The sequence below is a fragment of the Drosophila mauritiana genome, chromosome 3L, assembly GCF_004382145.1.
Source record: "Drosophila mauritiana strain mau12 chromosome 3L, ASM438214v1, whole genome shotgun sequence".
Taxonomy (NCBI): domain Eukaryota; kingdom Metazoa; phylum Arthropoda; class Insecta; order Diptera; family Drosophilidae; genus Drosophila; species Drosophila mauritiana.
Window position 1 is genome coordinate 22,497,595 of NC_046669.1, and position 144,179 is coordinate 22,641,773.

Genomic DNA, 144,179 nt, shown 5'->3' on the forward strand with positions numbered 1-144,179 from the left:
AAAGTGGTATGCAATGAAATTTTTTAGTTTCAAAAGTATGCAATACTTATTTTTAAGGTATGCAATAGTTTTTATTAGAGTGGTATGCAATGGAATTTTTTAGTTTCAAAAGTATGCAATACTTATTTTTAAGGTATGCAATAGTTTTTATTAGAGTGGTATGCAATGAAATTTTTTAGTTTCAAAAGTATGCAATACTTATTTTTCTGTAAGGTATGCAACAAGAATTTGCTCTGCCGAAAATATGCAATGCTTTTGAAACTGATTTACACACGCACAACTATTACGTGGCCAGTCACGAATTCTTTCTTTGTGTTTCGAAGAAGTCAAATGTAAAACTTACATGATTTCTAACTTAACTACCCTGTTAAATTAGTTGTCAAGTTCGAATTTCAGTTGGGCGCCAATTATGTGTCCTATAGTCCGGTGGTCCTCTTTTACAGATGGCTCCGTGGTATAGGGTTGATGTGCGTCGTCTCCTTGGGCTGGGTGTTATCCAGGCGCAACGTCGACTCTCCTGCGTCCTCAGTAAGTCCGGCTATTATGCCAGAGGTGAAGACGTCTTAGGAAGATTAGGATGGAGGGCGTGACTTTGCCCCCGTGGTCTTTCGATGGCCTTTTGGCTCAACGAGAATGTTCAATTAAAACAATTGGTATTTTACGGCTAAGTGCCGGAGTAGCTGATCTTTATTGTTAAGGTGCAGGCTTAGTACTCAAGAGTTTACAAAATATGGAGCTAAGTTTACCCTAACAGCAATGCATCGCGCCATCGAGACGAGTCGGCAAGCCGACTCAGCATTTCTTGCAGCGTGAGGCAACCAGCCTTCCGTTGCCGGGCGTTCTTTGCGCAGAGCGCTGAACTCCATTCTGGCGCGTCAGCATTCTATATGGAGAGCTACTTAGTTGCTATGGATTATGTTATGCGTTGTTAACTTGCACACAGAGGACGCATCGTAATCTAACGGTACACGAGTTGGACTTTGTACCCAAACAGGCCGTGCGCGAAAGTGAAAAAACCAGGATCCCCGCGGCCTATAAAGGGACGGCGCAAGTGCAGTTCAAGGCAGACAGTCACAACACGCGCGGAACCGTTCATACACGGTCAGCGCGGTCAGGACGCGAAGTTTGAAGGCGAGGAGTAAACAGTTAGTGAACAAGACCGCGCGTGGAAGAAAACAGTGAGACAGAACGTGCAAATAAGGAGTTTGTGAGTGAAAACGCGCAGAGAAGTTGGTGAAAAAAACAGGGGAAGCGTCGGGGAAGGGGACGAGCAGTGCAAGTGGAGAGTGATCCTTGTAGTGGAGGAGCAAGGACCTGGCGTGTCTAAAAGGAGCAAGGACTCTTGGCGTGGAGTTAGTGGTCGGCAAAGATGGTCCCAGGCTGAGCGTTGCCTCAACCAGTGGACGATACACCCTGCACCATAACATCCTAAACCCGTTCGGGTCGGCTCGTCGTCCGTGGTCAAGGTAGCACAGGACAACAAGTCAAGGCGTTGCAGTAGAAACGCCGCAGGAGCAGCGCGATCACCGGAGGAGTTAGCCGTAAAAACAGTACAATAAATCGACTATAATTAGAACCTTTTCTTTTCCTTGGACGGGGGAAATCACACAAATCATTAATTTGGTGGGAGGAACGCACAAACTCTCTGAGCTTGCCGATGCAATTCGTAGCGAGCAGAAATAGGAAAAATAGTTAGTTACATGTTTATGCACAGAATCATAAGCTTTTTTTATTAGCTGGTTTTGCAAATATAAATATATAAATATATAAATATAAAATATATATATATGTAAAGATAGTTATCGATATGCGATGATCGATAATCATCGCAAATGCTATCGTCGTGAGCGCAGGCAGAAGAGGAAGAAGCAGTTAAAAGAAAAAGAACAAGCATAGAGGGAGTCGAAGAAGAACAAAGCGAGTTGAAAGTTGTGCAGTAAAAAGATCGTGAAGTCGAAAGTTGTCGTGTCCGGAGTAAGGCAAAGGTGATCAAGAAGTGTTGGCACGAGTCATCTTTTTGCTAAATTCCAAATATAATAAGCAAACTATTATAATATCAAAATATTACTAAGATAAACAATTGAGCTAAACAATAAATATCCTACATATATATATAAAATAAAAGACGATTTTTGTTTTGGATCCAATTCAAACAATATTGTTTATTTTTCAAGTGAAGTTTGGCAGCGATGCGGGTGCATAGGTGACGAAAACGAGAAAAGAATAGATGCATTGCGAACGCCAAGTCAAAGGTGCAAGAGAGAGCTCGGGAGAGAGGAGAGCTTAAATACTCACGCAGCTGATCTGTCAACTCATTATTAAACCAAGGAGGGTAGTTAGAGACAGACGGAAAGTACACCGGAAAACAAGAGTTTAAAAATGATTTAATTGCGATATAAACAATATTTATGGCATCCGCCATTATTTTGCAGAACTAAAGGTAGGACCTACTAAAGCAACACCACTCACCACGACTGCTGCAGAGCAAAGATCTTTAAGAAGTATGTACCAATTAGAAGGAGGCGTTTCCGACCCTATTAAGAATATATATTTATTATCAGGATCAATATCCGAGTCGATTTGGTCATGTCCGTCTGTCAGTATGAACGTCTCCATCTCAGGAACTTTAAAAGCTATAATGTTGAGACAAAGCAGGCAGCTAGAGACATTTACGCAGCGCAAGTTTATTTCCGAATGTTGCCACGTCCACTCTAACACCCACGAAATACTCTTGTCCTTTTCAGGGTTCGATCTCAATATGATTTTGTGATATTGTCCGGCTCGATCTGTAAAGAATCTGGCTGAAGTCACTATGCTTAGTTTGAGTTAAAAATGTTAAAATAATGATATTAATAAAATAATAATACGTGATGAGTGGTCGACCGCGATATGTGGGACACTTATAATATTTCATGGTGGATACGCTTTTGCCAGTATCCTCACGTATGTCTGGACTAGTCTGTGCAAATGTGCTAGCTAGTAGTAGCTACTAGAATCTGCATACTAGACCTTGACTATAAGTCAAAAAAGATGGTTATGGCCAGATCGACTCGACAAGTGATAACGATCAGGAAAATACTTTATATGTTACATACATACCTGGTACATTGTTTTTATCGAAGCGATTTGAATTGAATCGATGCGATATGTACAATAGTACGGAGGCGAATGATAATGAGCGACTTAATTGCAGAGCGATCACCAGAACACTAAGCCAAAAGTGTACGTGCGAGAGTACAAGAGAATGAGCGAGAGAGGACTGAGCTTAGATGTTAGGAAATAACAATATAAGCAATTGCTGGCGGCTGCGTGACCCCACAAGGTATAACCAATTTCTTTTTGGTTTTAATTGATAAAATCAACCACAGTTTTTTGACAGGGTAAGCAGAACAGGGTAACAAGCAGAAGGAAGCATTTCGGAACCTATAAGATATACATAAATTATGACACTGCACTTTGGCTCTCTGGCGAACCCATTCTCTCGCCGCTTTCCCTTCACACCAGTCTTCCATCCAAAAACTATAAAGTACTGACCACGGACTTCAGATATCCCGTCCCCATGGCTTGTCGATCGCACACCATCGGCGAACGTCAACCCCGTTCGGGGTCGATGATTGCGCGTGCACGAACTGGTACGCCTGCAAATGACACGACAGCCGGACGTTGCGCAAGCGACGAACTGGAGTTGCCTACTCGGCGGCAATATCGGTCTGTCTGTCCGTCCGTATGAACGTCGAGATCTCAGGAACTATAAAAGCTATAAATTTTAGATTAGGCATGCAAATTTCAGGACAAAAGCAGAGTAAATTTAAAAACTGTTGTTGCCACTTCCACTTTAATGTCTTATAAATGTGTATCGACTTAACAAAAAGTTTATGCCCACGCCCACTCGAACGCCCAAAACTGTCACGCCCATACTTTTGAAAAATATTTTAAGATTTCCCATATTTTGCTAGGCGAATAATAAAAATAAAAAAATTACTTTTTTATGTAAAGGTACAACAAAAATGTTTAGAACACTTAAGAATTTTCTTTTGAATTATGTAACAGTTTATTGCAGTAATATCCGAAGGAATGTGTGTGCTTTTAATATGGAATAAAAACGCCAAACTTCCACTTTAAGTTTTGCCAACGATAAAAAGCCGATTAGAATTTTTTATATAACAGAACTGTGATGTAAAGATCATATCGATGGGTTTTTTGTTTCAGCTTAAATTAGATGGTAACTTTGAATAAAATAAAATAAAAGATGCATTTGACGTTCTATAATATACAGTTAAAGTTCTAATTACATATGCTTCGCGCATGCGTTTAGATTTAATGGGAATTCTCAATTTATATATATAATGTTACCCTGAATGCAGAAATTCAGAACTCTTAAATTTTTTATAAGTAAAATATGAGCTCTTTAGAACTATAAATATTGCCTAATTCTAAAACCAATCCATGTATTTTTTCATGTAAGTTGCCTAACTAACAGTAAGTTAAAAGACGGCAATTCACTACTGAGAGAAACGCACTCATCTGGCTTGCCGCAGATGAATTTGTTCAATTGCAAACCATTTTCTTTTCATATTGCAATGTTTGTAATTGCTTTGGCTATGCCTTAGTGAAATATTTCAACGCAAATACATCAATAACTTATGTGCTATACACAAAATACTTTTGTGTTTACAAAATATTTGGTGGAGGAAAATAAAGTTCCAGAGAGAAGAGAGAAAAAATCTTCCATGAGGCTGGAACGGAATGGGGAGGATTCCAAGTTGTTCCCTTATCTAGTTTCAACCGACATTTCAATGGTTTGATAATCAATTCGCGACTCCATGGCAAAATTCTACATTTAATGATGTAACAATTACAAGTTTCTGTGTATAAATAATTAAATTGTATCTTGGTTATCCTGAGTATTGTGCAGGGCGGACGATACATCTAATAATTCAATGCTTACGTGATAAATAAGTGACATGAAAAACATTTGCAAGCAAAAATACAATGCCATCTTAGGCATAGTCCGCTACCTAACTGAATGTGCTTTTGACCAGAACAAGAAGAGAAATAAATAGTTATAAAAATGCACTTCGTATATTAAAAATTATACATTCTTCACAAACTATTGGTCGCTAAAGGTCTGTATGGTGCAAAAGTAATAGAACATTTTTAAATGCATAGAACATATGTATATGTATTAGAGGCCCTTTTTATTTTTTATGTGCAGCGTTAATCGGTCTAATAACATACCGTTAAAAGTGTTCAGTGCTCTTGATTAGCGATACCTATTTAGTATACATAAAAAGAAAGCTAAAGTCAAGTGAACTCTTACTAACTTTATCAATTTTAAAATACAAAATGGGCTTAGGTGTATGGCGCTAGATGATATTTTTAATGTAATGTAACTCGATTGCCTTACTATTAGCTTTTGAAACAACAATTCAACTGTCACAGTTTTTGGAGTACCTACAGGTATTGGAAAATAAAGTAATGACGGCTTGTTTCGCATTATGGGCGGTAGAGTAGGCGTGAACAAACATGACTAGTTAAGTCGACTAAAGATCCTGATCGTTATCATTTATACTTTGTACGGTCGAAAATATTATTATTATTAAATAATAAGTTTCTCACTAAGTCTAATAACCTTTAATATAACCGTTACTCGAATAGTAAAAGGGTAAATCAGATTCGTTGGAAAGTATGTAACAGGGAAAGGGAAGCGTTTCCGACCATATAAGGTAATTAAATTATGTTTCAGGATCATTAAGCCGAGTCGAACTGGCCATGTCCGTCTGTCCGTATGAACGTCAAGATCTCAGAAACTACAAAGACTTGAAGGTTGAGATTACGCCCTACAGCCGACCAATACTGCCACGCCCACATTTCCAATTTGTTGTATATTTTTTCATAATTTTGTTAGTTTTGTACATTTCTATCAATTAACGAAAAAACTTTTTTCCAGTCAGTTTTGAGAGAACTGCCATGTCCACACTTTTAAAGAATTTTTAAATTTTTGATGAGTCTATTTACCAATATCTATCGATATCCCAGAAAAATTTTGAAATTTCGAGATCGCATTTCCACTAGTTTTGTAACGGGTATCTGAAAGTCAAGGAAATCGACTATAGCATTCTGTCTTGATTTTTTAAATAATACTCTCCGCTACAAGCAAAATATAGGACAATCCAATGTATAATATAAATAAAATAAAACAACACCTTGCGTTGATAAATTTATTTTCAAGTAGGTGCTGACGTGCAAAGTATAGTAGATCAGACACGAACTGAACAAAATTTTTGTAAAAATACAACATTGACAAAATTGCTCAGAGAGTTTGTTTGTTCGTCCCACCGAATTTATATTTTGTGAGGTTGCCCAAACAAGGAGAAGACAGGGTTTCAGATTAAATTAGCTTTATTATAAGACCACTCTATAATGGACTTCGACAGTTCCCGTCGTCTGCTGCGCGGCGTTACTCCTTCGTCGTCCTTCCTTTGTTGGATTTAGGATGTTATGGTCGCAGAGCTGCAAGGTGTATCGTCCGTTAGGTTAAGCCAAAAATTGGTTTTCTCTGAAGAGAACAAAATTATAAATAAAGTTTGCCTATTGTTTTTGAAAAGATAATTACGTCTTCCCTTTGAACTCGGCATATTTTTCCCTTCCTATATCATCTATTGTCGAGAATTTTTCAATTATCGAAATTTTATACTTGTTACTCGTAGAGTTAAAAGGTATACTAGATAACGCTTCCATCCAACCGTATAAAGTATATATATTCTTGATCAAGATCAATAGCATAGTCGAGCTGGCCCTGTCCGATTGTCTGCCCGTTCTTATGAACGTAAAGATCTCAGGAACTATAAAAGCTATAAGGTTGAGATTTAGCATACAGATTCTAGTGACTAGACGCAGCGCAAGCCCATGTCGCCACGCCCACTTTAACGCTCACAAACCGCCCAGAACTGGTACGCCCACACTTTTGCAATCTGTTGTTACATTCTTTTTATTAGTCTTGTAAATTTGTATCGACTTGCCAACAAAATTTTTCTCACGCCCACTCTAACGCCCTAATACCGCACAAAACTGCCAAGCTCACGATATTCAAAAAATGTTCGTTTTATTGTTTGCCTTGCCAATTTTTCTCGTTATACCAAAGAGGGTTGTCAAGACCATATCAGTAGTCTGTCCGATTAATGAGAATGGATTCTTAATACGTAGTTCACTCGGACCGCATTGAATCGATCTAAAATAACTATTTACTGTTTGCCTTGCGTCGTCTAAATTGGGATGCAAACCTTTTATATATTTTAAATAATTTATTTCCCCTAGCTAACCTTAGGACGATGCTTGGAGCAGTCTTTAATTGTAAGATTATTCGTGGTGAAGTCGATAGTCCCGACATGGTTAGTCGGCTAAAATTTTCTGTTCCAAGTAGATTCACTAGAAAAAAACTTACCCCCAATCTTAAATCATTGTAGATCTATCTTCCAGAGTCGTGACAGAAGACTGTGTTTATCAAATAATCCAGAGTTCAATGCAGACTTTCAAGCAAGCATGCTACAATCATTGACAGAACAAATCACTGTAGCGTTCACTCAATTGAATAGATCCACAGTTTCAAAAAATGTACTGATTGCGCTGCAGGGATAAAATTAACAATAAAATAGCTAATTAGCGTATTAAATTCAGTGGGTCAGCTAATGACATTGCCATTGAGGATATTATTTACCGCGTAAATTGTCTGAACGGAAACATCGAACTACTTTCCCAATTTGCTAATTTACTGTTTGCAGGCCCGGCCTTAGTTTTTTATTGGTGTGTTCATAGATAGGCAGATACAAATAATTTTAATGAATTAAACATGAGTTTAAAGAAGAGATATCAGGACCAGAGATCTGATCGTGAAATTAAAAGTACTATGAGTACAACAGGGTAGCACAGAAAGTTTGATGACTTTTTGAATGCAATTCTTTCCAATGCAAATTCCCTTCGTAAACCAATGCAGGACTGTAGAAGTTCGTCATAATCTCAAGCCGAAGATCAAGCACGAATTATTGCACATAGACACACAAAACTTAGCAACATTGCGTAAAGAATGACATTGTCACGAAGAATTCTTTCGTAGCACTCGGAAAGCACTCTCGAAAACGTAAACAGAACCAGATTCTGTGGCAAATGATGTTCATTCCATTTGACTTCAACGCAACCTTTCGTTTTACAATCATCATCATCACCAATCTTTCAATGGTATTTGAGTTGTCGTCGAGCGACGGTATTGGAGGGGGAGGAGTGCTATAGGCACACGTGGTATGTGGTCAGAAATGTCCGTCTGTCCTTCTGTCCGTATGAACGTTAAGATCTCAGGAACTATAAATGATAGAAGATTGTGATTCAGCTTACAGATTCTAGCGACAAAGACGCAGCGGAAACTTATTGACCCATCTTGCCACGCCCACTCTAACGCCGACAAACCGCACACAACTGCCACGCCCATACTTTTGAAAAATGTGTGGATATTTTTTCAGACTTTTATTAGTCGTGTAATTTCTAACTATTTGCCAAAAAACTTTTTGCCACGCCCACTCAAATACCCTAAAGCCGCCAAACCGGTCACGCCCACTCTTTTGAACAATTTTAAAATTTTTTCTCATTTTATTTCCCAATATCTATCGATATTCCAAAATGATAAAATTTCGTGTTCGCATTCACACTAGCTGAGTAACGGGTATCTGATATTCGGGAAACTCTAACTCAAACTTTTAATCTCAGAGTCGAACTCTTTTACCACCTTACTATACTTGAAAGATGAAATGTCTCTAGGATAAGAAAAGTTAAATTTTTTCCCTCCACAACGGATAGATCGTATTGCATCGGAACTTTTTTGGCTGCTGATCTTAGCAACATTTGAGGATTTGCTGCGATTGACAGTCTGTAGATCAATTGCCAGTGGTTGCGTGGCGTTCCTCTAATACCTCGAATAGCTTAAGGCTATTAAACGGTGAAATTAACGCGGAAAGGAGATCATCGGCTCGACGGATACGGCAAAACAAAAGACACAAGAATAACAAGATGCGTAACGCCATACAATTTTTTGGCACGCGATTTTTTGGCCGTGGCTCTAGAGGTGGCTCCAGGCTCTCTCGAATTTTTGTTCGAGAGAGAGAGAGAGAGCGGAGAGCGCTACAGCAAACAGCTCTTTTCTACGCATGCAGTGATAGCAGACATTAGAATATTTATCATTAGAGCATTCAGCTTGCGACGTGAGAAAAATTAATAAGGCAGTGATTGTTGAGTGCTTGTGTCTGCACTTCGTGCCTCGGACTTCGGGAAATTAATGGCACCATCTGAATTATTTTTTATTATATACACATTATACACATTAAAGTTTTCGAAAATATTTTTAAAAATAATAAAAAACAAATGTGTATAAAAAAATTTATTTGTGAGCAATGCATTAAGTGCACAAATGAAAGTAGTTCCTTCTCATTATGGTTTTATGAAAATAATGAATGCTATGCACATAGAACAGATCTGTTAATCAAACTAATAAAAATTTTGCTTTTTAAGCATTGCAAGTGGACTGTGATAGACAAAAAAAGCAAGCTAAACTCAGCATTCTATCTCATAAATAAAAAAATGAGCGATATTTAAATAATTGGCGACTGAAAAATGGACGCAAAATAAAGAAAAAAAAACAATAGTCAGAAAAAAAACTTAATTGGAGAACATGGAAATGTTTTAATGTTAAACAATAAAATATTTAAAGTCGACTCGAAGGCCTAATAAATATAGGACCCCATTACAATTGTAATCGCCTCCCCGTGGTATTCCCTGGGTACCGATTATTACATATATTACATATAATTAATTATTAACATAAATTTAAATATGTAAACGGTAGCTAATTCGAGCGGCAATTTAACAAACGAATTTAAAAAACTTTAAAATTATAATAGTCAGTGCGTGAATTTTTAACTATTATTTTAGTTCTTCATATTGCTACGAAATTGGCCACAACTCCAAATATGTAAATTCGTTTCTTCGATCAGAATTGATTTCGGCCCGAAAATCGTCTTCTAGCACAACACGCACACATATACGCGTTCTCGTCTATTGTTTTTACTCACACAAGCAAGCAAATTCTATTTTTAGATTTCTAAAAAGTGGCTGCATAGTGCCAAACCAATGTATGGCCGTTATGCATCTTGTTATTCTAGTGTCTTTGGTTAAAACATTGTCGCGGAAGACCTAAGAAGCTATTAATAGGTTAACCAGGAAGGCCTAAATTAATATATAACCAAAAATTTGCAGACCAAATCGACGCATCCAGCAGCAGCTCGAATCTGATCAAGAATTAGGTGCTTATCAATTCGATTTCAACAGAGCCTTGTAACGAACTGTTTTTCCTATTTCTACTAGCTACGAATTGCAATGGCTAGATCGGAGAGTTTGAGCGTTCGTATGATTGGTGAGATTGCCCGACCAAGGAAAAGCAGAGGTTCTAATTATAGTCGATTTATTGTACAGTCTTCACGGCTGACTCCTGTTGATTGTGTTGCTCCTGCGGCGACTCTTCTGCTACGCCTTGCCTGCGCAATCCTGTGCTTCCCTGACAGCGGACGACTTACCGGCCCGAACGGGATTAGGATTATATGGGGCAGGGTGTATCGTCCACGGGTTGAGGCAACGCTCGGCCACCTTTGCCGACCACTGACCGTTTCAGACACGCCAGGTGCTCCAGGTCACTCTCCACTTGCACTGCTCTTCCTTCCATGTCATGGGGGCCTCTGCCTGACGCTTCCACTGTTTGTTCTTCACCAACTCTCTGCGCGTTCTCACTCACAAACTCCTTCTTTGTACATTACGTCCCACTACCTCCTTCCACGCGCGGTCTGGTTCACTAACTATCTACTCCTACGCCTTCAGACTCCGTTCCGACTGCGCGACTAAGTGGCCGCGTCCTGACCGCGCGTTTCGCGCCGGTCGCGCCTTGACTCGCGTACGTACGGCTCCTCGCGTGTTGTGACTGATTGCCTCGAGCTGCACTTGCCCCGTCGCTTTATGGGCTGCGGGGATTCCGGTATTCCGCCTTTTGCGCACGTCCAGCTCGGGAACAAGGTCCAACTAATGTACTGTTAGTTCACAATGCGTCCTCTTTGTGCATGTCCAAAGTCCGCCCCGTTACCTTTCGACTTCCGTGCCCTTGGCCGGATCCAGTCCAAGGTCCAGCGCGGTACCGTTAGTTCACGGTCTCTCTTGACTCTTAATGCTTCGCAGCCGTCTTCGCTGTCGCTAGGCTGTCGCCTGCATACAGATTTGTGGGGAGTTTTAAGATTCTTTCTGAATTCCAAGAAATATTATCAGCAAAGTAGAAGAAGAGAAAGTGTTCAAGTTTTTGTACCAATGCATTGGTAGTGAAGCTTTCGGTCAATTTTGTTTTTGGTTTTTATTTATATGATTCATTTTCTATTAGAAAATAATTGCTTAAGGACGATATATATATATATTTAAATTTAGACTTTATGCCAAAAAAAACGAATTCTGGACCATAGTGCAATGATAAAAAAAGCTGGAAAGGCAACTTAAAGAAATAGACCTTAAGCCACTTGCGGCCCACCAATGCGTCTACTTGAAACGTGAACAAAACGGAATCCTGATCGTATCGTTTCAAGTAGACGATCTCATATTCGCAGATGCTGACTGGGCCGCCAACATTGACGATCGCAGATCTTTCACAGGTGTTGCATTTAAGTTTGCAAATGCGGCAATATCCTGGGGAGCCAAAGGCAACCGACGGTTGCCTTATAAAGCACAGAAGCAGAATACATGGCTCTGTCTGGCTCCCCACAAGAAGCGGTTCATCTTAGATGCTTTCTATAAGAATTTTTGGTCAAACTGAAGACGACTTTCATCCATAAGTTTAATCCATAGGTTCTTCTTTTTATTCCATTGCTAACGATAATAATGTGTAAAACCACAATCACCTTAATCCTTAAATAAAACTATTACTCAGCACAAAATCCCAACATTGTTATTATTTGTAACAATCTTTTTTTGTTTTTTATTCACGTTGTTTCTCTTCCAAGCCCTTGATGCAAACTCCTCGGTATCGATTACGCCATCGTTTGTTCTTAAGACTACAATTAAATCTAAAGAAATTAGTGTTACTTACCATAGTATTTTATATTTATACACAGGCTTTTGATCGTCCTCGATCTACAATAATAATGCTATGGTATGGTATACAAGGTTTGTCCAATGCTTCAATCTCGCCGGTTCCAAAATTAAGAGTATTAATGGTAATTGCGTTAGCTGACAATTATCTGTAATTTCATAACGGTAATTTTCAAATACTCTATTCATTTTGTAAGGGCCGCGATATTTACGTGCGAATTTTTTTTTAACTCCACAACACGGGACAGGACCTCTATGTTTCTTCGCAAAATATTCCTCATTCTTATGATGTGAGTGCTGGATATTCATATTAGAATTTGAACTGATATGATCTAGTAATTTTTGCTCCTAATTAAACTTATATTGAATATATTCTGATAATTCATCAACTATAAGGCCTTTTTTGAATACCACCAAATAATAGAATGCTAGGTTATTCTTGAGTACTACTATGAATAGAATTACCAATTATACTCTATGTAATAACTTACACCAATCCAAAAACGAAAAAACATTGGGTTAGGATTCTGTTCACTCTCTTTACTTGCCCATTGGCTTGAGGTGCACATGTAGCCACCTGGATTACTCTATGTCACGTTCTTGAAGGTAGGCCAAGAACTCTAGTGATGTAAAGAAAGATCCTCGGTCAGAAATAATTCGTTTTGGTCGGCCAAATACCGTTTGCTACACGAGTTCTAGTGTTTTTATTTTTTCATATCTGGGAACCAATAGTTTCTTTTTGAATCCTTTATACATTTTTTAGCAGCAAGGTGACCACATTTTTAATGTGATAACCAAAGAGTAGTTTACATTAATTCTCTTCTAAGATATTCGAAGGACTCATTTCATACGCTTTTCCATTTAAATGGGACGTACTTTTTTCAAAGCCCATTAAAGTGTCTTGATTTTTGTGCAAAATTTCAAAAGAATATTCTGTAATAGTTGCAAAATGAAACGAATCGTCTGGCTTCGTCATCTGGTAGTAGCGGTTTTTGGGCGGACAGTCGGACATGGCCAAATTGACTCAGCTATTGATCATGATCAAGAATATATATACTTTATATGGTCGGAAACGCTTCATTCTGCTGTTACTACTTTTTAACGAATCTAGAATCTACGAGCAACGGGTATAAAAATGTCACGTCCTCTTAAAAACCTGAAAATTACAATTACAGTTACAACAAATGTAACCAACACCAAGACGCGCTATTGGGGAATGTCTTCATAGTCTTCAACACTAGCTGAGTAACGGGAATCTAGTTTTTCAATATATATAAAATAAATTAATGTTAATTAATATGTTTATTTTTACAATAATAGTGGTTATTACATTAATATTTGGTTTATTTCTGTTTTTAGGACACCCTAAATAAGACGATAAACTATACGTATTCTAAGAAAGGATTTAAAGTTGGAGACCACAGCACAATGAAGTTTTTATTTGAAATATTAAGACTATTTATTAGAAAGCCGTCTTCGGGCGGAACCCTCAGAGCTTGGATACTTTCTGCACTCATGGTACATGGAGCAGTAGCCGGAAACCCGGACGCAAAACGGTTATATGATGACCTTTTAAGCAACTACAACAAATTAGTTAGACCTGTTGTTAATACGACAGATGTTCTAAAAGTTTGCATTAAATTAAAACTTTCACAGCTTATAGATGTGGTAAGTAAAAGTGTTAGCACGAACTTTAAAACTAAAGAGTATTAAATGGTTAGGACACTTTCAATTAGATTTTAAAATATAAATTAAAATATAATATACTTCCAAAAGTTTTGAAAATAAATATAAAGCCTTATTTTAACATTAAGATTTTATTTTAAAAACTGCCAAACTATAAGGAAATTTTTGGGTATAATATCAAAGTTGTTGGGAGCAGGAGCGATGGATTGTTACGTTTTTTTTTTTTTTTTTTTTTTTTTTTATTTATCTGCAATCTTTCTTGGTAGACAATAAACAAATATCACCGGATGAATTAAGCTTCAATGAGCTCAATCCTTATATATACATATTTACATATTTTTATCTTTTTGTAAATCTACGTATATGGCAGGTCCAGTACATGAAATCTTTTTAGTCGCCTTCGGTTGCTGGTGTTATCTAGTAGGCCTGGTGCTAGGACATTATCATGTATGTATCGCTCTGTTAGGTAAATTTGTTTGTTTGTTAGCTGTTTCTTAGCAAAATGCTATGACAATTCAGAACCGTTTGAGGTTTAAAGTTAAGTTTAAATTAAGCTTAAAACAAGAAAGAAGGCTATAGTCGACATCCACGATTATCAGATACCCGTTTTTCAGCGTGGCAGTTTTGTTCGGCAATAAGTATTTTGGCACATCGATAGAAACTTACAGACTAACATACAAATAAAAAAATATCAATCAATTTGAGTTTAGACGTGGTTTTCCTGGTCTGGTGTCGACTATCAGATGTCAATCGATGACGTAATTAGTATTTTTAAGGGATTTTAATTTTTTTTTAACATGTCCAAATGTTAGCCCAAATGTGTCTGGGATACTGTCTTCTGTCTTGTAACTTTTGTAACTTTTGTAACCGTTAAAAATGCAGATTTCATGTCGTTCGAAAAGTTGGACGACACACTGCGGTGAGATAATTTAAATAGTTGCTAGTGTGCGAGGTTCAACTCAGCTTCTTTCAGAATAAACCGAACATACTGCCACAAATGGGTCCACCCTTTCCTTCGGGTTTCATGGTGTGCAGTAGCTTAAGGCTTCGAGCGCGTGACGACACCTGAATAGGTGTAATGGCCCCATATATCACGATTTTTAAATATCACCACGATTTGCGCCTAAGGTAGTAACGATTGTAATTAATGGACCATTATCTGGCAACATCATTAAAATGACAATTGACCAGCTGGAGAAAATTGACTCCCAACTTTATTCCAGATTCTATTACTCCATTCCCACTAGCTGAGTAACCGGTATCTGATAGTCGGGGAACTCGACTATAGCATTCTCTCTTGTTTTGCTTTTAGAATTGATAATGTTTTTTGAAGCTGAGTAAGTGTTGATATTGGTATTTATCCGATTTTTACGATTTATCAGATAATCGATCTGAGCTTGAATTTTTTGAGCGGGCAACCATGCAAGCGCTGAAGTTTTAGTGAGCAATAGCCACTTTTTCGCTTTATTTCTTACTCGTCAGCGCTTTTTCCATCTCACACCCTCTACTCACTCAGTTATTGGTGCCTTAGTTTTCGAAAGATATCGTTGCAATATGTTTCGATGTCACGCTCGCCATATAGTGGTATACGTCGCAGTTTTGGGTTGTAGGGACGATTGGACATCAGTCCCCGTCCACTATTCTATATTGTGTGTCGTCGCTTGAACGACGCATCGGCAAAGCAGCCTGATCGTATTTTGGTTCTCATAAACATAGCAACAAAGTGTTAAAATGTGCACCGACTGTAAGAATGTTTTCCAGAGGAATGATTTTTCTGAAAAAAGTTTTAGTAAATCTTCTGTAATAGTTGCAAAATGAAACAAATCGTCTAGCTTCGTCAACTCGTCAGTAAACTTGTTTAAAAAAAAAAAAAAAAAAATATGATGCTGTCTACATAGTTTGAATAAGTCGTTTAAATTCCTAAGCATGTGCTTTTCAGAACAACCTGTGAATTTAACAGGATATGATGTTCGTGCAGCTTCATGCACTGACGGCTTAGACGCCTGTTCATCAGCTGACCCAAAAGCTCACCTGGCAACACGTGCTTAAATTAAGTTTGCATCTAGCTCGATGGATGGCTGCGTAAAGGAAGAACGTAGCGGTCGCTCTACATAAACTTTTCGACGCAGTTCCGTGCACTACAAAGGATTAAAAGCTGCGCGGTACCATTGTCGGCCAGGAGAGTACCGTCTTTGTATCAGTGCAATATATTTGTTGATCGGTTTTCCTATTACGAGTTTTGCAAACCCTTTCAGCCAGGCGCCGACTAGTGCATCAAGAAGTTCCAGGGAATAAGCAGTGCCTAAAGCCAGTAATACCGTAATGTCGTCGCCCTTTTGTGTGCGAAAATAGCAAACAGCAGCATACCCGAACTGTCTGTCGTCCACAAGGGTATGAAGTTCAATAGTGTCAGCTATATGGAGTAGTGGAGAATAGTGTCGTGGAACTTGAATTGTTGCAGCGTGGGAAAGCAGGACTTTCCATTTCGTCCAGAATACAAGCGGATATCATCGCAGCTTATTTCTGTACGCCAGATTTAAGTATAAATTTAAGGACAATGGTGAAGCACGACAAGAATCCTAAAGTGTCAAATATAGACATCAAAATTTGCAAAACCTCTCGTTTCGTTGGGTGTGCTTCTTCGGAGAGAAGGTTTTTTTTCATTCGTGCAAATCTGAGGACTTTGCGTTTGCGTGCCTTTCGGATGGAATGTTTCAAGATTTCCAGATCCGTATATTTGCTGGAACATTTCAGCGATGTCTCCGCAAACATCCACATTATCAACCCGATGAGCCACTAAAACGTCTGTGAGTGGTTTCAAAAGGTCGGGACCAGTTAACATAAAATCGTTGAGACTTTTCTTGAGATTTCGCTGCTGCATCCCAAACAATCCTTACCTTTTCCGGCTTATTTGGGTTGTGGGTAATTAATATTGGTAAGTAACAAAGCGCTCCTTTGTTTAATCATGTCGTCACTGGACAAGTCGACTTTTTTCTAGCAAGTTGTTAACTTGGAGCTCAATCTTAGTATATAAATCAGGTTATCGGCAGATTTTTTGTTTTTAGACAGTTTGGTCTTTTCAAAGCGGTATTATAGCTTTTTAGTAGGAGAGGCTTGGTACCGCGCCAAAGAAGCCCGACTTCATAGTGACCCTCAACTTTTGTGCAGGTGGAATCTAGTATGCTAATACCCTCATCGATGGAACGAAACGCAAAGACAACGATATGGCTTTATCAATTTATTCCAGTTGCATTGACAGTGATTCATAGAAAAGGCGGTATTGGTTCTGACAGAGCCTTGTAGTCCCCAGCCAAGCATGCACTTTGAAGCGTTCCACTTTCCTTCAAGAGCATTGATCAACATCCCAGTATGAATTCCATTTAAATGTGGGTATTTGGTGATCTTGATTGTTTGAGTATGACCACGATTTTGACGGTGTGAATGTTATTTAGCCCGTAAGAATTTAAATCGTCTGCCTCAGAGACTCGAATATTGAACTGAACTGAATTTCTTCTCTGGTGGCTTGATGGTCGACTAAGCACAACCGATTATCGCTAACAATTATTTTCATTTCTTTGTAGCTAAGATTTTTGGAAGAAGTATCGTTGGAGTCGTTACATGTTTCTTATATCGCAAAAGACAGCGGCAAGTACAAATTCCTAAGGCGCTTATAAAGGTGTGCCACTGGTATTTTTGGTACTTCAAACTCGCTATTCGAGATCGACTTCTGCTATGTTGTTTTGTTGTATTTTGTTGGATTTCCAGCAATCTGAGGCGGCACCATATGGCCTTCCGTTTCATTGTTGGTGGGGATCTACAGTTTAACTTGCAGGCTCTGTTCTCTCTGTTAACCCTGCGTTAAATTGTCTAACCCAATAGTATTTTTGGACGGAGTATGCTCGCCAGAAGGGCAATCAGCGTGTCAAACAGCGGGTCTTTAATTTTTGAGTTGCGGAACGCATATAAAAACATGTCTTTTTACTTGCTTCCGCGGAACTTGATTGTTCACTCGTTTGCCAATAATTTTTAAAGAATGTTGCAGACGACTCTTAAATAACAGGCCTTTAACATCACTTTTTAATTTATAGTCATTTATTTATTTAACAATCGAACCAAATTGCAAGAGCTTTAACAAATCTAGTTCTGTCCCATCGATCCTTCTCAATATGTAGTCGTGGCCGCCCATCGACGTATTCACGAAGCGGTAAAGCTTATGTGTGATCGATATACACATATATATTTATTTTTATAATGAATCTAATATATTTTACTGAACGCTTAACGAGTATCATTGGCATCAGAATTTTTGAGTCATCATAGATTTTAAAATAAAATTTCTGTACATTAATGCTCACCTTTCTTACATTTTTTTATAGAACCTAAAAAATCAAATTATGACCACCAATCTTTGGGTTGAGCAGGTACGTAATTACACATTGTAAAATGTTTCACAAATAATAATGGCATGTTTTCGTAATAGACATAAGTATAAATTCTAAGCTGTCCGCTTAAATAAAATGAAAAAAATTAAAATTTGTTCAAAAGTGTGGGTAGGTGAAAGGAGTGACATGCCCTCAGTGTTTCAAGTATACAAATAAAAATTGGCAAGGCAAACAATAAAACGAAGAAAATTCTAAACATTTCTATATCAATACATTTTACAAAAGTATGCTCATGCTCATCATCAAGTATATCATGATATCGACAGATATTGGTAAATAAAATGAAAAAAATTTAACAATTTTGGTCGCTTTGTGTGCGTAAGAGTGGGCGTGGCAAGAGTTTTTTGGCAGAACGATAGAAATTTACAAGTTTAGTGGGCGTAAGAGTGGGCGTGGCAAGAGTTTTTTGGCAGAACGATACAAATTTAGAAGAGTAATAAAAATATGAAAAAATCACATTTTGGAAAAGTCAGGGCGTCGCAGTTGTTTGGCAAATCGAATAAAATTTACAAAACTAATAAATATATTAAAAAATATCAAAACATTTTGAAAAATGTGGGGTTGACAGTATTGGGCAGTTTGTGTTCAAACTTGTCCTATGTCTTTATCTCTGAAAACTGTATTCTTAATCTCAACTCTCTAGCTTCTATAGTTCCTGAGATCGAGGACTTTATACGGACAGAAGGACGTGGCCAGTTCGACTCGGCTATTGATCTTGACCAATAATACATATACTTTCAAAGGCCGGAAACGCTTCCTTCTACCTGTGACATATTTTTCAACGAATCTAGTTACCCTTTTACATTACGAGTAAGAGGTATAATTAAACAGTGAATGTTCTTGTCACGTTAAAGTTGGGTTTATTAATCAGATGGTACCAATATAATTAATTCTAAAATCTAACCGATCCACGTCACTTCATATTCGTGGTGTCAGTGTACTTTCCGACGTCGGCAGAGCCTCAAGATGCTAAAAATGCAGTTTGCGTTGTGCAGAGAGGAGTTGGCGAAGCTCTGGAGCGGGCCGCTGTTACCGCACTTCCGTTGGCACACTGCTGCTGCTGCTATTCCATACGGTAAAACTTTGCTGCTGCCGCCGTCGCTCTGACGTTGTGTCGATTTCGCGTTCGTTAAATTATAGTTAAACTATAGGTTGAATGATACCTTCTTGTGACCAAAAATCAATTTGTCAAAAGCCCGTAATTCTAAGTTTTTATTACTTAAATTTATTAGTATAAGATTAGACTTTAATGTTACGTAACAGAAATAAAAAAAAAACTGCTCCGGCTAAATCAGCTGTTTAAAACAGCTTTTCGGAGTGTCGTAATTGTAATTGAGTGTTGTAAATGGCGCTTTTAGGTATATTAGCTGAAACAAAAACGTATGTCTAATTGTAATTATTTGATAATGACTTGACATGCAAAAGGTAGTACATCAATGTAATGTACCTCATGTTGTATCTTATTTAATTCTTGTTTAGATAATTGTAATTACAAATTGCACCTTTTGCGATTTTGGGAGAAATTTTAGCTTTTAGGACCTAACCTACATTTTTTAAAATTCAGAGTAATTTCAGCTAAAAGGGAGTTAAACAAGGCTGTTGCTGAATTGTTTTATAAAATTTTTATTATTTTTGTGGTATTATTTGTAAAATAATTTAATATGCAAACACTTTACTAGCGTTTATCAATGTATCTCTCTCCGCTTTGAAGTTATTCATTTCGGCCACAAAAAGGTATCATGCCGCCTATAGTGCATTGTTGTAGCCACTTGAATGTTGATACAATTTGGTTGGCTCAAGAGGTGGAGAGGGAAGGGGTATTTGGTCGGTGTTAACTTATATACTCTATTATTATACTCTACGAGTAAAGGGTATAAAAATAAATTATGTTACTTTAGCACCCAATTGATGATGATGAGTACGTGGTAATTGATATTACAACGCCTTCAGCGTACCAACATTCAAACCAAAGACAGATTACGATCTTTCCCCGTCCGTCTGTTGAACGTTGATATATATAGAATCAAGAAAGTTAATATTATTTTAAAGTTGAGGCATTCTAATCAAAGCATAAGTATTCATTGCTGGAAATCGCTAACCTATTATTTAGTTAGAACTGGTGGCAGAGTCGTATGTGCGGCGACGGTGACCAAAATACTGCAAAATACTGCTCGATGATCCCACAATGGGGAGAAAACGTAGGTTAAGAGGGGCTCATATAACCTATACTTGTGAAAACTTAACAGTATATTATCGCTCAGACGAATTTGAAAATCAATTGTAGCCAATGAGTCCATTTTGATTTTTTAATTCATAACAGTATTGTAGGGGAGCTCGATTTAAAGACTTTATTTTTACATAAAACGCTGATTAAAAACGATAGTTTACAAATCGCTACTTATAGGTCAGGACAAAAACGCCAAAGCATCATTATCTGTAAGCTCTGAGTGAGCGGCCAGACCCGCACTGGCGACCAAACACCGCCCGTCGTTTTGAGTTCTCTTTCGCTAGGGCATCGCAAGCTCTCCGTCGTTGCTGTTTTGTTCATATTCTTGCTCTCAATTTCCTGTATTCGGTTATAGGGAGCTTTTAACCGCTCTTAGCATTTGCTTAGTAAGCAGCGCCGTTCACTATGCTAAGCATATATCGTATTTTGTTGTTGTTTTCACCTTTGCAAACATCCACACCATTCACAATTCTTTGCCCAAGATTATTTATCAATTTGATTTTATTGAACCTACTATATATTAAAATATAGAAAGGATTGTGAGGAGTCTTAAAACTCCCCACAAATCTCGTGTAGGGGAGTGGCCCAGCAACAGCCGCGATGCAAGGCGGTCAGGGCAAAACGGAGAGACCGTGAATTAACGGTACCCCGTTAGGTCTTGGACTCGAGCGGGCCAAGGGCACAGGGGTCGAACGGTAACGGTGCGGATTTCGGACAGACACAAAGAAGACGCACCGTGAACTAACGGTACCACTCTGGACCTTGGACTCGAGTTGACCAAGGGCACAGAGGTCGACCGGTAACGGTGCGTGCACAAAGAGGACACACCGCGAACTAACGGTACAACTGTTAGACCTTGTACCCGAGCGGGCCGTGCGCAATAGGGGAAATAACGGGATCCCCGCGGCCTATAAAGGGACGGTGCAAGTGCAGCTCGTGGCAGTCAGTCTCAACACGCGAGGAGTACGTAATCGAGGATAGTCAAGGAGAGTACCGGCGCGAGTCGCTCGGTCAGCGCGCAGTCGGAACGGGGTCTGAAGGCGGAGAAGAAGAGACAGTTGGTGAGAGAGATCGCGTGCGGAAGGTGGCCGAGCGTCGGAGTGTTAATCGAAGGATCTCGGAAGTGTGAACGCGCGGTCAAACGCAAGAAAGGAGCAGTGCAAGCATCGGGCGGCAAGAAGCCCGAAGGACTCAAAGGGACTAATCGCCACAAGCAAGTGGAGATCCTGGGAGTGGAGGAGAAGGACCTGGCGTGTCGCAAGGATCATTGGAGTCAGTGGCTAGCAAAGGTGGTCCCAGGACGAGCGTTGCCTCGCCCAAGGACGATACACCCTGCACCATAACATCCTAAATCTGTTCCGGCCGACAGAAGGACCTTCAGGAGCTAAGGCAAGAACCCGACGTGTCCATAAGGGTCAGTGGAGTCAGTGGTCGGTAAAGGTGGTCCAAGAACGAGCGTTGCCTCGCCCCAGGACGATACACCCTAACCCCATAACATCCTAAACCCAGACCAACAGGTGGGTGGTCTGCCAGAGGAGACGACGGCGACGTAGCGGGTTCGAGACGGACAGTGGAGTCAGTGGTCGGTACAGGTGGTTCCAGGACGAGCGTTGCCTCGCCCCGGGACGATACACCGTGCCCCATAATATCCTAGTCCCAGTAGGGCCGACGGATGCAAGGCATTGCAAGAGAAGCGCCGCAGGAGTAGCGAGATCTCCAGATATAATATAATAAACAGCAGAATAAACGGCTATATTAAGAACCTATTGCGTTTCCTTGGTCGGGCAATCACACAAATCATAAATTTGGTGGGACGAACGCACAAACTCTCTGAGCTAGCCGCTGCAATCAGTAGCGAGCGAAATAAAGAAAATCAATTCGTTACAGGATTTTATTGTCCTTTGATTATTCATTTATTATATTGTAGAAAATTAATGTATGAACACTAAGCTTTCAAGGTCATTTGGTTGTAATGTCGACATGGATATACGTACTCAGTGCAATAGCAATAAGTAAAAACAAAGCAACAAATCAGAATGTACATGTGTACTAAGCACAAGTGTTACAAGTGCTATAAGATTTTATTTTATAATACCCGTTACTCGTAGAAAAAGTATAGTATACCATATTCCTTGAAAAGTATTCAGCAAGTAGAAGGAATCATTCCTCAAAAATCCTCCTCATTTATCAAAAATATCAAAACATTTTTCAAAAGTGTGGGAGTTGCAGTTTTGGGCGGTTTTAGAGCGTTAGAGTGAGCGGGACAAACATTTTTGGGGCAAGTCTATAGAAATGTAATAGACTAATAAAAATAGCTAAACATTTCGCAAATGTGTGGGCGTGGAAAACTTGGGACGGTTTGTGGGCGTTAGAGTGGGCATGGCAGCATGAATAAGCAAGCTTTATTTATTTATAAAGAGCTAACCATTCACTTAAATGAAGGGGTAGCGAATTAATTAGAGCTATGACAGCGGAGGCCTTCAGCTAATATTTTATACCATATTTGTTGTTTCCTTGTTTACATTATACATTATATATGGTTTATATGGTAAAAATTGGTGATTTTAATGAATTTATGGATTTGAAAGGAGCTCTATTGGGTTGGTATTGTAAATAATGTTGTGGACAACAGTGGTTCCAGTGATAGGTTGTCGTTCCAGAACGGGCAGGTTGTCTGTCGTGTTTGGTCGAGGTGTGCTTATGTGTTATTTGTGTGTGGCCGAGTCTGAGCCGTGTGATTTTTATTTTGTCTTTTCGTGAAATCCACAAATTTTTAAAGTTAAAAAAAGTAGCTGTTAAGATGTTTTGATACCAAGTTGATGTTTTTGTGATGTTGGTTAGGTATTTCTTGTAGCGTTCGTTTTTTATAGATTCAAGTATGTCCTGTGGGTTAAGGTTTTCAATAGTTGTAAGTGGTTGGTTTGTTGCGGTTCTGGCTTGGCTGTCATCCACTTGTTGGTATTCCAACGTGTCCTTGTCAAAAGAAGTGAAAACTTGGTATTTGATTTTGCGAAAAAACCATAGAGTGGGAAAACGTAATCTGCTTTTGCGACAACAGTTGCCTTGCATTTTATTATGTTAATTGTTTTTTTTTTGTTTGTCGAAACTTGACTTGACCGACGCTCGGCAGTTGATTTTGGGTTCCAGCGGCAAATGTCAATATCCAAGGATTGACTTTCTGTTATATTGAAGGCAATAGCAGCAGTGATGTTGCTCGAGTATCTAGAGTTTGAGATCGCGGAGTTTCCATTTAGTGCCCGAATATAATCGTTGAACTTATCCGACAGCTCACGTAGCATTGCAACGGAACCGCTCTGCCTACACTTATCCCCAGAATCTCAGTGACATGCGCCTGAAAAACTAAACGACGATATTAGCAAACCTGTTTTGCAACAACTGCAAAGCTATAGCATGGTTGCCCTCCGAAATTTCTAGTGAGCGAACTGTTTCCATAGCCGTGCCCCTTAAACATGATCGTAAATGCTGCAGCTTTTATATGCCTGTGAGGTCAGGATGGCTATCATCCAAATCAAGTTCTTTCAGCTCGCTCAGAATTTCCCTACACTTTGCGAATCGGCCGATTAATTTAGGTATATAATATAATAATTACACAGAGGTTCTTGGGTAGAATACCAATTGAGTTACTTTAATTGTAACTGAATCATTTTGTTGCGGCAAATTCGCGTGCAAATTAACCAGTTTCCAGTTTTACGCCGGTTTCCGCAAGCCGGTGGCTTCACAATAAATAACTTTTAAGAGCTCTTTATTGAGCAGAGCAAGTGCTGCTGCTTATGAGGGTAGAAAAGAACTGAATACCCAAATGCAAGAATTCAATTTAAGAGCTAGAATGCTGCAAATATCCTGTGTCTGCCGGCTACGTAACGACATCCGGTCGCAGAATGCCGTTGTTGTCGTATTTCATACGTTCGCCGTAGCGGCGTTAACTTAAGTTAACTTGCAAAATGTAAAAGATAACTTGGTGATGCAGGTTACCCTCTTACTTGATTGTCAAAGGACTATGGATATAATAGGAGTTTCTTTTCGGTTTCCGCCAATCTAATATTTGGGTATTTAATAACATAAACAAATATATAATTTTATTTATGTATTTGTTATTTTTATTTGATGTTTATTTTAGAGTTCTTCAAGAAATGATTATACAATTTGTATACCCGTTACTCGTAGAGAAAAAGCAAAGACACTAGAATTATTCTAGTGTCTTTGGTAAAAGGGTATACTAGATTCGTTGAAAGGTATGTAACAGGCAGAAGGAAGCGTTTCCGACTATATCAAGTATCTATAACATTGATCAGGATCGATAGCCGAGTCGATCTGGCCATGTTCGTCCGTCCGTCCGAATGGAGGTCGAGATCTCAGGGATTGTATAAGCTAGAGAGTTGAGATTAAGTATACAGTTTCCAGAGACACAGACGCAGCGCAATTTTTATGCTTTAACGCCCACTTTACCGCCACGCTCACACTTTTGTAAAATGTTTTGGTATTTTTTCATATTTGTATTAGTCTTGTAAATTTCTATTGATTTGCCAAAAAACTTTCTGCCTGAGTGGGCGAGGCCCAATGACGCCCAATCCTGCCCAAAACTGCCACTCCCACAGTTTAGAAAAATGTTTGGTTATTGTTCGTCTCAAAATCAAGAAGGTTTTATCTCATTAGAATGATTCAAGTCACTGAGTTTGTTTTACAAAAACCTATTTTCCTCGCTACATAATCGATTATGTAATTAATTTACGTGCTTTCTAATTTTCTTTTTGACAGTCGTGGTATGATTACAAACTTCGTTGGGAGCCAAAAGAATATGGAGGAGTTCATATGCTGCATGTTCCTTCAGATCATATATGGAGACCGGATATTGTCCTTTATAATAAGTGAGTAACAGAATACCTTTTTTAACCCAAAATATTTTTAATAAGTCTCATTACGTCTCAAAATGATCAGGGTTGTAAGTCAGATAAGATTAATAATTTATAATAGCTTATTTATAGTATTGAACTGAATACATCTAGATCTTAAGATTGTTCTTAGAGGCCATTAATCCAATATTATACATTATATTATAACAATACATATACATCTTTTGTTAAATGCTTAAAATGCATTTAAGGGTCAAATTAAATTTCTTAGATTAAAACTTATTTATCTATGATATTTGTCTTAAAGAAAAAATTTGAGGATTGAGGTCTAAAAATGTTTGAGCGAACATCACGATCTTGTATATGTAGTATAAAATTCTTTTCAAGCCAATATCCAAAATATAAGGCCAAGCTATTGCACACGCAAGTATAAAGCAAATAGTCATTTCACTAAAGTCCGCCAGAAGCAGAGCATAAAGTAAATTACGATCATTATATTTTAAAAAATATAATTCAGCCTCGTCGATCTAATATTTAGAATAAGTTATTCTAGTGATTAAAAAGTATGTTCTGTATTTGATTTCAATTAGGGTTTTAATTTGTAGAGAAGAATCAAAGAAAAAGTTTCTACGCTCAGTGGAGGTAGCAAAAGCAGCCCCCAGAAAACTTCCATAAGGTGTGTATCTCAGCAAACTCCATGGAAAACATTATGACTTTACTGAAATTAGCGGCTCATTGGCCTAACTTTACATTCACGTTACCTCAAGCTAATGCAAGCTCAATATTTAACTAGTATCTTTTCATCCGCCAACTGCACGGAAAGGTATTAAAAGTGCAATGAATCACGGCTTTCTGTTTTGCGTGAACAAAAAAAAACTGCAAGCTGGGTCTTGCACATAATACTAACATCTTACGTATATTTCTTAGCAAAACATGGGTATTGATTATACCCGTTGCTCGAAGTCTAAAAGGGTATACTAGATACGCCTAAAGTATAAGTGTACAAACTTTTATATTCTTGATAAGGATCATTAGCGGAACGACCTGATAATGTCCGTCTCCCCGTATGAACCCTGTGGTTATAGCATTAATATAGATTAAGCGATTTTCGGGCCAAAAGAAAAGAAAACACATCTTAAAAAATATATTTCATAAAAATAGTACAAACATACATAGTTAAAAGTGAATATTTATAAAAATTGGATTTCTTGAGGCGGCACCACGTGATGCACCTAATAATCGATATTTACTAGACAATGTCTACTCTAGTTTTTCACACGTCGCAAGCGGAATACTGTTATGACTAACAGTCATACTTGACTGACTTTATTCTAATATAAAGCCATTTTTTGAAATTTATTTTGTGATATTATGTATACTGCTTTTGTGATATTATGCTATATTCAAGTAATTATAACATTAAGGCTATGTAAAGAAGAACTTTGTACATGGTGCGAATTTATCGAAAATAATACAGATTTAAAGGCTAAGAACTTGTAAAGTAAAGGGCATACTTTGTCAACTTTACTATGCATGAGCATATGTGTGCACACATACAGTTGTCGGCTGTCACTGTATGCGTAGAAGAGATTGCTGGCTGTTGAGCTTTCCGCTCTCTGGCTCTTGAAAACAAATTCAAGAGAGCCTGCACCCAGCTTTAGAGGCAGCACGAAAAAATAGTGCGGAAGCAAATAGTATGTTGCTACGTGGCTTGTTATTCTATGGTCTTTGCCTATACCATGTTTATAGGTAATTTGTATTTGTAATGGTAAAATCGATAACTCTAAACATTTGACCCTGTGTTTAATCAAGCGCCTATGAGTTTAAACAGGTCAGCAACGCTATTCGTACCCAAAAATGTTTAATATACAGCCGAAATCGAAGTCTCAAACAATAACTTGACTTGTATGTATGCCCCAATGTAATATCAAGAAAGAAAGTATTGGACGATTTTTAAATTCCTTCGCACAGCCGTTGGTAGACATGAGTACTGAGGTAAGATATAGTATGAAGGTCGAAATGGAATGTTTGGTAAATATGTAATACCTCAAATATGACAGTCTTAAGCCAAATTAACTGTTCTAAACCTCGAAAAAAGGCTCCAAGTAGTGTCTAAGAAACAGAAAAAACTCTTTGTTGAGCTCATAAGCTCGCGAGAGAGGGGAGCTTAGATAAGAAAAGAAAATGCCACAGCTGAGTTGCGTCTAAATTGTGACTCCGAAGTTAGCAAGTAAACAAATAACAATACTAGGAATTGCTGGCGGCTGCGTGGCCCAACATACTGCCCCCGCTGGAATCGCGGCTTTCAACAGAATTCAGTCCATTCACTGCTCGCTTCGTCGGTCCTGCCCCTGTATGATCCCCAGGTACGCTGATTGGGTTTCGGTCACTGAATCCAACGAAGACTTCTCATACTCGACGAAGGCCATTTTGGTCAACAAAGGGTGAGCGAGGCATGTGAGCTAGATGGCTGACCTGACCCTTTAGTGTGCGTATATTTTTGAAGAGAGGCTCTTCGACGAAATTCTAGCACTGGCTTCTCCGTTAATGTTCTAGGTAGTAATCAGTAATGGAGTGTGTGTAATCCGTATCAACCGCGTCTCTTGCATTAGCGGCAATCCTGGCAGAAGATTGACTTGGCCGATACACAGCTGTTCGTAAAAGATACTGGCGCCAATCCGTGCGTTGAGAACGATAATATTTAAGCTGTTAAGGCCAATAATCAAGGACGGATGACTTTCAATTATATTGGAGACACCAACAGCAGTGATGTTGGTCGAGAACTTAGGCGTTCGAGATCGCATTGAAATGTTTACTGACGAAACATCTGTTTCAAAGCTAGAATCCACTATTCCGGTGACACAAGCTGCAGATTTTGTCCTTTTAAGTTGAAGCGTATATGCAAATCGAGATGTTATGAGGTGCGGTTGAGATCCAGAGTCGAGTAGAGCACGGCAAGGAACGAAGATTCCTGAACGGTTCCTCACTAATACGCTTTGAAATCTCCTCAAAAACTGAGGATTTAAGCGTTAAGAGAACATCATCATGTTTCTCACTCAAATCGCTTTCAATTTCATCCAAATCAAGATCTTCAAGCACGCTCAGGATTTTCCGAAATGTTTTTTGCAGCTCAACAATTAGCTCCAACCTCACATGAAGAACGGAATCGTAAAATGATGTTAACGGAGAACTTGATAAAGAATCTGCTAATCGTTCCCCAATATATTATATATTGCAGCCGCGTGGCCAGATCGACTAGGCTATTGATCTTGATCAAGAAAATATATACATTTTATATTGTCGGAATCCCTTCCTTCTGCCTGTTACCTACTTTTCAACGTACTAGTGAAGGGTATAAAATTGTTTATGTTTGCTATCGACGGTAAAGGCGAGTGAAATGTTTACAACTAGGGTGCCGTCGATCGTGAGAGAGATGTATGTATGTCGTCTCAGGAGCTTATGTCGTATTCATTTGAATAATTGTACAGTAGTCACTGGATTTATGTTGTTGACAAATGGAATAATGGGTATCTCGGAATATACAGGTAGTTGGGTATTTGCGTTTACTTCACTCGCACCTCCTTTAGAAGACATCGTCGTTGTATTTCACAAAATTGTCTGTTTTGTTTGCTATGCGCCTTTAGGTAAATATGATGTAAGTGGCAATGCTTAAAATTATAACGATTAATATGGTAAATAAAATGAACTAACAAATTGATTCCTGTTTTTGGCGATGGGCAATAGATTTTGTTTAGTTTGAACAATCGTATTGGTTCATATAAAGTTAAATTTGCGCTGGACAATATAAATTTATATTTTTAATGTAAGTTTTATATTTTTTATTTCTAGTGTACACTGCCTTAATTTTATTTCACAATCTTGTTAAATTTGTTTTTTACTTATTTGTTCCAATAATATTACGCTCAATATATTTAATATATTCATTTTCCGATACAAATTTATTGGCAATTCGCTAATTGATTAGTAAGGATTTGAAAGATTTCTAAAGATTTTGGCGAATGAACATGGATACATGCGTTAGAATAATAATGTCTGGCTGCTTAACCAAGCTGAAGTTTTGTTGGATAACGAATTTTCTAATTCTTCATGTTTTAATATTTTGGGATTAAGAGTAGGAATATCTCTTTTCATTGTAAACTCATTTGTGAATCTTCGATATATTCAAGAAATAAGCTTAATGAACATATCTAGAAAATGTGATAGCCTCTTCTTCTTCCTATTTTATTAGTCTTTTTGTATCTTTGGATTTTTTGTATAGTATTTTAATTATTTCATTGAATTTCCTTGATTTCATGTTTTATGTGATGTAGTGCGCAAGCGTTTTTAATACATTTTCATGTTTTTTAAAATCTTGGTGAGTTTTATATATTATTGTTTGATTTATCATATGATGGTCTTGGTCCAGAGCTATTTTTATAGTCCCTGTGTCCATAAGTAAATAGCTATTTTTCAAAAATATAGGTGTAATACTAATTTGTTCGGCTGTTCTCAATGGTGTTTTCGTCCATGTCACTAATTTTAGAATCAGAGTCCGAATGGTCAGTTTCCCTGGAATGACACAAAAGGTTTCGAATTTTGATTATTTTTTTTTTTTTAATTTGCTTGTTTTTTGTCAGTGTTTTTCGCCCTTTTGGTCAAAAGTTCCTGTCTCTTTATATGGACACACTAGTTTAGCCTTATGTTTCCCTTTTAACCTTAGTATATTCAAGATCTATTTATGTTCCTTGTTTTTTTTTATTTGATGTCTCTTGTGTTATTTCTGTATTTTCATATTTTTGTTTAGTTCCGTACTATAAAGAAATATTTGTGCTGGAGTTTTACGTGTGGCATAATGGATTATTTCATGATTATAAACATAAGAGGAGGTGCATTAGTAATTATTTATTTTTTGTTAATTGTTTTATGCTCCCTTTCTATATCAGCTATATCATTTTTGCTAGTATAAATTTCAATATTAACATTCTCTTTTTGTAAACAATTTTGTACATACGGATCTTGACCCATTTGAATAGTTTTTGTCCTACTTATCATATTACAAATTTTCAAAGGAGCTTTTCTACTTTTCAATCCAATCAGTGGTTTTTGTTTTCCAAATTGAACTAAAAAATAGTCGTAATTCTTTTTAATTCCATGATGTATAGTGTTTTCATGTATTTCTAATATTTTTCATAAAAGTCTTCATACTTGGGCAAGTTTGGGAGTATTACAGAAGCTATAATTTATTTCGTTCCAGTATTTGTTTTAATTTGTTCCATATAGGCTCGTTAAAAAATGGCAGTCTACGTCATTGTTGATGTACATAATAAAATTGTGTCCATATATGTATATATTATCTAATAAAAAATTTCAGTCATGTTACATTTTATCACCATGCGTTAATAGGTCGTTTGATAATTTGTATGCAATCCCCATTATATTCCTGTGCACTGTGCACCATTGATTTTGTATCATATCTATATCCTCTTGTATCTATTTTGGAATACTTCCTCAATATTATCGTCTTTAGATATTTTTGTAATTTTTAACAACGCGTCCTTTCATTTACCTTTTATTTTCTAACGGTGCAGTTTCATATTGGGAATATATTGGGATATATTTAGTTGCCTGGTTGTACAAACACAAAAGTAAATTCGGAGCGCAGAAGAAAGAGGCATTAGTTATCAAAACGCTTTTTAAGGCTAGTCTAAACCATTGCATAATAGCTCTCGGTAACTGGATAAGTTAGGCCAACGTAAAGCCATACAATAAAACTAGATAATCAATTTTTCGATAGCTGGAATTTTTAATTCAAGTAAGTACAAAATTATATTGATGTATATATTAGCAAATTATAAAATTAAACTTGAAAACGAAGAGACGATAAGTTATGATAAACAGAAATTTAAATCATAAGAAAAATTAAATACTTATTATTGATTTGCTAGAATTATAAAATTTGTTTGAAAAAATTTAACAAAAAAAATTCCGAACAGCGAAAATACTATATGAGATAAAGGCGGGGCACAAATTATCAAACATGGTAGCAAAGGAAGGCAATATTCCGTAAAAATCGATAATATCCAGAAACAATAACAACGCTGCTAATTGCGAAAAATTCACAAACGAAATAAAATTCACGGCTGCAGCGGATTGTACTATATAAGCGCTTATGTATTGGTATATAGCGCTTTGGATCAACTTCCTAACGGTTGCAAAGTTTTGCGAGTGTTTTTTAGTGAGATTTAGGAACAAGCAAATGCTGCATCCAATGGCGCTTCAAAAAGTTTTAAATATATATATATGCATGCATGTATTCTCTTTTCCTTAATAAGCGTTTTATTGTCATTGTTCAAAAATTATGCATGCAATTCTAGCTACCAAATCTATCTACTATTTCGATACAACTGTGTCAAGAATTGAAAGTGAATGAATTTTTTGTTCCCGACCCTATAAAGTATACATATATAATTTACATAGGATATTACATTATTTTGGGAACGCGATATTGACCGCTTGCGATATTGCTTGTATACAATGAGCGGATTTTGATTGTTTACATGGCGTTCGCCACTCTGCATATTCTCTTTTCTTCGTTTCTTCGTTTGTTTTTTTTATTCTTTCTCTTTCCATATGAACGTCTAGATCCCAGGAACTATAAAAGCTAGCAAGTTGGCTTCTTTCCTGATTCAAGTGCCAAAATTCCCACCCCGGACACATAACATTTTTTTTAGTACTATTCATTTATTATTATACCCGTTACTTATAGACCGAATGGGCTTATTAGATTTGTTAAAAAATATGTAGAAGAAAGGAAAAAATATGTAAGGTAAAGGGAAGCCTTTCCGACCATATAAAGTATGTATATTCTTCATCAGGGTCAATAGCCAAGCCGATCTGGCCCTGACTGTCCGTCCGTAGGAGCTTTGAGATCTCAGGAACTATAGAAGCTAGAGAGTTGAGATTAAGCATACAGATTCTAGAGACATAGACGTTTGTTGGCATGCCCACCCTTTCCCACGCCCACACTTTTGAAAAATATGTTGATATTTTTTCATATTTATATTAGTCCTGTAAATTTCTATAGATGTGACAAAAAACACGCCCATTCTAACGCCCGCAAGGCGCGCAAACTACCACTTACACATACAAATGCCAAAAACGGTTACGCCCACACTTTTGAATATTTTCTCATTTTATTCACTAATATCTATCGATATCCCAAAAAAATGATTAAATTTCGCCTTCGTATTTTCACCAGCTGAGTAACGGGTATCTGATAGTCTGGGAACTTGTTAATTTCTATTGATGTTCCAAAAAGACCGTTGAGCTTTCTCGTTCACACCCCCATGACACAAGTCTATCCTTCTATTACTAGCACTTGCAGAATTACGATATGTAAGAACGCGTAGATACATATACATAATAACCTGCACCATGGTATGTTCATCGTTCCCCATTAAGTAAAATCTTGTGTTTAATTGAGAAATTAAATTTAATTGCGAACACAGGTTCTGAATATGTCTACATTTATATTTTACAGTCTACTGAAGAATTTTCTTTAGTTTCTTCCGTAAATTCGGGATTCCTAAATCGTTGATACCGGTGTACTCCTGAATACAAAGCTAAAATCCATCGAATTGCCTCGACGCGCCATTTAATTTTTAAATTATTTTCTAGCAAGTAATTTGTTAATAAATTGTTTTTTTTTTTTTGATTTTATGAATGAATGTTTGCTGTTGGAGCGAACAAAAAAAAAAAATTGAAAGCAAAGGTGGCATCGCTTACGCTGGGTTCAAATATTAGATTCGTACAATATGGTCGCATCTAACGCTTGCTGGTTTTTGAAGCTAAATGAAACAGCTTAAAAGAAATCAGCTATGTGCCTGAGTGTGGAGCACCGCTGAAAGGGTTTGCCCTGTTTTTAAGGCTGAAGCGGATTACGGAGCACACCTGAATAAAGAAAGAGGAACGGTCAATGTCGTTGATTAAGTGTATCCTGCACACACGCAATAGTGATTAATTTTAAATAGCGATCTGTATAAAACCTAATTAAAAGATAACTTAGGGCGTTATAAGAAAATAACGTTAATGGTTGGTCCACCAAATTAAAAGTAAATGCTGTGGAAGAATTACCATTATCCATTATTGCTGTTCAAATAGTTAGTATGAGGGAAGCCAACAAGAAAAATCTGTTTCAATATGACGAGCCATGTTCATACGGAATTGAAAGCCCAAACATTTGTCAGTGCTTATATAAGCGGAAGACCCTAATGCAAACAGGTATCTTCTTTAACATAAACCTCATAGACTGAATACCCAATCGAGTACCTAGTTTTTGAAGTGACTTTGAATATCAATATATACACACTCGCAGAAGTACCATATTCGCAGACAATTCCCACCTAATGGATGTGTTTTAAGCAGTTGTTTGCAATATCTACGCCATATGCAAGCAATGGCCGAAAATGAAACATATTTTTACTAGCAGACGTGTAGTGATTATCTTTGATCCTAAACACCCAGTTACATTTTATACTGATAGTGGGCCAATTTTCTGGCAATTCAATTTCGTATTGAGTACTATTGAGTTAATAAGCCTTTTCATTAGCTTGTTTTGCGAAATAGGAGGCGATTTTTATGATAACGATTTCAAGTGATTTATTTTATTTTCCTTCGAGAAATTTGGCAGCGATGCGCCACTTCGATCGCTGCTGCAGTAAGGTTAAAGACTCTTCCTTTCATCGGGACCAGAAAATCTGATGCAGGTAGGCTATGCGCCGCCAGCTATCCAAGCGATTGAAGTTTAAGTTTGTCACATCTGTCTCGATAAACGATAAAGGCGGGCCACCATTCCAAAAATGTGCTGGAGTTAAACGTCGGCAATGCTTTCTGAAATTGATACTAAAGGTCGAGAATACTCCACCGTAGATATGTGGCAAAGAAGGGTTCTCAGCTCATCGAAGGTCAAAACGGAAGAGCCCATAGCTTCCCAAAGACCATCAAAGTGATGCGATCGAGGCGGAATGAACCGCCACTCGATATTTTTCGCAAGGCAGAACACTGCCTTGGTGTGGACGTCGCTGAGGAATAAACGCATCAGTACAAGAAACTCGTTCTTTGCGCCAACAAAGCTAGTTGCATTGTCGGACCAAAATTGTTGTGGCATCATTTTTGTGCATATAAACTGGTGTTTGCCTTGCAAGAAAACAACTGCAGAAAGACCTTTAATGAGGTTCAAATGTATCGCCTTGCTTGCAATGCAAATAAAAACACAAATTTTGCTTTTTACATTCAAGCGCATGATATCTTCCATGGGCAGATCCGCCATTATGTGCTCAATAAGGTGATGTTTCGTTCGAAAACGCACGACTCACTACTCCACCCCTTTTTACGGGTTTCCTCCCCCCAATAGGCCAATATTGGGATCGAATTATGCTGAGAAGAGCGCGAGGACCAGTATGTAGCTTGCGCTCATGAGTGTGATTTATAATGGTTATAGTAACTGGGTGATCATTTGGTATGATTATTGGAAGCCATTGAAATCCAACGAAGAGTTGTTCAACCGACCATCTACATCTGCATCATCTGAAGTTATACCGAGGCTAGTGGACTAGACGGCGGTACTACCCCTTCGTCTGCAAGGATTTAATGTCATTCCATAAATGAGCACGCGAAACCAAACGCACTTTGAACTTCGGTAACAGGATTTCGAATGCCCTTGCTAAACTTATAGATGTACCCAAACGTACGCTGCAAAGCATCAAATGAATTCGCATATTTGGAGCATGCCACATTATGATTCATGCCGAAATTGCGAAAACTACAGTATCTACCTTAACATTCCGAATCTTGTGCCAACGGAAGGCTTTCGTCATAGGTCAACTTTTCCTTGCACAGCAGCTGAAGAAAAATCTTGGACTTTTAGATTACTGGACCAACCAAAACAAGTAAATCGTAGAACCGAGAGATTGCGGATAAAACTGAACGCCGGCCAGGACTCGATGTTGATTGATGGGTTGAAAATGAGAAAAACAGGTGATCAGACACCGGATCGCAGGCGAGGCCTAGTGTTTTTGTAAAAGCGCTTCCATAGTCAAACTTCAAGAAGGACTCCTTATCATCTTCCGAAACTCCTTCCAAAACAGCCGGTACATTCGAACACCACTTCCTTAGTTTAAAAATGCCTCTGGACTAGATCCCAGGCGTCTGCTGCATTATGTTGATGGCTTATTCTTTGCAGCTGGCGCCAGATATCAAATTATCGGCAGGCAGTAAGCAAGCTCATCTTTAGAAGAATCTTCCCGCACAATGCACTGGAAGTACGCATCCTCAGGCAAAACAGTGACACACCGGTACATTTTACAGATGTCTTCTGTGATTGCAGCTGTGATTCAAGAAGAGTCTGGTATAGTTTTCGCTGAATCACTGGAAAAGACGTCAGATCATCGTTTAAGGAGTATCCTGAAGAAGTTGACGCCGATCCATCAAAATCGACGCGAAGCTCGGTGGTGGTGCTGTACTCTGTCATGAGACATTGGTAAAAAATACCGACAGGAATTAGATTCGTCTGCCGAAACTTCTGACATATGTCCCATCTGCAAGTACTCCTTAATAAAAGCCTTGTATTAGGCCCTGACTACTGGACGATTCTCTTGTTTTCTCTCAAGAGATAATAATCTTGTGCAGAGCTTGCTGGTAGGACTTCTCCAACAGATATAAAATTGGCTGGCAATCGAACAGAATAATCATCAGCCAGGAAGCGAGCAAATTGTTTAACGAACTGCACTTCACAGTCAAGCTCTTCCTTCGTAGCACGGACAATGGGCTTGGCGCAGATCTCCGCCTATCAAAACCGTCAAAGCAGCGCCTCATGCAATCCAGTTGCGTTTCATTATTGGGCGGAACAACCTCGCATGACGATATCAAAGCCTTGCCATTGGAGCGACTACAGGCTCCGGAAACAACCCAGCCTAAACGAGTTTTTTGATTTAGAGGCAATCTCGACAGAATCCTAACTCGGCGGTCGCATGATTAATTGAATCTGAGGCCACCGTTTCAGTAAGCTGAAAGTAAGTAAGCTTCGTCGTGTAACGAAGACGAGGCTAAGGCTCCCAGGCCGGAGTTGCATTGTCTCATTTGATGGCCACTCTTAGGGCACTTGTATAAAAGGAGTCAGTAATTTTGCTTCTCGAAATCGACTGGATTCCTGCTGGATTCAGGTTCTTAAAACTCTGACAATACTGAATTGAGTGCACAGAAGCATTACTTAACATATGTGGCGAAAAAGGCTGACCTATGCATATTAGATGTACGATAAGATCCCATCTGGTTGCCTGATGCATAACCTGCCATGGCGAAATCCATAGCCTCCAGAGTCCTGAGTCGCTGGTGTAGAAATGACGCATAGCAAACCTGTTTTGCGAAAATTACAAATCTATAGCATGGTTGCCCTAAGAAATTTCTAGTAAGCGAACGGTTTCCATAGCCGTGCCCCTTAAAGAGGTAAATGCTGCAGCTTTTCTATGTTTGTGAGCTCAGGATTTCTATCAATTATCGCCGTAAACATAGAATAAATATCCGGCCAGTTAGCATAACCTCCAGCGAATTTCGGTAGCTAAAGAGGGGGCAGCGACGGCACCCTAATCCGCGAATAGCTGCTGATGGGCACAATCGCACCGAGAAATGCTGTCAGTTCTTCACTACTCAGTTCTTGGATTTGTGAGGAGAGCTTTGAAATCTTCCCACGAACTGAGGATAGAAGCGTTACGAGAACATCATAAAATTTATCACTCAAATCGCTTTAAATTTCATCCAAATCAAATTCTTCAAGCTCACTGAGGATTTTCCGAAATGTTCTTTGCAGCTCATCAATTAGCTCCAACCTCACATGAAGAACGGAATCGTAAAATGATGTTAACGGGGAACTTGATAAAGAATCTGCTAATCGTTCCCCACTCTATTATATGTTGCAGTCGCCTTGCACCTCAAAATTTCACCCTGTTTGCATCAGCGGTAACGTTGCCAGAAGTTGTGAGAGTACAAGAGAGCGCGAGAGAGGGGAGCACGCAGCTGATCTGCATAGCTAAAGCTGAGGTGCCGTCGCCTGATTGCAATCCGTGTAACTTAGGTACTGGCGACGGCTGCGAGATCCGACAAGTACAGAAACGGAGAGCAAATATCTCATGATTTCTCTCTCATTTAAAAATTTGCATATCGATTTGCAATTTACATAGAAATTGACAGGACATATATTAAAAAATATATATATGCAAACAAAATTGTGGACGCTTTTTTTCGTGTGCTTGCCGATCAAGGTAGGTTTATTGGAGGTTCTGGATTTCGCGAGGTTTGCACTTCATAAAAAATCCAGTGGGTTATCAGAAGCCCTAAGCCGAACTTTTAGCTTAAGCTATAAATTTTGGTCACTGTTACTAATTTGACAATCTTAATTGACCAATTAAACTTCGTTGCATTGTTCTGAAATATACGTAGACAAGTATCGCTTCATATAAAATAGGGGATTTAATTAAAACTCCTGATAAAATGTAGTGAACTTCGTATTATGTGTATTATTTGTATGTATTACTTCTATCCAATTAACACATTATTTCAAATACTTAGACATATATTCTTAAGAAATTTCCAATTTTTAACAATATAACATCTTTCCAAGTATTAAAAGTAATTATAATTTGTACCGATACTGAAAAATATCATGTAGTGCTGATGGTAACTTCGAAGTGACTCTTGCAACAAAAGCCACAATTTACTCAGAAGGATTAGTTGAATGGAAGCCACCAGCAATATACAAATCATCCTGTGAAATAGATGTAGAATATTTCCCATTTGATGAACAGACCTGTGTTCTAAAATTTGGCAGTTGGACTTATGATGGGTTTAAGGTAGGTCATTAAAAATCTTTGCTAATTTTTGTATAAATCTAATACACAATTCCTTTCGAAAGTTTTAAATATCATTTTTATTTTTTTCGATATGTTTAATTCATTTAGTCACAAAAGACCAAATTCCATTTAAATTTCTTTTTAAATTTTGCCATATGTGAGTAATAATAGTTAATTACTCATGAATTTTTAATAAGCCCCCATCGTGATTAATTTAAATTTTTATTGTAAATATACACAATGATAATGCATTTATATAACAGAAAAGTACTTTTTTTTGACATTATGGATAACATTCAGCACAGTCAAAATTGTACCCAGTGAAGTAAAAATTATTTATTCATAAAATGCTATGAGTAAATTTTAGGACTTGCATGTTTATGTTTCCTATTACTCTTTCCTGTGGAACAGCTTTTGTGAGATTCTACGTACACCTTATATTGTTGCATACTTAAGCAAATATGCCAGGTTCATCAAATAACTCAGAAGATAAGATATAAATATAATGAATGTACCAGCATTCTTAATGTATTAATGATAATGTAATACCCAATGTCCTGCTATTTCAGAAAATATAGTGCTTTATATGTTCAGCATAACAGCATCTTTAAATATATTTTAATAGATTTACATATTTATGTAATTTATTAAAGAAAAAATAATTTTCACTAATATAAAGTATTAACTTTTACAGCTTAAAAGCTGGGATTCTAGCGACGCCAACTATCACACTCAGATTCTTGAAAAAAATTTAGATTAATAAATTGAGATTTTTAATCGACCATTATTGAAAAAAATAATTAAATGAATTAAAATAATTAAGTTAGGAAATCGAAAAATTCATTTAAAAGCAAAAGAAAGAGAGAGATGGAGATGTACAAGCAAAAAAGGTAGTTCTGCATCGAATTCGAACGGGATTAGCAATCAGAGGGGAGGCGGCTCTTTTAATTTCTGGATGAACTATTTCCGGTATGATAGACCCTACAAAATATTTTTTCTCAGTTACGAATACCATATGTATGTAAGCGCGGACATACTCTGGCACATATGTATATGTCGAAGAGTCATCAGGATGCCCTTCTTCCTCTTCACTACTCTCGTTATGGTTCGCGCGACGTTTTCTGGCGCTTGAGCGAGGCATGTCTGTTATGCGTAACGATCGAAAACTGACTGCCTGATCTCTTCTTCACAAAATCAGAATTATGCGTAGTTCTTGACTTTACATGCAATACCAACACAATTATGACAGTTGTTCTAGTCCACATACACCAATACTTATGCACACCGCATTTTTCTGTATGCTTCTCGTTTTCGTACAGACATCTACTTCCCCCCCGCTCCTACCCGCGACCAGACTACGTTCGGCAGAAACTCTAACGGTTGTCTGCCGCGCATCAGAAAAATAAAAAGAGGCGTCTGCATGGCGCGTGCCAAGCAGAAACACGAAATTTCGTTTCATTTAAATGATCTGCGACATATATATAGATTTTGCCTATATTTGAAGCTCGTGGGGAATGCATTACAACTAGGGGTATTTGATAGTTAAGCAACACAACATTCAATGTTGTTTTTTTCATTGAGTTGCCTGTCTTTAAGCTATGTTATGGCAGAATCGGTCAGAGTGTATATCTCTTTGTTATTAGGTAAAGGTTCTAATTTATTCTTCCTAAAGATATCGCGCGTCCGTCTAGAACACGAATGCGCGGACCCTTACATTAATAACAGCTTTGACGAATAACTGTCAACGTTTGTCTCTTGTTTCACGGAATTAAATAGAAAAATTTACATCTGTCAACTTGATTGAATAAGCGGTTTTAAATTCAATGCATCGCTTTCTTATAGCTTAAGCTCGGGTATTTGGGGTTGGGAATAGCGCCCCAGGTAATTTGTGAAGATTGAATAAGATCCATTCATAAAAATTAAATTTATCCTATAGGGCAGAGTTGCTACGTTGTCCGCAGGTTCCGTTGACAATTACAACCCGAAACCTAATACAGTTTAACGGGCTGAAGTGGTTGCTATACAGAATATCAGATGTGGTGCCGTTACATCTGCTCCACAGTTCTTGAGTTATTATAGACAGTATTTACAGGCTCCTTGTATTTATTGTAGGTTGAAAAATATATAATTTTTCGCAGTACCAGTAGTAATTCTCTGGCAGCTATATGATATTGCTCCGATCCGGTCGGATCGACCTGCTAAAGAAAGAAGACTTTGGAAAAGTTGTATTTAGAAATATATAAGACCAATAGGGAAGTTGATGTCGATTCGGCTATTGAACTAATCGTAAATGTATTCTTAACTGACTGAAATTCTCCTTTGCATAGTATTATAATATTTATAAATATATGAGCAATTACAGAAATACAAGGCACATAAAACTTCCTTTTCTTCGAGAGCTGGACTTCTATAATATTCATCAATTTATTTATGAATTGAATTAAAACGAAGACCAGCTTGGTGTGTTTTTCTTTTTCCACTCGAGCCGGTAGGTGATCGATAGATCATCGATAGAACAATCGGAAAAGTGCCGGCCGAATTCTGGGTCCAGTATTAGGCCATCCTTTCTGACGGTGCCTGAATAAAAAGATGGAAGTGTTTGCTACAGGGCATTTGCGATAATCGTGAGTGTGCACTACTTTTTTTTAACAACTTCAGAATGTTTGGGATCAGTAAGTGACGTACCAGTCTGAATGGTAGCTACCCGAAGCGTGCCATCTACACCCTGGTGCATCTGGTGATGCGTCCTAGTCTTCACTCTATAGGACCCGTCCTGTCGTCTTTGACAACTTGAATCTGAATCTGCCGCTTCGTGAGTTCTGGAATGACCACGTCATTGACTTCTTGACGGAAATCAATACCGCAGTCGCTGCACACGTGTAGAACCAGATTATACGAAGAAAATGACTCTACGAACGAATTGGAAGGAGAACAAGTGTGCAATTTGAGCATTGTAGTTATTTGTTTTTCTACCACGTTGACCGAGTCTGGGAGGTGTAATTTTGTCCTGGGGCCACTAGTCGCCGGATTGGTGTAGCCAATTTGGCCCGTTTAACCACAGCTTGTGCTGCGTGTTGTACAATCGGAAGAATTCTCCTGGGTAGGAACATGACAACACTGTGAGACTAACTTCGTGAAAAGTGCGTCTCGTCTTGAATGTGGCCTTGTTGTCCATTTCGAAGATCACTGTGTTGCAGCAATGTGACTTAGAAGCGCTGTGTGGTTTGCTGACCATTTCCGGAGCTCCATGCCAACTGACTTGAGGCGCCTATGTCATCGTTTCGAAATTTTAGCGCCCCGTCCGTGGTTTCATGTCCACTTTGGACATCATCTATGTAAATCTCCCCCAGTAAGGCGTCTTCTGATGGAGGATAATTAATTTGTTTCATGTCTAATTTGGACATCATCTACGTAAATCTCCCGCTGTAAGCCGTGTTCTGCAAGAGGGTAATCAATTTGTTTGTCAATCGCGATCTGGTGGATCAGTATAGCAGTATACGGGTCTGATGCGATTCCCAACTACACCGTAGTGAAACAAAACTCTCTTAAGTTACTAACTTAATCGCGCCACTAGATCCGCTGATATTGAGAGTCGTTAGGGCGCATGTCGATGCCTCTGAACATCCTTTGGATGTCTGCAACAAAAGCAAAATACAACCGATAAAGCGCCAATTTAGAATGACTCCGCCAAGATCATAATCTTTCATTCGAACTTTGGCAGGAGGCTTCATAAAGTACACGTAGCTTAGTGGTGACACTATACTCCTTTAGGACTGCATGGTGCTGAATTGTGCTAAAGGAAACGCATAACTTCCCAATTGAGTTAAGCTGTGGAAGTGATTTGTCTAGATCGCCCGAGAACTTGATATGGACATATGTATTTTCCCTTTGGTTGACAAAAAGGGGTGTCCATAAAATTTTTTTCACAAATCTTTCTTCTGGAGTTAGTTGGCGTTCAGTTGAAACGTGATCCAATTCGAAGAACTTGTGCACCATCTGCTCTAGCGTCGTGAAGTTACAGCGCATCGCGATTGTGTGGGCCCTCGATCTCGTCACTGGCCCAAAAACAATACAAACTAGGGTAGTGTTCTGTGCGATTGGATCTTCATTTGTTCCTCTTCGAATCTCAGTAAGCGGCAGCTGTGTATGGTAATGAGATCCACAACCAAGAGGATGTCAAAAGGTGGTGTAAAGCTGGCATCAGCTAATTTAAATCCTTGAAGGTGCTGATCTGTGGGAAATTCAATGTCTCTTCTGGGAATATCACCAGTAAGTGTATGGAGGATGTATGCAATGGACACATATGGTACTTGGTGCGTAGTTGGATCCAGAGCAGGAACTGATCATAAATCTGTGCTGTGGCGACGCTTGCTTTCAGAGAAGCCCCCGATACCTGTTTTGTCTGATAATAAAGGCCGACGTGGGAGACCTAGATGTTGTACAAGCCTTACCGTGACAAGAGTGCCTTCGGAATCATGGTCAGTTTGTGCCCTCGCTAAACATGATTGCCCTGTGTTGAGGTTGCTAATCCGGACTAATGCTGTGAAAGCACTTTGAGTAGCAGCTGCGCTGAGAAGTTCAGTCTCAGAAGAAACAAATAATCTGTAAGCTGCGCTTTTTTGGTTGGGCACTAGGGCAGCGCTCGGACGTGATTCTGTAATGGCAGCACTGGAAACAATTGCGAAAACTCGCGCAATGGCTAAGCGCGGGGACCGTGCTAAGATAATTAAGACATGTCTTGATACGGTAGATGATAGTCTTGCGAGCAAAGCAGTCCTTTGCAAGACAGTCAGGGCACCGACGAATAATATGGTTCCCTTCACAAAGTTAACACCGTGCTGTGCTAGTTTCGGTGATGGTAGCGTTTGACATGTTATATGTATCCGTCAGAGCCATGTGGCCCGGATCCTGATCTCGCCCTACATGCAATGCTTGTTTCAGAAAGTGAACTTTCTGAATGTTAGATTAGACTGGTTTTCGTAACCGGCAAGAAGATATCGTAGAAAGAAAGCCAATTATTGAAACTGCTCGAGAAACGAAGGATTTGGAAGCTTCGGCAACGGAATGTTCGTAGTGGATGCTAGACATTGGAAGTTTCTCGTCTTGGTTTTCTGAAATGTTGCAGTAAATTCTGCTATATTCTTTAATAAATTGATTGTGTAGGCTTGTCGTTTGGATTCTGAACACTTATGGTTATGTTTAACTACGCACGTGAAAAAATACACCCACAGAAACACTTATCTTTTCTGTTCGTTATTTCGCCATTCCTTGGGTCCGTTATTCGACGATCTGTTATGTGTATGTATGTGGTATGTGTGGGTCCGTTATGTGTAGGGCTTGCACACGCGGTATCGAAGCCCAAATGTTCAAAATGCAGCTTTGTGTTCAAATAAATAGGTCAAATTGATTTTCAATTGTCAATTGCTTGTTTCAACTTCACGCCATTCTATCAAGACAGAGCACTTAAATGGTTGACTTCTATAATATTCAACCATTTATTTTTGATTTAAACTTAAACGAAAACAATTAGATTTACTGTATGCGAAAACCAGTGAAAATTTTAATTTGTTTATTAAAAAACCGATAATACGTGCGCTTTCAATTTTCGATAACACGATCATACTCAGAGCCTAGCTTAACAAAGGCTTGCGAAGGCGGCGCGAATTCGCAAAGAGCGATATAGAGAGCTTTATTATGCTCCCGTCTTCGCCCTAATCTAACTTAAAGCAGACTTCAAATTTGTTCTTTTAATCCTATTATCTAACTTCGGCCAACAAGCAGCTTTCTTGATGTGTTCTTCTTTTTCCACTCGAGCAGGTAGGTGATCGATAGATTATCGTAATAAAATCTTGCTCCCGATTTCACGATTCTTAAAAGTTGGTGGTCACCATCAAACACTGAATCAAAACAGCTACATTTTTATTTACGATTAAAGAAAAATATCAGGACCGAGGACGACACATTCATTAAAGTAATATTATTTGTCGCCCATGGGCGACCACAAAAATATTGTAGACATATTTGGGGTAGCCTAAATTTGTAGTTGCAAATATGCTACTTCTCATGTATTTGCGGCCAGGAAATTATAACTTACATTAAAAATATAGAGAATTAAGGGGGAAAATCAATTAAACAATTTTAAGAAAAGTGTTAGTTACTGGTTTGAATATAAAGGTATATTAGATTCGCTGAAAAGTATGTAATGTATATATGTACTTAGGTAAAAGGTGCAATTGGGATGGGATGCTGACATGCATATATATATTATATGCATATTATATATAAGAATTGACCATCGGTAAAGATGCTAAAGTATAAAATCCAATTGAAAGTGCCAGCATACTCTTTCATCCGAACTGATCGAACGGTGGCATTACATGATCGAAGAAACGCTAACTTGTCTGTATATATACTCTCCGGAAAGATCAAAGAGATTGAAAAATTGGGTCTATGAAGGACAGCTAGGAAAACTCATCTCCCACATCAAAAAAATCTTCAAAAATCGCCAAATCCCTGTTGATAATAGCCTTTAAACAAGACTTCACGACTTTTAATGATGAAGAAGATCGCAAAATAAGCCCAACGCCACATTTCAAGCAAAACTCGGTCCGAGTCATCGCCTTCTTTTATTAGAAGATCTAATAAAGAGCTCAGTTTACATTCAATGTAAAGACCTACACGCCCATTTTGATTTTAAATATAACCAACTTCTTTCAACACACCACAGTCCAATTACAATACCCGGTATATAATTTGCTAACGCTCTTCGCAATCTAGGTATAGTACCAGAAACAAACGGATATCCAAAACCACCTGATTCAAATACTTATAAAAAATGTCTTTATAAAGAATTTGCCATTCAAAATTTAATCGGAACTCCTTTAAGCACAGTTTCGCAGTCTCTACATAAGATGGAAATTGATGTTATGATAGCTTAAGAAATTCTTTTTAAAATCAAAAATCATTTTTTCATTGACGACTATTATTTGTATGACTGTATTAATGCGAGGATATGGCAACACAAAAGGACGCTTTAACCGATTGTCCTTGAATATCAGATACTCGTTACTCAGCTAAAGAGAGTGCGAATTATATAAGAAAGTTTTGCGTGACAGTTTAGGGCTGATTGTGGTCGTTAGAGGGGACTATCATTTTTAAAAAGCTTTCAGTATGTAGGCGTCTGAAATGGGTATGCTTATAATAAACTTTGAAGCCGTATAATGATCAATCAATAATACATATGGTCGGAAATGCTTCTATTTATCTTCTGTTGCATGCTTTTTAGCGAATCTAATAAAACTTTTCACTCTACAAGTAAAGGGCGAAATTATACAACAATAAAATTGGAAAAGAAAATAATTAATAAAGTGTTGTACAAATTTAAGTAACCAATAAGTTGCACTTTCGATTTACTTATAAGTATATTAAAAGTCTACCCTAATGCTTAAAAAAGATTGGGTATTAATCAAGAATTGGCGGATATGAATGAGCGATGCACCGATGCGTATTTAATACAATTTTTAAAGAGGTACCACATTTATTTAAGATTACTTTATAACGGAGTACAGACTTCGAAGAGGGTACGCCACAGCGAACGATATGGAGATATCTGCCCCTATAAAGTAGAAGAGGCTTGAAATGTAGCTTAGCTTATTCCTTTTAACAGGGATGGAGTCATAGTAAACCCTAAAAATAAATTTGATGGCATAATGCTTTTGATAAAATGAAAATTTGTTGAATTTAATCACCTATCCGAAAAAATTTGTTTCACAGTGTTTATCTATCCAGAGGAGAGGTTTTGAACCCTTTGTAAGTGAGAGATACTTAACATTTTCATATGATGTGCAATGTAAGTACGCACTCATATCCGTTTAACTATAAATTTAAAAAAAATAAGAAAATATTTTAAATACTTAAATATTTTTCAAATTAGATTAGATGCAATAAGCTTCTAAATAAGTTATTACTATAACAATATTATTGTCATGTACTTAATTACTCTAACATACCGTCATTATTCCTTAAATACTGTGCGCAAAATTTTATTGGCTTGTCTAATATGGTAATAGGAGTTATGTTAAAATGTATATTTTTCAGTGCTGATGGTCATTATGAAGTGACACTTATGACAAAAGCAATAGTCTATAATAATGGATTGGTCATATGGCAACCTCCTGCCGTCTATAAATCCTCTTGTTCAATCGATGTTGAATATTTTCCGTATGACGTACAAACCTGCATCTTAAAATTAGGAAGTTGGACCTATGACGGTTTTAAGGTGCTACTCAAACTGTATTTCACTTTAAGACGTTTGGACCTATTTTGTTTTACATTTTTTAGTCGACTTAGGAAATAGATCGCATGCTAAAATTAATAAGTAATTTTTTTATGCTTGCGTATTTCGGTCCAATTTATTGATGTTCCTAAAAAGTTTACATTAATTTAAATGATTTAGTTCTTGCCTGACCATTTTTGTACTGTTCGAGAAAAATATACCAATGATAATAATCTTATTTGAGGAAAAATTTCTTTATCGAATTAAATCGTTCTATTTTAAATAGTGCATGATTTGTATATTATTAAAATAACACTAGTATCTCCTTACATAATGAAAACATGAAATGGGCACGAATAAAGACTTTTTTATATATTTAAATTTGTTTTTTGTTTTTTTCATTTTCTTTGCTTAATAACTGTTTAAACGACAGCTTTCAAGAATTGCATCTTTAGTGAATAAAAGAATGCTGAATGGTGAAACTGCATTTTTCCATACAGACAAATAAATATACAAATGCTATTTTTAATGAATTCTAACGATTTATTCGTACAGTCGCATTGAAACTTTTGTTATTTTAAAGCTATGAATACACTTACCAGTTCTAATAACTTTTGGAATGGCTTGGACGTACTCTATGAATTGAAACAGAAACTAACACTGAATTCATTTACAAAGTATCTAGTTATTTTCTACAGGCAATCAAAACGGTTTGAGCATGTGAATTTTCCAATTCTTTACGATGAAAAAGTTACCATAAATATATATATACCAATAAATATATGCGGAAAAATGTCTTGCCTGTATTTTTAATATGTACTGAATATTTTATTATACCCGTAACTCGTTAAGTGAAGGAAAATACTACATTCGTGGAAAGGAAGCGATTCCTATCAAATAAAGTATATACATATATTCTGGACCTGTCCGTCTGTACGTCTGTATGAACGTCGAGATCTAAGGAACTATTGAAGCTTGAGATTCAGCATACAGATTCTAGAGACATAGACGCAGCACAATTTTGTTCTTTCATTTTGCCACGCCCACTCTAACACCCACAAACCGCCCAAAGCTGCCACGCCCCCACTTTGGAAAACGCAATTTTTTCATATTATTATTAGTCTTGTAAATTGCTGTCGACCTACGGAAAAACTCTAGCCACGCCCTTTCTAACGCCCAAAAAGCGCTTATTAATTGTCATATTCTTACTTCCACTAGATAAGTTAAGGGTATCTTATAGTCGGGGAACCCGACTATAGCATTCTCTCTTGTTTTGTCTTTCGAAATGTAAACCAAAAACATTTAAAATCATAAGCACGATAATATAACTTAAAATATATTTGATATGAATGTTGCTTGTTACCTGTCGCTAACATAATATGATATGTTTAAATTATTTGATTTGTTAAGTAACAGATAATTAAATCAGCTGTCAATTTAAGGTAGTTTGTTATGGTGTATAATGTTAGTGTTATTTCTCTAAAAACAATTAATGAGTTGTGTTTCCTAACATCACATAATAGTAGTACCCATATCGTAGAAATTGTGAATGGTGGCTTACATGCGGGAGCGCGAATTACGAATGCGGATGCTAAATCCATTACATTTTTTTTCCCAAAAAACGCCGCACTGAATACATTTTAAAGGACCTCGTTGAAGCTCCCATATATAACTGAGGAGTGGTTTCCTGAATTATTATTCCGGGAGTCAGTACCTCATTTCAATGGTTATAGGGTACAGGAAAAATATTATATGTTCAACCACTTAAATAAGGAATACACCGTGCACTACTTTACAAGCAAAGACATTCGAATAACAAGATGCGTAACGGCCATACATTGCTTTTGTACTATGCAGCCACTTTTTAACATACATTTTAAAAAACATATTTCATAAAAATACTAAAAACATAAATAGTTAAAAATACTCTACTCTAATGAATACTCTAATGGCAATTAATCCAATACGAAGTCATTTTGAAATTTATTATGTGATATTGTGTAGATTCGGCTGTTAATATTTCTATGCTATATTCAAATAATTATCACGTTAAGGCAACGAAAAACAAGAATTTTGTACATCCTACTCGTGGGAAAGTGGAAGTTCTCTGGAAGGCCTTTCGGAATAATTCTTTGTCGAGTGGAAGTGCTGCCCATTGAAGGAAAGTTACCAAAAATTCTTGCCGGGCGTGTGAAAGACTATGCTTCATGTGCTTCTGCGTGTATTCCCTAAAATGCTTCTGGATTCATTCCCTGAAATGCCTATGTAAGAATTCCCTGAAAGGCTTGTGGGTGTAATATGTATGTAGATGTAATGTAATATTTCTATCTAAAGTGGAGGAAGTGTTCCCAAAAAATAGAACAAAGTCTCGGTTTAAGAAATATTTCATTATTTATTTTATTAAATTACATGTCTCTAAATTTCAGTATTTTTTTATGTTCTTATTTATGTTTAATTACACCCTGGAATTACACGAAAGTCAATCTATCATCTGCAAGACTTTGGGAATAATTACTAATAATAGCAACATAAAAATATAATAATTAAATACAATGATACAAGTATATAAATGTCTGTCTAATGCTGTTAATATTAAGTGAGGGATGAAAGGACAAATAGTGGAAAAGAAACGAAACAAAAAAAAAATGTGATTTGGTTTTCGTAAGTACCGTTTTTTTAATTTTGCTTGCCCTTATTACTAAGGCGATCAAAAATATACCGTCTGGCAGTGTAAGAATATGTACATATGTATGTATATTGCTTTGATTTTGTTTCACATGTGTATGTTAGAAAAAATGTATGTTTGTATAAAAAAATTATGTATTTTCATACATATTTTTTTTTAAATAAGGTTATTGTAAAATAAATATAGTACTGAAAATGGTGCTAGTAATTCTACAGAGACTGTGTGTTGACAAAGCAGGGCTCGGCTTCCACCCGAATGTGCACGATTGTAAAAATATGAGCAATTGGCGAACTACAGTTTTTTATTTACCTTAGCATATTCAATAGAGTACATAAAAATGCTTTAAAGTGGCGTACTCTAGGAAGTCTTCCATTGAATTGGTAGAAGACCACGCTCCTCCAATATGAAAAAAAAAAACATCTTTCGTTGTTCTGTGGAAAAAGAAGCACATGCTAATATGTACTTCTTTCCCTCGACACTTTCGACTGGGTTTCTGTAGAGCTCTTTGCACGAAAATATCGTGTGCAAAAAATCGATTGGTGTTATCCATCTTGTTATTCGAATATCTTTATACAAATCAGTGCATGTACAGATACCAATATACATAAAATACATATACATAAACAACTTTTATGCACGTGTGATAGAAACATTAATAATAACATTAATTTTCTTGCAATAGAACTGAATCATATTATTATAAATTTTTCATAATTATTTCGAGAACTTAGACAGAAATGTTGTCCAGAAGGCGTAATTTTGCATTTTTAATAGTATAATCAAAAACGAAAAAGAATGTTGTGAAACCTGTCTTACCCTTACCTTATAATTTCTTTGTCTCTATTACCACCTTTTGATTCGCTCGGTGTTATTTCAGATATTTTTATTATATCTTTTTGACTTAAGATATTTTAATAACTCGTCAAAGACAGATAAAGTGCAGAAATAAATCCGAATTCATTAAATAATACTTCGTTACATAAACAAATTACATTGAGCATGGGTGCTCACGGTGAATACGGAATACGGATACGTGAACCGAACCAAAGCATCCTTATGACGCAGACCTACAGGTTTATGAAAAATGATGTCAGAAGCTTTGAATTTCCTATTTTTAACAAATGTTTTGAATTTAAATTGTTCAATCACCGGGAAGAATTAAGGAAATTCAGAGCTAAGGAAATTCCATTTCTATGTCGTCATCCAAGTTTGATTCAACGCATAAGTGAGCAGTACCTTTGTTTAAATGGATACAGTTGATATATATATATTTTTTGTTTTAAATCGCAAGTGATCTAATGTCCACAAGATGACCAAATCTGTCACGCCGACTTTAAAATTTTTTTTTAATTTTTGTATTGTTTGTGTTACCTCCTTCTATCGATGTGTCAAATTAATTGATGTAGTTAGGGGACTAGAAGTGCACAATATCAACAAAATATTGAAAATGGGAAAAATCTACTATGTTCTGGATTTTGAGATGACGGGACTGTTGATTCAAGATTATTGGCCGGCGCTGCCATCGATGTCGTCGTCTTAATCAATTGTTCATTGTTTTGTACCTTATCGATCGACCGCTGCTCGCCCTTATAGTTTTTTTAAACCGCGTGGTTTCGGCGAAGGTAAGAATTCATCTTTTTCGTTCATACAGATCCGCCATTTTTGTTTTTTTTTTTCTGACCCTGCTCCCGCACAGATCACTTTACAAGTGGACATTTATGAAAACCACTATACCAAAACTTCTTGCATCGCAGCAGTCCAAAAGTATAAGGACTTGTTTAAGAATAATTCTGAGGAATGCAATCGGTTCTTCGCGGCATAAACTCAAAGTAATTCCATTCTTGAAAATCACATTGAGGTCATCTTGTTGGCAGAACACCACCAAATATTAATTTCAAATCAAACAAAGAATCAAACACCTCTTTCACCTAAGGTTTGCTTCTGTAAGCATTCCTGGAAGTGCTTATGTAAGAATTCCCTGCAAGGCTTCTGGATGCATTCCCTAAAATGCCTCGACGTCGTACTGCTGGAGTCGTTCAATCCATCGTGCTAATTGGCCTTCCGGTTCTCGAAATTTAAACATTCATCGTTGGCACGAGTGATCGGTGCGTAACGTGAATTTTCTTACCAATATATAGTGATAAAAATGACCACTTGTAGCAGTTCATGCCGAGTTACACAGTAGTTGCGTTCCGCCGCACTAAATGATTTGTGTAATATTACCCGTACCCGCTCTTGGCCGAGTTGATTCAGCACCACGCCTGCACCAGAGTGCGCGCGAGAAGCAAAGCGATAATATTGGGCGAGAACGAGCGATAAAACACTGCATGCATTTTTAAGTGCAAACGCTCGAAAGATGTCGGAGTGAAAGCAAAGCGAGTTGCGAGCTTAAGCGATAAAGCGAGCGCAAAGCGAGAGAAGAGTTTGCAACCTGCTTTATCGCTGCAACTCGCTCAGAGCGTACGATTGTTTTGTTGTATTCTGTGCTTTAATTACCAATTCTTCGTCAAACGACTACTAATTTTATTTAAGTAATCAAAGGTAGAAATAGACTTCCGCGCATAGTTAAAGAACTTTTCTGTGTGGTTTCGTAAGTCATTACATAAATTATTGAATTCACCCTTTTCATTTCTATAGTTTTCTATAACAGAAAGGTGATAGTTGCGCTTGATTCAAAAAATTCCTCGTCCGAATCACGTTCACCTTAACAACTTAAAGATAGCCTGTTTCTCGCAATGCTCTCACTCTACCATCTTCTCGCTTTGCACATAGCTTCTCGCTTCGCTTCTCGCGCGCACTCTGCCGTTATCCTTAGAACAGGTGGCATCGTGAGTTTGACTTTTAGCGTGTCGAAGGAATCGTGAACCGTTGGTGACCATAGCTTCCGTTACCTCATGCAGTGGGCGAGCTATGGTGGCGAAGTTCGAATGCAGAGTTCTACGAAGGATCGTACTTCTCTTTTGTTTCGGAGAGAGGGTGGGGGCAGTCGAAAACCCAGATGATCCAGATGGTCTGCGGCCGTACGAGAGTGCACTATGATGTCGTCGAGGTAAACCAGTGTAAATGTTGGCCACGAACGGCACTACAAGTGTACGTAGCTTTGGCGGGCAGACGCTGCTTCCCGCTATCGGCATCCTCCACGGCGTTTCCATGTGTCTCCACCGTTAAGGGGTTGATGGCGTATCTCCGGACGCATGTACAGCGAACAACCTGCTTTTCGGGGATCTCGAGTTTGTCGGGTTATTCCTTCAAGATCGGGTTCCTGTCCTTAGTGAGCCTAGTTGATGATCGGCGACATCAACGGTCATAACTGCGGCAGCGGTTCGTCGTCAGCACTGGTCCTCAATGTGAATCGTAATAGTAATTCGCCGAACATGGCTCTGCCCAGATATTTTAGCTCCATTGCAAAGTCCTCTAAAGACTCGCGTGGTCCCTCCATTCAATTTTGGAAGGCGTGGTAACCGGTATGATTCACTGCGGTGTAGTACTCGCACAAGGCTTTAGTATGGGTGCAGTACGAGCTAAGTGTGGCGGGCTGGTAGGGTTCTTCCTTTCGGACCACTGATATTCCCCGGCCATGTCGTCGAGTAGGAGTTAAAATTCCGGTCAGGGATGTGTTCAATCGAAGGTAGGAGGCATACGACATTACCAGGATCATAAAATGTGAGGAAAGGTTGCCGATGGGACGCTGGAAGTTCGTTGGTTTCTTCCACTAGGCGTGGCATGCGGGCGGAATGTCCATTACATTTGGTTTGGTTTGCGCCCTCATCGTCGCAGACCGTATTACCTCCGTTAGTATCGAAAGCCCACTGGAAGGGTGGCACTAGAATAGGTGGTTATTGTTAAAATGTTTATATTGCAATAAGCTCGTAAACATTTCTCAGTATTGTTTCCGGATACCTTCCGTGTTATATTTTATTTTACTACAAGTCTATAAATTCCTTGGTAAACAAAATGTAAAGATCTGCATGACAATATATGTATAACTGTATTAGGAATAATTAATATTATTAAAAATTTAGAGATGCAAATATGTACCTGCTTAATGCCGTTAAACTAAAATAATGAAATAAAAGAAAATATAATGGAAAATAAACGAACAGAAAAACGCATAATTAAATGTAATTACAATATTTATAAATATTTTTTTATATGTGCTTCTTTGTGAGTTGTGATAAGTTTCTAAAAAAAACCTTGACGATCTTAACGATTCAAAATTGAAAGATCAACTGAACAAAAATGTAATAAGCCAACAACAAGGCTAATCCCATCTCTGTCTGATTATATTCTTGCCCCTTTTACTATGGAGATAGATGTATGTTAGAAAAAGGGAAAGCAGAAATTTTTATTAAAAAAAATTTAAAGAAACTGTATCGCTGTTCTGTGGAAAACGAAGCACTCTTTTATACCTCTTTTTCTCGACACGTTTCCAAACTTCCGACTGGGAGCGCATATAACCACTTGTTTAAAACTTTGTTTGTTTAATGCATGCTGGTGTTTATAATGGTCTATTAATACGTACACTGCATGGACATTGTTGACCACGAACACCTTAACTACCATCTATAATATGTTCTATTTGTATTATTATTTATATAATTTATGAATGCTGAATGCTGATTAGTAATATTAAAAATTACAAAATCACAAAGGGAATTTTTATAATTGAGTTACACCCAAAGCCTATACCAGATCTTAATTCGGATCAATCTTCAGTTTCTGCCTCGCCCACACAAACCCCAACAAACAGAAAGCAAATTGATAAGAAACGATTTTATTGGCATTATAATTATCGAAATTTACATTCTAATGCTTGTAAGCATTATATAACTTGTAAAATGCTAGCGGAGCGCCAAGATCTTAGTGCCATGTCAAAATATCTATCTATCTATCTATCTTTTTTTCTTTTGTGCAGCAACTTATTCAGGTCGTATTCAGCATGCGACGCAAGGCTCTTTTCAATATCATTACCAGTACCTCAGGTTTTAAAAGAGTCATAGTTCATAGTGTGATGATCCATTTCGGAAAATTGATAATATTTGAGACAGACTATGAGATCATCTGGATGGCTTGATTGGGTGTTTATCCATGTAGCTTGAATTATGTCAGAGTGCAGAAGTACAGCAGTTGCTAGGATAAATTTGGTTACTGAAGTTGATGTTGCAGAGTCTTTGGGATTCCTGCATTGTTTGTTGCGTCTGCTGGTTGCTATCAGTTTGTTGGCCTTGCTGGTTCTGCTTCCGGTTCCTACTTTTTAGTAGAGGAAATTCTTACAGCTGCAGGTGACTTGTCCATTGCTGCTGACTTGCTGCTGAGCTTGGATAGAACCACCGGCAACGATCCCATAAGAAAGGGCAATGCCTCAATGCCTACATCGACTTGCTTTCTGCTGATAGACAAGACAGCCAGTAAGATTACCGCCACAGTTAGCCCATTTTACTGGATGGACTTCACGTAGGCAGTCTACAATGGCGCGCTGCTGACCACGTCTAACACAGATAACTTTCCTTTGGCAGTTTTTTTTTTGTGTTAAAGCATTGGCACCGATGGCATTGCACGACGTAATTTTTTTGTGTGAAAGTTTGACGCGAATCCGTTGGCAATAGAGTGTCTCTAGCTCCTGTATTTCCTTTTTGTTGGTAGCGGGCTCTAATAGAGGAAAGACTAGGTTGAGAAGCTTCGTTTTTTCGACTTCTGGGTCTATTGATAAACCGCACTGTGTCGCGAACTGAAGCCATTATTGACAAGACTGTTCACCCAGCAAAACAATTCTCGTAAATATTTCCAGAATCGCTTAAATCTTTTTGTTACAAACTTTTCAACGAACCTAGTGTACTTTTTATTTTACGAGTAACGGTTATAAAAGCAGAGTACCTCGCGTTCAACGAACCTAGTGTACCGTTTACTTTATGAGTAACGGGTATAAAAGTCGAGTACCCGGACGGTCAATTACCGATGGAAAAAAAATAAAAAAAACAAACATTTAAATAAAAATTTAAGTGGGCGTTAGAAAGGCGTGGTCAAAATGTTTTTGGTATACCAAAATAAAAAAAAAACTTAAAATTTTGAGTTCAGCACTCATCCTCTGATGATAGCCTACAAGTAATTTTAATAATGTTGATGTCACCTATAAAAAATTGAAATAAAAATTCTTGTTAAAAATACGCATCGTGTAACATATCGCTGCTAAAAATGAATTTCATTTAAAAAGCCCTTGTAGCCCTTAAATGTAACCTCCAGAAATTGAGAGTACGGGGTCACCAAATATTTATCGGAAAAAACATCCAATATGCCACCCTTATGGTTATAATTAATAAGAACGCACAAATAGCTTTTATTATTGTATATGTATGATCTGTTTTATTCGAAGATGTAGACTCCACTAAGCGAAAGCTTATTTTCAAAATATCAACCTATAGGCTTATGCTTACAAAGTAGTTTAGCTGAATAGTTAACGCGACACCTGGTACATCCGTGCATGACGATGCTGGCGATCTGCTCCGTGCGTTTAAATTTGAATATTATAAATCAACAAAAATAGTCAGTTTTGTATGGGCGTTTCCAATCGCAATTTATGTTTTATGACTTTTTGAAAAGCGTGCATTTTACACCGAACTGACATTTGAGCCCGCGAAGTTCGATATTTGTCCAACTTGTCATTAGAATGGTATATTCTAATGATATATTTAGGTTAATTGTTTGACGAGGTGCAGTTGTCCGGCTCCCGAAAAATGTTCACGTTTGGCTTGGCCGATAGGCACGGTGAACGCCAGTTTTTCTACTCCAAAATATTTACTTTCGTTTAAATGTAGAGATTTCACTATGCAGAAGTGTTTCCTTTCTATGTGCTCTATACATATAATTGATTTTGATCACAGCCGCTTAACTAGGCCGCGGTTTCTACTCCAAGCGGCTTGAGATTTTTACCAGCGCTTGCTTCTTAGAGATCTTTGAGAATATGATAAGGCAGTCAATTCGGCTTGTACTATTATTATCCTTTCACCATAATAGAAGATACTGCAAGAATCGAGATGTACTCGTCGAAATTAAAAAAAATCTATCATTTTATTGTGTTGTTCCCGTTGTAAGTAAGTTTTATGTTATACATATATACATACTGGAAACACTCCCGTGACGAAATCCCTTTTTCTTAAATCTATTTGCGTCGGAATTGTTCAGTGCCTTCTGAACATAAGCGGACGGAGATAATGTAAGTCAGAGTATGGTACAAAGAGACTTAACTCGGTTACATTCAAAAGTTATTTAGCAAAAAAACCGGGAAGGGAAATCAATGGGGTGCGTCCTCTGTAGACGTCAATGCGTATGGGTGCATATTGGATGCTGTGATCTGATCACCAATCAGAGTTATCCGGGATTCACTAGAATAGCGTAATTGAAGACATTCCAAGGAAGTCCGCATGCAAGCCGAGGAGCACGTATGAATGAACAGATTTATTATCGGCGCGAATAGTGGGACTTTTGTTGAGAGCTAAAGTTTACTTCACCGCAGGGGCCAGCTTTTGTAGCTTTTAAAGGCACTATGTCTTCACTGCTGTGATATGGGCCTTCCAAATGAGTTTTCGATTCAGGTGGAAGGTAACGTTTCATTTCATCCCACCATTGTAAGTTAGCGAAGGTCACACAAGCGGCCTTAGCAGTTTATAGCTGTATTCCACTTGGCTGCCTAGACTTTAATGTCGTTCAGCCATTCGTGTACTGCATTCGTGGCCGTTTGCAGTGACTTGTGGGATGCAAGCAAAGCTGTGACTTCACCGTATGTACCTTAGCCCAGGGAGCACTGTTGGACGGAACCGGCATATCTGCTGTGTAGAGGGTGTACGGAAAGGGTCCAAGTGCACTTCCTTGGGGAACACCCGCGTTCATGACCAGCAAGCTCAAACGACTATCTCAGAATTGTGTAATGGGGTGCTGAAAGAATAGCTTTCATTTTGTACAAAAGCCCCTCGTGCCATACCTTGTTTCTTAAAGTCCAAAAAGACTGCCACCATATAGAACTTGGACTTAAAGCAGTTCGTTAAGTGATTGACAAGACGGTGAACTTGTTCTGGGCAACCATGTGACTTCCTGAAAAAGAATTGATGTTGTGGTTGTAGACTGATACCTGCTGCAGTTCCATCAATCTGATGTTCTTTAGTTTGAAGGGTTTATGTCTAATGGGGTGAAAGGTTTGCTACTTTCTCTCGGTGGAAGTCATCCGAAAGGTTTGTGAGTTTCCTCTCGGTGGGAGTCTTCCATCAGTTGGAAGGGGGTGACGGTGGAGAACAAATGCTCAGCAAATGCTTACACTATGTGTCGCTGTACGGGCGATTGGTAGAGCGACTGCCACACTCGTTAACTTACAGACCGAAAAGTCGCTGCTGTTGTCAGGGTATCGAGGTTTTCATGTGGATTTTGCCAAGCATCCGTCGAAGTTTGTTTTTGACACTAAGAGGGACTGCTTAGTTTCAGGATCGCCTGATGCTATGAACTGTCTCCTTATTCTCATTTTGAGGTTCAAAAGTGCTCTTGCCTCAGAATTTAGTATTGGTCCTCTAATACTTTTTGGACTTTCTTGGCGCGGTGGTGGTGTAGCCCGTAGTCCAGTCTTAACGACAATAGCAGTGAAGGAGTCAACTAAAGGATCCAGTTCGTCGCTAGTGTTGTTGGGCATATTCAGCACGACGGCATCTTCGATGTGTGTAGGGGTTGATTGAAGGGATATGGTCAGACGAAAGCTAAGTCAGAGCTTTAACTTATAGCTGTTGCTGTCTGAAGCCCTTTGAGAAGCCAAAGCCAATGGCGCTGGGAGTGGCGCTCACACAGAAGGGTTAGCTGGCAGCTTCTAGTAGCTACAATGTCTATGAAGACAAAATCATGCCTTTGGCACACATGTTGTGGTTGCCCCACCTTCTATGCTTTGCGTTCCAATCAACTGTAGCCATGGTATTTTCTTACGAAGTGATGAAATGTTTCCTCCACTTACCTGTAGGCTCGAAGGCAAATGTAGGATGCCGATGTAGGATGTAGGTTAGTATTCGAGTATTGTAGACCTTATAGGGGTTTTCTGTTGGCACTCCAGTCTGCTATCTTAAATTTAGAAATTGTGTGAGAAGGTGAGGGAAGGGTGCGTCTGATGGATCGCTTGCATGAGGGACATAATCGACATCATCCTGTCGAGTCTATTGAAGAGCTCTTCCAACTAAGGAACCAAGCATCATTTCTGCTGGTGACCGAAGGAAGCCTGTTGCTATTTTTTGTTCTGCTTTTTTTTTATTGGTCCTGGCTACGTTCGCAAAAGTTTGCTTGCTAAAGGTTTGTGTAATACTTGAAGGAGGTGTTTTTCAAGTTGAATTGAATATATTTTTTGAAACCTTGGAAATTGGCTGCTTGAGAGCTGCCTCAGTGTTGGCAGCATTTAGAAATGTACGGTCCGAGATTACATTCCGAGGTTGGGTGATTCTAACCGTTTGCAGTAATCCTTAATGTGCCCATATTACTGGCACCTGAGGAATTGAACAGGCTCAGACTGATTGCTCGGCTTTTAGCAGATAACTTTGTCTGCAGACAACAGAGATGTTTTTAATGAGTTTGTCGCTGTTATTCTTTATTGAGTCGACGAATGTCATGTTAAGTTGGACTCGCGTTACTTTGTTGCTTAGGGTGTATATGCGGAGGCCTCTATTTTTCCGCATTAGAATGCGGAAGGACCGGTCCTCTGGTGCTGGTGGTGGCAAAAGAGGGTATCGCGGAAGTGACGAACCACAGTTCTGTTGGCGTCGGAGGATGTAGTCACCCGATATTCGAATTTGAGTTTTGGAAAGAAATGTTCGTCTCGACGCTTATCTTATATCAACACTAGAGAGAATATGCTATAGTCGATTTCCCCGACTATCAGATTACTCAGATAGTGTGAATGCGAACGCGAAATTGAGTAATTTTTCTGGGATATCGATAGATATTGGGGAATAAAATGAGAACAAATTTAAAAATTGTTTAAAAGTGTGGTCGTGACCGTTTTGCGTATTTTGCAGGTGGAAGCAGGGGCGTGGCCACAGTGTTTTTGGTATACAGATACAAATTTGCAAGCCAAACAATAAAACGAAGAAAAATCTAAACATTTTTCAATGTGGAAGTGAAAGTTTTGGCGGTTGTAGGGTGTTAGAGTGGGCGTGGCAAGAAGTTGTTTGGCAAATCGAAAGAAACTTTACAAGTCAAATAAATATATGAACAAATATCAACGCATTTTTCAAAAGTGTGGGGGTGGCAGTTCTGAACGGTTTGTGGGCGTGGCAACATGAATCAAAAAAATTGCGCTGCGTCTGTGTCTCTGCGAACTGTAAACTTAATCCCAACTCTAGCATTTATAGTTCCTGAGATCTCGACGTTCATACGGACAGGAAGACGGATGGACGGACGGACATGGACAGATCGACCTGCTATTAGTCCTGATCAGGAAACGCTTCCTTCTGCCTGTTTCCTACTTTTCAACGAATCTAGTATACCCTTCTTCTTCACCCTATGAGTTAGGGGTATAAAAAACAATGCGTTATTCGCCCACAGTGGGTGTGGAAATCTGCTAGAGCAAATTTGCGCTGCGTCTACGTCTCTAGAACTGGAATGGAATACCTTTGTAGATCTTATGGTTGCCGAGATCACAGCGTTCATTCAGACAGTCATGACAAAATCGATATGCTACAAATGTTGTAGCTATCGGTATACTAATAAAATGTTGAAATTCCTTGCAAGAACTCTTCCAAACTACGTAACGAGAGACAAAATCGACTATTGCGTGTTCTCTCGTTTTCGTTTAATATTTCCTTAATTGATGGTTGAAGTACTAAATCAACCGGAAATAGGATATATATAGTACCTACACTAGATCAATTAGGTTTATTATATTATTAGGTCATGCTGTTTGTTGTAGCATTTTTTGAATATAAGCAACATTGGTAACAATTGCAAGCTCTTTGATATTTTAAAATACGCAAAACTCCACCATTTTCAAAAAACATTTCTACGTAAACTCGACTTATTTTACGATACTAAAGCTATGTTTCTGTTTCGCTTTTATGTCAGTTACGTTTACTACGTGCAATTTAAACAATGGAATTAATTATTGACCTATCCATAATTTTTTTGTTGATATAAACAATTATTTTAACAAAAACGAGCGATATAAGCAATACAAATTCTTACAATTTTCCTGAATAAGGTTTTGTTGCATGTGTTGTAAATTACCGTATGACGCAAGCTTATATATATTTTTTTAGATCTTTTTACATTAAAAAATATACACTAATAAATATAAAATTTTTATTTTATTACTGAGCATAGAAATAAATTTGTAAAATAAACGCATATACATACATTTATATTAAAAATAATGCTATAACTTATTCCAGGTTGATCTGAGGCACATGGATGAACAACAGGGCAGCAACGTTGTTGCTGTGGGTGTGGACCTATCTGAATTTTATATGTCTGTGGAATGGGACATTCTTGAAGTTCCAGCTGTTAGGTAAATAATTTTATTAACTTATTATGTTGCCCGTTAATTATAAGAAGAAAACATTCCCATTTTATTAATGCATTTGATCAGAACTACTTTTTGTTTCGATGAGACTTATAAATTTAAAGCTTAAGAATTAATATTAGGCATTCCAAGTCTTTAATAATTCCATATTTAATCTAGATAACCCCCAACTACTATATACTTCTACTACTACTAGAAAAAGAAAAATCGTTGAAAGAAAAAATTCTCGCTGTTGGAGCTTCATTAAGCGTCTCTCGGGATTTTACGATTTCGATTTGAAATAGAACAATCGGAGCTCCGGTTTTCGTATTCGCAAATTTTTTTTTCGATTTGTAAAACGGGCACTTTTGTCGGGCCGAAATGAAAAGTAAATGCCTTTTTTATATCAAATCAGATTTTATTTTAGTGGTTTAATGATGTTTATTCCACATCACAACAAGATCATTCTGTCACTTGGATATTTTATAAAAAATTGAAAATTTATTTCTGGCTCCACCTCAGATTTGACAAATTTTCGATTTGCGTCGCCAAAAGTTATCGCGAATGTTTTCATACTGCTGCTGAAACGAAACAGGAAGGTAAAAATAACTATAAAATAGCTTAAACAGCTGTTTGCTGTTGTTTGTGTACGAATTCAAATTAAGCAATTGCAAATATACAATTTTTTTGAGCTGATAAAATTATTATTAAAAGAAAAGCCATTTTTCTTTGGTAGCATCTCAAACATTTAGTTTAGTTTAATTTACAATTTAAATTAGTTTTTTCCTTACTGAAACCTATTAATAGGATAGAAAAAATGTTTTAATGGTACAAAGTCTATTTTTTGCATATGTATGTGGGAAATGAACCAGATCAGGGAACTAAAATGAACGATGAAACAGAGAGCAAGAGACTAACGCGCAGTGGCAACGCTTATTAACGGAAAAAACAAAAGAAGCAGTTGGAGTAGAATGGTGAACGAGTGCAGTCACGAGTTTTTCAATCGCGCTATATACTTATGCAACTAGAGCTAAACAATTGTCATCAAACAATTAAATAATAATAAGCAAGAACTATTGTCATTAAACAATATAAAGTGTACTATAAACAATGGTCATTAAACCATAAAGTAAACTTACTACATATATTACAAATATTCAAGTTTGGACCTATGATAACGTTACAAAGTTTACAGTAAGTTGGGAAATCGGTGGTTAAACTTCCCGCATCTGAAGCAGAACTGGCTTCTGTCTACGGCGCTTCTAAAGTGTATCGCTATGTGGCCTTCCTCCATACAATTGAAGCATGTTTGTCGGGGCTCTAGTTCCATGATCAGACATTGGGACCATCCTACCCTCAGCTTGCCACGCTTGATCACTGGATCCGCCATATTAGCTGAAACTGCTATTACAGCAGTCTTCCCTCCATACTGCGTTTGTCGGAGCTCCGTGGTTGCCACCAACTACTGGGATCTCTGCCTGGGACTCCAGGGCCTTCCTCAGCTCGTCTTCAGAAGTATGCTCGTCTAGGTCGCGAATCAAAAAAGCGCGAAAGCATGCGCGGTCTCCGAGCACCACTCCCGTGTCCACCTTGAGCTTCAGCGTCAAGTCTTGGGTAGAGGCACGTAGCTCGAGTAGCAGTTCGCCTTTGGCCGTCCTTTTAACCCTTGTTACGTTTTCTCTGATGGCCCTGAGCCTGGCGTCCTGCCCTCTTGTGACCAGCGACAGCACTTCGCTGTACGGTAAGGCAGCTGATGGGGTGATAACCAGCGCATCATCAGACCTCTCCCTCGGCGGTCTCTTCCTGCGATGTTCGGGCGTTCGTTGCTGCAGTCTGGTTTGTGGCTTACTTCCCGCTGGGCGTGGGGCGGAGCCTTAGGTAGGCGCTGGGGTCCCGCTGCCTTCTGGTGGTCGGATTGCTGCACTTTCTTCGCGGACAGCGCCGTGCGATCCTTTGGTTTGGGACTATCCTTGCCCGTACTGGGTTCTTCGTAGCCGGAGGGGCGCTTAGGGGTGGTCTTTTGGCTACCATCGTTTCTTGCGGATCGGCCGACTTGTGAATTCTCCGCCTCCGGCAGCCTTGTGCGCGGCTTCAGTTGGAGCTTCTTCAATCTGGCGAATGAGTTTTTCATTGCCAGATTAATGCTCCTCACCTCGTTGTAGTTGACCTTCGTGAGACGGTCGTCCAGGATTGCTCCCATCTCCTCGATTTCTAGCTAGGGGGTCTTTACTCGCTTTGCTGGTTGGGCTCTGATAGGGGGATGTCGCTTCTAGTGACCTCTTGGAGGTGCCATCGTTTGGGTTCTGGGGTGGGGTCCTTAGGACCTTTGACCTATTCCCGAACACCAAGCTTCTGTTGTATGAGCACTTGTTACATTTCTTGGCCCGACGACCTAGTGTGACGCCATCGGGGCGGGTTTGGGAGGAATGTTTGGTAGGGCCTCCAGAATCCGTGCATAGGTTGTGCATTTTATACCTCCTGCCAGATTTGCGGCTTTATACCGTTCGCCGGGTTATGGATATGCTGCCGGCCAACTTGGCTCAGACGCTGAATGGGTTTTTATTTCGCTGCAGGCGCAGGCCACGTAGCCGCCCACTTTTGGGTTAGACGCACCGTGGACTAAGGGGAGGGTGAGCAGGGAAAAGTTGCGACGGTGGGAGATATACCGCTCCAGCTCGGTCGCCAGAGCCCCGGATTTAAAGTGTGCCGCCTAAGCGGAGAGGTTGGCTATTGGTCTGCTCCTTGACTTTTTACCCTCTTGTTCTGCTTCTACTGCTCGTTTATGGATCTATCTCCGGGTTTCCATGGCATGGGAACCCGTCAGCCGCCCATAAATGTATGATAGGACCGGTGAACCGATCGTTTGGCGATTTCCGTAGCATGTAGCTTTTGTCAGTGAGTGCATGCACCGAGAAAAGGCGCCACCTGTGATTGGGGACTCATGCATACGACCAGCGCTGCCAGACCGGGGAGCTTTAACCGTTTACCAGCACTTCTATCCCAGCTGACTGCGAGATCAGCTGGCGACAGCAAGAGAAAACAACGACGACGACAGGAGAGGAAGTAATGAAGAGAAGGTTCGTTGCCAAGTTCTCGCACCCTGACCTGCCCCATGGCCGCTCCTGTCTCCACCACGCCGCCGCGACCCGGAAAATGTTGAGATTTTCCAGGAGCACCTACTCGGTGCCACCGGCTACTCCCATGCTCTTTTCCACCTCCCAGGTAAAGCTTAGGTGCTGTGGACTAATTGTTTTTTTCCAATGTTGACAACAACTGGGCATAAATTTAGGTGCTGCTGGCGGTTGCGAGACCCGACTATATGTCTTACCAATTGTCGCAGCTAGGAGCGACTCCCTAAATTTGGTGTCTGATCCGAATTCCAATGCTAAGGTCTATTGTTTGTCCTAATTATACCGGCGAATCGATATGGCCATTCTAGTGTGTCCATTTCTACGCAAAATTGCCTTTTACCGCTTCGTTCTAATATAGGCGTTTATAGGTCGTTAACAGTATATAGGCCGGATATAGATGTCACATATATGGATGCCAATGGAATATTCAAAAAATAAACGGAAAACAAAAGAGAATGCTATAGTCGACTTCAGCAACTATTAGATATCCGTTAAAGCGGACTAATAAATAATACTAATAATTTGTTATAACACTAATAAAAATGTGAAAAAATGTTCAAGAAGTGTGGGTGTGGCAGTCATTTTAAGCTGTCATTTTAACATTCGCACAATAAAATGTAAAATTTTAGAGGAGAAACCATAGCTACAAATAAACAAGAAAAACAAAAATAGTAAAATACAAAATAACATTTTGCAGGAATGAAAAGTTTTATACTTGTTGCGACGAGCCATACTTGGACATCACATTTAATATAACAATGAGAAGGAAGACGCTTTTTTATACTGTTAATATAATAATACCGTGCATGGGAATATCATTTTTAACCGTATTAACATTTTACCTCCCATCGGATAGTGGAGAAAAGGTAATTTAAAATAAATTCACAAAGAACTTTAAAAACTAAAATACATATATAAATTGCCGTTACAGGTCACACTATCTATTTCCATTCTCATTAGTCTTCATGTGTTCTTTCTTTTGGTGGTTGAAATTATACCACCAACGTCACTGGTTGTTCCGTTGCTGGGAAAATACCTCATATTTGCCATGATACTTGTGTCTATCAGGTAATATTGAATTATATTATAAATCAAATTTAACATGTCATTTTTTATAGTATCTGCGTGACGGTTGTTGTTTTGAACGTTCATTTTCGTTCACCTCAAACTCATAAAATGGCACCCTGGGTTAAGCGCGTCTTTATTGACTTTTTGCCAGCGTTTTTATTCATTAAAAGACCGACGTACAACTTTGAAACAAGGTAAGAAATTTTATAAATAAATTATATTTAAAAAATTGTCAGTGAATATACAGCTTTGTTCTTTCAAAGTACAAAAAATGCTGACTTCGATCTTCTGCAGATTTTGATGGAACTCGAACTGCTCATAGAAATAGTATTCATACCCGTTATTAGTAGAGCATGGGGGTATACCATATTCGTTAAAAAGAACGTAAATTATTATTCTGTTCTATTGCTTGCTGTCGCGATACGAATTGTAACCATCGGTAGCTAAGCAATTAAAATGTTGCGCCTCGGGAATGCATTAGTGTAAGAATATATTAATAAACGCGTACAAGTTTTATTAGGATAAGTATAAACATAAAGTTTATGTTTGCGCTTTTCAAATTACACTGTTCTTTTTAATTGCTATTCTTTCGGTTTTCTCTACACAGCTACTACTCCTATCCAGTATCGAGTACTAAGGGTTGGCGTATAGCATAAACGACTTCGAGTTTTCCGCGAAGAAAGCCTACCTAGTTCAAATTCCATCATACCATTTCATGTTAAAAGCTTAAACGGCGTGATCTTCGTGCTTCTTGGTTAAGTATTATTAATGCTTTGCTGAACTCTTCTATCGTACTTATACCAAGCAACAGGGCTGTCATAGCTCAACTTCGCAAGAATTGGTTTGATGATCTTGCGAATTTTTTCGACTAGTACGCCAAGGATGTAAAAGCAGTGCATCTATTAGACACTGTACGGCGAGGGTTTCCGAAATGAACGGCTTGCTTCTCGAAGCAGGTTAATAGTTATCATAGCGCTTGGATTTCGTCTCCATGGGACCGACGTGATCGATGTGGTACATAACCTTACCCATCTTACCCGCCTAAGCATTAACAATAATGCATCTGCTACAGTTCTCGACTCTTGGCTCTGTTTAGTCTTTTATCTTGGAAATGAAGTATAATTTTTTTGCGATATCCTTGTTCTTCCTGGTAGAGAAATGTCTTAGAAGGTATGTGGCTTTAATGTTTTTTTATATATCGATATAAATAGAAAAGAAGAAATTGAAAGACAAATAACAAAATTAAGTTTTTTGGCAAATCAACAGAAATTTAAAAGACTAAAAAAAAATATTAAAAATCGAAACATTTTTAAAAAGTATTTTATTTAAGAATTAAGGTGATTTTGGTTTTCCACATTATGAATAAAGGAACAGAACTTATAGATTACACTTATGCGAAAACAATAAACCCGATATATATCGGGGTACACGATATGTGTCGTGAAGATCGACGTGCTGCTATTGTACTTAGAATACTTCCCAATTGAGGGGAACTTGTTGATCGACTTGATGTCTTATAGGTGTTGGGCATTGAGGGCCCAAATCCTTTCGACAATATGTCTGCTGGCATCTCGGTGGTTGAGATGTAGTGATGTGATGAAATGGTGGGTCTTCAGTTTACTAAAAATTCTTCTAGGATGCTTTTAAGATGGACCGATTCATTGAGGAGTCAGACAGAGGCATGTACTCCGCTTTTTTTACTTCGACTTTCTCAAAGTGCAAAACCTGTGAAAGATCTGGGATCGTCAATGTTGGCGGCCCAGTCAGAATCTGAGTATCCTACTAGGTCTTGACCACTTAGATTAGAAAGCAATTAATGGTTTTGAGTGGCTTTTAAAAAGCGTAATATTCTTTTGCCGGCAATCTAATTTTGTTTCCCGAAATTGGTATTATATTGGATTTGTGCGCTCACTGCAAATGCAAATGCCAACCACATTAAGGCTCCTATCAAACTTTCCTCTTTTTGCTTTCGAGCGTTGCTAAATATTTCGATTGGCCCATGATGTACCGTGTCTTGTCTTCTCTTTGTTTAAATTCAATGCCCAAACAATACTACAGTTGGCCCTAATCATTTATCTGGAATTTGTTGGATAATTAATTCTTCAACTGCGACAGAATTCGGGTCCACTCTGCTTTGGGCCATATAGAGGCTTTTATCATTTTGACATTTGCTGTCAATACTTCTTGGAATTCAAGTGGGACACTGTGTTAGAGCTCTTCTTCGATACCTCCATTTAAATAGGCTCTGTTGAAATCGTATTGATAAAGATCCAATCCGAATTCCATAGCTAAGGCTATTAAAATTCCTATTGAGCTCATTCTGGACACTTGAGGGAAGGTCTCGTCGGATAAGTCGTTTCTGAATATCGACAACTTCCCAAGTAATATTATTTTTAATGACCTGAATTGGTTTTTTAATCATCGGGTTGATTGCCTTCGTTGTCACCTGGGTTGTCATTCACTGCTCTAGGTCCGGTGCTCCTTGCCACATAAGAAAAACTATTCTTGTTTTAGTTGGGTTGGCGAAAGGCAAGGTAAGCATTACATATTATATTAAGCATGACAGCGCCTTTTCTTGTGTGCCACAAGGGAGCACCCCTTCAGACGCAGCGAAAAGACGGCGAAGCGTTCCCATGCGATCGGCAGCAGAGGAATCAACGGACCATGCGCTCCAGCAGGAGCGGACACCGCAGCAGCAGCGACATCGCTTAGGAAAGCGCGACAAGCATTGCGGATAAGAAGCGGAGCACCTTGTCCAGTGGAGTACCTTAACCAGCGGAGCACCCCGTCCAGTGTATCAACGAGGGCTTTTATGAAATTTGTAGTATATTCTAGGTAACGAAGGCTGTAAAATAAATAGTGCGAGTGCAGTCCTCCAGTGTTATCCGTGCAGACGGCCATGTCCGTAAAATTGGCCAAAAGGCAGATTTAAGTTTTAAACTCGTGACCGAGTCCATGTTCTCAACATATCGACACTAACCCCGAGATTATCCCTTGAAATATAATCAAAAAAATAGTATGCGAGTACGCATTATTTCTATAAAAGGCCATAGGTACGATCATTCGGCGAGTGCCATATTGCCAACGCTTGTTGATAAATACACTGGGATAAAATTTTGTGAAATTATTACATTTTGTTACTAGTAAACTATTAACTCTCTAGAACGGAAAATAATTAATAAATTAAATAATTATAATCTTAAAAGGAGTTCAAACTAAACATGACAAAATTATTTATTAATTTAATTTATAAGCTTTGAGGTATTATTATTATGTGGGTTTATAGGTGTACTGCGACCCAGTCGGATCAATTGAACTACCCCTTCATGACTCAAAGATCCCTCTGAAGTCCAATGCACTGTAAAAATGACAGAATTTTATTGGGGTTCAGGGCTGCAATTGTTTCCCGTGGGACTACATACATGCCCAGGAGTCTGTTCCGCTTGATGGCAAGTGCCATGAAATCACATTTAATATGTGCAGAGCTCTCCTCCTCCAGAAATTTTGTGCAAATGGCTGTGAAGTCGGCAATGCCCAGTAAGAAGTTCAATCAAAATGCGCACGGTGTTATTCCCGTGTGTCATTAAGGTCTTGAACCATTTATGGTTATATTCACGGAGGAGAATCTTAGACTGCCTAAGTCCTGGTGGGTGTTCCCAGAATGACAGACGTTTTTCTTCCACTAGTGACTTCAGTGAGCCCCGCACTCTGTGGTGACCAACACCACAGAAGGATTCGGGCCCAATTAGTGGTTTCTCTGCCCCTTACCTGGCTAGGTTGTCCGCTAGCTCATTGTGACGTTGTTGTGTCCCGGGACCCACCTTATTGTGAGTTTGTTGACAGCTCCTAGTTTGTCTAGGGCTGTCCTCACTTCATTTACTAGGTTATATGCTATATATCATATCCATTCGAAGTTAAAGGAAGTTGTATTATCTGTAAAGCGTATCCTTGGAAAACAATACGAGTGGTTCTCGAACTACACTCTGTCCGGAATGTTTTCGCAATTAACCTTCATACCGATTACAGTTGTTTTATGACCTGTTACCTTAGAAAATTTCGGTAAACAAAATTAATACCCCTCGACTGGCCAGACATCTAGCTTAGAGTTTAATTAGTATCTTTTGAATATTTTGAATTTAGCATTTTTGCTAAGCTAAGTGGTACCATACTTTATTGTGTTTAGAAACGATTGATAGAGTTCATTTAATTTATCGTTATCTTTTTCTCTTTTTCGAGATGATTTGATCTCCAATCTGTGCCTCAGCGCCGGTTTGCCCGGTGTGCGAAACAGAAATAAAAGTTGGTGTGGACATGTACGTGACAACATGTCAACATGAATTTCCCAAGAAGTGTATTGATAGTACTTTTAAGGGGAACGATAAATGTCAGGCCGGTTGGTCCGCAAGCGCGTTCTAAGGATTGGATTTCGGAAGATGTTACGATAGAACCATCATGATAGGAGAAGAACCGACGTGGTAGAAGTAAAAGCAACGGCGAAACAACTGATGCAAGCCAACCCTACCGCGATGACCGGAGCAACCACATATCATATAGAGCGAAGATTGCTCACGTTTCTGTCGGAAAAATTAAATGGGTTAGTTCAGATTTCAGTGGAGTCCGAATCCGGATGAAGAAGTAAGACCTCATTCGCCTTTGGTCAAGCCAGGCTCCACGAAAGAGATAGGGGAAACCAACATGAAAACGTAGGTTTAAACCAGTCGGCGTCACTTAATTCACTGAGAAGTGTGGTATCCGATTTGAATAACCTAATTAGGTCGTCAGATCCTGAAGGGCAACTCCATATATAGAGTGGAGGGCCTCAACCACCAGACCTTAGAAGGGAACTTCGCTATTTTGTGCCAACATGCCGGTTTCTGCTCGAAAGCTTGTTTGTGTCTTAAAGAATAATTTACGTCCAGAGATTAGGTATGAGATTCTCAACGTAGAAATTCAAACCGTGTCGGAGCTAAGAGAAACTTACCGAAGACTCGAGGTCTTCTTAGATGAAGTAAAGAAAAGTCTGAACTTGCTCAGGAATCAGAAGAGCAAATTATTTCAAAGTTGAAGCAGAGTAGGGGATTGAGATATTCTCTCTAATATGGTGGAACTGTCGGAAAGAAGACCACAGATACGAGGACTGTTTAGCAGAACGGAGAGCTTTTTGTTATGGTTGTGGAGTTCCCAACACGTACAAGCCAAGTTGTGCTAAGTGTGCAAAAACTTCAAAGCCTTCACGTCGAGGCTGCAATACAAGCCGACACCTTCGAATGCCTATATCGCGTAAAGTCGATATGTCCAGTTCTTTAGATGTAGCAGCAAGCTAAAATTTTTTCTTCTGCTTCATCGAAACATTCCGAAACTAGGGGAAACGCCTGCCGGACGTACAGAAGCGCCAAACTCTTAGTTCAAGGTGCATAATAACATTCTGGCAAAGCGTTGCAAACTCATATAATTGATGTTGATGACGGCGGGATACGCACATACCCTGAAAAAGTAGCAGCGATCACCAACTTTCCGAGTTTAATGCGCCTTTCCGGATGGTATAGAAAGTAAGAACTTGTTGCTATATGATAGATCTCCTAGTCGGTCTGCATGTCGATTTAATCTCGAGCGATTTAATCCACAGCGTCAGCGCGAACGAGGTGAATTTTTCTGACCTACAAGTGTATAGGAAAGCAGACCACCTAACGGGTCAAACTCTTTATGATGAATTGGCTTGGAAGCTATGGATACCCCGAAAATTAAAATGAAATGAAAATCCTCGAGTTATGCTTGCACGGTGGGATACATAAGACCATTGAGAGAATAAAGCGGTATTATTATTTACCAGGTCAACGATTACGAGGTGCGCAAATCCACCAAGCCGTCGAATTCCTCTCTTAGACCTCCGTTAGAAAAAACTTCAGACACACAGTGGTTTTTCCAGCGGCTCTTCATTGATTTTCGAGGTTTTTCGGTTGGTTTCTTTATAGTGCTCGATCACATTTCAAAATGTCTTTTTGGAGAAAATAAATAGCGAGGTAGTAGTTAATTACCTCGAGAGTGAACTTTTTATGACATTTAGGGTGCCTAAAACTATCGTTTCGAATAACGTCTACCAATTTCGTGCAGACGTTTTTTAAAGTTAATTAATATGCTTATATGCACTTATTACCTGCCGTGCATGCCCCTAAAGTTAACGCTTCAGAACGTGTTAATCGTTCAGTCATCGCAGCAATTAGGGCTTACGTACGCAGGATTTGTTTTGCTTTGCGTTCAGCGGTGCATTCTAATATTGGAACTTTTTCCTACTATATGTTATACGGTCACCATATGGTTACCTCGGGTTCAACATATGCTCTGTAAGCTTAATTTGCTCGATGATCGGTGCATCATGTTCAACCGTCCGGACTCTTTCCAGATTAGGCATTCTTAGGCTATAAAACGTATGATGAAGATTAAGCCTGTCAAAAGCTTAAAGTTGTTTTCAAGTGGGTTATAATGACAAGCTTGGAGCTTCGTTTGTTAAAGACCGAGTTGGTAAGATGTTGGGTTGGGTAACTACTATTACGAGTTGAAAGACCTACAGCGTCAGGACAACCTTCAATGACTTAAGGTCAGGCGGAATATTGTATCTGGTACAAATACCATAGTTTGATTTTAGTGGCGGGGCTTTGTAACGGGGCCTGAAGCGTTTTGACCCTTATATATAACTCTGCTGTAAAGTAGGCACATTAATTATATAAATAGGAAATAGGGTGATGCCAATGGTTGCACTCCAGCTGCAACTGCTTTAGCCACTCGGCCAATTTCACTGCCCTGAATCCGAATTCCGGTCACGTTCTTTTCTTGTAAAGTTTCGAAGAGATCACATGCATTTTCCTCGATAAACACACTGGGGTAAAAATTTTGTGAAAGTATTAAATTAAATTACTAGAAAATTAATAACTCTCTAGAAAGGAAACATAATTATACCCGTTACTGATAAAGTTCAGGGGTATACTAGATTCGTTGAAAAGTATGTAACAGGTAGAAGGAAGCGTTTCCAACTATATAAAGGATATATATCCTTGATCAGGATCAATAGCCGAGTCGATCTAGCCATGTCCGTCTTTTCGTATGAATATCATGATCTCAGGAACTATAAAAGCTAGAAAGATTGAGATTCACAATACAGATTTTAGAAACAAAGACGGCTTAAGGCCCTAAAACCGCCGAAAACTGACACGCCCACATTTTTAAATTTTGTCTCGTTATATTCCCCAATATCTATCGATATCCCAGAAAAATTATGAAATTTCGCGTTCGCATTCACACTAGCTGAGTAACACGTATCTGATAATCGGGGAACTCGACTATTGCTTTCTCTCGTGTTTCTATTTATTTAATTTATTATTTTTTATATCAGCAATATAAAGAAGTTTTAATTGTCAACACACAGTTACCTATGCGGTAATTAATATTTTAATAAAATATTTAAGACTAGTAGAAGTTTCATTGACTTTTGAAATAATAAATATCATCCAAATACACGAAACAGTGTTTCGTGTTAAGCAAAGGTCGAAAGACATTATTCGTGCACCTTTGAAAAGTAGTCGGTGCATTCCTAAGGCCAACTGACATTCGAGTGTATTCATAATGTCCGCTTTTGGTGGAGCATGTAGTTTTAGATATTGATTCTGTGTCCATTTCTATTTGTTGAAATCCTTTTTCCAAATCGATGGTTGTAAATTATTGACATTTCCTAAATTACCAAGAATTTCGTCCATGTTTGGCATTGGATATCTGTCAGGGATAGCTATATCATTAAGTTTTCTATATATTTTTTTTTATATATATATATTTTTTTTTTATCATATTGATCATGTAACCATGATCATGACATTCGTCGATAGACATTTTGGTTTCTTCACTGTCCGATGGTCTTAGTCGTTTGTCAATCGGAAAGTTAGAATTCTTAGATGTGGAGTCTTTTTTTAGATGGTTGTTTTGGATTTTATTGTAATGTTGTTGGAAAGGACTTTTGAGAATACTTGGTTGAATGTTCATGTATGGGTTGGGTTTGAAATAACTTGTTGCGTGCCACATAGGTTGGTTGTGTATAGGTGGATATAAATGGCTGCATGTATTGATTAAAATTAGGTTGGATGGGTTTAGGATATTATGGATAACGTTCTATTCTATATGTTGCCTTTGGACTTATTGTTTTGTATTTGCTTTTAGTTTTCTAGTTCCACTTCTACTTTTTGAGTTTGACAACTGAATTAGAATTATAATCAAAGTCAAAGGGTTTTCTCTACTTGTGTTGCGAATTATTTAAGAGAACTAGTTTAACTTACTCTACTTCTACTTTTTGTGTTGGACAACCGAATTTGAATTATAATCCAAGTTGGAATGTGTGTTCTCGTCTTTGAGTTCGGAAAATTTCCGAGAACTTGATTATAAAATTTAAGGGAAGATGCATGGTGCATTCTTATATTCAGATACGCTGGGCAAACCTGCTCCTACGAGTATGCATCGAACGGGAAAGGTGGGCAACGCATTGATATAAGTGTTGGATTCGGAGGTGATGTTGTTGACTTTCACCCTGAGTGGTTAAAATCCGTTTGTCAAATATTCCAACAAAGGTATTCTAATCTGAAACGCTGTCTTCTCCTTGGTCGGGAAATCACGCAAATCATAAATTTGGTGAGACGAACACATAAGCTCTTTGAGCTAGCCGCTGCAACTAGTAGCGAGCAGAATCAAGCAAAACAGTTTGTAACACTTTGTATCGTCGGAAACGCTTTCTTCTGCCTGTTTCATACTTATTATTCTATGACTAACGGGTATAAAAATGTCAAATTCTACAATAATTGAATCTTTTTTTTTCAGTAAATTACTTTTGAAGGACACACATGCTTGCTTTTATCCTTACTATTCTGCGACAAATATTGATCGACTCGCGTCTTCAGGATACAACAATAGTCTGCCAAAGGAAGATTTATCGCAAAGGAAAGTATTACCTATTTGCTATTTCTATTACAGTTATGCTATTAATTACTTGTGGAATATAAAACTACTTGTGTTGGGGGAGGTTGGTACATTTAATAGATCGATTTTAGTTTTCCAAGCCTCAAAATGTCTTTCGAAAGCACATATTAATGTTCCATGTTCATATCGATCAATGACCGTCAGAAACCCCTTTTTAAGTTTTCTTAACCCTCTATTACATCTCTTTATAAATGGAATATTCCAAATGGCACCGCACTTCGTAAAATAGCAAGTATCTTCCTCTACTTATTTTATTGGTTGGCCATGACTTGCCACCCTGTAGAACTGACCGCAACCTGACGCCTTACAGGGTCACGCTGCAATTCCAAAACTTGCTTACTTATGTAGGTGGACCATAGAACTTGTCACAACTTGTCTGCAACTCCGAATTCTAAAAGCACTTAAGATTATAAAACTCCTCAACTTTTTCAGCGTGATCTTAAAATAGTTATGACCACTATTATTAGGTCAATAAGCCGCGAATGTTTTGATAACAATGCAGTCAGAGAGAATTAGTTTGCCTTAATGTATGAGATGTAATTCTTGATGTAACATCGCGTCCAGCTACGAAGTATGTTTTCAAAAGCCATTCGTACATATCTCGCATTTTCGTGACATACGTTATACCGGTAATGTTTGTGGCCAAGAAACATCCCTTTTATCTTCATGGAAGCTCCACACTGACAGCTCCTAATCCTAATTCCGCACCATCGATCTATGAATGCTAGAACTTTTCTAATAGCAGTATTCCCTAAACAAATATGAAGTGATAGCTGCACCACATCTTATAGGATCCGGAATGGACAAAAAAAGAGACCACGAATGCGAACGAGAAAATTTGACTTGCATATCAATAGAAATTATGAAAAAACAAGAGAGAATGCTATAGTCGAGTTCCCCGACTATCAGATACCCGTTACTCAGCATGTGTGAATGCGAACGCGAAATTTTTTTTGGGCTATCGATAGATATTGGGGAATAAAATAGAAAAAAATTAAAAATTGTTTCAAAGTGAGGGATTTGGAGTGGGCGTGGTTCAAAAATGTGGGCTTGGCAGTTTTGTGCGATTTGTGGGCGTTAGAGTGAGCGTGGCAAAATTTGAAAACAAACTTGTGGTGCTGGAAGCTGCATGCTAAATCTTGATTTTAAGTATCTGAGATCGAGGTTCATTCATCATAATTATTTCGGAGAGATACCTTTTATGGTCGGAAACGCTTCCCTCTACTTGTTACATACTTTTCTACGAATCTAGTATATTCTTTTACTCTACGAGTATAACAAATAAAAAGAATTTGACTTGAATTGGAGTTAAAGTAAGAACAACGCTTTTATTTATTTAAATCCAATTAGCAACAAAACTAACTAAATGTTGGTGGAACTGATCCAGTCTTCTTAGAATCACAAGCGCTTATTAGAGCGGAAGCGAATGACAAATTGAATATAAGGGGCGAGGCTGCACTCTCCGTTCTGGAGTTATTAGTCGCGCGCTGGTTCCGGCTGTAATCTTTAAAAGATAGATGGATAACATTGAGCAAACAGATTCTAGAGACATAGACGCAGCGCATGTTGCCCATGTTGCCACGACCACTTTAACGTCCACAAACCGCTCAAACCTGGTACGCCCACACTTTTGAAAAATGTTTTGAAATTTGTTAATTTTTGTGGTATATTGAAATTTCTCGTTCACTGAGCGGGTAACTCGACTACAGCATTCGTTATTTTTAAACCATTTTGCGGATTACCCACTTGCTTATTGCTGGAGATGGCTGAGTTTTAATTCCTCAAAAGTATAAAAGTAAAATAATATTATGGCAAAAATCGAAATCAAAATAATTAATGAAATTTACTTACAGTTCTTATTTCTGTATAATGTTATCAAAAAATCTTTTATTTTAGCATTACGGCGAATGGACCGTTTGGAGGAAGTTGCCAGGTTCATGGCCCAGTGCCGCCACTCACCCATTGTAGTTCAGACGAAATAGCCGCCGTCCCCGATATGGATATCGGATCCTTAGGGATGAAAAGTCCCATTTTAAACAATCCAGCATTTTCTCACTCTAAATGCCTTCCTAAAATTCACAAAAGCTGTTTTTGTGTGCGCTTTATTGCAGAGCATACAAAAATGCAAGAGGACTCAACAAAAGTAAGTTAAATGGTATTATTTGATAAAATGCTTATAAGAAATAAGTAAGTTTTAGCTCTTATTTCACTAGATATGTAAGCCCTTACATAGAGTAGGCCAGTGTTTCGCTGCACATCCAGGCCACCAATTTCGATTAGAGTTTGCGCGACATTTTTGCGCGGTTCGGTAGCGACATGTTTCTGGAATATTGATAGAAATTTGCAGGCTACATAATAAATCGAAAAAACGCGGTAGTTTTGGGCTGTTTGTATGTGTTGTAGTGGTAGAGAAACTCTTCTAAAACAGACTTTTATAGTTCCGGAGACAGGCGGAAATACATCAGCATGAACGTGGACGCATCGACTCGGCTGTTCATACTGATTATTTATAATATTATAATAATATTTGTGGCTGCAAAACCAGCGGAGGTTTTTAATAATTTCTTATCAAAATCCACACACTTTCTTGCTCTCCCACACAAAATCTAAAGCTCTAAGCGTGCAGACTGCTCTCTTGAGGTACTTTTAACAGCTCGCTTGCAAGTTTTAATTTTGTGTTGTGAGGAGTCTTAAAACTCCCCACAAATCCGGGTGCAGGGTGCAACAGCGAAGACGTCTGGAATGCAAGAAAAGTCAAGGGCGGTCAGGTCGGCAAAGCCGAGAGACCTGCACTAACGGTACCGCGCTGGACCTTGGAGTCGAGCCGGCCAAGGGCACGGAGGTCGAACGGTAACGATGCGGACTTTGTGTGGTCACGCACAAAGGGGACGCATCGTGATCTAACGGAAAATTAGTTGCAACTTGTACCCGAGCCGGCCGCGTGTAAAATGGGAAAAAACGATCCCCGCGGCCTATAAAGGGACGGCGTAAGTGCAGCTCGAGGCAATCAGTCACAACACGCGAGGAGCCATGCGTTCGCGAGGATAGTAGAGGAGAGTACGCGGCCGCGCAGTCAGGCAGTCGGAACGGAGTCCGAAAACGGTCAGTGAGTTAGAACGCACGGAGAAGGTCACGAGGCGAGGACGCACGGAGTAAATGACGCTCAGCGAAAAACCACTGCGGAAGTGTCGGGCAGTGAAAAACACGCAGGACTCAGAAGGAAGGACGAGCAGATCGATCCTTGGAGTGCAGAAACAAGGACCTGGCGTCATTGAAAGGGTCATTGGAGTCAGTGGTCGGCAAAGGTGGTCCCAGGCCGAGCGTTGGCTTAACCCGTTGACGATACATCCTGCCTCATAACATTCTAAGCCCATTCGAGCCGGCTCGTGGTCTGTTGTTAAGGAAACACAGGCTAAAGAAGGCGTCGCAGGGGCAACGCCGTTCAGCGGACGGCGATCATCGGAGGAATTCTCTGTAAAATACTCCAATAAAGCTACTTTATTCTGAAACTTTGTCTTCTCCCAAAAAATAATACAATAATTCTCACACAAATAATAAATTTGTTTTCTCTGAGCTAGTAACTCGTAGCGAGCAGAACTAAGAAAAATTGATAGAAATTTTCAAGACTATTAAAAATGTGAATGTGTATAGCATTACATTTTTCAAAAGTGTGGGCGTGGCAGTTTTGTGGGCGTTAGAGTGGGCGTGCCAACAAGCTTGCGCTTCGTGTTTGTCTCTTGAATCTTTAATTGGTCCGATCTTTTTTATCCTCTTATTCCTATACCGCAATAAAATCATTTTTTAACTCTTGAGTTCCGATTCAATCAGGCAATCGCTAACAAACCTCTTTGGTTTAATAAAGAGTTGTCACACTGAGGAAATGTAATGTCCACACTTTAAACAAAATTTAAATATTTAGGTGCTCAGTATATCCTTTATACAAGACCTTGTTACAAGACCCTTTTTAAACCGTTGTATTTAACGTTACCTCATTCGGAACAGCCATACTCTTACGCGTTATCAAAGTCGAATCTAATATTTGTTTCACTCTAAACGTAAGCTCACTGCTTTACGATCTTCAGCGTGTTAAGCCTGCATATTCGCCGGGTCCCGCGGGAATCCCTGGCTGTGTGCTTAAATTCAAGGCGGAAGCATTTTGCAAGCCTCTACTAAAACTGTTTATCTCATCGCTGGAATCTTCACAGTTCCCCATATATGAAAGGAATTCTTTTTGATTCCTTTCCATAAAAAAGCTAGCAAATAGGATGCAAGCAATAACACAGGAATCTCAAAATTGTCGGCTTAGCTTTTTGAAAATGTTATCACTCCTCACTTCTAGCACCTTTGTAGGTCAATTATATGAAATCAAGCAAATCAAGAACTACTTACCTATTGGAACTATTTTTCTTCGTAATACAGGGCTTTAAAAATAATCTTCAAACAGATCTCATATACACTGACTCTAGTCTTTCTCTTATAGTAAGGAAACTAGATTTAGATTTCGCTAGTGCGTCCGATTCTAGAGTATGGATCACTCAGAGCGCTTGAATCGGTCTAAAAAAAACTGCTTACTGTTTGCCTTGCGGTGTCTAAATTGGGATACAAATTTTATATCACCTCCCTATTCCAGAACACTACTTTTAATTAATTTACCTTCCCAGCTAACCGTAGAGGGATGCAGTCCTTATTTGTAAGCTTATTCGTGGTGGCGTTGATAGTCCGGACTTGGTTATACGTCTAAACTTCTCTGTTTCAAGTAGATTCACTAGAAACTACATACCTTTAATCTTAAATTATTGTAGATCTAACTGTGAGTTGCATGACCCTTACAGAGATTTATATTCTGACTATAATAGACTTTATTCTATTATCTTTGTCTATTGAGACGATCCAATAAACAGGGACAAAAAAATTAACGTAGCTATATATAAATTAAATTAATTGTAAAAACTTCAATATGTCATTAAATATTTTATTAACTAATTGTTTTATATTTTAATTTAAAAAGGTTAAAGAGGATTGGAAATACGTTGCAATGGTGTTGGATAGACTTTTTTTGTGGATATTCACGTTGGCAGTTGTGGTTGGGACCGCCGGAATAATTTTACAAGCTCCTACGTTATATGACGACCGCATCCCAATTATTGAGCAAAAGGACTTGGACTTCTCGGGAACATCAGCCGGACGCTGTAGACCTCCGCAATAACATTATTATATTGGAAGAATTTAATTTTCAACTGAGGTGTATCAGATTAGTATTACAAAATTTTCTTTAACTGATATTTTCTGCAGGAAAACATGTTAAAAATTGCATATATATCGAAGACTTTAAGTAACAAATTAACTATTCTTTATTTTCGACCACATTTAGATATTCCAATCTGTGCTTTTGTGCCGTTCACTAAAGTAGTTTGGTATTCTTAGGCACATCAAACCAGGAAATTTTTTTATTTACCCTTGTCAACGAACACGTTATTCCAATTTACTTCTATAAGCCAGCTCTTGAGATTTTATCCAAGGACCTTTTCAAGGCGCAGTCAAGCGGCTATCCAGTACGTGGTACGAAATTAAAGAATCAAATGTTAACATTTTAATCTTAAACCAGAAATGCAGAAATGTTGATTACGATCTAACATTCGAAAGAGCACACAAAACAAGAAATCCATAAAGTGTTCAGATTTTCAAATATACATTTAAAAGAAAAACGGTTTAGTGTGAAATTAGCTGCGAAAAAGTGCAATCATCCGTTACTCGTAGAATAAAAGGGTATACTAGATTCGATGTAACACCGTGTAGCAGTTAGAAGGAAACGGCTTTAATCGCATACGGAATATTAATACCATGCAATGTCCGTCCGTTAGTCTGTATAAATGTCGAGATGTCTCAGCTAAAGTTTGTTTAAGATTATTGCCATGCCCACATTACGCCCACATTACAACCCGCTCAAAACTGTCACCCCAACACTTTTCAGCTATACGACGCATATAAAAAAAATGTCTTGCGTTATGTGTACATTTTTTAGAACGAAGGCTACTGAGGCATTCACATGTCGGATGTCGACTACCCCATGCAAATAAATTAAACTGGTTGTGCAGACTCCACCGGACTTTTTCCTTTAGTCGGAGAATAAGGGCTGCCTACGCATCAGGATGATCTTGCCGTCCTGTTACACCTTGTTTCTAATAACATCCGTTCGGTTTTTTCTTTCTTTATCGGTCTCTATTAAACCTTGCAACCTTTTTACAACAAAACTTTGTAAAATAAAAAAAATATTTTAAGAGTTACGATACAATTAATTCCTTAACCAATCCTGCACATAATAACGTGTCGTATATATAAATATAAAATTTAAAATTCAATTCCTTGTGAATTCGCTGCAAATCAACATAAGCAAAAGAGTATGCTGTAGTCGAGTTTCCCAACTATCAGATACCTGTTACTCAACTAGTAGAAGTGAACGCGAAATTTTAAAAATTAAATTGCATATCGATAAAAATGGCGAAAAAAATTATTTAAGAAAACAAGTTTTTTAATTTTTCAAAAGAGTGGGCGTTACAGTTTTGAACGGTTTGTTTCAGTTCGAAGGGGCGTGGCCAAAATGTTATACAACAAGAAAGTGACAAGACAAATAATAAAACGAAAAAACACCAATACATTTTTGAAAGTTTTGGGCATGGCAGTCTGGCCTGATTCGTGGGCGTGGGAACATTTGGAAATCAACTTGCGCTGCGTCTATGTCTCTGGAGTTTGCATGCCTAATTTTAACTTCCTAGCTATCATGGCCAAATCGAGTCGGCCATTGATCCAAATTAAGAATATGAGAATAATACTTTACGGGGTCTGGGACGATTCCCTGTACTTGATACATACTTTTCAACGAATCTAGTATACTCCTTTATTCAACGAATATTAAAATTCCAAAAGAGGCCAAATATTTAAATATGTCGATAGACAGTTTACAAAAACCCTTATCTGTATGTCACGTATATTATGTATGGTATTATTTTCAACTGGCATTTTCAATCACTTATTCATTCGTACAATTTTTTCCACGACAATATTAATTAACAAAGCACAGCATTTTGAAGGCGTTACACATGGCATGTGTAATAAGTATGTCGGGCGGTTCTGTTTATTTTGTTTATAATGATATGCAATATTAATTTTAACCACGAATGTTTAGATGTTAGATGGACAGGTATCCATCCCTTAAAAGTACGTAAATGTATATTCTAGATCAAAAACTGTAGCCTTATAGATTTGATCGTAAGGTTGTCTGTTGCTCTCTTTTTCCGCCCGTAAGAATCTCGAAATATTAGGAACTTTAGCTAGATTTTGTAATCGCCACGTGAAAATTCCCATATAGATTTCTTGATAATTTGGTATTACTTCTATAAAAATGCTTTTTCGACAAGACGAATATTATGTACCCTTGAATGGGTATATACCGAACTAGAACCTATAATGACTAAAAACAACGAAGCTAAGATTTCATTCCCATTATTTATTTTATAAAGTGGTCGTCTTTTACCCAAAATACAACAGAAAATAATTATTAATTACAAAACAAATCGCGATTAAAACAAACGAATAAGAAACGTTTATTTTCTTAAGATTATTCTTATTCCCGCTATTTGATATAGTGGTCCATTCCAGCCCGTTCCGACTAGACGGTTCTACGGTCATAGCTATATCGACTCGGCTGTTAACTCTCTATACAAATGACCGAAATCAATTTGCAAGGGTATAAAAATAACATTATTACATTTACATTAACCAGCCATATATGAGATCACATCTCGCTGGGCAGTGCGTGCACAAGAGAGACACATACTCTAACCCAACGAGGCACATAAGCTTTCCGTCGTGGTGAAGTCTTGAACTTAGCAAAGTCCTGCCACCCTTGTAAGGGTGGCTGTAAACCAATAGTATAACATTTTTAACCTCCCGCCCACTTTGCAACCCTAAACCAAAGACACTAGAACAGTGTCTAGTGTCTTTGCCGAAACCGTCGATAAGTGACAATGACCACCTTCTTTTGTGATTGTTTGTTTTCCCACTTTTTGCCACGCCCACGAACCGTCCTAAACTCCAACGCCCACACTTATAAACATTTTATTTATTTTCGTCAGAAAAATTATGTAATTTCGCGTTCGCATTCAAACTAGCTGAGTAACGGGTATCTGATAGTCGGTGAACTCGGCTATAGTATTCTCTTTCGTTTTTAATATCATTTCCGCCGTTTTAAAATATCTGCACTTCTGTCGCAACCCCACTCGCATTTGACGGTCAAGGAAATTGACTGTTTTTCGTTTTGTTTTAGCACTACAATTTTAAATTTCTCTCCATGCCTTTGTGGTTTTCTACGATTCTTATTTTATTAATTGAACCTTTTCTATTTATTTACACAACAATTTTATAAAGTTAATAAAAAAAATATTCTTAAAGATTTTAATTTAGCAAAGAGTCCCTTGACATACTGTACTTCCGCCACACATCCTAAGTGTCACCTATGAACAGAATTACAAAATGACATCAAATTATGCCATTGGAAACCACATTACAAGTGATCCCAATGGTTGACCTCATAACAATAGTACTTGCAAGCATTGCGGTTTAGCAGTTCGATATTTGATTCAATTGCTGAATTGTCTTACATGGCTCCAAATAATGTAAGCCTTTCATCTATAAACATCCGAAAAAACATGCTTGGCGGGAATCTTGACAAAGGGGAAACAGGTAACATTAAGTAAATGGATGGAGAAGGCAAAAGAGCGACGAGTCATGGTAATTATACATTTTAATTTGATCTAAAAATCACGCAAAAAGTAAAATAAAAGTAGTTTGCTATATCTAGATGGCGTTGAATATTACTGTCCAACTAACCGAAGTCCACTTATCTCAGATTTTAACATAATTTGGAGCTTTATATATTATACAGAAGATTGTATTTCACCACCTATCATAATTCCAATTAAAATTGTTTTGGAAATTGTTAAGCGGTAAATTAGAAACTATATTGTCTATGTCTAAAGATGTATTTGTTTCAGTTTTTAATTCAAAATGTGTATAATTTGATCATATTAATTATTTATTTGTAAGAATTACTATAATTATTTAAAATTGAAAAACTCTTGTACGGCTTTTGGACTCAAAATCTTTGCTCACATATTCAAAAAAGATTTGTATCCGCATAAGTCAGCACGGTGTTGACATGGTGTTCTCATGGTACTCAAAAATAATTAAGTATGTATCAAAGTATTAGTGCGAAAAAATGTGAAATAGAAAGTTAACATTTTAGCATATAGGAATACAACTATTAAAATGAATTTAAATGTATGAATTTGTTACAAAATAAAGTTAATTTATAAACAGCAAAAGCACTTTTAATTTTGTTGTTAGGTATTGTGATTATACTTATTCTGTCAGGGTAAATAAAACAAATATTATCTAAAATTACAAATGACACAATGATATATAATATAAATTATTTGAAAGTATTACATTGGCCAAAATGATTTTGGCATGCCTATAGAAATTGTCAAGAGTTCGCCAATAACTACTTGCCGGTCACATCCCTAACAACGTATGTATATAATAATACATCCTACGTTCAGTGAATGGTTATAAGAAGTAAGAGACTATTACTTCTTCTGCTACGGCTTTCTACAGCTCTCGACTACGGCTTTTATACTTTAATTCTGTTTAACTTATTTGCGGCAACTTCTTCGCACGTTCTTTTCCCGCGGACTGTTAACCGACTTCCAACTTCTAGTGCTGCCAACTTCTCTCTCCAACCAAGGGTGCCAACTGCTCAATATATCGCCTGCTTACATACGGTCATCCTGCTAAGCGTCGTCTGTCCCATCTCCATAACTTATGTTATCTACGCTTGTTGAGGTATAATTTGGACCTTTAAACTCCACAACCTTCTTAACGTCAGATCGACCACATCGTTTCACTTTGACCACTTCGAATGGGTAAAAAAAAGTATTAGCCACCGGTGACGAACTGCGTCCGCTTTTGCATCTGTATGCTAACTTTTCGGTGCATTTCTTGACTCTCATTCCCAAAATCCTCCATCAATTTTTGTTTCAAGAGCTTAGTTACCATGTCTGTAATTTTGGTCAGCATCTTGTTACCAAAAATCAGGTCGAATGCGGCTCTTTGTGTTGTAGAATAAACATGTGACTTTATTGCGTTTTGGACTTCGGCAACGAAAATATACGATTCAGTTGTATTGTCTGTAGAAAGTTTTCTAATGATGGACAGGATAACTCGCTTGACTCGCTTTATCTGGCAGTTTCTTCTGAATCTGAATCGTATTTGGCTTCATGAAAAGTGCCTGAGGTGAAAGCTCTATCTGTCACGATCCTAGCAGGAAATCCAAAAATGTTTGACAATTTATCCAGATTTTTTATACCTCCATCGGCTCCTAAAGTTTTTGTAAAGAACAACGACACAAAAATTTCAAAAATACTTTAACCATTGCAAAAATGTATTTTTAAAGTTTTGCTTTAGAATCCATTGGGACTAGATGATCCAGATGTAGCGTCTGTAAGGGTTGACCTCCTGTGTCCATCCAATTCAGGTAACCCTTCTGCTTACCAATCTTTTTATTGGTCATTATGCACTTTTTGCATGTGGCGATAACCTGTGACACCTTTCGTTCCATGTCCATCTACTTGCGCTTCAGTTATAACCCTATGCTACATAGTATTTTATACATAGTATTTTTAAAGTTTTGCTTTAGAATCCATAGGGACTAGATGATCCAGATGTAGCGTCTGTAAGGGTTGACCTCCTGTGTCCATTCAATTCAGATAACCCTTCGCTTACCAATCTTCTTATTGGTCATTATGCACTTTTTGCATGTGGCGATGACCTGTGACACCTTTCGTTCCATGTCCATCTGCTTGCGCTTCAGTTATAACCCTATGCTACATAGCCTTGGGTACAAAGAGAAGATAACGACAGTCAACAATGTTTGTACAAAATATCTCCCTTTAACTTGTATCATGCGGTCAGCGCTATGCTCCACTGCAAACGAATAATCATGCACAGACAATATCCGATGCGCAACCTCGCGAGGTACTTCCATCTTTACAGTTTGGGTATAAAACGCTGCGCGGTCAGTTACTAATACAAAGTTTATGTCCAGAAAGTAGTGTCTAAACTTATCAATCCCAAGTGTAAAATGCAAGGGTTCTCGAGTGGTTTCTTGTTGGCTCAGAGAGTAACATTATGAATCCACACCAAATTAGCAATAGTTTTCACGTGCCTTTTCAAACTTTACTCCTCTGTATTTTCTGTATACCGCTTAGCTATCGATTACAAACTAATGGTTTCTTCTTACATATTCCTGGACAACAAGCCGCATGTTACACAAGTATGCTGCTGGCTGTAGATATGTCGTTCTAAAACGCTATCAGAGGTCTCTTTACTCCACAAAAATAATGGATAAACATATTCTCCAAATCGCTGAAACAACGATGCGCTAAGTTCATAATTTGAAGCGTCTGTGTGCAGTTCCGTGGGAGCATTCTGTGAATAGATTTTAAGAACTGGTTCTTGGCAAAGGCTGATTAGATGCGTTCAACTCCTCGGTGTTCATCTTTAATACATCAATTTAAAACGGAATACAAAAGTACACGGCTTTGATATTTACCCATCATATCCTGATGTTCTTAATGCTAAACTAAAGCTTAGACCAAATGGAATCGAGTATTTTGAGAATAAAGCGCAAGTTGAGTTACAACAACTCTTAAACCACACAACTTCGCGGATTCTTGATATGCAGTATGAAACTTTCAAAGCAAATACCAACTCGATAGAATGCCAATTAATATTTAGCTATGGATAAGATGGATCAACTGGTCAAAGTATTTATAAGCAACGTTATGAGGAAATCGGTGCTGTATATGATGGATCGCTGTTTGTTACTACAATTGTGCCATTAAAATTAGTAGACAATTAACAAAAAATAATTTGGATCAACAGATCGCCACAATCTATACGGTTTTGTCGTCCTTTAAAAATGGAATTTATTAAGGAAACTCGAGAGCTTATATTAGCAGAAAAAGAAAACTTGGATACCCAGACTCGTAATCTGCACATATATTTGCATAAAATAAACAACATTAATATATTTGTAAAATATGTCAAATATAATTGTTTGGTGCCTGTTGGCTGTCTTGGTGAGCAAGCGTCCGAATCGAGGAACAAATTATATAAGAGCGATCGGAGAAGACATGCAAGAAAATGCAGTTGCCTAGATACTATGACCGATATTTTTAACAGAGCTCTAGATACGTCTGATCCTTTGTTGTCTAGTATTTATCTAAAAGAAAGACAAAGGAAAAATAAAAACAAAAATATGCCGCAAGAGGTAATTTCTCTACTTAAATCACCATGCGTTGGATGATCATGGTGATTGTCAGGACATCGACGAGGGCGAGGAGGACGATGAAAGAGAACTTCTACAGAAAGATCATGAACTTGATGTAATAGCCTCAGACGAAGTTTTTTTTTTAAATTAATAAATAATAAGTTTAGTTTTTTTGTAAGTATACTAATATAACAATGACATATGATCAATTTATTTTTTAATTTCAGGACAAAATGATTTGGACCATCATATACATCTTAATATGATTTTATTTTATTTGATTTTCTGTATATAATGTCAATAAAATATGTAATTAAATATAGATTCAAAATTTTTTTTCTTTGGTAAGGTAAATATTTTTATGGCATATCAGCCAGATCGTTTATATGGCAGCTATATGAAAGTTGACCAAATCACTTGAAACTTTGTGAATCATCTTGGGGGAAGTAAAGAGTAACACAAACCACATTTGGTGAAGATGATATGTCATCATTTCGAATTTCTGCCAAAAAACACATAAAAAACCACAGTGCACTGTATGCGTAGAAAAGAGCTGTTCGCTGTAGCGCTCTCTCGCTCTCGAACAAAAATTAGAGAGAGCCTGGAGCCACCTCTAGAGCCACGGCCAAAATACCGTATGGCGTTACGCATCTTGTTATTCTATTGTCTTTGGTCTTACCGTACACGCAACATTAGATTTGAGAAATGTCCGCCCTTAAAAGAGGAATTTTGTCAAAAACGATTTATATATGAATATTTTATTATATTATATAGGGTCGATTAGAGTTATATAAGAATGTAATTGTCGATAAAACTGAATTGATTACAGCATTAAGATTGCTTTAATAACCAGAGATGAACGCAATGATTTGATACTACTCTGTGTATGGTAATTAATAAATATTGATGTAAAATCAATTTTTAAACAGCGTCAGCAGGACTCTGAAATTCAGATAATGCATGTATTGGGTTTTGAACCTTTTTTTGAGATCCCTTGCGAACTTTCGCCCGTACTTCTTCTGGTTTTTCCGGCCTGACCAATGGTTTTTTCTCTGGTGCTTTCATCTTCCATACAACAATTGGAGACTATAAAAAATTTAAATAGTTTTTATTTTTGTATACCTTTGTACTTAAAAAAACTTACAGACACTGTTCCTTGCCTGGTATACTTTGTGGATGCCACATATGAGTACTTTACAGTTAATACAACGGCGTTCATTAAATTTTTAGCTGCTTGAATTAACGATGTAGCGCTGTCCAGCTATAAAAATCACACTTTTAAATATCAGTCTTCATCATCTTCAATATTATACGTACCCCAGAAACTATAAGTTCACCGCTTATATTTTGAACGTCTGCTTTTACTTTTGAAGTTATTTGGATTTGATGACAATACAGGGCAATGCGTTGCAAATACGCTAAGAGGTCCTTTTTCGTGCTGCTTTCTGGGCATTGCTCTGCTATTTCCCTGGTTAGTTTATCCAACTTTGTACCAGCTTCGGAAATTTTTTTTGCTGCGTTAATAACATCCATAGTAGTTTTTAAAGGTCCTCGTCCTCTGCAAAAAAAAGTTCTCATTTGGATATAATCAAATAAGATTTTAAACAGCGCCCTTTTAGTGAGCACTGCAGTGTAGCTTAAATAATGCCATTTCGAGACCTTGGGAACCTTGGGACCTTGGGTATTTGTTGTTGGCCGCACCCACAAAACTATCACGCCCAAAATTATTTAAAATGTTTACATTTTTACATTTTATTGTTCCCAAACAAATTTGACCGATATTGAAAAAAACATTTTGGCACGCCCAATGTTTCAACCAAAATTTTTGAATTTCTACTTCGCACTCCATCTAGATAAATCACCGTTGACTGACAAACGAGGAACTCGACTATATTGTTATCTCATGTTATGTATTCCTTACTCGTGTTAATATAATTTTAATAAACATTTTGAAAAAGGAGCAAACAAATTTGTTGTTGTGGTATCTAAATATAATATCTAGACCAATTTAAAAAAACAACGTATTATGAAGACGACACCTAAGTTTATGTCTTCAGCTATTGCCAACATTGCATACACAATTAGTCACACCTCAGCTTTAGTTATCTACGCAGATCAGCTGTGTGATCATCTAAGCTCTCCCATCTCGCACTCTCGCTCTGCAATTATGTCGCTCATTGTCATTCACTTTCGTCCCTTATGCATATTCGCATCGACGCAGAATCTCGTTCGCTGCAACCAATAAACATCTTCGTTCGAAATCGATACATAAAACTCGTCTTTTCAATTCTCGCAAAAACAGCTAATTGACCCCGATATAAACTTTATATAGTGCAAATCATACAAAGCTGTTTAAGCTTTAACTTTAATTAATTCGCTGCTGGTGCTGAGTGCTTTGTTCGACAACCATTTTTGTGTTTGCAATATTAAGGCAAAATTAATGGTAACATTAAATGAAACTTCGTTGTTTCAACAAAGAGCTCTTGAGCCTGATTTGGAGTGTCTGTTTCTGCTGTTTCGTTGTTCTTGCTGTTACCTTGGCTGGCGACTGCAATTTATAATAGAGTGGAACTTTTAGCGGACTCCTTATCAAGCTCTGCAATAACTTCGTTTTTCCGTTCTTCATGTGCGTTTGGAGCTGATCAATGAGCTTCAGCAAACATTCAGAAAAATTCTCAACGATCTCGAAGAACTTGATTTTGAGGAATTGAAAGTGATTTGAGTATATATTGTATATATATATTGTCGTCATCAGCTACGTCCGCTCCACCAGCGTCGCTGCCCCCCTTCATCAGCACACCAAATTCGTCGAAAAAAAACGTATGAACACCTCCAACACTTTATAAAATTTAAAGTAAAACAAGAGAGAATGCTATAGTCGAGTTCCCCGACTATCAGATACCCCTTACGAAGCTAGTGGAAATGCGAACACGAAATTTCATCATTTTACTGGCGGGGCAAAAAGTTGTATGGGAAATCGATAGAAATTAACAGGACTAATAAAACTATGAAAAAATATCCAAAATTTTTTTAAAAATGTGGGCTTGACAATTTTTGGGCGTGACAACGGGCGTGGCAAAAATTTTTTTTTTGCAAATCGATAGAAATGTACAAGACTAATATAAATGTGTAAAAATATCAACACGGGGTAACATGAGTCAATAAACTTGGGCTGCGTCTTTATCTCTGGAATTTGTATGTATCTCAACCTTTTAGCTTTCACAGATCCTGAGATCTCGACTATCATACGGACAGACGGGCATTGCTAGATCGGCTCGGCTCTTGACTTTGATCAAGAATATATATACTTTATATAGTCGGAAACGCTTCCTTCTGCCTTTTCAACGAATGATAAAAAAGGTGTCGATGAATTCGGTTATAAGAAGACGTGATCACCACGTAAAGCTTATTAACTGGGTTTCGAAAAACCTTGAAGAAGCTAAAATGAGACGGAAAACGAGCGTGGAGTATCTGGGATTTCCTGTGTCCAGATGTGGAATTCAAACTTCACCAGAAATGGTACAAGCCTTATACAATATTGAAATCCCGAGAACCCCGAGAAGGCGAAAATGGCAAAATAAGTGCTAATCACTCAAGGAAAGTGATTAGTTAAACTAATTAAAGCCTTTGAAAAACTAAGGGAAGTATTGGCCTCTGAAGATGTCGGTTTGAGATATCCAGATTTCAAAAAACCCTTTGACCTACAGCTGCGGTTAAAATAATAGCACTACTGCAGGTGGAAAGTTGATTTCCTAAAAAAAGGTATTGAATGTTTATTTTTTTTAAAGTCTGATTGCATGAATAATAAGTACCATATGTTGTCTCTCTAAGCAAGAAATTTTGACTCTCTCAATGTAACGGTTCTTTTTGTTTTTGGGCACTTTCTGCAAAAGGGCGCTAAATGAGGAGGTAACAAAAATAGCACTGACCACGTTTTTGCTGAATAAAATTAATGGGAGTGATTGCTTTGGGTTTTTTTTCGACATATTTTGAAAAAAGGAGTTGCATTAAAGGTTTTAAATGAATTTTTTTCAAAAGAAGACCAAAAATTCTCTAGTTAAGGGTCGGGGAAAGCATTTTACCGTCGAAATAAGGAATTTGATTAAAAACATGATCTCTGAAGGTAAAACCTACGCTAAAATGGGACGGTTTGTTGGTTTTTCAAACAAAATGATCCGCAACGCACTTCTGTTTGTCGAAAATAACGAAAAACGTGGAAGAAAGCCCTCTATGTCCAACGTGGAGATCAAGCGCTTGGTTCGGCAAAGCAAGAAGGAGCCTTTTAAGCCGGCGACGGAACTGAAGAAGGCGCTCCAAATAGCTGCAAGCGTGGAAACAGTTCGCAAACACTTAAGACAAAACAACCTTAATGTGTGCAGTCCCAGAAAAGTCCCGCTTCTGACTGCGAATCATGTGGCAAAGCGAATCTTATATGCCAAGGTACGCAAGGACTGGCCTGTGGAGAAGGGGCGCCACATTTTGTGGTCAGATGAGAGCAAAATTGTTTTTTTTTGGTGGGAAAGGCTCTCGGTCTTATGTTCGTCGTCCACCACGAGCTGAATATAATCCTCGCTTTACCTTTAAGACGGTAAAGCACGTGCGATCAAACATCATGGTATGGACGTGCTGTTCATACTATGGAGTAGATCCGATCCATATGATTCAAGGCATCATGGATCAGCACATTTACACAGATATCCCGGAAAATGTGATGGCGCCATAAGCCGAGGATGAAATGCCGTTTTTTTTTTGGACATTTCAACAGGATAACGACCCAAAACACACGAGGAAGAAGGCTCGAAAGTGGTTTGAACAGAAATCGATCCGAGTAATGAAATGGCCTGCTCAGTCACCCGACTTGAATCCAATCGAAAAACTTTGTGCGGACGTGAAAAAAAGGTTTCTGAAGCCAAACCCAACAATATCGAGGAACTTTGGATTCATAGGAGATCGAGGAGCAAGGATTCATGGAGCAAAATTCCTCAAAAACGGTACCAGGACTTGGTGGACTCCATGCCAAGAGGATGCGCAGCTGTCATTGCCTACAATGGTCACGCAACCAAATATTAAGATTCTTTAAACATAGTTCTTAAGATATAATCCATTTGTTGAACTCCTATTTTATTTTTTTATTTAGTTTTAGCAAAATACGAGAAACAGTGCTATTTTTGTTACCGCCTAAATTTGAAGGTTTTTTTTGTTTTACCAATTATTTTTAAAATATCCATTAGATCTGTTACCAATTTTATTATTTCGATTGAAAATCATTGTAGTATTTAAGATTAGTTTAAAAAATTATGAAAAAATGTCAGAAAATAGAGAAACGATGGGGCAAACACGAAATGTGCTTATGGTGCTATTATTGTTACCGCAACTGTATATGAAGTGAGAAATCTCACCTCAGCCGCTGACATATGCTGTGGCCGATAAGAATCCCAATGCCAAAAACATGCGCCGCCTCCCCAAAACAAGGCCAATTGCAACAATTCCCAAATTGACATTAAACCCATAATAAACTACCCCTTTATATGTATTAAATATAAGCCTTTCAATCGTACAGCTCAATGTAATTTCTTACCCAACAAACAAAACTAATCCGAGTGACCTAGTTCTTAGTTAGCTTAGACTTCCTAATTTGCTTATAGTTTTATCCGTTACTCGTAGAGTATACATTGCATCGGTTTCACCGTAACACTTTTCCCTAAAAAGCTTTTCAGACCGAGAATAATTTTTGTGTCTTAAGAGTAGGTAACGAATACCAATTTCGATTCGGCATTAATTCGGATGTCTTCCTAAATGTGTCGTATTAAATTATAATATGTAAAAAACAACTGGTATAATTCTAATTCATTCATTTACCCGTAAAGATTTTGTTTGTGAAAAAAAGGTGAAATAAATATTGTTAACCAAAATGTCTAAGAGAGATATCTATAAGGAAACTTACCTAGTAAAATCCGTCATTTCCATCATAATCATACACATATGTTTGGCCAGAAAAATAATGTCATTTCCAGTGTCATCCCATTTAGCAACTTCTGAATCAAACGTTAGTTTTTCCCTACGGAATAACTCCACTTGCTGAGCAATTTTTTGTTTGTCTTCTTCCGTCATTTTCCGCATTGCTTCCTGAAATACATATTGTTGTATCCATATTTATCGGTATATATGATTGGCAAGCAATGACTTACTCGAGCTGTACATATGCCACTTATATCGGGATATTCGTCAACGGTTTGATCGCCGGTATGAGCACTTGCTAAATAATAGAAAACAAAAAAAATATGCTAGTGAGTTGACATACAAACTTCTGCAACACAAAGTATTAGTCGAGAAAATTGTGTACTAATTTGCATTTTTAAAATTAAAATTTGTGATTACTACAAATTCAAAAATACTTATTTTGAAAAACAAACAGCACAGAGCTCAAGACCATAAAAAAAAACAGTAGAGAATGCTATAGTCGAGTTCCCCGACTATCAGATACCCGTTACTCAGCTAGTTTGAATGCGAACGAGAAATTTCATTATTTTTCTGGGATATCGATAGATTTTGGGGAATAAAATGAGAAACAATTTCAAAATTGTTCAGAAGTTAGGGCGGTATAGTGTGCGTGGTAAGAAGTTTTTGACAAATCGGGTGAAATTTACAAGACTAATAAAATTATAAAAAAAACGGATATCTTAATCTTAATATCTCTCTCCATTTTGCCGTTATTATTATTAGGTCAGAAAAAGTGGATAAATTCCACACCTTCATACGATTTTTTGAAATAAATATGCCCATTTTACTCACATCGACTTCGGGTTTCCAAGGTTAAGTCTTCAACTGGCTCAAATTCAGTATCTGTGTCAAGGTCTTCCGAGCTCTAAAAATAAAAAGATATTATTAGCAATTTGAATGTTGTCTTTAGAACCAAATTAGGTCGTAAATCAATAATTTGTTACATATTCTATTATAATCTGTAAGTTTAAAATGATTGAGATCCTATTTTCTGAAGTGTTGCAACTCGTTGGTGCTTTTGTTCTTCTTTTGAAATCTGTCGTTCTTGTTCAGAAATCTTATTCTTATTCTTATTGCATTAAGAATTGTTTTGAAAGAATAAGAAATGATAAGAAGTTACGTTTCGGAGTTAGTCTATAATAATCAAAAATTCTTCATTAGCATTTTAAGCCGTTTGTCCGCATAAGCGAATTCTCGTGAGCTTTAGGACAAAGGACATTGCCACCGGCTCTGTAAAATAATATAATATTGACTCTTAATACATTTTCAATCACATGCAGTAAAATGCAGTAATGCTTCGAGTGTAGAAGCCAAATCACAACTCTAAAGAAATGGGCATCTTATACTACTTACTCGATTCATTAAAACGGCTCTTCGAATTTCACGAACTCCATCGTAAACCAAACGAGAAGCATCAATAAAGTCATTTTCGTCAACATCCTTATTGGAGTTATTTGAAAGGGCTCCAACGGCTGCTCCCACACGTTGGTCAAATTTCATCATAACTAAAAGAAAAACATTATTTATTGGCTTCGCGTACAAAGATTTTACGTAGGTAAATAGTCGGTTTGAAATTGGTATGCACACCCGCCAGTGACCAAGACTTTTGGAATATGCACGATAATAATAGTTATTTATCTTATATTAAAATATATTATCGGGCATGCTCCGGTAACAGAATTCGTAAGTATTTTGCGATTTCGAATTGAAATCGAAAAAACGGTGCTCCGGTTTTCGAAATCGCAATATTTTTCGATTTGTAAAACGGGCTCTTTTGTCTGGCCGTAATGAAAAGTAAAGCCTTTTTTTACATCAAATCAGAGCGTATTTACTAAGGGAAAAAAGTTTACTCAGTGGTCTATTGATGTTTATTCCACACCACCACAAGATCATTCTGCCACTTAGTTATATACTTATAAAACATAAAAGAATTCAGTAATTCATTTAAATGAGGACCTAAAGGGTTCTTTGTATGCTATTTAATTTATTTACTGAAATGGTCAAAGTGCAGTGAAAAAGTAATAGCCTGGAAAACAGCTTAAACAGTTGTTTGCTGCTTACAAAACATTCCGATAGCAAACATTTTACGAAAACCAAAGCACCTAAAAACGAAATCGAAATTGTTTGCCCAAAAGAAAAAAAAATTACGATTACCGGAGCACGCCTATATATTTTATTATATATTCATTCCTTATAAATGGCAAAGACCATAGTATTAAAATATTATTATATATAATTTAGACAGCACAAACATTTAAATTTTATTATAGCTCACTAATATATTGGCATCAATAATGAAAATTTTGTTTTCCAAAAACAAAAGTTATGGTGATATTATTGATATTCATTTAAGAAATTTGAGAACTCTATATGGGAACATATATGGCCAAAACGATTTAATGTACTATTTACATGTAAATGTAAAAAATTAGAATTAATAGCAACCAATATTTATAAGTAACATATATATAGTATTACATTGAAAATTAACACATACCTTGATCTCGTAGAACTTTGACTGCTTCTAAGACTCGTTTGGTGTAAATACATGGTTCATAATTGTCCATTTCAGCTTCAACAACATTACAAACTCGTGATGATCGACCTTGAATAGCACCAGCAGTTGCACGCAAATCCCTGGCATCACCAACTTGTAAAGCCATTACACATTTGTTTACATCTTCGAGAATGTGATTCTCAGATACTGCTAAAAAGTCGTCAATTGTTGTAATATCATCCACGGCCTCGGTTAAAATACGAACTTGCACCTCCCAGGCTTGTCGATAAGTAGTCATATTTTCTTGAGCTACTTTTGAATTCGGTCGAACAGTCAATATCGATGCTGCATTTATAACTTGCGGACAAAGACTTTCAATTTGGGCAGCCGCATACCGAACCATTTTAACACCATCTTCATTGTTTGACATGCTACATACTAAGTTTGCTACTTCAACTAGTTTTTCAGCATGCTTGGTGAATATTTCGGACTTTTCCCGAACTTTTTTTTCATTTCCCGATTTCGCAGCTTCAATTAAATCTAGCAAAGGAGTTGTAGTCTCCAAAAAAGAGTCCGAAACATGATCCACAACAGCCTTTCGCAATTGCCTTCTTAGGTCACGAGTCTTTCGACACATTTGATCAATCGCTCGAGAGAGTCCTGGGCTGTTATCTTTTTGACTCATCTAAACGTATAATATGGTTAAAACAAGAGAGAACGCTATAGTCGAGTTACCCGACTATCAGATACCCGTTAATCAGCTAGTGCAAGTGGGACCGGGAATTTTCAACATTTTCAGGAATATCAGTAACAATTGGGAAAAAATAAATTTTATTAATCTTAGTTGTGGGCGTGCCAGTTTTGGACGGTTTGTGGGCGTTAGGAGGGGCGTGGCAAAATGTTTATCGTATACAAGTGAAAACCGGCAAGACAAATAATAAAACAAAGAAATATCAAAACAGTTTTCAAAATTGTGGGCATTGCAGTTTTGGACGGTTTGTGGACGTTTCAGTTTTCGCGTTTGTGGGCGTCAGCGATGTGTAAATGTCCCTGAAAATCGAGGCGTTCAAACGGACAAACCAGATCGAAGCGCTTTCTTCTATCTGTTACATACTATTCAACAAATTTACTCGACGAGTAACGGGTATAAATATAATAATTGTAAGTATGTTACTCACGTTTGACATATATTCAGATAGCAAATCCTGTAAAGCCTGTCGCACAGCATTGCATTCGGCCACAATTCTCTCTCGTCGCTCGTCTCGAGTACAATCTGCATCCGCCATCAATGCTGCTGCACTAATAATACTTTCCAGCCGCTCCTCGAGCAATTGACGTGAACGCTTTTCGCTGTAGGTCATGGGATCCATAACAATTCCCTCCTGCAGTGTAGAAGACCAATAACAATCGATGAACAAATAGCATAATGATAAGAACAAGAGAGAGAGAATACCCTGACTACACGAAACACGGTACTCAGCTAGTGAAAGCGAGAACGCCAAATTTTATAATTATTCTGGCATATCCTTAGATGTTGGGGAATAAAATGAGAAGAGAGAGCTTGCGCTGCGTCTTTGTCTCTGCTATTGATCCTGATCAAGAATATATATACTTTATATGGTCGGATACGATTCCCTCTACCAGTAAATAAGGTATGTGGCAACAAATAAATATCTTTACGATCAGTATCAACAGCCCAGTCAAAAAATTTAATTCTCAGTTTTAAAACTGCATTAAACTCTTCCCAAAGGCTGTTGTATCGGAATATCAATTGCTATAATTGGAATATCAAAAATTAATAAGGCCTCAGCTCACCGCAGCTTATACCCTATTAAAACTATTTTTCGTTTGCGTCGAATGGATGGGCAGACATATAAACGGTGTAGCCATACCGACTACCCTATCAATGGTGATCCGGAATATAATCATGTATGTATATAATTTATAGGGTCGATAACGAATCCTTCCTACTAATAATACCCCGTAAATAGGTTCAAATTTGTCTTATAGTACCCAATAATCCAAACACTTAAAATTATTTTAATAATTACTTTAAAAATTTTTAAGACGAAGACTAAAACGAAATGATATGGTTTATATGGTTAAAAAAAGACCCAAGTGTGTAAAGATTATTTTTTCTTTCTTTTGGTGTAATGTTAACGCTACAATCTACAAAATAAAGCACCGTAGACAGTAAGTGTCAATTAGTTTTAAAACCGATACTGAAACCATTTTAATGTAAAAGATTAAAAAAAGAAAAAGATAGAATTCTTACGTCAAAGTCGTCCAATGCTGCAGCCAGCTCTCCCGCTCCGCTGTATATATCTGTCGGTTGGGATGACTTTCCTTGGGCAACATCGCTGATAGTATTTACAGCATCGCAAACTTGTTTTAGAATGAAATCGCGATTTACTTTTGCTAGATCTAGTTCCGGATGACGAACGTATACTTTTGATGCAGTTAACAGCATAGTTGAATGTTTTTTAAGCATCGCCCGAGCAGCTGCTAAATCGTCCCTTAATTGGGGATCCTTAAGTTCTTGCTGACGTTTGGCTGCCTGTTTTATGAGTTCTCCTGCATTGCGTCCGAATTGCTATAAAAAATAAAATATTAGAACATTTTTGTGGACTTTATTTTTTTTCATAGATTAATTATAAAATTGATCAAATTTAAGGGTTTGATTGGCGTTTCAGTCGTAATCACTGCATATTGTAGCATGTCCATTTTCTGAATTTTTTTTTTTAATTTAACGGTAGAAGTCTTACTAATGACACCTCCTCATTTGTTAATATTTGACATTTAGTTCAAAGGACACTCACAAAAAAGTTTAGCGTATTTTTAATATTTGCACTTTATTCGGTTAGTTTCTCTGTCTGAAACTTATATTCTAACACGGTCTCTAACGAAAGTCTCAAAAGCTGCCCATAACCTTTTCCAACTTTCAGTACAATCATCCTTTTCCAAAATACAGACATTATGCAAAATGGGTTTATGTAATGCAATTTTTTTTTAATATTTCATCGGAAAATTATACAAATATATATATACAAATTTTGTACTGTAAAAAGAACAGAGTATGGTGTTTTTGAGATGATATGGCGGCATTTATTGGTTCAATATGTTTTAAAAATTTATTATAAGCTAGTTGATATACGCGTATTTATAGTGATTCTAATTATTTGGTTGAAAATCAATTGATTTTTTTTACCAGAGAAATAGTTAAATCGAAAAAAAAGTATCACTGTTCATAAGTATTGGCGGGCAGTTTCTTTTTTGTGCGTTTTTTAGGTGAAAGGAGGGGCGCGGCCACAGTGTTTTAGGTATACAAGTAAAAATTGGCAAGACAAACAATAAAACGATGAAAATATTAACAAACTTAGGCTGCATGTATGTCCTTACAATCTGTATGCTTAATCTCAACCATCTAGCTTTTATAGTTCCTGAGATCGAGACGTTCATACGGACGGACGGCCAGACGGACATGGACAGATAATCTCGGCTATTGATCCTAATCAAGAACATACAGACTTTATATGGCGGAAACGCTTTTTTCTACCTCTTACACACTTTTCAACGATTCTAGTATAACCTATTACTCTATAAGTAACGGGTATAATAAAAATTGTAGTCTGCGATGCTGAATTCCGCATGCCTAATATTAATTATAGCATAGAAATTTGTTGTGTTAGTTACAAATAAATCTCGTTTATCGAAGACTATTGAGGGTCAAAAAATAGAATTGCTCTCATATACACTGTTGGTCTAAGCTTAGACCTTAAGTTGCATACAACTTTGCTTCATATTTATTTATAAAAGGACGTTGAGAAAAGAAGTGGATATGCAAAAACATTTCTTATTTAATATCATATTCAAATGATTATACATATTTAACAAAATTGTGTTCTTCTAACATTTTATTAAAGGTAGTCAAAAATTCTTTTTATAAGAGAAGTATTTGGATTATAACTTAAATTATAAGTTGGAGTTACATTTTTGCAATAACAAAAATAATTTCAGTAATGAGTACTGCCTCCTTCGACCCTTCATAGAATGATACAAGGAATCTAAGTAATTCAAGGAAATCTCGCTCCAAGCACGTTTCGTATTTCTTTCCTCCTTCATATACTTTCCGTTTGAGCCAGCCCCAAGCTCATTCAATTACGTTAAGATCTGCAGAATAATGAATAGGAGCATTGTTTTCTTGAAAAGTCCAAGGAATTGGTCCAAAAAGATCTTTTAATTTTGGAAATACGGACTCCAAACAATGTTTTGAAGCGATCGCCGTTCATCTTTTGATCGATAAAAACCAAGTCAATTGTGCCATATAATGGGATAGCACCCCACACTGTCAATGTTCCGATTGCAAGTGTAGGAAGTCTACTTTTTGACGTTCCAATAAGCTCATAACAGGAGCTTTACCCTTTTTTCTTCAAATGTACCTCGGGTAAACTTTATTGGTTTATTTTTTTTCTATACAAAAGTTTACACTTGTCCACGCAATACGAAGAAATTTAACTGGGTCTAATTCAATGACCAACCGAAAACACGTGTTTACCACAAAAATTTTAGAATCTTCGAATGTACAGTTATGTATTTTTTCGCAAATCAACCAGCTTTGATCATTTTTTTTTTAATATGATTCGATCTTTGATAAGAAAATCATTTTGGACAATAAGAACAAGCATGGAAATGAATAATTGATTTTGTTTAAAAAAAAAACGATGGTGCATCTACTAACCTAAGACCAGCAGTGTACATATCTCTATACAGATACGATAATATTATTTATTTATTTCATTCCGACACATACCCTCATATTATCCATAAGCTCGTCCTGGCTCGAAGCGTTTTTGAGTTTGTTTAGATCATCTTCGACAATATGGAGTGACTTTAATAGCAAATGTACATCAACCATATCAGCTAAAATTAGCAAGCGGGTTACAGCTGACAACAGGTTCCTCGCTGCTCGCACCATATTTCCTCTCTTCAGGGAACTGCACGGATCTTCAGAAAATTCTCTGGCTGCAATGCTCATAGCGTCTCCAGTTTTTTTTACTTCATCCACAGCTGTTAACATTTCTTGTGTAATATCTGGGTTCTCATAAGCGATCTGTTCACCTTTTTGAATAAAATTTTCTGTAGCCTTTTCAACAGCTGCAACTAATGCGCTGGCCCGCTTTGATTTTCCTACAAATACATAATACAAGTTAATACAATAAAATACATTAAACTTGAGAAGATAAATGTAACTTTTATTCTTATACTTATGATTCATTATAAGGAACTAGGAACCACGTTATAAAAGTTCTTTATTTCAATAAATAGATCTTGTCAACGTTGATGATTTCCTCTCAATCACCAAAGAAAAAAAAATTTACAAATGTGTCAACTTACCTAAATAAAGCTGTCAAACACCTCAACCACTATTAATTCGAACAGCATTTGTTCTTTGCAGAATGCAATATTCAACACACGTTATTTTGAATTCTATAATTAATTTTCAATTAAATAATTAATATTACTGTATCGTCGCACCTGGCCACATTTACACATTTAACACGCTTTGGCTTTGATTTTAACAAATTTTGGCAATGTTCTGGAAAAATCGAGTCCCACATCTCTTGCACCTTAATTTTGAGGTCAGAAATGTTCCTATTTGCACCGAAATCGGAGTATTGATTATAGATTATTATAATACTGGGAAGACAATTACTGAAATAAGCAAAAAGTTAAAATTGTCTAAATTGTCGGTGCATGATGCAATTGTTGAAGACATCTGGGAACATTCAAAATAATATTGCAAGCCGAGGCCGAACATCAGCAAAATTGTATAGTCTGATCGTCGCCAATCATTAACAAATTTGGTTTCAGAGTTGTCGCCGAAAATTGGCAAAATTGTCAAGCTAGAAGGGATGAGACTGCATTCCATATTGGATATGGTTTGATTTTTTTTTTTTTAGTATTTTTTTGTTATAAATATATCCAATTATGTACCCAATAACTTATCTGGCCAAGGAAAGACCAATGTTCAAGCTTCGTCACAAAAAATCGTTTGCAATGGGCTCGGGAAAATAGATTTTTATAAGAAAACAAAACGGCATCAAGTAGTGACACTAACTGTCACTATGCCTAATTTTTATTTGTAAACATGCCAATTTTGGAGACACAATTAAGGCATCTAAGCTAGGCGATTATCTTTCGATGTCTAAGCTACTCTCTCTCGCACTCTTATATCTTGTACTCTCGCACTTGCGCCTTTGGCTTAGCGTTCTGTCCTATGGAATTAAATCGCTTATTATAACTCGCTTTCGAAACCTATGCCTCCGCCCATCGATGCCAAATTTTGCTAAACCAATAAAACAATCGTTCGAAGTCGCTACATACAAAACGTCTTTTAATTTCTCCAAAACTGCTAATAAAAAAGCTTATTGGCTCAACAGTAATACAAAACAAGAGAGAATGTTATAGTCGAGTTCCCCGACTATCAGATATCCGTTACTCAATTTACAATTTACTCTACGAGTAACAGATAAAACTACAGCGAACTCTATAGCAGATTTCCTCGACTATCAGATACCTGTTACTTAGCTAGTGGGAGAGCGCATTAGAAATTTGATAAACATGTAACAAAATAAAACACTATCAAAATATACATAGTACACACGGACGAACGGACATTGATACATATATCGACTCGGCTGTTAATACCTAGAATATATATTTATATACTCGCATAAGTCATTACTCTTACACCTTCGGACTCAAATTTAAATAACCACCTCAGAGGTATAAAAAGTATCTGTATATATCACTAATAGTCTATTTTTTGTATATTTTCGCAATCTTGCGTTTTAAGCAGTAAAAGATACTTTCACATTCGTTTTAAGTTTTAAGCTTACTAAATGAAAAAAGCCTGAATTAAAATGCTTTCTATCCTGCAAATTAAAGATTTCCCAATATGTATGTACACAACCGTTTTAGAACATTTTCTATCATTTCTCGTATGTACACAATACTTATAATTAATCAATAAAAAAAAAGAGTATACACGCACGCATAGTTATGCACGACTCGCAAAAAGTTGCTTTTAAATTGAAAGTACTAACATTTAAGTTTTCTAGGCACTATAAGCTATAAACGTTTTACCTTTTTTCTTTTTGCTTGGGCCCTTGGTATTTACAAGAGTAGTTACTTGTAATACAAGGGGTTCAAGTGTTTTTTCAACCGACATTGTGCGAATTTCCAAATTTTTGGGATCCCATTTCAAAGCTATCTGTCCAAAATCGGTTAACGTGCCCATTTTATCAGGTTTTAACATAAACTCTTTAAACGACGACGCCTTTTTTCGATAGTATGTAGTCCACTGATTAGCAATAGTAACAGGATTGTAAGTTTGTAGTGCTGTAAAATACGCAACCTTATGAATATGTCATAGTCCCACTGAGCCACATGGCCTACATAACGAAATCAAGAATATGCTGAATAAGTATGTTAAAAACTGAAATAATTTAACTAGATACCTTGCTTTAGTAATTACTTTAATAAAAACAATCCAAATTGATTTTTAATGATTAAACTATGGTGAAAAATATGTGAGATTCAAGTATTGAAGACGTTTGGGAAAAGTTTTATGATTTTATATCCATTTTAAATACATTACACCAAAAATATTTTATTAAGTGAATGATGCTTATTATTATACTCGATACATGTAGAGTAATATGGTATACTAGATTTTTTGAAAAGTTTCCAAGAGGCTGAATGAGAGCATCAGAATCAATAGATCAGGGATCAATAGTCGAGTCCATCTGGCCATGTCCGTCCGTATGAACGTCGAGATCTCAGGAACAATAGAAGCTAGAGAGTTGAGATTAACCATTAACCATTTAAAGTGACAAAGACGCAGCGCAAATTTTGTAAATTCATGTTGCCACGTCAACCCTAACACGCCCACACTTTGAAAATATGTGTTGATATATTTTCATATTTTTATAAGTTATGTAAATTTTTATTGATTTGTCATAAAACTTTTTGACACGCCCACTCCTAAGATACTATCCGCCCAAAACTGACACGTCCACACTTTGGAACAATTTTAAATATTTTCTCATTTTATCAACCAATATATCCCAAAATATTCATTTTTCGCGTTCGCATTTCTACTAGGTGAGTATCGAGTATCTGATAGTCGGCGGCTTGAAATTATGACAGCGTACCTGTGCGACAAAGAATGTACGCATATAAATTACCTATATAAAATAATATATTCCTTAGATGTCAAAAAATTATTTCCGAGCATGATTTTTGAGCTCCCATTCTAATTAGGCATCCCTCAATACCGGCATGCTGTCATTGCATATAAAATAAAATGACATCTGCCTGTTATAAGTAATTGTATTTTTATGTTTGAGCTAAACATCGATTATGCCGATGTTTGGAAAACATCGATGACATCGCTGTTGCCATCAAAGTATGTCCATATCTAATATATAGTTCCATTCTGTTATATTGGATTGAGTAAAGTTAGGTAATTTTTTATGTGTTTCCATCTTAATATATTTATTACATTTTTATTACAACGCAGACAAAATGCAAGGTCTTGGTCTGCAAAGTCTTAAAAAAAATCCAGCTGTGAGTCTTATGATTATATTAATATATCTGTTGATTGCATAACCGAAATTTGTTCAGTTAATTCCACTTTATGTGTGCGTTGGAGCGGGAGCTATTGGAGCCGTCTACTATATGGCTCGACTTGCAACTCGTAATCCCGATGTCACTTGGAATCGCACATCAAATCCCGAACCATGGCAAGAGTACAAAGAAAAGCAATACAAGGTTAGATTTGCTCCTTGATGTTCATATTTTAAAGGGCCCAGAAAAGCTCTCGACCATGGTTATGTTAGAAAAAAAATTTGGCTATATACATAAATATTTCTTACTTTTTTGGGGATTTATACCGATATGCATATATATTGTAGTTATACCCGTTACTCGTAGAGTAAAATGATATACTAGATACGTTGAAAAGTATGTAACAGGCAGAAGGAAGCGTTTCCAACTGTGTAAAGTATATATATTCTTGATCCGGAACAATAGCCGAGTCGATCTAGCCTGTCTGTCCTTTTGTCCGTCTGTCCGTATGAACGTCAAGATCTCATGAACTATAAAGGTAGAAGGTTGAGATTAAGCATACAGATTCTAGAGACATCGACGCAGCGCAAGTTTGTTGGCCCATGTTGCCACGCCCACAAACCGCCAAAAACTGCCACTTGAAAAATGCTTAAAAACATTTTGGTTTTTTTCTCATTTTATTTACCAATATCTATCGATATCCTAGAAAAATCATGCAATTTCGCTATGACATTTCAACTGGCTGAGTAACGGGTATCTCATGGTCGTGGAAGTCGACTATAGCATTCTCTCTTTTAAATTTATTTTATCGCCCGTGACCAACCAGAAATGTAGGGATCAGCAGAGACTTACACATGGTCTAAAATGTTCCCTTCAGATAGCTTTTGATCGAATTTGTTTACTTCACTAGAAGAGTAGATTCGTTATAATGTATGCAACAAGTAAAAAAATGCCTTCCTGACCTTATCTATTGATGAGGATGACTTCTTTAGATGAACCTCGTTAACCTTTACGATCGTATGCGCCAGGAAACTATGAAAGCTAATAAGTTGAGACTATGCATGTGTATTCAAGAGTCAACTACACAGCGAAGGTACACATGTTTTCACTCTATCACCCACGAGCCCCCCATACACTCCCTGTTACTTAAAAATGTTTTCATTTTTTTTGTATCTGCCTTGCAATTATCTTTTGCTAGGTAAACAACTGTTTGCGTAAGTAATGTAAAACCGATTGCGATCGTACAGTGTTAGCTTACTAAAATCTAAAAATATTTAGATTTACTGTTATTTGTGTTATTTAGAAGAAATATACAATAATATATTGAATCTTACATTTTTTTCAGTTTTATTCGCCTGTGAGGGATTATTCCAAAACTAAGAGTGCTGCCCCAAACTTTGAAGAATAAATTACATTTCTCTAGCAGCTGCAATTTAAAAATGTAAAATGAAATAACTTCAAATTATAAATAAACATAGTGGATTTCGAAAGCGTATGTTCTTATAGATCTTAATATATATATAATACATAATAATTTCAAAATGTAGTGTACTTTTTACATAACATATGGACGTATACTGTTTAAAATTACTTAAAAATACCTTTTGATAATGGTGTTCTATGTTTTTAGAAAGAAAATAATGTTTTAAGAAAAAAGCAAGGCGAATAGAATCATCACTCTAGTGATTTTTGAACACCAAGGGTCTGTTGGTTGAATGTTCTTTGCGTTTAATTTCTGTAAATTTCACTACGGATGGGCAATAATAATCCGCGAGGGAACCTTCTGGTTCTCGACATTTCCAGAGTAGTTAAGTTAATATTAGTGAGGTAAGGGAATAATATATAGGTTAAGAAAAAACACGAGACCAACGGAGGGTACCAGTATATATTTAGAGTAGTTCGGTATAGAAATAAGGCATCGATTAGGAGAAAAAAAGAATTCCCACGGATGACACCTGTATATATTAAGAAATACGGCATAGATTATGAGACGAAACAAGACTAGAGTCCGACAGAGCCAACACCGGCAGTGCCCAACTACACTCGGCAGAGCCAACCGCCAACCCGGCAGATCCCGTACCGCGGCAGAGCCAACCCGGAGAGCTAACACCTGCAGAGCCCGCACATATTGAGAGGAAGAGCCGCGGTCGCATAGCGGTAGAGCGAGACGCATGCATACGACTGTACCAAGCATGCACGCACAGCGAGGTGATTCGTTACTTAGCTTGTGAAAATACGACGGCGATATTTCATAATTTTTCTGGCATATCGATAGATATTGGGGAATAGAACCAATTTGCAGTTTTTGGCATGGCAATAAGTTGTTTGGCCAATCAATAGAAATTTATAGGACTAATAAAAATATGAAAAACAGGGGAGAATGTTATAGTCGAATTTCAGACTATCAAAAACCCTTTAATCAGCTAGTGGGAATGCCAACATGAAATTTCATAATCTTGGGTATCGAGGATATCATATGGATCCTCTGACATCTCGGAAAATTTTCTGTAGTTGAGACTTGCCTCAAAACGAAACAGTAGTGTAATTAACTCTTCAAGGGTATATTTAAAATTACCTGTGGTCTTGTAGAAGTGAGATTTGAAACTCCTGACCCCTGCTTCCCACAGGCCTCCCATGTGAGGGCTCCTGGAGGGTTGAAATGACAGAATAGGCTTTGATGGCTCGACGAGGTAACCTTTCTTTCGTTTCGACTGCCTGGGCACAGACTGGTCCTGCCACTTTTCCGCCCACTGATCCGACTACTCCTCCGGCCACTGATCAGACCACACCTCCGACCTCTGATCCTGCCACTCCTCCGGCCACTAATCCCGCCTCGCTCACTACTCCACTACTCAGCCCACTACAGTTGCTGAGCTTGGAGCAGAGTATTTATTCCTGTAGCGAGGAAGTCTCCCGTGAGGGAGACTTTTTCCGCGCCCGCACAGGTCTATCCGTTGTCGCCACATAGAATGAGAGTGTCCTCTCATTCTTCTTCTGGCCACGAACATTGAGAAGGCTCCGAAAATGTCTCCGTGGTCACGTCTCCTAAGGCCTCTTAATGAATGGCCTTCTTACAGAACCACACGAAGACGCACACATAGCCTTTGGTAATTTGGCAGCCGCGAAAAAAGAAAAACACGAAAAGGGCATAGGTAATCTACCCATTAACTGAGCCTGCACTTTTTTACGAGGAATGCTTCACACCTTGCAGGTCGAGGACACCCTTTTGATCAGGATCCGCAGCTTCGGAATCCAGTACCCCGTCCAGATGAGACAAACCATAAGCTAATTTCCTTCATGCATGGAAATACGGTGAGTAAACATCTAGTCACGATGATCGAATAGTTTGAATGGATACGCCAAAAGGAAAGGATGACGTTCATCGAGAAATAACGACTCAGATGCAGTCAAACGACCGCATTACCTTATGACGCCGTCAGAAACGGGCTAAGGGGGAGGATACGACTGGACGTGGGAAGATGTTTCTTGGATTTAAATTATTTGAGACGCACGTGGATATCGGCCGTTAAAATCTTCGGACAACGAGTGCAACGTTTGTAAGGCCAGAAAAGGGGGAACAATTACCTCTAAATGTGACCGTCTGAAGTTAATAGTCTGAGATGTCTTCACGGTCATTTCGAAAGAGTATTCGCTGAAACGGAGTGTGTGCGGCGTTTAGTATAATCTGCTTATACATCTTGGTAATATCCGCACTAAATTTAAATTTGAATATTCGCCTCTTTAGCATCTCGCCATTTAGTAAATTATGTTAAATTTATAGTCGTACTTTCGGGTTTGGAAACCGTGTGGTGTGCCTTTGTCTCATAGGTTTCTTTGTTGATGTGCTCAGAATCCTTGAAGGGTAGGGATAATACATATTTCCCGTCAAGAGATCTGTTGGTCATTCGATCGAAGTTTTCTGCGTACAAGTTCTCAGTATCCTTTACATGGAAGATCCCCACCTCTCGAACCACCTCACGTTGGAGTTCAGGAACTTATATATATACGACTTATGTATGTGGGAGTTGAGAATATGTAACTATATACATGGAGCGGAGCGAAAGATGCAAACCTTCTGCCGGCCAAAGGAAATGAGAATGGATATGGTGGTCGGCAAACGGCTTAAACTAGGAAAATATCAAATATGTGTATGTAAATTGACAAAGTGCATGTTTCCGTGCTGTGTGTGCTCCAGGATGAGCTTCGGAATGCGATGCTGTTTTGGCAGAATTATAGAGTGCTTGACATCTTCGGAGAATAGCGAATTGGACAAGCGGCCCCGACGCGGAGCAGGCCCTTCTCGCAAACCATGGGCGAAATGGTCCGTAGTGATGAAGAGCTCGTCTCAAATTCCTCAAGTTCCTCAAACATGTGCTGACACAGAAATGGTTTCTGTGTTCGGATTTAGCGAACGAAGCGTAGGACAAATGCAATGCAGCGAATGAGTTTGGTCCCGGATGAAACTCGAAGAGATAGGCTCTCAATCGGTGATTGGTCAGCCTTAGGTTCAATGTTATAGGGAAGACTTCTGTTCTAGGATTTAGGATCTACGCCGTACGTCTGGCGATGAATGTTTACAGTTTCGATGAGGTGCGTAACAACCACGACAGGACAATTGTGGAGTCGCAAACATGAAAAAGATTGCGTTGAATGCTGGGTACAATGTGTAAGGCGTCATTAAGGGCTTGGCCGTTGGCGTCTTGAAAGGATCTGCCAAATAGCTCCTTTCCCAGAACTGGGTGATGGTACACGCAGAATACATTGGAAAATGAGTGACATTCTTCTGCTCCTATCCTATAATTTATTTTATTGTAAAATTTTTATATTGTAGTTCTGCTGGGGGAATAAAATGAAACTCAACTATAGTTTTGTGTACTTTCTGTAAATTTATATCAAATTTTCTGTTTCATTTGTTCCATTGTCAGAAAACATTTTCGCACATTTTCCTCTTCTGGAAGAGATTTTCTCATTAGTGCAGCTAATAAGTAATTAGACGTCAAGTGGCAATATAGCATTCTCTCTTGTTATATTTAATTTTCTTTCCAGATTATAAAATCGCGTTATTGCTTGAGCATTGGAGTCTTCAAATTCTTTTTTATTCTTAAATGAAATTTTTACTACATATCTCCCATAAATTGCGGTCGTACCAGAGGGGAACTCCAAGGTCGTCCTCAGTAGTGAGGACCTCTCACAGCTCGAGGACGCACTACTGGAGGAGATAGTCCTCTCTGGTTGGGATTCTCCAATTAAGTTTGGAGGAATCCACTTCAGGGTGGGTCACCTCATAGTGGATTGCCGCAACGCAAACACTGCTGGAGGTAAAGATGGGCGACGACTTGCCATCTTCACACAATATCACCATCTTCTGCCCCAGGACAGGAGAAGAGACAACAAAGTGGATCATGGTATTGATCAAAAAACAAAATGACTTGGACACTGAGAACTGGCGTCTTATGTCAAGGAAGAATGAGTGTGGTGAGCCACACTGAGAACTGGCGTCTTATGTCAAGGAAGAATGAGGGTGGTGAGTCACCACTCGCTCCTCAGCCTTGGCATTGATGACAACTCATGTAACAAGATAATTACTAGCGACCACAAGCTGAGCTTCTGGCTTGGAGACATCTCAGTTTGTGGTCTAGAGAAGGCCAAGGCGATCAAAGCCGGCACAAGACGGGTCGAGACTCCTCGAAATCCACCAGTCTCTGCGGAGAAGGAAAAGCCCAATAAGCTCACCGAATCCAACGAGGATCTGGCGGAGGATGAGGATCTCGATGCGACCGTCATCGAGATGGGGGATCAGACCCTGATATCATCTCAGGAGCTAGGCATGGAACTAGACCTGTTGAGCGGGAAAAAAGCTTTATTTCTTCCTCAATGTCATTATTTTCATTTTCTATTTCCCAAAAACCTCTCTCACAATAACTGTTTTCCCCGTAGATTTTGTACATCCCGATACAATCCATCTAAATTCTGTATTCTGCCCTAGTATTCCGTCTATTTAAACTACTCTATATTTTAATATGTGGAGATACAAATCTACTCCTATAATAAGATCCACTCTACTTGGTTTATTAAAGTGAGGGTCCGCCAATGTATATTTCATCCGCTTTGATATGTTAACATCTTATGTTTTAATTGGTAAAGCTTTTATTCGTTTCGGAGGAATGATAGCATCAATATTCAGAAATTGTTTTGTTTTATCGCGTATTTCTATTATTAAATTCACCTTGTGCTTTGAAGTACACGTGTCTCAAGAGGAGCAAGCTCAGTGTGAGCATTTTTTTTTTTTTATAAATTTAAGATTTGTGGAGCTTCTTCTGATATAATGGTACACCATAAATTATTGCTCTTAGGATTTCATAGCCTCCTCTATTCAAGGCTGTAGCTAAAAATGCTTGTTTTTTTCAGTAGGGACATGGAGCATTGTGTGATGTGGTTTCTTGCAAACTAAACATAAATATTCAGAGTTACACTTTGTAAAAGAACAGTCTTTAAAACATCTATTACACAAGCGCTGATTTCGAATAAATTCCTCTTGTCACAACGTGCCCAGCCTGTTTCCTTAACAGTGGTATTTTAAAAGTTTTCAAAAGATTTCTTTTCTTCGCCTTGTGTTAAGCCCAGAGGCTAAAACTTGTACTAAGAAATCGATTGTATCGTATTGTTAATTATTTCTTTGTTTTTTTATGAGCGTTTCATATAATTGAATTTTTATATAATGGTATATCACGTCAACATCCTCTTAAAAATTTGCTTTTATTAAATGAATTTATTCATTTATTTAGTCAATAAAGCCTTGCTGAACCATTGTCTAAAATTGGTAAGTCAATCAAACGATTCAGCTGATCAGAGACTATTTTTCTCATATTTTCATACCACTTGGTTTAAAGTTCCCAAGCGGCAGTATTATTTTCGGCAAAACCTTTTTGCAGAGACCATACTCCTTGCTTCTCCTTTAAGAGCGGTTTTTAAATAATTGATCTCAGATCATCTCTTGTATGAATTATTTCTTTAAAGAATTCAACTCCAACTCCAACTCTCTTCTTCTCTATCCTACTCTATCATTCCGGTTTTTATTTCGGAAGAATTAAATCTTTCGTTTAGGATGTTTAATTTTTGTCGTCAAATTCTAAATTGATTTGTCGAAAGATATATTATTTTTTGTAAAATAATACGAACGGAGTCCGAAGGCGCGGAAGTAAGCTAGAACGTGCGGAGAAGGAGACAGTAAGACAGACAGTGAAAATGTGATGGGTAGTGAGAAACGTGGAGGACATAAAAGGAAGTAGGAGCACTACAAGTGTAGATCGATATTCGGAGCAGGAGAAACAAAGACCTGGCGTGGTTGAAAGGGACAGTGGAGTCAGTGGTGGGCAAAGGTGGACCTGGGAAGCTGGCTGGACCTAACGGAAGATAAACCCTGGCCCATAACATCCTAAGCCCATTTGAGCAGGCACGTCGTCCGTTGTCAAGGAAGCACAGGACAACGAAGGCAAGGCGTCGCAGGAGAAACGACGCTGGAGCAACGCGATCACCGTGAAATCAGTACAATAAATGGACTTTAATCAGAACCTCTGCTTTTCCTTGGTCGGGCAATCACACAAATCATAAATTTGGTGGGACGAACTTACAAACTCTCTGAGCTAGACGTTGGAATTCTTTACATCGGCCACACCACAGACGAGCCCGATTCCGTCGCTATTCTGGAAGCATATATCCCGCAGGAGAACCCCACGGAGAGGGCCAACAGGACCGTTAAAACAATGATCGCGCAGTTCACAGGTGGCGATCAGAGGACATGGGAAGAGAACTGGCCGGAGCTGCAGCTGGCGGTAAACACAAGTGTGGCGGAGACCACTGGTTACTCGCCGGCATTCATAACGCAGGGAAGGGAGCCGAGGCTGCCGTTATTCGACGAGCAGACGACCGGGACAGGCATGTGCACACAGACGTCTGCGGAGAACGCGGAGAAGCTGAAGGAAATCTTCGAGCTGGTGCGGAGGAACATGGAGAGTGCGGCGCAGGATCAGGCGAGCCGCTATAATCTCCGAAGACGGCCGTGGAAACCCAAGGTGGGGGACAGAGAATTGGCCAAAGAGCACCATTTGTCGAAGGCAGCTAAAGGTTATGCGAAGCCGGGAAACGCGGGCGCCGGCGGGCCAGGGGACTTCGAGTGCTAAACGGTAGCAAAAACCGTTGGATGAGAAAGGGGGGAAGGACGATACAAAGTATTGAGTCAGAGGTCAGAGGTATTGAGTCACCCACAGGACAGGGAAGGTACGCAGCCAAGAACCGTTAACGGTTAACACACACATACGCGGAAGGGAAAAGCCCCGTTACGGGTACGGGCCCACGGAATAACGGCACAAGAAGCAGAAGGGAAAACGGAGGTTTCGTCGCAGCTCGAGTTCGTCTTTCAATTAATAGGGGTTTTTATTTTTAATACTTTATGAAGGCACACGGGGTAGCTGAAAACCCCTTTGCCACCTTGGTCGCTATTAAATCAGCCCTTGCAGGCGCGCCGGCTAACAATAGTTAGCTGTAACAAAACAATAATACAAATATAACAATTAACAATATACCAATTCATCATCATCTCTTGGCTCTAGTCAAGGGGGACCTTAGGTCCTTCGGCTGCCTCCTGTGGAGCCTTCTTGGTGGGCGAGCTTTGGACAGTGCCTTGGCTAGGCGATTTCTGTGGCGCTTTAGCTTGTCGTGGAACCGGGTGGAGTGCATTTTGCCTAGAAGACAGTGGCTAGCTTGAGGTCTTTGTGCAGGGTTGTGTTCCTTACGTACCATTCGCAGCCGGTAATCATCCTGGCGATTTTGTTTTGCGCAGCCTGAATGCGACGAATTTGGCTGTCGCAAGCCAAGCCACAAATCTGACAACAATACCTCCATATTGGCACTATAATTTGCTTGTAAATTGTCACCTTGTTGCAGAGTGACAATTTACTTCGCGAATTAATTTGCCAGAAGTGCTTTGACGCTGCTGCACGTATACGCACTCTCATCGCACTCACTTGCTCCGAGAAGTTGAGACTCCGATCCAAGATTACACCAAGATATTAGGCTGTATTCGACTGAGCACAGCCGGTGGTGTTTTCCTTTTCAGCGTGTACTGATTGATTCCAATGTTCCAGCGTTTTGCCCATTCCGCAAATGTTGATGCGAAGTCCTGGGTGCCGTCAGCAGCATCGTGTTCGCAGCAGGATCTGTAGGTGACACACACGTCGTCAGCAAATGTGGCCAACATTGACGTCCCGGGTAGGCTAACGTCTGGCCGCGGCATGGCGTATCTGTACAGGCAGTAAAGCAGCGGACCATGTACAATATCAGCGCGCGTAGCATTCCATAGCTAGTGCGTCGCATCACATTCGTTACCAGTTTTTGCAAGCCTGTCATCGAATCAAGCTGATATATGCTCGACCAGCGCGCGATTTAAAACACACTTTGCTCTGTTCCAATCCGCTTTGTCCAGCGGGTGGCGAACCATCATCCATCTTATGCGTAAACGCCTCTTCTCAGCTAAAAGGAGCAGAATCTCTCTGGTGATCCGTATTTTAGCTGCTATGGGCCTCTGCACCGGGCTAGGAGTTGCCAGTCTGGCTGCAGCTTTGGTATTATAGGTGAGAGTGTCAACAGCTTCTTCTAGGTCCCTTTCTTAGTTTATCGCCATACTCAGGTTCAGAGAGGACTCAAGATGCTCATGGAATCGTTCCAAGTAAGTGTGCCTACCGTTTAGTCGCTCCATCTTGTGATAAGCTGTAGTTGTTGCATCTAGTGTGATTATAAGTGGTAGGTGGTCGGAGCTGAGCTCAGCAACGGACGGTAACTCAGCATGCATGTCCAGTATACCCCTGCTGACAGCAAAATCTATATAGCCTGGGGAGCCTCTACTGCCGTACGGGAATCTTGTAGGACCTCCGGTCGCTAGGGAGCTCATATCTGAGCTTAGGACCAGATTCGTTAGCGCTCGACCCCTTCGTTTGCATCTCCCCGCCACAAAGCCAGTGGGATGCATTCCAGTCGCCCGTGACGAGGAGTTTGGAACATTGTTGATCCAGAATGCATTTAAATTCGTCCGTATTCCATATGAACCTCGGAGGGCAGTAGATCGCGCTAAAATTGACAGGGCCATAGCCCGTCTCGATGCCTGCAGACATGAGTTGCAGCTAGTCAGTGGTTATTGGTGTAAGAGGATAGCTGCACATCCTTTGGCGTTACCGTCGCTCGGGTCGTTGGCAGTGTCGGACTCAAATCCAAATATTTTGGGTACCTGTGCCTCCTTGCAATGAGTCTTTCTGAGCAGCAGGACATCGATCTCGTAGCGCCGCACAAAGCATTTCACTTCGGGCTGCTTCGTGGACACGCTATCGGCGTTCCACACTAAGATGCGCAGCGGCATCATTATGGCGCTTGACGCGCTTGGAGAGCAGTGAGCAGATTGATGATGTGCCTGTTGTTGCTGTTGTTTCATCATCATTAATTCCATCTGCTTCTCTTGAATCGAGCGCAAAGAATTATTACTTTTATTTAGCGTCTGCAGGATGGCTTCAACGCTGCTGCTAGCATCCGTCGAGCGCTGAAGTGTACCCCTAGACGACCTTAGCCGACTGCGGCTCCTGTGACGACTGAGGATTCTATCCTTGGGCTGTTGTTGCTGATTCTGTTGTTGGTGTGTCAGGCTCAGTGGTTGCTTGTGGTGAACGGACCCTTTAGGACCCCAACGGACCCAACATCTGCATACAATATACCGCCTCAAGAAGAGGGGATCTCCCTACCTCCAGATAAGCCCCGTGTAGTTGGTCGCTCATTTACCTCGGTTCTTCAAGCCACTCCACTTCTGGGTCTGGATCGCTGAATGAACGCTGCAACATTTATAATTTCTACCACATTTGTAGCAAGTGCACAGCTCGATGCGTGGCCTAGTGCAGTCCTTGGCTGGGTGTTCACCGGCATATTTCACACAAATGTGGGGCTTACGGCAGTATTTCGCTGTGTGGCCAAACTGCTGACAACGATGGCACTGGACAAGAGCGTTACGCTTGCGGAGAGGCTCAATAACTACTCTCATATGGCATAGTGCCTTTACCGCCAGGATCTCCTTATTGTTTGTCGCAGCAGCAATGTTTAGGAAGAACATGTTGACTGGCAGTGCTTTTGAGGTACCTGTTGGGTTTCGCCTTAGCGGTGTATGTATGTCGAGAACCTTGTGACCAATTTTTTTCCAGCTCTTCCTTGATCTGGTAATGTAGCGTACTGTGATGCAGGCCTTTCACGCATACCCTGTAATGCCTGTCTTCTTTTAGCTGGTAACAGTGGAACAAGGGTTTTCACCTTGTTTGCTGATATTAGATTTCGATTTTTTCCTGTCAGTCTCTGGAGAGCTGCTGCGGGGCAGCACAATGATCATCAGCCGCAGCAGTTTCACTTGAATAATTCATAATATATGAAGGATCATTGACGTCTCTTGAATTACTATTTGTAGACAAGGCAGAGTCTTTTTTCGGCACGTTTTTCAGCAATTGCTCGCGAATCTCTCTCGGGCCCACGCTAGCACTTTACTTCATCAACGTGAAGTCTAGTGATTTTTGCGGTGGGCCATTATTTTCCATTTTCCGTTGTGATTTTTCGCGACACAAATTTGACAATTTTAAGGCATACCTGTAAGTATGCAAGAAATCACCAGGGTGCGAGCCAAGACTTGAACCCTAACAGCCCGGAGCGATGTGTAGTAGGGATTCCGATTCCTATCTCCAGCTCCTGGCGTCACCCCTGATGTCGCGATCCCCATCCCCGTGGAATATGGAGGGCCCGGAGAAGATTCCGGATGTCCAATTGGAGGACGACGAACCGGTAATGGAGACGAAAGGCGCGGTCTAGGTCGCCAACCTTTCTTCGGAGAGTGAGGATGACGACAGGAGTGAGACGGTCACGCGGAGGTGTCATCGGACGATGACGAGGCCGTGCGGATGGCCAAGGCCCGGATGGCGTTCCGCAGCGTGCGGCGGGAGTTACAATCCTGTGGCCGAGGGAGGAAAGCTTCCAAAAAAAAAACAACTAAGCAGTTTGAGGTATGAAATGAGAATGCTCTTTATTACAAAAGTTGTCTGTTTCCCTCAAAATGTCTTCGTCCGGGTTCGTATTGGCGATCTACGTTTAATTTTTTGCTCGGCTCTCGTTTTTTTCGTTTGCTGGATCGGTGTTGTTGCCCTGTGGTCGGAGAGAGGGGGCATGTTTACTTATTATCTATCTTATATTATTATTTGTTTCTTATGAAATAACAGTTTAGGTATAATGTTTAGTTTACTGGCTAATGGCTATCGACTACTTTGTTTACATGATCAGAGTGTCTATATTGAAGCTATTCCTACTTTATAATGAATAAGTGTTATTTCTTGTTAGTGTGGGCTTTTATGTTACTTAGTTTGATAATAATATATTTATTAAATAGTGCTTGTCTATCTTATATTCCTGCCACTGTTTTTCTAATGTTTTGTTTGTGTAACTTTTGACCTTTAGTTTTTAGGAAAGTGACGCCTCTGTCTCTATCTACTTTGTGTAGTGAAAATCTCGGTGTTATCTTGTTTCTACGGGTTTCTTTTCCAAATATTGTATCATTAGGCTCGACTTGTACTGGTGCCTCTCTGTCCTTGTTTAATTTAGCCAATCTTCTTTCTGCGGTCGTTTAAGGTAATCGTGGTGATTGTCGAATGTTATTGTTTTGTTGAATATGTGAGTTCTTCCATGGAAGAGCTCGAAAGAGTTATAGGAAGTGCTGGAGTGTATTGCATTGTTATATGTTGCTACTGCTTTTGCGAGTACTTGGACGTGCTCGCGTTCTAGGCGTGCTTCCTATCTTTTGTTCAAGATTATCCTGTATAGTTCGGTTAAAGTGGAGTGCAGTCTCTCGACAGATGCATTGCCCGTTGATTGTTGAAATGAAGTTGTATGAGCTGGTATTTGGAATTGAGTTAAGAGGTCGTTGAATAGACTGCCCGAAAATTCTGCGCCCTGGTCGAAAATAATTTGCTTTGGTGCGCCATAGTGACTTATGGATTGTAATAGGGCATCGGCGGCTTTTATTGAATTTCTATTGCTAAGGGGGTAGGCTTGCGCTAGCTTGGTGAACTTATCGATAATTGTGAGGTTGCAAGTATTATTAATGAAATATATGTCTATATGTACGACTGCCAATGATCCCTCTGGGGCGGTTGGGGCTTGCATCAATGGTCTATGGGGGTGTCTATCGTATTTTAGGGTTAGACAGGTATCACAATTTTTTATAATTTTTGTGATAATGTCTTTTAAATGCGGGAAGTAAATGTCCATTTTTAAATGGTTATGCGTTTCATCTATCCCCCTATGATTGGTATATAAGTGGTACGCACGAATTTCGTTTTCCTGATCATTAGGATTCGTAATTTCGGTTAGCCATATATGGCAGCGGACAATTTTGTATAAATCATTTTCAAAAAAATATTTATTATAGGACTCTTCTATTATTTTGATAATATCGTCCTATGTTTACAGCGACTGTTTTATTCGGTATCAGGATTATTTGAAGGGTATTTGTAACGGAGTCGAAATTATGCACGGGTTCTGTGATTATGTTTCTTACTTTATGGATATATGGTGTTTCTACCTGTCCCGGTACAGAATATTATTTGGCAATTTAAGTGATTTAGTGGTTGCGAAACGATTGGTATAATTTGTGGGTCTTCGTTTATGTTCAAGTTTGGCTCAATTCTGCTGAGTGCGTCAGCAACTACGTTTTGCGACCCTTTTTTGTATACGACTTCGTAGTCGTCAGCGGCCAGGATAGTTTTCTACCGAAGTAGTTTTGGATTATGACCTTTCAGATTTTCTATCCAGATTAATGGCTCATGGTCTGTGACTATTTTGAATCTACGCAGAAAGAGGTATGGTCTGAAGTGACCTACAGACCAAATGATAGCTAGCATTTCTTTCTCTATCGTAGAATGGCGGATTTCCGTGTCCGATAGTGTCCTGCTAGCGAAAGATATGGGTCTGTCATTAATCTCTGGACCTTGTGACAGCACAGAGCCTATCGCATAATTACTTGCGTCTGTGGTCAGCGTGAACGGTTTATTGAAATCAGGGTATATAAGTATGGGATCATTACAAAAAAGATCTTTCGACGTTTCGAATGCTTGTTTAAATTCATTGTCTATTATAATAGATTTCTTCCCTTTTAACTGTCTCGTTATGGGCTTAGTTATTTTAGCAAAGTCTTTTATGAATTTCCTGTAATACCCTAATAGTCCTAAAAATGATTTAATTTCCCTGGTTGTCTTTGGGCAGAGGAAGTCCTTGATGGTTTGAATCTTAAGTGGGTTTTGTTAGTTTTGTGAAAACAGATTTAATATCTGCTATATGTTTTTGGAGTGAGGGGGAGAATACTACTGTGTCGTAGAGATAGACGAGACAGACGTTACCGAATAAGTCACCTAAAACATTGTCCATAACGCGTTGGAACGTGGCAGGGGCGTTCTTAAGACCGAAGGGCATTCTCGTGAACTCGTAATGCCCATTTTCGACGGTGAATGCTGTCTTGCTCGCGTTTCGTGGGTTCATTTGAATTTGGTGAAAGCCACTTGCTAAGTCAATTGTTGTGAAATACATGGTCTTTCCTGTGCTGTATAGCATATCTGCAACTTTTGGGATAGGGTATCTATTAGAGACAGTCTTCTCGTTTATTTTCCGAAAATCGATTACCAAGCTCCACTTTTTTTCGCCTATGATGTCACTTTTCTTAGGTACGACCCAAACGGGTGCACTCCAGGGGTAATGGCTGTTTTTTATGATGTTTTGTTCGAGCATTTTTGAAATTTGCTTTTGGACTTCGTCTTTATGTTCAAATGGGTAACGGTAAGGCTTTGTGTGAATAGTTATTATCTTCGGTTGTTGGTTAGAGTGTTTGACGGCGTTAGAGAACGTTAGTTGGTTGTTTTCGTTGTGGAAAAGTTTTTTGAATGACTTGCATAGTTTGAGTATGTATTGTTTTTCCTCGCTGTTGAGGTGTTCCGTCAGAATGTTTAATTGTTGGTCGTCTGGTCGTTCTGTATCTGTTCCCGCGGACATGCAGTTTATGTATTGGTGGGTTCGCGAAGAGAACTCTTCTGCCTGTAACGGTTCCTCGAGGTAAAGTGTTTGGATCTGGTCTGAGTTTTTGCAGACTTCGAAATAAGCGGATCCTGCGTTTGCGGTGTATAAACCGCCTGTTATGGATACTTGATTATCCAAATTGGTGGTTTCATATAAAATCTCCCTGCATGAAGTTCACTGGGAGCGGAAGTAGCATTTTGGTATTTTGTGGCAGGTTATGTAATGTGTTTACAGGGTTTGCCCTTGTGAGGATTGGGATGGCTTTTTCTGGTGTTTCTAGTATGGATTCGGTAAGGTTTATTTTTGCATTTAGGCTAGATAGGATATCCATGCCTAGGAGGCAATTGAAGTGGGAGTGTAAATTAAATAATACGAACTTCAAATTGGGTATTTTTTTGAATTGTTTGAAATTTATTTTATCGGCGTATTCCCGAATTTTGAATGTATTAAGAACAGTGGGGATATTGATATCCGAGGTTAATTTTTTGATGTGCTCTTCATTAATAAGTGCTGGATTTATGAAAGAGTAAGTAGATCCAGTGTCTATTAGGAATTTGAGAGGGTTTGACACCATGGAGTTTGGTGATAAGAAAACAAATGGCAAGGAAGATGCGTGATTCTTGCTTATGTAGCCGACTGGCTTCCCGGGGCTTCTAGTGGAAAATTTGCATCATCGTTGATGTTATATAGGGGAGCGCTTGGGTTATGGTTGTTCCTGTTCTGGTGACTTAGGGTCTGATCTGGTTGGTCATTATTGTGGAAGGAGTTCCTGACCAGAGTTTCTCTGTCTTGTCGACCATTACTATCGTTATGGAAATTATGTTGACGTGTGAAGCGTCTATTATTATTGTTGTTAAAATTTTGTTGTCTCTGTATAAAGCGGCTATCATTGTTGTTGCTGGTGTTATCATATCGTAGTACATGACGAGCGTTGTTGCCATTATTATAGTTCTGTTATCGTGGTATGTAGCGACTGTTGTAGTCGCTATTGGTTGGTTGTCCTTTTGCGTATGGGTGATTCCTGTGAAATGGGCTGTCGCGTCGTCGGTTTTCTTGGTGTTTGTTCAGGCTTTTAGAGAAGTTTAATTCAATCTGTCCGTACTCGTATGCTTTCTCGATTGTCTCTGGCCTTTGATTCCCAATGGCTTACCTAAGTGGGTCCCTTAATCCAGTTAGGAATGTCTTTAGGCAGAATCTATCGTATTGGTCACGTTTGGCCGCGAAAGAGTGTCCACGAGGGTCTGCTTCTCTGGCGAGTGTCATTATAATCGCTTCTTATTTTAGCGGCTGAACAATAAAATTTTCCCATACTGAGTCCGTCCGGAAGATTGTGTAGCTCTCTAACAAGCATTTTTTCTGTTTTCTTGCTAGAGTATAGTCGTTTGAGGTTTGTTTTGATGACATCCCAACTAAGGAGTACATCGCAGACATTCAGCGCTTCGTCTGCCCTGCCTTTAATTTTGTCACGGATAGTTCCAAGTAAGTACTGTTGTTTGGTCCACAGATGAGGCTAACAAAAGGAGCTGATCTACTCTGTCTATGAATCTATCAAGATTGTTAGGTGGGCCTTCGTAGGTTGGTAGTTTATGTACAAGGGTTAGTAGTTGTTGTAGGTTCAGGTTTGTGTTTGTTGATGAATTAACGGTAGGACTTATTGGCCCTGTGGCGGTACCGAAATCCATAGCGTTGGTGGGATTATTGTCTTCGGATTGAACCGACTGGTCTTTCTCTTTCCTGTCGCTTCCCTTATCTCAGATAGACTAGATCCGCTTCTTAGCCCTAATCTGCCCCTAACTGTATTACTAATGTTGGCTTTTTTCCCTAACATTTACGTGTATTGGGAAGAAATCTGTATTTTTGTTTGCAAATAATAGTGAATAATTATATATTGGGGTTGGTTATGGTATGTGTAATAATATGTGAGGTATAAATAGGTATATTAATATCTTTTTGTATAGGGAAAATTTTGGGTGTTTAGCTTGTTTTGTTTTCGTTTGTATATCAATGTAGTAATATATTGTATTATTTTCTGTTATGATATGTATATGTATTGGGGTATATATATTGGGGTGCGGTTTGGTATGTGTAATAATATATGAGGTATAATTAGGTATATTAGTAATATGTTTGTATGGTTTTTTTTTGTGTGTAGGGAAGATTTTGGTTGTTTGTTTGGTTTGTTTTGCTTTCGTTTGTATATTAATGTAGTAATATATTGTATTATATTTTGTGATACTATGTATATGTATCTACGTTTGAAGATGTATTATATGTGTGTATTCTTTCCAAAATAAAAGAAAACCTGTATGCGTGTGTCCGTTACGCAGTTTCTTTTATCCTTGTTTCCCGGTGCTTAGTGTTAATTCTATTTCGTTCTTGTAGTGCTGCTGTGCTTCCATCAACCTTTGTAGTTTTTTTTTTGTGTTTTCGACATTAACTGTTGTTTAATAACAATTTAAATAAATTGATATCATCTGGTGAGTCGTATCCATTTTATTTCGACTCTGGAGCCGAATGCTCACTTGTAAGAGAATCTGTGTCCACCCAACTCTCGGGCACACGAATTAACAACATTGTAGTTTTAAAGGGTATCGGAAATAATACTGTTACCAGTAACCAGTAACAATAAGTGGTTACTGGCTCGAAGTGCTTTTTCACGTAATTCTTAATGATTGCATTAATTATAATATTATAATTGGACGCGAAATTTTAAGTCAGGGATTTAGTGCTACTATAACAATAGATAAAATAGAGTTATGTAAAACAAGGTCTGTGCAAACCCTATCTGCTTTGAGTAGTAGCTTTAGTCTTGAAAATGTTAATACCGAATTGTGTGGCGAGGATAGGAAAATCTTGGTAAATCTTTTGAATGAATTCTGTGACTCATTTATAGACGGTTTTCCCAAAAATCGTGTTACAACTGGCGAATTAGAAGTACGCTTAATTGATCCAATAAAAACTGTACACAGACGACCGTACCGACTTAGTATAGAGGAAAAACAAATTGTCCGAAACAAGGTTAATGAGCTGCTGTTAGCTAACATCATCCGTCCTAGCAGCTCACCGTTCGCCAGTCCAGTTTTACTCGTTAAAAAGAAAAATGGTTCTGATCGTCTTTGCGTGGATTACCGCGAACTAAATACAAACACAGTTGCAGAGAAATATCCCTTACCACTAATTAGTGACCAAATATCTGGGTTGCGTGGAGCAAGTTTCTTTAGTTGCTTGGATATGGCCAGCGGGTTTCATCAGATACCTATTCACGCAAATTCAATTGAGCGCACGGCTTTTGTGACACCTGACGGCCAATTCGAATTTCTAACTATGCCCTTCGGGTTAAAGAATGCCCCATCCGTGTTCCAGCGTGCAGTTATGAAAGCTTTGGGTGAGCTTGCCCACTCTTACGTTATCGTTTATATGGACGATATAATGATTATCGCAGAAACAAAAGAAGAAGCTTTTGTAAGGTTAAGGACAGTTTTGAAAATATTATCGCAGGCTGGGTTTTCTTTTAATATCGGAAAATGTTCATTCCTGAAATCTTGCGTTGAATATCTGGGGTTTGTGGTAAAAGAGGGCGAAATAAGACCAAATCCATCTAAGATAAAAGCATTAGTCGCTTTACCGCCTCCGCAGTCTGTTACCCAAGTAAGACAATTTATTGGCCTAGCCTCTTATTTTAGGCAGTTTGTGCCAAAGTTTTCAGAAATCATGAAACCCTTATATAGACTGACCTGCAAAAACAAAATATTTGAATGGAAACTTGAACACGAACAAATTCGTCAAAAGTCACTAAATTGCTTACAGATGAGCCCGTCCTTGTTATCTTCGATCCTCGGCATCCCAACTGTGAGGTGAGTGCATACAGATGCCAGTATGGATGGCTACGGAGCAATTCTACTCCACAAAATAGATAATAAACGTCGTGTAGTTGAGTATTACAGCAAACAAACATCCTTGACGGAATCTCGATATCATTCGTACGAGCTTGAAACTTTAGCTGTGTATAACTCCATGAGACACTTTCGTCACTATTTACATGGGCGACGATTTGTTATTTTTACAGACTGTAATTCCCTAAAAGCTACTCGCAACAAGACTGAACTAACGCCGAGAGTACACCGTTGGTGGGCATATATGCAGTCCTTCGACTTTGACATAGAATATAGACCTGGTGCCAAAATGGCACATGTTGATTTCTTGTCACGCAATCCACTGCCAACTGCTCGGGTTATTACTGGTGAGGAAGAAAAACATGTTCTATTGGCCAAAATAACGGACAACTGGTTACTTGCAGAACAACAAAAGGATTCAGAGATTTCCACGATTGTTGTTAAAATACAGAACAATGAATTGGGTGAGAGCTTGGTAAAAAGTTATGAATTACGCTCGAAAATGCTTTTTCGCAAAATTCAAAGGAACGGTAAAACTCGTTGCCTGCCAGTTGTCCCCAGATCATTCAGATGGTCAGTAGTGAACCATGTCCATGAAGCAGTTGTACATCTTGGGTGGGAAAAGACTTTAGACAAAATGTACGAATTTTACTGGTTTGAGAACATGGCCAAATATGTTCGTAAGTTCGTTGATAATTGCATTACGTGTAAGTTAACTAAGCCTCCGTCAGGAAAATTGCCAATCGAACTCCACCCCATACCAAAAGTAGAAATTCCATGGCACACGATCCATATAGATATTACGGGAAAATTAAGCGGCAAGAAGGATCAAAAGGAATATATTATCGTTCTGATTGACGCGTTTACAAAGTTTGTTTGTTTGCACCACACGGTAAACATTAATAGTGAGAGTTGTATAGACGCCTTGAAGGCGTCAATCTCCGTATTCGGTGTACCAACACGAATCATTGCAGATCAGGGTAAATGCTTTACAGGCTCTTGTTTCAGTGAATTCTGTTCCATGCAAAAAATTCAACTACACTTAATTGCAACAGGGGCTAGTCGTGCCAATGGACAGGTAGAACGCGTTATGAGTGTGCTTAAACGCATGCTTACGGCTGTAGAGAGCAGCCATCGTTCTTGGCAAGATGCGTTAGGAGAGATACAACTAGCTATAAATTGTACTACAAATCGCATAACGAAAGCCAGTCCTCTTGAATTACTAATCGGAAAAGAATGTAGACCATTTAATATGTTACCAATATGTGTTATAAGAAATATCGCGAGAGAAAATATTAAGAAGAACGCCTTGTATGAATAAACTAGATTCGATAAGCACAAAGCCAAATTTGATAACTTTAGTGTTGGCGATTATGTTTTTCTTAAGAACGAAGAAAGGCACCAAACAAAATTAGACCAAAAATATAAAGGACCTTTCCTCGTGACAGAGGTACTTGAGGGAGATCGTTATATTTTAAAATCTTTAACTAATAAGCGGACTTATAAGTACCCACATGAAGGTTTGCGCAGTATGCCAACGGAGGAGATCCCCAAAGAGTTAGATCTATGTGACGATCAAGAAAACGTTGAAAGAGACGTTAGAAATCCCTTGGTGGATTCCAATGTGGATGAAAACGTTGAAAGAGACGTTAGAAATCCCTTGGTGGATTCCAATGTGGATGAAAACGTTGAAAGAGACGTTAGAAATCCCTTGGTGGATTCCAATGTGGATGAAAACGTTGAAAGAGACGTTAGAAATCCCTTGGTGGATTCCAATGTGGATGAAAACGTTGAAAGAGACGTTAGAAATCCGTTGGTGAATTACGTTTAATGTTATCTTTCTAGATTAAGCTTGTTTAATTTCAAAACTTATATTACACACGAGGACGTGTGCTGGTCAGGAAGGCCGTGGCGCATCATTATTAGTCTTATTTTTATGTTCCATCTCTAATAAACATGTCATCTCTAATAAATAAAATTCGTATCGAGCTGTTCTTGTCTTCGTTTCTTTTTGATCGCTGTTCGCTGTGTTCCGTTATGCGAGTTTAACGGATTTTGCTCTGTTCTACATAGCCTCGGTTCGACGATGCGTTAGAGTGAGACAAATGCTTGTCCTGTGGTGAGTTCGGACCAGCATGTATCAAGCGAGATAGAGCGATGTTGAAATGTACACGAGTCATTTATGTTTGAAAACTCTGAGAAAGCAGACGCGTGAATATGTCGCAACCGAGGAAGTGTACGACTCGCGGGCGGAGCGCGGCAACAGAGGACCCCGAAACAGTTAATTTCCCGACAAACACATATTCGGTCGTTAATCAGACAGCTTACATTAATTTTTTATAAACCACTTGTGCAGAAGACTCCGTTGTCTTGGAGGCGACAGATGTCCACATTCACTCCTTGCGCAGCGAGTTCTGGTCACAACGAAGTCTAATATTCGCTCTCCGACACACACAAACGGTCACCACACTCATCGTTCCGGCCGATATGTCTCATCGATGGAACTGGCAAGCTCCTGGAGAAACTGGTGTGCATTTGGCTAGAGAGTGCTATCGCCGACGTGGGTGACCTCTCACGGTCCCAGTTTGGCTTCAGGAGAGCGCGGTCCACCGTCGACGCTGTCAACAGAGTGAACGAAGTAGCGGCCCAAGCAATCGAGGGCACCAGATGGAAGGGGGGTAGCAAAGAGTACTGCCTTATGGTCACACTGGTCATCAGGAACGCCTTCGACACAGCGAGGTGGGACCGGATCCTAAAAGCACTAATTGGCTTTAGCGTCCCAGCCTACCTAGTCAGGATCATCCGCAGCTACTTTTCTGATCGGGTCCTACTGTGCGAGTCGTCGGAAGGAGTCTTCAGGCACCAGGTCACCGGGGGAGTCCCGCAAGGCTCGGTCCTCGGCCCGCTTCTGTGGAACACCATGTATGACGGTATACTTCGCCTACCGCTGGTCGGGAGGAGCGAGATCGTAGGCTTCGCGGACGACGCGGCCTTGCTCGTTGTTGACAAGCATCCCGGCAAGGCGGAGGAGAAGTGTAACCAAAAAAATCAGGGCCATTGAACATTGGCTCAGCTCAATGGGGCTAGAGCTGGCGCCGGAGAAGACGGAGGCTGTCCTGATTAGCTCCAGGAAGGCAGTGGAGACGACCACTGTCGAAGTAGGCAGTACCACGGTGCCTTCCTCTCGGGCAATTAAGTACCTGGGAGTCATGATAGACACCAGGCTCTCGTTCCGTGAACACCTAGCATACGTTAGTTCGAAAGCAGCAGGAGTAAATCGGGCGCTCTCAACCATAATGTTGAACACGCGAGGCCCACAACAGGCGAGCAGAAGGCTACTGACGAGCGTCACCCGAGCGACCAAGCTATATGCCGTCCCGGTGTGGGCAAAAGCGCTTGGAACCGAAAGCTACGCCCAGGGCCTAAATGCTACTCACAGACTGTCGGCACCACGTATCTGCTGCGCCTTCAGAACAGTGTCCAACGGAAGCGTGGCGAAATAACGTTCCACGTAACGCAGCTGATCAGCGGGGATGGTTGCTTTCGCAGCTATCTGACATGACATGACATGAGGAGGCGGATGAATACCCATGGTGCGGAAGTGGACGGAGCAAAACAGATGAGCACGTTCTCTTCTCGTGCGATAAATACGCAAGGGAACGGAGCTCTCTGGAAACCGAACTTTGCAGCAGACTGAATGCGGATAACCTAGTCCCATTCATGCTGCAGGGGGAGGCGGAATGGCAAGCGGTCAACAGCTCCGCCGCAGCGATAACCACCGAGCTCAGAAGAGCCGAGAGAGCCTGATCGTCCTCGCGAAGCAATGTTTCACGGCCATACCGCGGGGGGGTCCTGGATTTGCCCTCCTTACTGTTACATTGTAAATAGTTAAATAGTAAATCTTAATTATGTTCGATGAACGAATTAAAAAAAAAAAAAAACCACACACAGTAGTGAGGAGAAAAAGTTGCGCGCGCGCGAAGTCGGGTGCATCGAGTTGGCGCTCCTGGAAAATCTCAAAATTTTCCGGGTCGCGCCGGCCTGACAGAGACAGGAGCGGTTGTCCCTAACGCACAATGGTGGGCCGTCTACTCACCAGCAGTAGGCAGAGCTCCAAGAGTCCATGGATCGCCCGCCGACGACGATCTTCAGGGCCATGGGGCAGGACAGGGTGAGACGACTTTTCAGATCTCTCCGAACTTGTTTTACGTGGCGTGTTCCACACTGAAGGGATTACAACCACGACACCCTGAACACCCACAAGTGGTGCATGTATCAACATGGTGTATGTGTCTGGATACGCCAGACAAGCGTCCCGGACTAGAAGCTATAGCTATGTACATAGCGACCACCCCGGTAGCAATTCGAGTACTTGCTTGCCGGGCAAGCACTCCCCCTTGCTGAGGAGCGAGATCTACCTAAAATCTCTACTGATCTCTGGGTCACAGCACCCGAGTTTTGCGCAACTAGCACCGTAACTCAAACGTCGAACACGAAGGCTCTACCCGCGATATGGGTACCAACCACAGCCACCACGATACTCCCACCAGGGGGCCTACCTCAATGTGCAGTCTTGGATAGCTGCACAACCCGTGGTACCGAAAGAAAGGCTCGGTGGGCCTCCTCCTTTTGCTCCGACAAGCAGGGTTAGAGGGACCTATGGCTATATTAGTCGCCTCTTACGACAAGCAATAGCGGACTGTGCAAGTATTCTCGCCCGCTAACCACACGGCGAAGTTGTTGGGCTAAACACCCCTCCTCCTACGGAACACTTCGTCCGCAAACACTGCCAGCCGTTGAGTCCTCTGTTGATCTTCCAGGATTCTATCGAAGGTCCAGTTTTCGCCAAGGCGCTGCACTCCAAGTCCATCGAGGTTCCGCAAATCTGCATATAGGGGGCAAGCACACAATATGTGCATCCAGTCCTCATATGGATCTCCACAAGCGCAAGCAGTGGTATCGCTGAGGGCTCTCCCTTGCAAAAATGCGTTAAACGACCCGTGACCTGTCAGCAGGTAAGACGTCCTCATCGAGAATCCAAAAGGACAGGGTGAGAGTAGTAAACAACTTTCTCTTCGCTTTATTCTCTTCGCCCCGTGTGTTGGTGCAATGGGGTGTCGTGGCTGCCACTTGCCAGTTACGCCAGCTGATCACGCAGTCAGCTGGGATAGCAGTGCTGGTAAACGGCAAAAGCTCCCAGGTCTGGCAGCGCTGGTCGGCTGCACGAGTCCCCAAGCATAGGTGGCGCACTCACTGACTAAAGCTAGCAGCTACGGAAATCACTTAACGATCTGTTCTCCGGGCGTAGCATACATTAATGGGCGGCCGACGGTTATCCTTGGCAACATTCCATGGAAACCCGGAGACAGATCCATAATCGAGCAGGAGAGGCAGAAGAAGAGTGTAAAAAGTCAATGAGCAGACCAATAGACAACCCCCCCGCGTAGGCGGCACACTATAAATCCGGGGCTCTGGCGACCGAGCTGGAGCGGTATATCTCCTACCGTCGCAACTTGTTTTCCTCTGCTCAACCCCCCACAAAGCCGCAAACCTGGCAGGAGGTATAAAATGCAACAATTATCTAGAATGCCTGGAAATAACATGATTACTCTAGGTGGCAGCCACACATGTGGAAATCCACCTTCGGCTAATCCCGAGGATAGGGCACGGATTCTGAAGGCCCTACCCAACATTCCCCCCAACCCCGACCCGATGGCGCCACACTTGGCGTTGGACTAAGCAATGCAACAAGTGCACCCATTAACGACGAAGAAAGCTTGGTGTTTGGGAAAAGGTCGAAGGTCCTAAGGACCCCACCCCAAAACACGAGCGTTGGCACCCCCAAGAGACCATTGGAAGCGACATCCCCCCTACCAGAGCTCAACTAGCAAAGGGGGTAAAGACCCCCCAGCTAGAAATCGAGGAGATGGGAGCAATACTTCTGACGAAGGTCAACCATAACGGGGTGAGGAGCATTAACCTGGCAATGAAAAACTCATTCGCCAGATTGAAGGAGCTTCAACTAAAGCTGCGCACAAGGCTGCCGGAGGCGGAGAATTCGCAGGTCGGACGCACGGCAAGAGCAGATGCTAGCCAACAGACCACACCTAAGCGCCCATCCAGCCACGAAGAACCGTGTAAGGGTAAGGATAGCCCCAAGCCAAAGGATCGCACGGCACTGTCCGCGAAGAGAGCCCAGCGACACGAACACCAGAAGGCTGCGGGACCCAAGCGCCTACCAAGAGCTCCGCGCCAAGCCACTGCAGCGGGAAGTAAGCCAAAGGTCCTAAGGACCCCACTCCAAAACACGAGCGATGGCCCCCCCAAGAGACCATTGGAAGCGACATCCCCCTACCAGAGCTTAACTAGCAAAGGGGGCAAAGGCCCCCCAGTTAGAAATCGAGGAGATGGGAGCGATACTGGACGACCTTCTGACGAAGGTCAACCATAACGGGGTGAGGAGCATTAACCTGGCAATGAAAAACTCATTCGCCAGATTGAAGGAGCTCCAACTAAAGCTGCGCACAAGGCTGCCGGAGGCGGAGAATTCGCAGGTCGGACGCACGGCAAGAGCAGATGCTAGCCAACAGACCACCCCTAAGCGCCCATCCGCCATGCTATATGCCCCCCCGGTGTGGGCAAAAGCGCTTGGAACCGAAAGCTACGCCCAGGGCCTAAATGCTACCCACAGACTGTCGGCACTACGTATCTGCTGCGCCTTCAGAACAGTGTCCAACGCGGCGGCATTGGTGATCGCAGGAATACCGCCTCTAGACCTGTTAGCGCAGGAAAAAGTGGAAAAGTGGTCTTCAACCAAACCCACGGTCGAAGCCTCTCCCCCTGCGTCAAGAGGGCAATACGAGCAGAAGCAAGGCAGCACACCCTGGAGACATGGCAGCACAGGTGGAATAACGAGCTTAAGGGTCGCTGGACGCAGAAGCTGATTCCCAACCTCAAGACGTGGTTAGAACGGAAGCATGGCGAAATAACGCAGCTGATCAGCGGGCACGGTTGATTTCGCAGCTATCTGAAGCGCTTTGAGGAGGCGATTGATTGCCCATGGTGCGGAAGTGGACGGAGCGAAATAGCTGAGCACGTTCTCTTCTCGTGCTATAAATACTCAAGGGAACGGAGCTCCCTGGAAACCGTACTACGGTAAACGGCAAAAGCTTCCAGGTCTGGCAGCGCTGGTCGGCTGCACGAGTCCCCAAGCATAGGTGGCGCTTTCTTCTCAGTGCACTCACTGACTAAAGCTAGCAGTTACGGAAATCACTTAACGATCTGTTCTCCGGGCATAGCGTACATACCTTGGCAACATTCCATGGAAACCCGGAGACAGATCCATAATCGAGCAGGAGAGGCAGAAGAAGAGTGTAAAAAGTCAATGAGCAGACCAATAGACAACCCCCCCGCGTAGGCGGCACACTATAAATCCGGGGCTCTGGCGATCCAGCTCGGTCGGTATATCTCCTACCGTCGCAACTTGTTTTCCCCTGCTCAACCCCCCACAAAGCCGCAAACCTGGCAGAAAGTATAAAATGCAATAATTAACTAGAATGCCTGGAAATAACATGATTACTCTAGGTGGCAGCCACACATGTGGAAATCCACCTTCGGCTAATCCCGAGGATAGGGCACGGATTCTGAAGGCCCTACCCAACATTCCCCCCAACCCCGACCCGACGGCGCCACACTTGGCGTTGGACTAAGCAATGCAACAAGTGCACCCATTAACGACGAAGAAAGCTTGGTGTTTGGGAAAAGGTCGAAGGTCCTAAGGACCCCACCCCAAAACACGAGCGATGGCACCCCCAAGAGACCATTGGAAGCGACATCTCCCCTACCAGAGCTCAACTAGCAAAGGGGGTAAAGACCCCCCAGCTAGAAATCGAGGAGATGGGAGCAAAACTTCTGACGAAGGCCAACTCATGCCATTCATGCTGCAGGGGGAGGCGGAATGGCAAGCCGTCAACAGCTTCACCGCAGCGATAACCACCGAGCTCAGAAGAGCCGAGAGAGCCAGGAGGGTCCACGAGTGAGCAAATCCTGATCGTCCTTGCGAAGCAATGCTTCACGGCCATACCGCGGGGGGTCCTGGACTTGCCCTCCTCACTGTTACATTGTTAAATAGTTAATCTTAATTATGTTCAATAAACGAATTAAAAATAAAAACCACACACAGTAGTTTGACATGTCAGAAAAATTTTTTTTTTTTTTTTTGATTAATTTGCCATTTTTATGAGTTAGGGTGTATGGATGCTCCCGGTGCCTTATCAGCTATTGATGTACACATATACGGTCATCACACACAGCAACTTGTTTGTATAATTCTTGTAAAATTCTTCTTTTGCTTCCAAAAAGGCAACTGAGCAGTTTGAGGTATGAAATGACAATGCTCTTTATTACAAAAGTTGTCTGTTTCCCTCAAAATGTCTTCGTCCGGGTTCGTATTGGCGATCTTCGTTTAATTTTTTGCTCGGCTCTCGGTTTTTTCGTTTGCTGGATCGGTGTTGTTTCCTTGTGGTCGGAGAGAGGGGGCATGATAACTCGGGCTACGCAGGGTCATGGGCGAATAGGTCTCGGATTCGCACCACCGACCCGGAGGATGTGAGGAGTTTCGCGGAGGCACGAGTCCCCATCCTGCGGCGGTACCAGCAGATAGTGGATGCGCGGAAGGCCGCTGCTCCGAGGCCTCATGGTAGGAGCGGTTGGCTCGGCTGCAGGAGGAAGAGGAAGCGCTGTGGGCACCACCGTTGCCGCGGCCACCGCCGCCAACACAGCCATCGTCGCCGCCGTTGCCACTGACACCGCCGCCAACCCAGCCACCGCCGCCAACACAGCCACCGCCGTCACCGACCCGGCCGCTACCGCTGCCGATACCACCGCGGCTGACGCCGGCGCAGGCGACGATGCCACCGTCGCATCCTCGCACGCCGACACCGCCACCCCCTTCGCCACCACCCCAGGCTGGGAAATGGCCACGGTGTGAAAGGCAAAAGTCATGGGAAATTCCGCAGGCAAACGTCGGCCCGGCGGTCCGTACGATTGAGATGGGAGGGCGTCGGACGCCCGTGTTTGGCAGGAGGTGGTAGCGATCGGGTGGAGTCCGGTGGGCCGTGAGTGAGGAGGAGAGCAGGCCATTTAATAAATAACCATTATTTTGCGATGTTTATGCCTTTTTGATGTTATGCCAAGACAGCAAGCAAATGTTTTGAACCAACCGTTTTAGCTAAGTCCAATCTCGGGAAAACCCGCTCAGGTACATGAACTGTTTCAAACAGCCGAGACTGCCTTTCATAACCTGGACGCTAATGACTATCATATATGCTGAGGAGACCCTTCGTTATAAATCTTTTAACGGATCGACCACTCCAGATCCCCCTCCAGTTCAGGGTGGCAGAATGGAATTCAATGTCACCTGCGGCTTCGAATCTGCGACGCAATTCAGTTCGTATGTCCGGTCTGTCGGTTCTATTGATTTTGCGCTGGTGTGCATAATACATAGAGTGTCCGTCTATCACGATTTGAATGTCAATCACATCAATGTGATTTGGTCGTAGTGCCACATGGTTTATTGACCACGCAGCCCCTCTCCTCAAGTCCCCGCTTGATTCGATTTACTACGCAGTTGTGTCTAGCTTCCCGCCTCCCATGCGAGCGGTAGCATTTTTGCATTATGTGGTTTGTTGTTTCGGGAGCATCACACTGTCGACACTTGACTAACCCACCCGTGCTGCGGGCCTTAATGGCCAGCTTCACGGAGTCCGCTGCCATCAACTGAGAGGTATAGTTTGTTTGTCCAATATTTTTCTATTGCTGGGCGCGATAACAATTCATTTTGTTTAGCTAATAATCTGTCTCGGGCCCGTTGTTTTTCCGCTTCGAGGAAAGAGCTGGCTACCTCGTTTTGCGTGAGGTGAGGCCATTTAATGTTACTCAATCGTCTTAGTCTTAACATTGGAGCTACCCATCTTAGTAATGGAATTCCGAGACCTCCACATTTTGGGGGGCATGAACAAATGCTATCGGCACACCCAGCGGAAGATTTAGCCATCTTCGCGCATAGTATCTTATAAGCTTGTCTGTTTTTCTTAAGACGCCTATCGTCACACCTCCAAGGGCTAACTTGTGATAGAGCTGTGGGATAAGGACCGTCCGAAGGGCGAACAACCTCTGTAGTGGTTTGAGGGGGTCCAATTTTGGACCAATTTTCTCAGCTGAATTGCATCGAACCACCCGTTTGCAGTGAAGTTGATGCCTAAGTACTCCCACTCGTCCGTGCGCTTCAGTGATGGAATCTCACTCGAGCCTAGGCTCTGTGTCTCTAACACGGTACACTTCTGTTTTGGCTGGCCCTTAATGCCAACAGTAAAACATTTGTCGGCATTAAGTTTAAGTCCGACGATAGATAAAAAGTCTATCGTCTTGTCCAGCAATACTTGAAGCCCCATTCGAGTTTCCGCAAATAGTACCAAATCATCTGCACAGGCGGCCGCGTTAGTTATGGCATTTCCGACTTTGGCACCAATTTCGCTGGGTAAGGTTCTAAGTAACCTGTCCATTACCAAGTTAAATAGAATTGGAGACAAAGGGTCACCCTGCTTCACTCCTCTAGCAGGGACGAATTCCTCTGAGCTCCCTGCTCTGAGACTGGTACCGCCGCCCTCGTATGTATTCTGTACGTAGTCGACGAAGCCCTTTGGCGCACCATAAGCACGTAAGGTGTCATATATAGATGCATGTGATAAAGAATCAAATGCCTTGCTTACATCTAAATTTCCGATGTAGCAAAATCTAAAGTGCTTATGGCTATGCCTCAAGACTAAATCGACTATCGTCACATTATCGGCGTATCCGTCGGTTGGTAAGAAGTCCAATTGATTGATAAGTTCAACCGGGTTGCCAATATTGCATTTAGCTGTCTTACCAGGACTGAAGGCACTGATATTGGACGAAAGTCTTGCGGTCGCTTTGCCGTCACCGACTTCGGGATGAAGACGGTTCTGGCCAGTCGGATAGAGTGTGGTAGATTGCCGCACCATATAATTAGGTTCATTATCGCAGCATAATACCTGACGTCACCTCCCTGGCAGATTTTGGAGTTATCCCGTCAGGCCCCGGAGATGAAGATAATGAAACTCTTGACGCCCGAAGGTGCTGCTCTGTTATAGCAGACCATACCCTCTTAAGCGAGTGATCCATTGATCTCCACTACAAGAACTTGGGCTAGGCTGAGTCATTACTTCTCTCCAGTAGGGAACCATCACTTCTTGGCTTGGCATTACCGACTCATCAGATCCATTTAGCAAGGACTTGATGCATCTTCCTTTATGTTTATCCCAGTTACGCTGGACGACAGCGTACTGCTGCCTTCTGCTTTCTCTCCTATTCTGAGGTCTCCGAGGAGGTCTCGTCAGCGTGTGTCGTACACCCTGTGCCGGAAAAATTCCCATGAGATATAGCGATAAGCACTGGAGAGTGGTTTTCTTTCCCTCGAGATTAGCCCTATCAATGATAGTTTGCCACTCTTGGGCTCTCCATTTGGAATGGCATTCTAAGGGGCTACACCCGCAAAGTGTCCGCTAAATTTCCCTGTTCGACTGTTCGAAGGGAGTGATTGGAGTTGTTTCCGATGTTGTTACTTGGTGGTCTTGCTTACTTCTACTAGGGCGGCGCCTTATGGTTAGATTAGCAACTTCCGGGGCGAGAGCTGATAGCCCTCTTATCTGCTCTATTTTCTCCTTATAATCCCCCCTCTCTCTTAGCTTTTTGAAAGCTTCGACGCTACGGTTTGCAAAATATACCGCTAGTTGCTTGTTTATTTGTTTACACATAAACTGTGAGCTCGACCTCCTTTCTCGCCATTATCCACTTCTCTTCCTCACTCCACCTTGCCTTTATATCGACATGTCGACGTTCTTCATCAAGTTCGTCTGGGTGCCGAGATCGCATGTGAACACCGAGTCCTCTCTTGATGTTAAAGGACCGGCCACATACTGTGCAGGGAACCCTAGATAGAGTAGCTGCTGCGTTTGGTTCATATTGATCCTCCGGGAAGATATCCACGGAGGATCGGGTCGTCATCAGATTGTGTAATTGTATCCGAGGCTCATTATTTATGCTTGTAGTTCCAATATGAAAAATTTCCTCTGGGGAACGAGCCCTTCGAAAAAGTTTTGCAACTCAAATCAGCTGGTACAAGTTACAAGTTTAGCATTACCGGGGACCAATCCGCGAGGAGGTTTTGAGTCGACTTGAGTAAAGGAGTTACAGAGTAAAATTCCCCTTCCGCACACCAAATGATATGACTTAGGAATTACAGAAAAATACTCCCCCTCTGCTCGCAATTACCCCATGATCCCTCTCCTGAGAGAAGGGAACCCGGCGAAGGGGGAGTGGAACTGGCCCGCGCCAGGTGAGGCGCAGCCGCCACCAAAGCTGCCGCGGCAGACTTCGTCCCCTGAGGCGCAGCAACCACCGCCGCGACTTCTGTTGGAGTTCTGCGTTTTAATCTTTTTGTTTCCAACTCTGTCATCGGTATTTGTCTCAAGTTTGAGTTTTGGTAGCTAAGTAGTTGATTTGTGTGTTTTTTGCTGCTTTGTGTGTTTCTAGTTGTGTTTCTATTTTTAAATCATTATGGATATCTTCGTTTCTAATGTACCATTCGGCTTTTGTGATTATTCTGAGCATTTGCGATTGCGTTCGCTGAATTAGCTGTAAGTGGGATTTACTGGCAGTTCCCCAGAGTTCTATTTCATACGTCCATATGGGATTTATTGTCGCCTTGTATATTGCAATTTTATTATGTAATTATAGTTTTGAGTGTTTTCCTATTAGCCAGTTAAGTTGTCGAAAATTGTTTTTTATTTCATTTCGTTTATTTAGAATGTGCTGTTTCCATGTTAGTTTCGAGTCAATAGTTAGTCCAAGGTACTTGGCATATGGGTGTAATAATATCTGATTGCCATTGATTTTAATTGCGAAGTTTTTGGGTTGTCGTTGTGTGTATATTACTTGTTGAGTTTCGATAGCCCATCTCTCAAACCAAGATACTGTTTGTGTCATGATTTGTTGTAGTGTACTTGCAGCTGTTTCATCGCACGCTCTTGACGACATTGACACAGTATCGCCTGCGAACGTCGCAAGCATTGATCCAGGGGTAGTTGGCGCTGGAATATCGGAGGTATAACTCAGGTATAATATGGGCCCAAGCACACTACCTTAGGGAACACCCGCTGACACTGGATGGTATATAGTGTCAGGTTGAACTTCATGTTTATTATTTTCTTTTATTAATGTGTTACAATAGTTATATGTCTTCAGTATACATCTGCCTTCATCGTTCACGCAGCGAGCACACGTCCGCACTCCCTGGCATCTCGCAAGCAACTCCCCCTCTCTCATGCTCTTCCTCTTGACAATAGGTTATATGGTAGTATATTTCTTAGCTTATGCAGCAGTCCTTTGTGCCATACTTTGTCAAATGCTTTAGCAATGTCCAAGTACACCGTAAAGCAAAACTTCTTTTTGTCAAAATCGTTTCCAAAAGCCGAATTGGTGAGGAGGTATTATATTTTTTTGTTTTAGGATTGGATCGATTGTATTAAATAGGACTTTTTCAAATACTTTTGAGAGGACAGGTCATAAGCTGATTGGTCTGTACGAGCTTACAGTATTGGCGTTTTTATTTGGTTGTGGAATTGCTTTAATTTGGCCTACCTTCCAAGTTATGGGAAAGTACTGCAATCGAAGGATTCCGTTAAACAAGTTTCTAATATAGGTGATTATTGCGTGCGGTAGTTCTTTACGAATTTGTCCTCCGAATAAATCATATCCGGGGGCTTTCTTGTTTTTAAATTGTTTGATGTGAGATTTAATTTCTGCCTTTGTTATAGTTTTAGTTACACAATTTAAGTTGGTGATTTGTGTGTCACCATGTCATTGGTAAATTATGTTTTGAAGTGTTCAGCAAGAGTGTCTGCTTTTTCTTTGTTTGAAATCGTACATGTGTTCTTGTTTCTTTTTATAGGTGGCTTGTGTATAGTTGAGTTCGTTTTTGGTCGCTTTCCACAGGGAATAATTTGTAGATAAGGAAGTTCCAAGTTTGCTAAGGTAGTATTGAAGCCGGTTATCTTTGTCTTCCCTGAGAATTCTCTTGAGTTCGTCTGTTGCTCTATGCCTAGTCCTTTGACATATCCTCCTAAGTTTACGCTTTTGCCTGATTTTTACTATAATAATAGCGGAAGTTTTCTTTAATGTGATCATTTTTATCGATGGTGTCGATTGCGTTGCTGCATATATGATGTTGTTATTTAAATATGCTATTGCAGAGTCCAGTTCGTTGTTTGTTTTTAGAGAGATATTTATTTCCATGTTCTGTTCTAAAATATCGTTTTGTGGTTAAATAAAGGGGAGTCATTGTTGTTTTCTTCTAGCCCACCATGTAATGTAATTAATATTGGGGAATGGTCGTAAGAGAGGTCGAGGCATGATTTTATTGTTAGGTACGTAATGCAGAAGTCAATTAAATCCGGTAGTTTATTTGTGTCAGTTGGCCAGTAAGTCGGCTCTCCCGTGCTTAGAGCACGGCTATTTTGATTTCTTAATTGTTTCTTATTGCTTCATACAGTTGACGTCCCTTTGCAGTGGTATGTCTGGACCCCCAAGTTATGTGTTTGGCATTATAGTCACCTCCTGCCAATGTCCGATTTGCCAGTGATTTTAAAAAATCGAGGTATTGGTATTTTGTATTATTAAATTTAGGTGGGCAATAAACGTTGTGTCTGAAGTTGATATAGTAGTAGCCTGTATGTAGCCTGTAATCGAGCTGTATGCACTTGATGCTTTTTTTAATTTTTACTGCAGTACCACCATGGACCTTACCGTCTGGAAACATAGAGATATTTATTCTTTCGAAATCATTACATTTTAAAAGTTAACTTGTTTTTCCATTGCTAACTTCCGTGATTTTGTAAGTAATAGTAGCAAGTAATTGTAGTAATAGTAAGTGGTAGAAAGTGTCAGGAGCTTGCCCAAGCAAACTTTCGTGCTAACTTCCGTGGTTTTGTTTTGAAATGTAGCTTTAATAATAGTAAGTGGTAGAAGGTGTCAGGATCTTGCCCGAGCAAAACTATCAATCCCCAAGCCGAGACCCATAACGTTCCCAGTCAATTCAGACCATTAGGCGGACCTCACTTTATACGATATCAGCAGTACCACATCAGTCATTACAAATAATTAGCTGCACTTAATAAAATGCGCCAGTCCCAAGAAATCTTTTTTTTTACATAATTTATTAAAACTTGCTATAATTTTCAAAGCAGGATTTAAATATATTAAATATATTTTTTAAAAGCAAGACGTAGTTTCCAGCAATTGCAGATGAAGTTCCAGTTGATCCTTCTCTGAAAAAATGTAAACTTTTAATGGGGTATGTAAAATAATATTTTGTTTAATAATATTTTAATATTATACAAGTTAATAATTACTGTTAATTGGTTTTTATTTTGTAGATCGCAAGCGACCGTTTATTGTAATTGATCATTTGAAACTAAAACTAACATACAAAATGTTTCCCTAAGTCCCTAGCAATCAAGTGAAGTCGTCGGCAGCGTCGCATCGTAGAAGTGTTGATGTCGCGCTTAACCGTTCGTTGGCGTTGATGGCAGCGGAGACTATGCAGACCTCTGGTCAGCATTTTTGGCACTTGTGTTTACCCAGAACAATGTAGGAACACAAGATGTGAGAGAATCGATTGTAGGGCAATAACTACTCCCCTCTTAATTGACGCTTGTCCTCGAGCGGTCATCATAAGGACGGGATGTTGTTGAGACGCATAGTTGGTGGTTCGTGGTGGTTTGGGCACCGCATTAATGGTTTGAATGCCAGGTGCAACTCGGATGTGTTATTCGGATGGAGTTTGCAGCTCGAGTGCCTCTCGTATGGAGTCACTGTATCAGTGGTGCTGCAGGTTATGTTGGGTCTCGTTCAGGAACGTAAGTGCCGCTCAATCGTATCTCGATGTCCCTCCAGTCCATCGTGCCATTAAAGTCGTTGAGCAATATCAGCCCGTCGTCTATCTCCTCTATTGCTGGTATGTGTTCTGCATTAACACCTTGATTGCTTTCTATTTAAAGTTCTGGTTTTTACTAAATTACTAATGAATTTTGCAGAAGGCATTGATTCCGTAATTTTCGTCTTTCTTTAATTGGTACATTTTATTATTATTCAAATTAAATTATTATGTATTTATTATTATTAGTTTTCTTTACTGATCTTGCTTGGATATATAAGAAATAAAGAATTAACTGATTCAATATAGAGATTTTAATGACATACAAATTGTATTTCCGTTGTGTAAAACGAGAACGTCTGAAAGTTTTAACATTTTTTCGACCGTCAAGGCAGAAATCGGCATATTATTGTTTTCAAGTAGGCTACTGATCTCATTCAATTTAAACTCGCTCAGCAGAAACGCATTCACAACGCTATCTCTTTTTCCACGAGCCCAATCTAGTTCTGCAAACCTATGGCCAATTCATCTGTCAAAGTCGAATCCCTTTAAATTGAATTTTGTGTTCTCGTGGTTACGTTAGTTAGCATGTTCATTCTACGTTCTACTTGTCTATTGATGTGGCCACAGTAATTATCCAGAAAGCAATCATGATCTAATGTTACTTTTATGTACTAATTTCCCTGATTCTGTTAATATTGTAGTACTTCGATCTTCCTTAACTAGTTCCATCCTAAATCTACTTGATATCTTAGAACCTAATCTTGTATTAACCCTAACGAAAATTTCTTGCCCTTTGATATAGGTCTTTATGGGCTTTCTTGTCCGGTTGTGGTATTCTATGTCAGTTTCCTGTTTTTGCCTAAGTCGGTCTATATTGTCCAGTCTAGCTTGTTCATATTTTTCTGGAGCTACGGTAGCTATCCTGCCGAAGAACACCTCTAGAGGTCGTTTTTTTGTGACAGAATGGACAGTGTAGTTATATTCATAGATGGCTCCATCGAGAAGTTCCTCGAAGCCCCTATGTGTTTCATCTCCCTTTAAACATCTCATTATTTCAGAGAGTGTGGAGTGAAATCTTTCTATCTGTCCATTTACTGTACTCTTATAGGGAGGTGCTTTATAGAGCTCAATACCCAGCTGGTCTGCCAACATGAATTTGATAGAGGCTGAGTTGAGGGACTTTTCATTGTCCATTATTATTAATTTGGGCACTCCATAATAACTCACGATATCTCTTAAGGCTTTCCTAATGTCTATTTTCCACAGCATTACTGTGTGCTCTGTTATGTGTACTAAGTATTTCCTCCTCTTGTTCGGCTTCGTTAACAAGGTCTTTGGCTTTGGTTTGACAGAATCTAATCTTGAAACCCTGGAAATAGGGTAGAGAATTTGTATTTTCCTCATTACATCCTCAGATGTGAAAATTCCATTAATCACGGATGGGAGAGATATTCCTTTAAATCTGACAAGAGACTATCAGGTGAGAACAATTTACGATCTTCTAAATGCCTTTGGAATGTCGGGAATGGAATGCTAAATGAGAAATTCTCTGACTCGGACTTCCTGAAGGAAATTTGATTTTTAAAGGCATTTATGGGGTCTTCGACGACAAGTTTTTACACTGACGCTTATTCTAATTAGTTGGGTTCTCCCAAGCGCAGCGGAGACTCCTTGGAGACTCTGTGGTGAAGAGCGGGAGAGCGTAAGAGGGAGCGGAGAGCGGGTGACAGTCCAAACCCCGTAACTTGAACAGGAGAAGAGAGAGTTTCTAGTGTTGGAAGATGAATTCTACTATCTGGAATTCTACGTCTGGAGAAACCAAGCTGCTCTTCAATTTCTTGAAGGCTTCAATTGCTTCGCTATTAAGGGAGACGGATTTTTTTGACGATAATGTCTTGGAAATTCGACCATCCTCCCCTCTCAAAAGCGAGCTAAGTGGTTTTGCTAACTTAGCGTAGTTAGGAATAAATCTCCTGTAATATCCGGATAATCCCAAGAATGATCTCAGTTCTTTGAGTATTTTTTAATTAGAATTAGAAAGTCTGAGATTGCCTGTACTTTAGTTGGGCTGGTTTCAATGGCCATGCCGGACACGATGAAGCCTAGGAACTCCACTTTTCTCTTCATGAACTCGCATTTATACAACTGACATTTCATGTTGGCTTGCTGAAGAGTTTTGAAAATAGTGTCAAGGTTCTGGTAGTGTGTTTCATCATCTTTACTAAAGATGATGATGTCGTCAATATAAATGAAACATATCTTACCGATATGTTCGTGAAGAATATCGTCCAGTGCGTGCTGGAAAATTGACGGTGCATTTTTCAGACCGAATGGGAGTGGTGTAAACTCGTATTTTCCATTATTGATGGAGAAGGCGGTCTTTTCAATATCAGATTCCTTTAAAAGAAAGAGCACTGAGAAAATCTTGTTGTCTCCCAATTGGGACAACACTTCATTAATGTCAGGGATAGGGTATATGTCCGCTACCGTTACCATATTAAGCTTCCGGTAGTCAATTACCACCCTGTATTTTTTCTTGCCAGAGGAGTCGAGTTTTTTTGGTACAATCCACACTGGTGAATTGTATGGTGACTTGAGCGTCGAATGATTCCATCGTGTAAAAGTTCTGATATTTGTTTGTGTACCTCGTCTTTAAGAGACATTGGGTACTGATAGAATTTTGAGTACACCGGTGTATCCGATATAGTTCGGATTACTGCCCTTACACTTGTTGAGTAGGTTAGTTTCTGATTGGGGTCTGCGAAGAGACCTGGATAGGAATCAATTATTTTGTTTAATTTATTTTTCTGTTCTACCTCTAATTGTTTTATTCTCGGACTAATTGTGCGAACAGCCTCGAACTGTTTTTCTTTGAGAACGAATCTTTTCCCGTTTTCCAGTGTCATGGTTATGTTCTTTAAGTTAATTTGCGCTCCCATTCCCTTTATTGTATCTTTGCCAAGTATGGCGACAAAGTCTTCAGCGAAAATAAAAAAAATTGTATTTCGAAATCGAAAAGGTTTGCTTATTTGTAATGCGATATTTTCACATCGCCGCCTGGAGTATCAGCATGAAGGGTTTGTAATATGTAAGGCTTGTTATTTGGTATCGCGTTCGACACCAAATTGGGCTGGATGAAATTTTTGTTTGAGCCTGTGTCAATCAAAACTCTTAAAACCTTTCCACTCCCCACTCTACATTCGAAGTATGGTAGTGAGGAGTCTTCTACTCGAAAAAATGCAACACGTGGTCTCGTTGTTCGCTGTCCAAAATGTCTATTTGCCCATCACAGTATTCATTTAGGGTGCCGTTTATATCGTTCTGGGTTTAATATTCTTGCATCGTCCGTTGATAGCCTGCCATGCTTGAACTGGACGCAGTTATTTCAATACTTCGCTGTCCCATGTCCATTGTATGGATATTGTAGTTCCTTTGTCGTTTGTTTATGTCCGAGTGTGGTCTATTTATATAATTAACGTTTCGCGTCTGTACAGTGCGGTCCACGTCCATTGGTTCTGGTCTTGGTTGTGGTTTGGTAGCAAAGGGACGGGGTGGGGCATTATATTGTTGCCATTGCTGTTGGTAGTTTTGTCGGGGTGCGGTGAACGGTGCATTACCGAAATTAGACACATGTTGCCTTGGCGCAGGGAATGGCTGGCCCAAATATTGTGGTGGTCTCCTCATGGGATTTAGTGGAGGGACCGGTGGAGGCTGTCGATGGCCAAAGGCATTCGACGGCTGAAAATTGCGGGGTGCCGGGTTTTTCGGTTCATTTGCATGCAGCCGGCCTTATTTAGAATAAGAGAACGATTTTTGCAGACGTCCTGGTGGAAGTCTCCCACCGACTGCTGGTGGCCTTGAACCAAAGTTGACATTTGGTATTCCAATGTAGTTATGTCCCGTTTATCTGCGTAATGCAGAGTGAGACATCTCGACATGGCCGTCCAGTCCAGCGGAATGCTGAAGGACTCGAGTGCCACATCAGCACTTCCAACAATTTTATTTCTTATGGTATGAAGTATACCATAATATTTTGGAGTACCCACAAATGGGGTATAAGTCTCCATGATTCTATTAACGCTCCCTGATAGATTTTACGATATCAGGCACCCTGTCAAAGTCCAATAAATTATTTCTGTTTTCGGGCTCGACGACCTGATCGCTCACGTCAGTAAAGTCAAGAGTATCGTTATTCATTTGTTTTATCAGTCCAGGTAAAACTTGGGCCACCGTCAACTGTTCGACACTCATATCAACGGGATGCTGTTCAGGCAGGTCGGGTCTTTCTGAGGGTACCGGTCTCTCATTTGAACTAAAAGCTGATGGTCTTATTATATTATTAGGGTTTGCCATACTGGCTTTTAATTTGGACAACACCTGCACAAAACAAGCCTAAACCTAAACCAATTTGAACCTAACAAAGTTATGGGCAGAAAATATGGAATGCGTGTTTATGTGTTTGCTTATTTCTCTTTCGTTTCTTTTATTTTTTTCAATTTTGCATGCAATAAAAATTTAGCTTGTCGCGGCTATTTTGCTTTGAGAACAGTGTACGAGAAAAGGGAACAGTAAATAGAGAATTGTTTCTTTCAGAAGATCTCTAGGAACTGGGTTGAAAATATAATATAAATAATAATATCAATAATAATAATATAATAATAATAATAATAAAATAATAATATAATAATAATAATAATAAAATAATAATGGCTGCTGCTGCTACTGCTGTGTTGTTGTTGGTCCCCTTTTTTTTTTTCCTTATTGTCTGCGCTTTGGCTCACGCAGCCGTTCTCCGCCGTTCGTCGTCTTTACTTTCGCCGTTACTTTTGCTTTTACTTTGCAGATTTGTCGCCACCTCGTCGTTTCACCATTTTGGATTGCACTATTAACTGTTATCCGTATTGCTCTTCTGTAGTTTTGTTAGTTCTCGGCGTTCTACTTCTACTTTTTCCTTCTTCTTTTCGGCAATATTCCTGTTCTTCGTTTTGCGTTTAGTTAACATAAAATTGTAAATAAATCATCATAAATCCTTTTTGCCTGGGCAACAGGGGAATCCACATCAGCACTCCAAAGAAGGTTTTCTGCGGGCTGGCCTGTCAGAAAATGTGATCCACCTACAAATGGGCAATGCTATTGCCGATGAGTATTTTCCTCTTCCGGAAAATCTTTTTTTTTTTCAAACAGTTTTATTTTATAGCCGACCGTGAATTTTATTTTTTTATTAACTCACGGGAGTTTCTTCGGCACAACTTAACATACGAATTTAGCAAAAAAATTTAGCAAAATTTTGATTTTGGTTCGAAGTAGACTTCGACTTTGCGAAAGAATTTTTGTCTTTCGTTCGCGTTTATTCGCTGGTCTCTGTTCGGGCGCCAGTTAATAATTACAGTTAATTGGTTTTTATTTTGTAGATCGCAAGCGACCGTTTATTTTAATTGATCATTTGAAACTAAAACTAACATAGAAAATGTTTCCCTAAGTCCCTAGCAATCAAGTGAAGTCGTCGGCAGCGTCGCATCGTAGAAGTGTTGATGTCGCGCTTAACCGTTCGTTGGCGTTGATGGCAGCGGAGACTATGCAGACCTCTGGTCAGCATTTTTGGCACTTGTGTTTACCCAGAACAATGTAGGAACACAAGATTTGAGAGAG

General features: G+C 39.3%; 3 protein-coding genes and 1 long non-coding RNA gene across 12 annotated transcripts; 3 read left to right on the plus strand and 1 right to left on the minus strand.

Annotated features, from left to right (window-relative positions):
- The first annotated feature begins 4,630 nt into the window (after positions 1-4,630).
- On the plus strand, positions 4,631-79,314 carry LOC117141681 (acetylcholine receptor subunit alpha-like). Of its 9 annotated transcripts, XM_033305278.1 has the most exons (12): positions 4,631-5,126; positions 13,522-13,830; positions 18,225-18,269; positions 25,294-25,403; positions 38,110-38,290; positions 60,654-60,769; positions 64,592-64,760; positions 64,826-64,962; positions 65,013-65,156; positions 73,816-73,935; positions 75,871-76,117; positions 78,983-79,314. In XM_033305278.1, exons 2-12 carry the CDS (start codon positions 13,591-13,593, stop codon positions 79,178-79,180), a joined length of 1,707 nt encoding a protein of 568 aa, XP_033161169.1. In that variant the 5' UTR covers positions 4,631-5,126; positions 13,522-13,590; the 3' UTR covers positions 79,181-79,314. The 9 variants fall into 9 exon arrangements, with proteins under 9 accessions (XP_033161169.1, XP_033161176.1, XP_033161168.1 ...); XM_033305277.1 differs by lacking the exons at positions 4,631-5,126; positions 18,225-18,269; XM_033305285.1 differs by lacking the exons at positions 4,631-5,126; positions 65,013-65,156; positions 73,816-73,935; positions 75,871-76,117; positions 78,983-79,314 and adding an exon at positions 10,197-10,213 and having other exon boundaries at positions 64,826-64,966.
- A 4,416-nt stretch (positions 79,315-83,730) lies between these two features.
- On the plus strand, positions 83,731-86,619 carry LOC117141685. The gene is made up of 3 exons (XR_004459498.1): positions 83,731-84,565; positions 85,349-86,536; positions 86,590-86,619. It is a non-coding gene; the product is annotated as an uncharacterized LOC117141685 (long non-coding RNA).
- A 500-nt stretch (positions 86,620-87,119) lies between these two features.
- Positions 87,120-102,233, minus strand: LOC117141678 (catenin alpha). The gene is made up of 12 exons (XM_033305274.1): positions 102,006-102,233; positions 99,670-100,046; positions 97,135-97,452; positions 96,038-96,241; positions 94,860-95,544; positions 93,716-93,867; positions 93,155-93,227; positions 92,551-92,618; positions 92,307-92,488; positions 87,680-87,920; positions 87,507-87,623; positions 87,120-87,448 (listed from the first exon to the last, which is right to left on the minus strand). Exons 1-12 carry the CDS (start codon positions 102,175-102,177, stop codon positions 87,284-87,286), a joined length of 2,754 nt encoding a protein of 917 aa, XP_033161165.1. The 5' UTR covers positions 102,178-102,233; the 3' UTR covers positions 87,120-87,283.
- A 1,055-nt stretch (positions 102,234-103,288) lies between these two features.
- LOC117141386 (cytochrome c oxidase subunit NDUFA4) lies at positions 103,289-104,985 on the plus strand. Its single transcript, XM_033304801.1, has 4 exons — positions 103,289-103,386; positions 103,444-103,490; positions 103,548-103,694; positions 104,836-104,985. Exons 2-4 carry the CDS (start codon positions 103,449-103,451, stop codon positions 104,896-104,898), a joined length of 252 nt encoding a protein of 83 aa, XP_033160692.1. The 5' UTR covers positions 103,289-103,386; positions 103,444-103,448; the 3' UTR covers positions 104,899-104,985.
- The last annotated feature ends 39,194 nt before the right edge of the window (positions 104,986-144,179 follow it).

What these genes read in the sequence shown, in the direction of transcription:
- LOC117141681 (XM_033305278.1), top strand. Translation starts at nt 13,591, where the DNA reads ATGAAGTTTTTATTTGAAATATTAAGACTATTTATTAGAAAGCCGTCT. An exon ending in TTTCACAGCTTATAGATGTG is followed by an intron (nt 13,831 to 18,224) that starts GTAAGTAAAAGT and finishes ATTTTTTTATAG; the next exon opens with AACCTAAAAAATCAAATTAT. An exon ending in TGCAAGAGGACTCAACAAAA is followed by an intron (nt 76,118 to 78,982) that starts GTAAGTTAAATG and finishes TAATTTAAAAAG; the next exon opens with GTTAAAGAGGATTGGAAATA.
- LOC117141678 (XM_033305274.1), bottom strand. Translation starts at nt 102,177, where the DNA reads ATGTTAAAACCTGATAAAATGGGCACGTTAACCGATTTTGGACAGATA. An exon ending in CTTGGAAACCCGAAGTCGAT is followed by an intron (nt 92,619 to 93,154) that starts GTGAGTAAAATG and finishes TCTATTATTTAG; the next exon opens with CAAGTGCTCATACCGGCGAT. An exon ending in GTGAACTTATAGTTTCTGGG is followed by an intron (nt 87,624 to 87,679) that starts GTACGTATAATA and finishes TGATTTTTATAG; the next exon opens with CTGGACAGCGCTACATCGTT.
- LOC117141386 (XM_033304801.1), top strand. Translation starts at nt 103,449, where the DNA reads ATGCAAGGTCTTGGTCTGCAAAGTCTTAAAAAAAATCCAGCT. An exon ending in GTCTTAAAAAAAATCCAGCT is followed by an intron (nt 103,491 to 103,547) that starts GTGAGTCTTATG and finishes AAATTTGTTCAG; the next exon opens with TTAATTCCACTTTATGTGTG. An exon ending in ACAAAGAAAAGCAATACAAG is followed by an intron (nt 103,695 to 104,835) that starts GTTAGATTTGCT and finishes CATTTTTTTCAG; the next exon opens with TTTTATTCGCCTGTGAGGGA.